Source organism: Mytilus edulis, chromosome 2, assembly GCF_963676685.1.
Source record: "Mytilus edulis chromosome 2, xbMytEdul2.2, whole genome shotgun sequence".
Taxonomy (NCBI): domain Eukaryota; kingdom Metazoa; phylum Mollusca; class Bivalvia; order Mytilida; family Mytilidae; genus Mytilus; species Mytilus edulis.
Genome location: NC_092345.1, coordinates 4,645,558 through 4,789,736, shown reverse-complemented (window position 1 = coordinate 4,789,736; position 144,179 = coordinate 4,645,558). Strand labels below are relative to the sequence as shown.

The 144,179-nt window shown below is 31.9% G+C and overlaps 5 protein-coding genes and 1 non-coding gene across 11 annotated transcripts in view; 2 read left to right on the top strand and 4 right to left on the bottom strand.

Moving 5' to 3' along the window:
* Nucleotides 1-24,328: 24,328 nt before the first annotated feature.
* LOC139511276 (GDP-fucose protein O-fucosyltransferase 1-like) lies at nucleotides 24,329-41,832 on the top strand. Of its 3 annotated transcripts, XM_071297886.1 has the most exons (9): nucleotides 26,091-26,150; nucleotides 26,275-26,324; nucleotides 28,229-28,347; nucleotides 29,059-29,174; nucleotides 32,218-32,341; nucleotides 36,432-36,624; nucleotides 38,501-38,696; nucleotides 40,659-40,886; nucleotides 41,641-41,832. In XM_071297886.1, exons 3-9 carry the CDS (start codon nucleotides 28,245-28,247, stop codon nucleotides 41,824-41,826), a joined length of 1,146 nt encoding a protein of 381 aa, XP_071153987.1. In that variant the 5' UTR covers nucleotides 26,091-26,150; nucleotides 26,275-26,324; nucleotides 28,229-28,244; the 3' UTR covers nucleotides 41,827-41,832. The 3 variants fall into 3 exon arrangements, with proteins under 3 accessions (XP_071153989.1, XP_071153988.1, XP_071153987.1); XM_071297888.1 differs by lacking the exons at nucleotides 26,091-26,150; nucleotides 26,275-26,324 and adding an exon at nucleotides 24,329-24,419; XM_071297887.1 differs by lacking the exon at nucleotides 26,275-26,324 and having other exon boundaries at nucleotides 26,067-26,141.
* A 7,415-nt stretch (nucleotides 41,833-49,247) lies between these two features.
* Nucleotides 49,248-114,521, bottom strand: LOC139510100 (neuronal calcium sensor 1-like). 4 transcript variants are annotated; one of them, XM_071296351.1, is made up of 7 exons: nucleotides 114,011-114,521; nucleotides 110,670-110,694; nucleotides 107,791-107,839; nucleotides 62,427-62,516; nucleotides 61,455-61,533; nucleotides 54,045-54,211; nucleotides 49,248-51,747 (listed from the first exon to the last, which is right to left on the bottom strand). In XM_071296351.1, the coding sequence occupies exons 1-7, from the start codon at nucleotides 114,072-114,074 to the stop codon at nucleotides 51,655-51,657; spliced, it is 567 nt and encodes a 188-aa protein (XP_071152452.1). In that variant the 5' UTR covers nucleotides 114,075-114,521; the 3' UTR covers nucleotides 49,248-51,654. The 4 variants fall into 4 exon arrangements, with proteins under 4 accessions (XP_071152452.1, XP_071152454.1, XP_071152455.1 ...); XM_071296353.1 differs by lacking the exons at nucleotides 110,670-110,694; nucleotides 114,011-114,521 and adding an exon at nucleotides 109,214-109,312; XM_071296354.1 differs by lacking the exons at nucleotides 110,670-110,694; nucleotides 114,011-114,521 and adding an exon at nucleotides 109,132-109,190.
* On the top strand, nucleotides 95,235-97,863 carry LOC139511275 (uncharacterized). Its single transcript, XM_071297884.1, has 2 exons — nucleotides 95,235-95,249; nucleotides 96,115-97,863. The coding sequence occupies exons 1-2, from the start codon at nucleotides 95,235-95,237 to the stop codon at nucleotides 97,780-97,782; spliced, it is 1,683 nt and encodes a 560-aa protein (XP_071153985.1). The 3' UTR covers nucleotides 97,783-97,863.
* Nucleotides 114,522-122,703: 8,182 nt separating the features above from the next.
* On the bottom strand, nucleotides 122,704-125,986 carry LOC139511274 (uncharacterized). The gene has a single exon (XM_071297883.1). It carries the CDS (start codon nucleotides 125,777-125,779, stop codon nucleotides 124,529-124,531), a length of 1,251 nt encoding a protein of 416 aa, XP_071153984.1. The 5' UTR covers nucleotides 125,780-125,986; the 3' UTR covers nucleotides 122,704-124,528.
* A 4,897-nt stretch (nucleotides 125,987-130,883) lies between these two features.
* The window catches only part of LOC139510094 (ATP-dependent DNA helicase DDX31-like), a gene marked incomplete at its 5' end in the record, with an annotated part of 30,139 nt that continues 16,843 nt past the window's right edge, over nucleotides 130,884-144,179 (bottom strand). Inside the window, 9 exon segments of the mRNA XM_071296345.1 lie at nucleotides 130,884-131,022; nucleotides 134,441-134,615; nucleotides 134,945-135,047; nucleotides 135,783-135,864; nucleotides 137,667-137,857; nucleotides 138,235-138,294; nucleotides 138,896-139,069; nucleotides 140,045-140,292; nucleotides 140,795-140,901. Coding sequence (XP_071152446.1) covers nucleotides 130,890-131,022; nucleotides 134,441-134,615; nucleotides 134,945-135,047; nucleotides 135,783-135,864; nucleotides 137,667-137,857; nucleotides 138,235-138,294; nucleotides 138,896-139,069; nucleotides 140,045-140,292; nucleotides 140,795-140,901 — 1,273 coding nt within the window.
* On the bottom strand, nucleotides 136,193-136,322 carry LOC139513933 (U4atac minor spliceosomal RNA). Its single transcript, XR_011662568.1, has one exon. It is a non-coding gene; the product is annotated as a U4atac minor spliceosomal RNA (small nuclear RNA).

Genomic DNA, 144,179 nt, shown 5'->3' with positions numbered 1-144,179 from the left:
CAAGTTATATACAATATAATTCAGGTATCACATATTTACCTGTTTGACCCACTTAACTGCAGGACACTGACCTCAATAGTAAAACTAATGGGAGCAGTACCTGTAGGACATGAGTGTCATGTGCATCAGGAGCACTAAAGGTTAACAGGAAGCCAAAGTTTCAGGTTGACATAACTCAAGTGAGGTTGTTGACAATATAGGCAGGACATAGTCACAGGAAGTTATTGGTTTAGGTCGTTTACCGACTTGATGTCAACCAACTAAAAAAGGATGTACATGTTCTTATAGTAATAAATTTTGGCATAGTTTTTTTTTCTCGATAAGACAAATCATCAGGACAAATCCAGTATTCACATAAAGATTTTTGATGTCAAAGTACGTAGGATTTTGGGGTGCAAAGTATGTATAGGGTTTTTGGGTGCAATCGATGGCGGCAAAATTTGTAGATATCAAAGGTATCAAAATGGGAAGTTGATAATTTCGAATATTTACAACCATTATTGAAATCAAATAAAACTTGACTCAAAATTAACTATTAACATCGAAATATTTTGTTTAGATAAAAATATATATATATATATATAAATTCTAAGACGATTTAAAAAAAGTTGACATATTTACTATGAAAGTACTGACTCATGCAAACCAAGAAGTCTGAATAGAGCGAATTTAAATGTTTAAAATGCTACATTCTTTATATGTCACAGTTGATGTACCGAGACTGTCAAATTACCTTGTAAAAATGTAGACAACACACCTAGTAACATACAAAAAAATAGATCAATCATTGTCGGCCATACAAAAAATACAGAGAAAGTGTATCAGATTTTAATATATAATTAATACGTCTACCTATTTCTGCACATGTCAATTATAAAACCACGACTAGTTCAAAGACCTATATTTAAAATTGCATATATGCAAAAGTTAGAGGATAGTGAAAGTAAAACCTCAACCAAAAGATATAAGAAGACAAAATCAGACGCTATCAATCAACGCATTAGTGAAAAAAAAAGCAACCATATTCCCGACTTAATACAGGCATTTTCGAAGAGCCGACTTCATACAGTAGCTTTTTAGGAAGAATGAAAAGACGGTAGCATTATCATTGAACTTCACGCTCCACTATATAGATGATGTACCCTCTCTAAATAATTAAAAAGGTTTGTTTCGACTTATGAGTTAGAATATCCCTTTGGCATCTTCGCCTCTCTTTAACCAACAACGTATATAATTTGATACAACAAAATTTGTTTTTTTACTTATTCTATGCTTATTTTGGTCATAAGCTCATATCTTATCAATGTGACTGTTTTACCTAATATGTCTGTTTTGTTCACGCACCGTTGTGGATGTGGTGGAGTTTGATGCGACTGTCATGCAAGTGAGAGGTTTAGCGCTATAAACCAGGTTTAATCTACCATTTTCTACATTTGAAAATGCCTGTACCGAGTCAGGATTATGACAGTTGTTGTCCATTCGTTTGATGTTTTTTATCATTAGATTTTGTCGTTTGATTAGGAACTTTCCGTTTTGAATATTCCTCGGAGTTCAGTATTTTTGTGATTTTTCCTTTTAGAACATCACTGGTTTATCTTATTTTGCTCCTAGTAACTGGCAAACTCAGCTTAAATTTGGTATCTTTGCTGAGTTTTTTAAGATAATTTCAGATGCTTATAAATGATGATACTAATACTGCTACTTTACTTATAATGATAAAAATAAAAATAAAACAGGAGTAAGGTCACGGAAAAAATTAAATCATCATAGATACCATGATTGCAATTTTGTATTTGATGTACTTTGTCGTGTTTCTAGTTTGTGGAGGTCAATAAACATAAACGGTTTAAAAGGGCAAATATGAATAAGCTTGTACACTTCTATTGTTCCAAAATTAAACACATCGATTGTTCAAAGCACCAAAATTACACACACCAAAATCAAAAACATGCCTTTTGAGTGAAAACCGCCAAAACATACCGACGCCAAAATTTCTCAATTTACGGTATCACAAATAAAAATAAATATAAGTTTATTATCTCTGAAAAATTAGAGCTTTTGTTGTATGAACATCTGTGTTGTTGAACACTTTATGTTGTTCCTCAAATGTCCTTTGACTATTTCTTTCAAAGGGTTTTATGTCTCATATGTACCTCAACTACCATTTTTCTTTAAATGTCCTGTACCAAGTCAGGAAAATGGCCATTGTTATATTATAGTTCGTTTCTATGTGTGTTGCATTTAAGTATTGTGTTTCTGTTGTGTCGTTATTCTCCTCTTACATTTAATGTGTTTCCCTCAGTTTTTGTTTGTAACCCGGATTTGTTTTTTTCTCAAACGATTTATGAATTTCGAACAGCGGTATGCTACTGTTGCCTTTATTTATTCTAACATCGTTAGGTTGATTTTCTATAGGCACTTTATATGTATATAATTCTTTGAAAACATGTATGAAATCAATCTAATAATTCAACGCAAAATAAATAGTTAACTATAAAATACGTCACAGTTTATGAAATTAAATATCTAATCAAAATATTACTACCTGTGACGTACGAAATATTATTTGACTTGTCAAAAGAGCAAAAATAGAAATATCATTCCTCATATAGCAACAACACTAAAATAAGCAAATGATCCGTTAAAACTATAAACAAACAGTTCATGCAAAATATAATGCATTGCCATAGTAAAGCCAATTGCAGAAATCCGTTAGCTAAAAAAGCTCTGCTAAGCTTAGCAAATGTAAGAGGCAAATAGAATAATAAGAAAATACAAATGAACATTCATTCTCGTATGAGGTTCAAAGGTTATGTCTCAATGAATATTTACATCATATGCAGAGATTTGTTCATAATACCCGTATAACAAAAGCTTAAATATAATTACTTTGCAAAGACTTATACAAAACTTAAAAAACTATCAATCTGAGACAAAATTTTAACTCTCCATTTTTTCTTCTTCTAAATATGTCCTGTACCAAGTCCGGAATATAACAGCTGATATCATATAGTCTGGCATAACAAATTATAAGCCTGGTACCTTTGATAACTATCTATGTATGATGGCGTTTGTTTTGTTGTAGTTAAGTGTTTCTGTTTTTCCATTGATTTCCTGTAATAGTTGATGTGTTCACATAGGTTTCAGTTTGTAACCCGGTTTGTTTTTTCTTAATAAATTTTGTAAAGCGATTTACTACTGTTGTCCTTATTCTTATATAAATATAAATAGTAACCAACAAACTGAATGGTTATTATCAAGTTTACATTTTACTCAATAACACTCATATGTATTCAACCATTTGTAACGATACATCCCTCAGCATTAACAAAACCAACACCACTAAAACAAATATGATTTGCAGCAACAAACGACAATAGCTGAATTAGATTGGGTTTGGATAATTGCATGTATAATATTCTACATATGAGTTAAATGATTTAAGCCTGAAATAATATTAAAGTGTAAAGATAAACGTAACGAATGGCGGATATTTGGGCTTATATGATGTTTTCCATTCGTTTGATGTGTTTGTGAACTTTTAATGTGACGTTTGATAAGGGGCTTACCGATTTGAATTTTCCTTGGAGTGCGGTATTTTTTTAATTTTTTTTTTTTTTTTGCTAATGTCTAAGTCTTTGGTCTCTGGTGGAGTGTTGCCTTATTGCCAATCATACCACATCTTCTTATTTTTATAAAAACGTATGCAGGCGAACTAAATCAAGATGATAAAAGTTTTAGCAAAATGTTAGTTTAGTGGAAGTAAGCAGTTAATTCAAATCAGGAATATGACAGTTATCCGTTCGTTTGATGTGTTCATGCTCTTGATTTTGCCATTTGGTAGCGGACTCTCCGTCTTGAATTTTTCTCGGAGTTCAGTATTTTTGTGAATTTACTCTTTCAAGATCTTTTAACTTTGTTTGATATGATTCGATTCAAAATTATCAATTACCAGACCAAGACTTAAAGAATCACTCGTCATCTGGCTCATTTCAACTCGTTTCTAAAGTGATCGATTGTGATCAAATGTACATCAGAAGTTGGTAATTATATTACTGGAGAATTATCATTAAACGCCATTAACTTAATTAAACGTACTGGCAAAATGGGTTTTACCCAATTTGATACTGAATCATATATGTATATATTGATTTATTATTGTATTTGCTATAAACCAGACAATTGAGACCAAGCTTGGTATGACGATTTGATGCAGATCTCTAACATCATTTAGATCAAAGAGTTTTAGCCTTAATTTGAGTTGAAAATCTAGAATATATCCCGGTGAATGTTATTTCATCACAACAAAAGACTATCATCATAATCCATAACTACAGAATAATAAATGCAACCGAGAAAAGTAAGAAATGTCATTACCAAACATTGACTATGATTGTACAGTCTACAACTGACCATATATAAAGTAGACCAAGTGTTTGACGAAACTTTATCTAAACAGAATAACGGATGTCTTAAAGGTCGAATCAAGGAAATAACGCAAAACCTCCGAATATGTCAAAGGGAAAAGTTAAGATAGCGGAGATATTTATTTTCAATATATTCAAAGCTTATCGGCGGACCTTGATAAAGATCTCCAGCAAAAAGAATCAATATTAAGGTACTTTTTAGTAGTGTACCGAGAATCAAGGTTAAAAAAAAGAAATTAATATACATTTATAATTTATTGGAATACCAAGTGATTTTAAATAAAGCAATTCCTCAAATTTAAGCAAAACGGGAAAAAAAACATTCATATGTGACAAGGGTTTCATTGTGTTTTCTTCTCTCACTCTCTCTCTCTCTTTACTGTAATAATGCACCATTTTAAATCAAGCGATCATTATACACTTAAAAGGTAGAACGCCATTTAAAGTATGCAGCCGTAATGAAATATTTATCTAAACCAAATATTGAGTTAATCAAATTTGATTTAAGTCTGCGTTCTACATTCTTTAGATTTTAAATGTCAATCAAGTACGGCAAAGTGAGCACTGGTATATCACCTGTGTATGTAATATCAGTATACGTCACAGATACGTCACACAATTTTGTAATCTGAATATGAAGTGAAGAAATGGGACCAGTAGAATAAGGATTTGTGGAAATATAATGAGGTGCCCTAAAGAGTAGTAGTTCTATTGGTAAAAATATAATACAAAAAAAGAAATGTGATATGATTGCCAATGAACCAATTATCTCCCAAATGTAGGGGAAATAGAAAAAAAGTAAGATAAGAAAAATAGCGTACTCCGAGAAAAATTCTAAACGAAAAGTCCTTAATCAAAAAGCAAAATCAAAAGCTCAAACACGTAAAACAATTGGATAATAACTGTCATATTCCTGACTTGGTACAATCATGTTATTATCAGAACAATTATACGTACAACATGTATAAATGTGACGTGAAAACCAATAAAGTGCTATATGTTAAAAAGCAAAACAAATTGCAAAACAAATTCAGTTATTACGAAATAAGAGGTGTTGTACATAGCTGTCAAATTATAACTTCTTGTTAAAAGAAATGGAAGAATTAAACCATTGTTTGTCCAATAAGCACAACAGAGGTGAACTGTACAATTAAATTTATGCGTTGAAAAAAGTATCCATGGAATTCATATATTGGGTTGCGGGCCTATGTTTTGAAGATGGTGCAAAATCTTAATCTTAAAGATAAAAATGTATGAATAAAAGGAAACGATTGTTATCAATGAAACAGTAACACAACGACACAAACAATAAACGTTTCCATAAGAGTAAATCAAAGAATTATGTGCAACCTTAATAATCAAAGAAGAAGAATCATTTTGTGTAGATCGTATATACTTATACAGAATAACAAAAATGCCAAACTCCCAGTAAAATTAAATAAAAACAGAAAGTAAGAAATCAAATGGCAAAATGGAAAAAAGAGAGCTTACACTCATTAAACGAATAGGCAACAACTGTTGTATGCTAGTCTTGGTACAAAAATGTTCTTATGAAGAACATTGTGTATTCAACCTAGTGTTATAGCTAGCTAAAGCTCTTACTTGTATGACAGTCACTTGCAATGTCATTATATTGACAACGGTGTGCGAACAAAACAAACAGACATATTATAAGGTAAAAATATCAACAGTCCACACTGTCTTGTAATCTTAATCACCATAAAAACAAACAAACAAGTAACAAAGAAGCATAAAAAGGCATATTGACAAATAAAATTGAGAATGGAAATGGGGAATGTGTCAAAGCGACAACAACCCGACCATAGAGCAGACAACAGCCGACGGCCACCGATGGGTCTTCAATGTGGGGAGAAACTACCGCACCCGGAGGCATCCTTCAGCTGGCCCCTAAACAAATAGGTATATTAGTTCTGTAATAATGGACGTCATACTAAACTCCGAATTATACACAAGAAACTAAAATTTAAAATCATACAAGACTAACAAAGGCTAGAGGCTCATGACTTGCATATTAGAAAAAAATGAAAAAAACAAGAATATAAAAATTTACCACAACACAGTAGCACAATGACGGGATGTATAATTACCGAGTTACGTCATATGTAACAAAGAAACAAAAAGGGACTTAGAATATAGACACAGCACATTAGCAAAAATTAAATACAAAAATACAATTTTTTTTATCATAAGACAATAACACAACGACGGGATGTTTAATTACAGACCACGTCAAATGGATATTACTAGAACTAAACAGTTAGTAAATATAAAAGGATTTTTATAACGAGACGTTATTTGACATACCCCTGGTTCATCAAGAGACTCATCATAGATTAAAATTTTGTATTTGCGCCAAACATGCGTTTCTTCTACAAACAACTCATCAATGACGCTCGAATCAAAAAAGTTAAAAAAAAAAAAAAAAAAAAGGCCAAATAAAGTACGATTTGAAGAGCATTGGGGAGCAAAAATTTCAAACTGTTTTGCCAAACCATCTTAGTTAATATATTCCTTAGGTAGAAAAGCCTTCAAACATTCAAAGTGTTATGAACAGTTAATTTATGATAATAAGCATATCAATGATAATTCATGTCAACACAGAAGTGTTGACTACTGGGCTAACTTTTAGCTTTTTACGCAGACACTGCTGACGTTTTATGAGTCTGATTAGCAGTTGCAAGCTCTTGAATACCGAATAAGTTGAGAAGTGTATATCCCATATGCAGGTAAAGTCTGGATATTGCTACTGAGGTGGGAGGGGGGAATTGGTAATTTCAATAATAAAATCGTTTCGTTTGTCATGTATTCTTTTACTGAGATGACTGCGTATGTCAAATTCGAAGTATAAGTCTAAAATTGAGGGGGAGGAAGCCGTGTGTGTTGTTTCTTTATTTTCTGATTCATGAGGACATATAAATGGAATCCAATCAGAAAAGTTTGAATTGTTAATAGAACGGACATCATCAATTATTTGAATGTTAAATTTAATGAACTGACTTCTTTGATCGTCTTGTTTTCGTCATGTGTCTGCTGGAGCTGTGGTCATATGAAAATAAAAAGAGGTTGGCAAGGAGATGTGCACAATTTGTTCCCATAGGTATGCCGACAAGGTGATACAAAAAAGTCGTCCTGCAAATTTATTAAATATGCTATTTGTAAGAAACACTAGCATATTAATTATGTGTTCCTCTGTGTAGCATGTTAATACCATTTGTTGATTATAAATGAACCATAACTTTTTTTTTGTCTAAAGAGGTTAGTATGAAAATTCGATTGTCTGAAAGATTTAATGAGTATGAAATACAACGATGAACCGTGATTATGAGACACACTTCGAGTGAATATAAGAAGTTCGTCTCTTGAACATATATATTTGTTATACCTAATGAATAAGTTCTCTTCATAATTGCTTTAGTTAAGACGAAGAAGCAAACATCATTATTTGAAACCAAATGCATCATAAGAACAGTTGTGCGCTAGAAAGTGAAATTATAATTGGACAAAGATTACTAGTGGAGTTTTCCTCCTTAATGGTATTACCAGCCCATGCAGTCGTCAGCACGTCTGTTATAAAATTATCATTGAAATGGTCAAAATTAGAAATTAATTGTTCACACAAATTTCAATTTTACGAAAATAATTAATGATTTTCAAAAATGTAATCCTGGTATCTAAAATGGTGAGTTAAATGCTACAGTTTAGATAACAAGAATTTCAAAAAGCTAAAAATTTAACTTATATAAATTAACATATCTGCTACAGCTTCTCTGACGTAAAATATATTTTTATCACATGAAACAATACTCCCACTTATTAGGGATAAATCAAAGACGCCGTTCGCAGTTCTATTCTACATTTGTTATAAAAGATTCTTGAAGGTCGTCAACGATGAACCAAAGAATAATAAAACCGATATTCAAATAATAGTTGAACCGTAGATAACACATGTAGGTGTAATACTGTAATGTACTGGCGAATAATCTGATTACACACAGTTTTGAGTTTAAGTCTTAATAAATAACATTGCACTGTAAAGTCACAAGGGATTAACATAGTACACGAAGTACATTCTGTTTCACACTTTCTTTTACCCATCCTAATTGACCATAACAATAATTAATATGTATGACAAAGATCCTTAAAACTTTACGAATGTAAACTACTAATTTCAAGTACAGCTATTCATCCAATCACAATATATGATCAAATTGTAAAAACAAATCACAAAGATACAAACAAATATAGACAGACAGATAAAAAAAATTAAGACAGAAAAGATGCGGAGGTACTGTTGAGGAATGACCCGAAAGGAGGAAAGTTAGAGAAATATAAGTTCACGACCGCTAAACTGAAAATAAGATCAAAATCACATATGATGCGAAATTGACTTGTTTGTTCTAAGTTTGCTTCTAAAAATGATATTTACAGCTTGGTCCTATACTGAACTGCCACTGTCATGTGTTATATGGGACAGTTGAGAGCTCACATTCTTATGAAGTATTATATCAAGTCAGACACCTGTAGTCGATGTCTGCAGTATTTGTTTTTCGTGAATTCTGTGTTATAAATCAGGTCGTTGCTGGTTTTTTTCTTAATTGTTTTTCATTCAATTATACTTAAACTATTATAACTTACTATACGAAACTTATTACTTACTATACGAAACTTAGATTTTGCTCGTTTCTTGAGGAATGCGACCTATTATTGCTTTAATCCACCTCGTTTGAACTCAATTGGATAGTTGTCTCATTGGCAAAAATACCACTACCCCTTATTTACCACTATATAGAGCATTAAGTTATTGTATATGTCGAATTAACACCCAAACTATCTATCTTATTTATCTCCATATCTTTATATTGGGATTTAGAGTGTCAGAGGAAACTGGAAATGGCTTAAATCCTTAAATAGTTAACTCCTGACGCAGCTCGAATTAGGTTATATTTTTGAGTAAAATGGCAATTCGAAATAGAAAAGTTAAATAGTATGACTGCAATAGCATGATTCAATCCAAAACAATATGACATACCACGGACGGATATTTCATCATAAATCGAATTAATTAGAAAATACACACTGTAAATTGCAAGGAAAAAAACTAAAATTGATCAAATGAAAAATGAAAAGACAATTTGTTCATCATGCATTTGAAAGAAATTATGCTCTTGACAATAACTTAATAATATAACAACAAATACCAGTGCAACAACTCTTTCAACATGTTCAATGTTCATTTAAATATATTTTGAATGTGTTCAATGATGACCCAAAGAGTTCCGTGCAACAATTGACATTTGAAAACTAGTATTTAACATACGATATTGTCATTGTTGTTAAAAAAACGTCAACAATGATACCAAACTTATAATTTTAAGCCAGAGCGCGTTGATGTGTTGTAATTAGAAATTATCTGAACACAGTTTATGTTTGAACATCAATTTTGGACAGAATAGTCAGCTTTGATTAACACATCACATGTAGCACATTCTGTTACTAAGTTTGCCTAATTTTAAATAATCTGTTTCGCTTTCGATTCATTAAAACACATAGACATGGTTACACTGACATACCACGAAGGAATAGTGCAGCAATTATCTCTCTATTTTATTCGTATAATTCTTATACTCTGTTTCGTTCTGTATCTATTACGAATTTATCGTTAACTACTATATCCCCACACTACACTCATTTTTTCCAATTTATACACCATGAATTTTTACAATATGAATCTTCTGGATTCCTTAAAACAATTTTGTTAAGGCAACAGTTGTTTAACGATGTTCAAGAATGATTTAATATTAAAATTCTTATTTTTGTTGACATATATGTTTTTAAAGTGATTAAGATTATAACACAATGATGACTGTTATACCCCAACTTTTGACATTTTTACCAAAAAAGTCTGTTAGTTCTGTTCACGCATTCACGGTTGTCAATATTAAGGAATTTTATGCAACTGTCATACACGTGATATGTTTGCCTGGCTATAAAACCAATTTTAATATACCATTTTACAAAACAGCAGCAACAGAAAAGTCAGGAATGTTACATTTGTTTTCCATTCGTTTAAGCTTTTGATTTAAACATTGACAAAGGTCTTTCCGTTTTGAATTTTCCTAGGAGTTTGGTATTTTTGTTCTTTTATAATTTATTTCTAAAAAATCAGATGTTTGCTAGAATCTTGTTAACAGATCATTTATTTCAGTGAGAAACCTAAAATCTTACGAAAAATAAATGCATGTAGTTCACAATTGGACTACGTTAAACTTATGAGAACCTACAATTGCATAAATAAAGGCAACAATATTTACACGGGTGTCATTCGGTTTAACGAGAGAAATGATCGTGAAAGAATATCCAACGTTGGTCAAGTATTGTGAGACGATCGTGAAAGCTCTGGTACCGAATCGTGAAAGACATTTAATGTAAAGTCTAGTTCAGAATCTGTCAAAAAAATAGCTAAATTTTGAAAACGCGGAACAAATCCGAACAAAAAAATATGTGTGTCAAAATGGTTCAACTTCCTCAACATTACTGTGCTATAAGATAACGAAAATATGCAGTACTTTATGAAAAATCACAAAAGGCGCAATGCATGTCCATGGAATTAATTTTAAAAAACACGTTATTTGTACCTATAATGGTCATATTTCAATATATCATAATTTATTTGAAATTTAATCTTTGGTGTGGCTGATAGTACAGTAAAATAAAAAATATGCTCTTCCCTTAAAAGCGTGAATTTGTTTATGAAAACCTTGAATGTTGTTGAATTTTCATCAAATTTGATCGTGAAAGATCAGGCAACGCACTATTTTGATCGTGAAAGATAACGCGTGACCAGACTTAATACTTGTAATCAGAAATCTATATTTATTCTACCACTTGATATACCTGCAATTGGTTGGATCCTGTTACTATTTTGATAAGAATGAACATTAAAGCTATTCTTTTCAATTCAATACTTTACCTCGAAAGATAAAAAAAAAAAAATTAAACTAAAAAAATGTCTCGATCAGTGTGAAAAATTCGGCTCTGAGTATCGGTCTAGTACAATTCTTTAGCCAATAATATGGGTATGCAACTTTTAAACCAAAATGTAAACCTTCAACCAAAACCTTATAGCAAAAACAGCATCATTCATGAACAATTTGAGATTGAACGATAACCAACATTTTGTGTAACAGTACTTTCGTAAGTTCTATGTATCTTTCTATACGACGTATCAGATGCGGATTGATTTCCAATGAGATAACTATATACTACAGACTAAAGAATATCAGATTGCAAATGCTGAAATGTCTCGCTCTAATGTGATATATATCGAAAGTCTGTAATATGAAGGGTTTACTAGAAATGTCAAATACGCTTAAGATTGTCAATGGTTCATAAAAAGAGGTCAAGGTCAGATGAACCATGGCATACAGATCTCTACAAACATTCCGTACACCAAATATAGGTGTTCTGATTCTTACAATACCTTAGAAACTGACAAATGTAAAAGTTATGTTTGGCAAATTAATTCGGAACATAAGGTTGGAAATATATGAACCCTGACCAATAGCCAGACATAGCATCTTACTATCATTCAATGCATGCATGTCTTTTTGTTTAATTTCATTTCCACATCATCGTCACAATATTCGTGTTGTTTCTGCAATGTTATCTGCATTTTCAACCTGTATCATTGGATTGCTTTTTTCGGCGTTTTGTTGACCGTTGTCTTTTCTAATTGTCGTAGTTGTTATTTCTTTTTCTTTTTCTGAAAATATTAATACTTTGAAATTTATTCAGGATCTTGGCCATTTTATAGTTGTTCTCAATACCAATAACAAATATTAATTATGATATTATTGAAGAATAATTTAAAAATATAACTATGAGAACCATTTGATTCATTCAAATAGAATGCCCTTATTTGGATAAAAGTCGTTTATTTTATTCGAATTTGTGAAAAAATTATGTTTGTTTACATTTTTTATGTCATTGAAATCTCGAGAAGCAATCTGTCTTTTGTTGTTTTGTAAAAACTATTTACTTTTAAAACTGGATTTTTTTCACATACTGATCATAACGTTTAACCATTTTGACAGACAGTTTTTTTGTTGTTGTAAATTTGTCTGTGTATTTAATTAAATAAGATTATTTACTAACCTTGCATATGTCTTCTCGATTAAATGTCTTTAACGATCCGGTATGGGCCTTGAAGGCATAAGACTTTCCTCAGTGCTCGGAGCACAAAATTCATGCTCGAAACATGAAATCCAGCAATTTGAATGGTTGATTTTCGAGTCTGAGTACAAAAATCAATAATACATACAATATATAAATTAACACGAACTATTATGACAGAATAGCAGAAGTTGTAGTAATACATAAACATTATTTTAAAATGTCGGTTCTAAGCTTAAAAATATATAAATATAAATTAACCTAAATTACACAGCTAATTTACATTGTTTTTACTCATTAGTTTAATAAATTTGTATATCGATGTATTTTCCCAATAATATGGCTTAGTATAAATTGTTCTGAAACCTGGAACAAATGGACATTTGATGATGTAGATGAAATGATACTCATCCTTAATATCATTTTTACCAAAAAATACATGTTCTATTATTTCAAAGGCAACAGTAGTATACTGTGTTCACAAATCATAAATCGATTGGGAAAAAACAAATCCGGGTTACAAACCAAAACCGAGGGATACACATCAACTATAAGAGGAAAACAAAGAAACAACAGGAACACCGGAGTACAACAAAAACAAACGCAAACACACATAGAAACGAACTATTTGATAACAACTGCCATATTCCTGACTTGGTACATGAAATTTAAAAAAAAAACTGGTGGGTTGAACCAGGTTTAATGACATGCTAAACTCGACCAATGAATAAAACAACTGAAACATGTACCAATATGGAACATCTAGACTTCGTTCGAATGTACATGGGACATTTCTACCTTGAATTTCTATTCAATTTATAAATAATTAGTGTATCTGATTCAATGGAAAAGTGCTTTTCGTGTCAACGTTATTTTTGACATACGCTAGAAGGTGTTTAACCATGAACCAAAAAGACTGGCAAAATCGGTATCCAAATGTTTGTTCAACCATACAGATACATGTATATGTTATATTTCCACTTTAATCGTACTAAATAGTAACATGATCACACACCGTTTAGGGTTTAATGCTTAACAATCACTTTTCACTGAACAATCAAATGGGATCAACACTAGTACGCGTAACTCATCGTATGACTATAACAACAATCAATATAGTTATGATAAATATCCGTAAGGCATTCCCAATATATAAGTTTAAAGTTCTCGATCAGCTTTACCTTCTTACACAATTTGACAAAAATACAATATGAAATCAAAATAAACAAATAAGGAATTAAACAAAAAAACAAAACTTATATAAAGAGTACGGACAAACATACATATACTAGCCATTTTCAGCAAATGAGATAAAATAAAATTGTAATTAGAATTCATATTCAAAGTTCTATTTAAAGTCGAAATTCAATAAACTACATAAACACAAGTTCTATTTAGATTTTCGAATCGACTGAATAACAGAATATATACACACATACAAAAGAAGTGAAAACAACACAACTTTAAACGTACAGTGCATAGTAAGGTACCATAGATGACATATCAAAGTTAAAAACATATTATGCAAACCAAATGATGCCAATTAATAACTGTTTTATGTAATTAATCTGTGATTAACCAAAACCATGTCCAATGTATATACAAATTATAAATATATATATATGGTAGGAGCCCGGGACTGACGTATGTATCATTACAAATACATGTAACATACCAGGGACGAAACAGGATATTGGAGATCATTTGAAATGTATGTATTTCGTGGGCACAGAATATATATTGCCGAGCTTGGCGAACCGAAAGTTTTATTCAGTGAACTGTGTTTTGCTAAGAATATTATTAATCATAAGAAATATGATATTTGTTTCTGCTTTGGTGATCAAATTGGGGTGTATTCGCTCTTAGCCATATCCTGGGTCCGCTTCTGCATTCATTAACCGTTTACACGACGATGACCTTCCAATGACGTAACTGACCCTTTTAAACTTTATTACAACACGTTGCTCAAATCTTTCATTAACAAAATTTTCACAATAAAGAGATAAAATTTCAAATCACGTACACTATTTATAACATTAGTAATAACCATTCCTAAAAATAGTACTTGCCTAATACGGGTGTATTGTCAAATCTACTTATGACGTAAAACCCATACATACTGTATATCATATGATATGACAATATTTTACAATGTACAAATCTTTAAGCATGAATGGTATGTGGGTCATATAGTAAAGGAGTTACGTACTGGTTTTACTCGAGTGTAAAATCTTTTTAAATGTCTGCGTAATCAGCCTACAAACAACCTGAATAATATTGTTAACTTAGATATATCGTAAATATTTTTCAGTTTATAAAGTAGGCGTATAAAATTTCGTGACCATAAATGTCTATTCATTGTCCGCTTTAGGAAGTACGCAATGACCACACCTAACGTGTCCACTATAGTCCAAACTACAAATTTTGGGAATCATGTGATCTTGGTGAAAAATTGGCACAGTGTCAAATGCGCTATCGATTCTTTATTTCGTATAAAAATATAAAACCGATCGCACTCGTTATCTATATTCGTGTTTACCATTGTCCACATTTTTGTTAGGTGGCTCAATTTTTAATAATCATTATCTTAACGTTTTACATGTACAAAAAGAACTCTCATAGTAGCCATCATTAGCAGTCGATAAGCTCGTGTCCTGTAAATATTTTTTTTTATGTAAGAAGTAGTGTACCTTTTAGTACATGTACTTCTTGTATATTTTATAGGTGACATCAAGATAAGGTAAACAAAGGAAGTGTATTTATAGAATTTTACTTCCTTTTCTCGATTTAAAGTTTAACGTATAAGGATTAATATGTAAGTAGTTGTGGGTAGGTGTTAGTCACGAACATAGGTCATAAATATAAGTTCAAAACAGTGTATAAAAAGTAAAATCAAAACAAGACTGAACTTCGAGGAAAACTTAAAAAGGAAAGTCCCTTATCAAATGGCAAAATCAAAAGCTCAAACACATCTAACGAATGTATAATAACTGTCATATTCGTGAGTTTGAACAGACTTCTCATGTAGAAAATGGCGGATTAAACCTGGTTTTATAGCTAGCTAAACCTCTCACTTGTATGACAGTCGCATCAAATTCCATTATATTGACAATGATGCTTGAACAAATAGACATAATAGGTAAAAATGTCAAAAAGAGGGGTACAACAGTCAACGAGTTATAAACACATTTTTTATTATAAAATAAATGTCTTAAATAATTGTTTTATTTTCATATTGAGACAGCTTCCTTTTTTATTTGAAGGAATCATTGACTATTATATGTGAGAAAAACTTTACGAAGGGATAAGTTCAACTTCACCATTTTGAACTCTTGGTTTAATAGCTTCCTTGTGAGCAGCAATCCTCTATCACGGAAATCATGACAGAAAATACAAGTCCGGGAGTATCGTATCAATTGGGAGATATATACTTCGTACGCAGGCGCTGCTGGAATGTTGCTACATAGAAATGGAAAGTTTACAATTGGGAAGCTGAAATCATCTCTTTTGTCGCAAAGTCTGGTTTTCAACCGACCCTCATTGTCAATTTTATGAAAGTCAAGATATGAGGCAGACTTAACTGTATCTGTAGTATCCTTTATCTCTAGTTCGATTGGATAGATTCGTTCAGCATAGTCACCAAATTTTGTATTATTAAACGAGAGAATATTATCTATATAGCGGAACGTAAAGTTAAAGGATGTTGCTTACTTTTTATCTTTCTTCCTTTATATGTGAGAAAATTCATTCTAATGATAATGCTTTAAATGCATGTGGAATAAAAGCGGGACGAAAGATACCAGATTGACAGTCAAAGTCATTGATTGAAAATAAGATGACAACGCCATGGTTAAAATTAAAAAAACAGACACACAGACAAATGATAGTACAGAAGACAAAACATAGAAACTAAAAACTAAGCAACACGAACCCCACCATAAACTGGAGATGTCTCAGGTGCTCCGGAAGGGTAAACAGATCCTGCTCAACATGTGGCAGCCGTCGTGTTGCTTATGTTATTACAAATCCGGTAAACATTCTTATTCGGTAGGTCACAATCGTGAAAATAGAAGGGTATTGTAGTTACGACATAAGGAACATATCCGATATCATCTGTGAAACGGTTATTCCATAACGGTCAACCAACTCGTGATGGTGTCCGTAAAATTTACGAAGGGATAATTTCAACCTCAGAATTTTGAACTCTTGGTTTAATAGCTTCCTTGTGAGCAGCAATCCTCTATCACGGAAATCATGATAGGAAATACAAGTCCGGGAGTATCGTATCAATTGGGAGATATATACTTCGTACGCAGGCGCTGCTGGAATGTTGCTACATAGAAATGGAAAGTTTACAATTGGGAAGCTGAAATCATCTCTTTTGTCGCAAAGTCTGGTTTTCAACCGACCCTCATTGTCAATTTTTAGATGAAAGTCAAGATATGAGGCAGACTTAACTGTATCTGTAGTATCCTTTATCTCTAGTTCGATTGGATAGATTCGTTCAGCATAGTCACCAAATTTTGTATTATTAAACGAGAGAATATTATCTATATAGCGGAACGTAAAGTTAAAGGATGTTGCTTACTTTTTATCTTTCTTCCTTAGAAATTCCTGAATGATGTCAGCCACATAATAATAGAGAAACAAATCGGAAAGAAGAGGGGTACATTGGCTCGCATTGGAATTCCGACAGTCTGTTGAAAAACACGTTCTCTAAACGTAACAAATATGTTGTCACGGTACTTTTCTATCCCAAATTCATATGTTTAGTTTTGATATTATATTTGTTATTCTTATCAGATTTTGTCTAATACTTAGTTCGTTTCTGTGTGTGTTACATTTTAATGTTGTGTCGTCATTCTCCTCTTATATTTAATGCGTTTCCCTCGGTTTTGGTTTGTGACCCGGATTTGGTTTTTTTTTCCTATCGATTTATGAGTTTTGAACATCGGTATACTACTGTTGCCTTTATTTGTCAATCAAGAAATCAAGCATCTTGATAATGTCAGTTTCAGAGAATTTTTTGTTTGATATAGAGTGATTTTTTACAAAATAGGATTTATCCCTCCCCAAGACCAGATACCTGTATCTACGTTAGCCATTCAGGCTTTTCAATAGAACAAAGTTATACCAACTCTTTCGATTTGTCTTTCAGTTTGGAATGGGGAATACTTTTGTAAAGTGTAGAAATGTCAAATGTGTTAATGTTATTGCAAGATGAGAGAGTCTTAGATTGTATGTACACTAAAAGGTCTTTGGGTTTTTTAAGTATCCACATCTGATTCACGCCACCTCTAGAATATGCAGTTTCATGATAACTTTGGCCCCTGCTTTAATTACTTATGAAATACTAGTAGATGTTAATAATTTAGAAAGAGGTTTCGTGGAGCACTGAAAAGACCCAGCAATATACCGTTGTTTGTAAGGACATTTATGTAGTTTAGGTATCCAATACAGTGATAGAAGATCTAATTCTTCATCTTTTGGTTGAAATTCCAAAGAAATAGAGAACAGACATATGATTATCAAGGATGTCCTCTTTGATAAGTGTCGTTAGGGTATATGTTGAGTTTCCAAGTGAATTGCCAATACCCAATTCATTTATCAAGCAGTTTATGTAATGATATTTACACACTGGTTTTATTATCCACATCAGATTCAAGCCACCTCTAGAATAGACAGTTTCAGAAAAAAAAAGTGACCTTAACAAAAATATTGTCGAAAGACAGAAACCATCGAAGTCGGATGAAATAGATATGAACAGACAAACTACAGAAAACAAAACACTACGGCCTAAAAACTACTATTTTAATAAACAACAATAACCCAACATCGGGTACTGTGGAAGGGTTGTGTGCTCCAGTTTTAAACTATAAGATAAGATAAGATAAGAATTTTTTTTAAGATAATATATAATATGTGGTGTCATCCCCATTCATATAATGGGCGTGAATAACGGGATATAATAAAAGCTTACCATTATGATATTGTCGGGTTGTCTGAATCAATGTTTTCTTTTCTGTTAAATCTAATGTAAGACTTTGTATGTCTGTTTGGTTTGGTGTTAAAAAAAAGACATTCGACCGGTAGTATTAATAATTGCATATACGTGTATCTACATTTTAACTCTGGTGAATAGCTATCTTATTAGCAATCATACCACATCTCATCTTTTTTTTTTATAAATTACAACCACCTTGTATGCAGTTTTATTGGGATTAATTTTCAAACACTAATTTTTACAATCCATCAAGTTTACTCTGAATTAAGTAATTATGCTGAGGTTAAATAAAATAACAATATCTTCAATAGTCAGCCGTAAACAATGGACTGGTCGTGAATTAAAAACGTATGGAGCAGTCGAACTTTTAAGACAATCATGCATTTGTGCAGTACTAAGTTAATGTCTCTATATGTGGACTGATAATTCCTAAAGGTATGGTTCACCCGGTATTAAGCCTGCAGATAAACTGTTTATTTCTATGATTATCGGACATCCACCATTAATTTGATGTTTCTGAATGTATGTCGCTTATTTACGTGGGTATCATTTACCCAGTATTGGGTGGATGCTTAAATAGCTGGACTGCTAATTCCTAAGGGTATAATTCAACCAACATTAAGATAAATTAACTATATATGGACTACTAATTGCAGTAATTTCGCATACAGATTGGTCCTATGCAAACTTTAATATCAATATATAGATTCAAAAATATCAGAAACTATATATAACTTGTAATTACTGGTAGCTTCTTGTCATTAACAAATATATTTTGACGTCATATTTTACGTATTTATATAGTAGTCATATACTCGTGTGATTATAAATAGTGCTGGTCGATATGTTGCCTGGACAATTTTAAATGGAAGTCAATGACATCAAATTTTACAATAAAGAAAACAAAATCTGTAACTAAGAAGAAATAACAAATAATTAATTGCCAGGTTACTTAAAAATACCAATATAATCAATCTAACTTGACAATACTAAACTGAGACGCACAAACTAAAATACGAATAATAAAACAACAGACTTGCAACCAAACAACATTGAAAACTTAAGTATACAAATGAAATTTCCATGATGGGAGTGAAATCGTATGCTCCTAAGTGGTTTTAACTATGTATTTTCATTGCTTTTGTGAATTACATCCTTGGTTTCTGCAAACATTTAAACACAAAAAGAAGCAATACAGGAACCGATTACCATAGTTGATAATCATAATTAAACAAAAACACTGGGTCATGACAACTGAAAGTTAAAAATATAAAACAACACGTTTAATAATTTATTGCGTCCGAAGCGCTTTTCTGGATTTACCTTGATCAGAAACGTTCAAAGCCAAACATTTGAAATCCGAAGATGTATAAGTACCGAAAATCGTTGAAGAGCTATATGTTAAAAATACCTAAAATAAATGGCCAAATTCATCTAAAGCCAACTTTGTCTGAGGGAGTTGAAACCTTAGTTTCATAATAATTTCTAAATTTATAAACGGACAATTTTAGTAAAGTTTGTTTAATCATGTCAGTACCGAAGCACTGACTACTGAGCTGATGATACCCTCGGGGACTGATAGTCCACCAGCAGAGGTATTGACCCAGTGATGTAAAAATATAAAACAACACGTTTAATAATTTATTGCATCCGAAGCGCTTTTCTGGATTTACCTCCATCAGGAACGCTCAAAGCCAACATTTGAAATCCGAAGATGTATAAGTACCGAAAATCGTTGAAGAGCTATATGTTAAAAATACCTAAAATGAATAGCCAAATTAATCTAAAGCCAACTTTGCCTGAGGGAGTTAAAACCTTAGTTTCATAATAAATTCAAAATTTATAAACGGACAATTTTAGTAAAGTTTGTTTAATCATGTCAGTACCGAAGCACTGACTACTGAGCTGATGATACCCTCGGAGACTGATAGTCCACCAGCAGAGGTATCGACCCAGTGATGTAAAAATATAAAACAACACGTTTAATAATTTATTGCGTCCGAAACGCTTTTCTTGATTTACCTTCATCAGGAACTCTCAAAGCCAAACATTTAAAATCCGAAGATCCGGACAATTTTAGTAAAGTTTGTTTAATCATGTTTAATGTGTTCCTAACTGGATACACGGGTTTTTGCCACGACATGTGTAACACCTGTAACTGTCCGTACACTGAGTATATACCTATCTGCATATCTGTAATTAAAAAGATGGGTTAATTAAGTCGTCTTTTCAGCTGAATAGAACTTGTAATGCGATGGTATAATTATTTTCATTGAAAAATTGAACACTAAAGAGGCAATCAATAACAAATAAAATACATAAATAACAAGAATACAACAAATGTATAAGTCTTTCAGACTGATGGCAAAACTGAAACACTAGTTCTTTGATGTTGTTGTATCATAATAAAATACAAACCAATTAACATATACATTTGAGTACGAAGTAACTGGTAGATATCATTCCTGCTGGACTGTTTAAATCACCAATGATATCATTTGACCGTAGTATTTAGTTATCAAAGGTACCAGGATTATAGTTTAATACGGCAGACGCACTTTTCGTCTAAATAAGACTCGCATCAGTGACGCTCAGATCAAAATAGTTATAAAGCCAAACAAGTACAAAATTGAAGAGCATTAAGGACCCAAAATTCCTAAAAGTTGTAATGTCGTTGTATATGGTAAATTATCGGCTATGTTCTATGCATAGAACAAAGGTTGCAAATCGCGTAGACAAAGCCGATATCGGAAATTACCATTCTTTTTGGACCATTTGGTTATGGCTTCAGATGTATAACGGGTAATAAACTTAGACGACCACAAGTCACTTCGAGATATGTGTTCTCTCAATATAAAAGGTCATACATTTGTACAGACCAATTAAGCACAAAGGGGGATAACTGTTATATTTTATAGATTTGTATTATTTAAGCTGTTGCAAAAGTATTTTGTAATCTAGCCTACATAATAAATATCCAACTTTTCAGAACACTAACAATACATTGTACAATCATAGATAATGACTTATCAGTAATACATATCACAAGATGTCTCCATATTACAGAGACTTACTGAACTTTTTCTCCGATATGTCGGATTTGATATTACCGAGTTATAAATCAATAAAACATTGTCGCGATCATATCCCTAAAACTCAATAGATACATTTCACTGCAAGCTTAACTCTGTAGTTCGCTGTTTTCAAAAAGGAGAAAAGGGGGGAGTATCGAGAATCGTTAACAAACGTTTCAGCGTGCAACCATTTAATATATAGGGTGGTGTTGAAAATGATGACCCGACGTAACAAATTATCTTTCCAAGGCTTGCTTAAAAATAAACATCGTGTATCCTAGCTGATTCATAAAATGTTGGAAATAGTTGTAAAGGAAAGCAGAAAAGTTGAAAATAGATATTCATGCATGATTATCTCAAACAAAAGTTCTTCTCAACCATTGAAAATAAATGTTCCTACGATAAAAGAAAAGAAAAAGACACCCCTCCCCAAACCTATATTATGACATGGTCGTCCCTTGAGTCAGTCTTCATATAATGACAAAAGGAAAGTAATCGCGTATCTGTGATATCATATTATCAATATGTCATCTGATGAATCGGTTTATAAAAGGTCACAAGATACGTTCTAAAACCCAATGATTTCCGTCAAGATGTTGCATATTCTCAACTCAACCACTGTTGACATTTCGCAATGATTGATTTAAATAAAGTGTGGTTGGTAAACAATATCAAGTCATACAACAAACAATTCTAATCTCTGTTTTTAAATTACCTGAATGGAAAAACGATTTCTAATAATTAGCATATATGTGTTTTTAGCTGAAGGGAATTCCCCAGATTACTAGAACAAAGAAAAATAGTACTTCCTTGTATCCATTAAGATAAATGAGTGGTTTTATTACAAGAAAAAATATATCTTAGTTAGTAAAGCCAAGATCAATATAGGTTAAATGTTGACATGTATCTAACTCCTCGATATTTTATCCATGTTTACCAAGCGCGGAAGAAAATTTAAATTGATTTAATTTCTTTGTAATAATTCCTTATAGTAGAGAGGCACCGCCGCAGAAGTTACAAAAGGGGGTATTCTAACTCATGAGAGAGGTCATAAGACGAAACGAACTGACGATGTCATTGCAAAATACAAAATACGAAAAACAACCAAAAGATTATCAAGTTTACAAAACACAACATTTACAACAAAAACCTAAAGACAGAGCATCACAAAACCCAATTATAATTAAAATTTGGGTGGATCTCCGGTCCACAAAACCCAATTATAATTAAAACTTGGGTTGATCTCCGGTCCTCTGGCAGCATTTATTTTTTCATTTTATGAAATTCAATTTACTTTAAAAAGTGTCTGTCAGAAGCAATTGAGGTTATATATCAAATAAAGAAAAAGATCAAAACAACAAGAACAGAAATGCGGAGGCAAACCGGGGACAATAAGAAAAGAACAATGACAATCAAAGGACTAATAAATCCTTTAATACCACCAAGTTATAAGACTTAGTCCTAACATCCTATATGGGGTAAATGATGTCATGTATACACATTTTCTTATTTTTATATGTGTACGACTTTATCATATACTTAGCATTACTATGATAGTTTTTGCATGTATACGAGTAACGAGCGGAGGAAAAGTAGCCATAAATTCACACCTATTATTGAGTACCTCTTGCAAGAATGAAACTTCTATATACAAGTGGAAATGTGGGTAAGGGGGAGAAGCCAATTGATTTGGAGGTCAGGATGTCAAAGTTCATGATCACTGCTTCTTTAAATAGATTGCTAATTGGAGAAATGGTTTTTGGATAGTAACTGCATGAATTTCCATTATCTCATTGTAATGAAATTCAAACATAAGAATTGATTTTGGGGGCAACATATCAAATTTCAAGGTCACTGTAACTAGAATAGATTTTTTTTTACAAAAATGGTAACAAATGCGGATAGTACTTGAGTTTCTCATACTTGATTGCAATAAAAAGAAAGTGTTCCTTGCTTGGTCGGAATGAAACTGATTACGATCTATTACATGATCTTACTATTAACTACGATATTGGGAAGGCGAAAGCCTAATGAGCTTGTGGTCTAGGTCACTATTCTGGAAAATAAGTTTTTGTAAAAGCTGTTTTTGTGAAGGTTTTATCTCTATGAATTATGTTTTCTCCTAATAGATGTGCAGGTTCCGATTTATAATAGTCCATAAGGGGCACACCATGACGCGGTAAAGTATTATTGACTGCTATAGGTGGATAGTATCTGGCTTAGAAAACTATAGCCCATAAGCGGTACAAACCAGGTTATAGTGAAAAAGACGTGGCATACTTATTTCTGTGAGCATGGTGACACCTTTTCAAGTTCTAAAGAAAGATGGGGAACATAATTTCTCGCTACAATTTTTCTACACCTCATATGTTATGTCCTCGGTTATTTTGGTTCTGTATCGCTTTATGCAAAACGTCTCAGAAAGAAATTCCAAAAACCTTTTTTACTAGGAAGTCGGCCGGGTCCATACGACAATTATTAAACCAACAATACGCAAGCATTCGTCATAAACTTTTTTTTATCTTGGATATTGATATTTCATTTTGTACCTGCTTACCACTTAGTGAATATTGTACAATAAGTATCAAATACTTAAACGCTTGAACAAATGGAAAGTCTAATTTGTCCAAGCTGTTGCTACCGTTACAAACCCACCTGCTATAACGAAAGAGAAATATATATTTGTCAAGGAGAAAGTAGAATTGTAACCTTTTCAGACAGGTATGGCTTTCATTTATTTATATTTTAACTTGTTACACTTTTTTATCATTTTTATTTCAGAAATATTTAATTGGACATTAAAACAAACTGTATGGTCTTTTTAACGGTAAAAATGTTTCAATAGTGTTTGTTCTTTCTTTTTTTATGTGAAAGTTTTTAATTTGGCCACGTTTATGTAAAATAAGCATCGAAGTGCATGAATCGTCTAGAATAACAAATTTCTGGAAAATGTATATTGTATTAATTAGCCTTGACTGCCTGTTTAATATCCTGCATCATCTTCGTTTAAAAATATGTATTTTATATTCTTGTTCAGCATATTAAAAGAGTGAAGTTGTAACGCCAGGCAAATTTAAATAACCAAAATATCAGGCTCAGTAAAATATTATATACAACTCTTTTAAGCAAAGTTAGACCCTGTTCACACTAGCATTTTTTTTTATCGATCTAATTTGAATCGATCTAAATAAAACCAGTTAGCGTTCACATTATCTTTAATCATATCGATCTCTATCGGTCTAATATGAACCACTGCGTTCACACTACAATTAAAAACGCAAAACTGTAAACACTGTGTATAAAAAGAACTGATTTATCAAATTCATGTGCTGATACACTGATACACACACTTGGGAAAAAAATTGGATAAAGTTATTGTGTCTCTTGAATCACAATTTAAAATTTTGATATTGGTGTTATTGCAGTTTTCTCTAATTTTGAAAAGAAACTGTAGCAACGAAGTTATACAACACGACGCCGGAAATACTGCGGTTCCTGCAAAGAAAAAAATCAACATAAGAAAAGAAGACACAGATTTCGCAAATCTATGCTATGGCGAAAACAACATGTTTACAGCTTGTTTTAAAGGTCTTTTAACAGAGAAATATGGGTTAAACAACGAACCTCTGAGATAGTTTTGCCGCTATACATGCGCATACGTTATTTTCGATTCAATCGTACTAGTTTAAACCGATCTCTGCGTTCACATCTAAAGTAAGATCGGTTTACTTTAGATCGATTCAAACTAAACTACCCCTTTTGGTGTTTTAGTTTAGACCGATTGAAGATCGATTCAATGCGTTCACATTAGCCCTTAAACCGATCTAAAGTGAACCGGTCTAGTTTAAATCGATAAAAATGTCCTAGTGTGAACGGGGTCTTATAAATCAATTAAACTTAGGAAACGAACCATGATTACACTCCAAAAAGGGGTCCTAAAATATATTCTGATCCCCATTTTAGACGAGAAAAACAATAGTAGGGTCAAGCAGATGAAGAACAAAATTGAATCCGGATTTTCAACATAATTTTATATAGTGTTGAATTTTGAAAAATAATTTGATCAATAGTAAGTAAGTAAGTAATGACTTTATTTAAAGAGGGTGACTCAATTACCTTTCGCTAATCTACCTTGAGGAAAAATGATTGTTATTGCGGATAGCGTAAAAAAACTAAGACGTGCGATTTTTTTTCAAAAGCAAGAATTTGTATAGTGTGTAAAAAGTAATACTCATTCCTGCTGAACCATACATTATAGCTGCAACTGGTCTTTAAGCAAGCAAAAATCAATCAAACAATTTCACGAATAACAAAATCTTCGATCGGATAAAAGTAACAGGTTTTAGTAAATTTCTGAATAAAGGGACATAATGCTATAAAAGAAAGAGGGCGCTGTTTAAACCGGAAGTTGTTAATTAGAGCAGGAAGACGACGTGTTTTTTTGTAAATAAAATGCACCTACAATATATAAGTACAAAGGAGAAACTACATTTGTGATAATTATTTTACAAGAGAGGATAATTTACAAGAGAGATTACTCTGTCATCACGACAAAGATTGAAGATTGAAGAATAAATGAATAATTTAAGATTAGATTGAAGACCAAATAAGTCCATGAAGAAATATGTAGGTCACTTCAAAGATGATTAAAAGAAAGTTTATGTCTATATTCAAAATCATTAAAAATGTATCTCTTTTAACTGTTTAAGCAGGAAACCATTAACTTTCCTTTATATCTAGACCGAATAATCTGTCTCTTGTGTGGGTACATTTGTCATTTCATATTTTCTTTTCATTATTTGGCTATTTATTATTATTTTTTTTTTTGGTCTTTATTATTATTTTTTTTTTTGGTCTTTATTATTATTTTTTTTTTTTTGGTCCTCAACAGGTTGGGAACAAACCCCCTGGATGGTGATTATACCTGTATAGAGGGATAATCCTTCTTTAGAGGGATAAAATTATCCCTCTATAGAGGGGTATTTTCGTTTGCACTGGATTTAAAGCAAATTAGGGCAGAATGGCATTTTCTAGTTATATTGGCTATAATCTCTAGCATTATATGCATCAACATATGCACTTTACTAAAAATTGGGATAACCAGTTTTCTGCTAAAGTGACAAAACTTGCAATCTATTGTATACCTATCTGAACACCTGATCAACAACAAAAGGAATAGTTGACCTTTAAATTTCATGTTAAATCTAACAATAGAAATTCTGTTCAGTGAGGCATGAGTGAGTAGAATTTACCTGATCATCACAGCTTTCAATCATGGTGAACAATAGATTTTATATTTAGTCAGATAAGCATCAAACTGGGCATGTGCATATTAAATTAAGTACATCAATTGGTGCATCAACTGTTCCAGGTTACTGCCATAATAAGTAGAGAATGCCATTCTGCCCTATTTTGATTTAAATCCAGTCTAAACAAAAATACCCCTCTATAGAGGGATAAATTTACCCCTCTATAGAAGGATTATCCCTCTATACAGGTATAATCACCATACAGAGGGTTTGTTCCCAACCTGCTCAATGGAAAACTGGTTCAACTTCAATTAGGTTAATTCAAATACTAAACAACATCATCAAGCAGACATATCACCAAGGACTATTCACATACATGCACATTCCGCAAGCAGACATTTCACTAAGGACTATTCACCTACATGCACATTAGAGTCTCAAATTTTTTTAAAGAATAAAGGTATTTACAGGGTAACACAAATTACCGAATAACACTGTTATTATCCGAATAACACTTGTAATGACCGAATAACACTTGTCTTGAAATTTTAATATTAGCACATATTGGTGACTTTTATGTGGATAAAATGAAAACTTGTAAGAATCTTTATTTGTTTGAATTTGTTTAAAGTGGTTGGTATGTTTATGTCTTGTTCTACTGTCTGATTTAACAAGAAGATCTTTAGGGTAAATTGCTATGTGTTGGTGTATGATCTTATAGAATACCACTAGTCTTGTTTGTATTCGTCTCAACTTTAATGTAGGCAATATACAGATATACGTTTACATTTGTCCAAATTGTGTGAAGTTTCCATGCATGACTGGTTGAGTTGATTTTATTTCTGCCATGGCAGGGTGATGTTGAATAAGCACAGCAATAAGGTGGTGGGCTACTTTATACAAAATTTTTGCGTGCAAGATGGCTGTCATAATCCTAAAAAATCTTCAAGGGGGCCTGCATATACATTTTAATGTTGTTTTTTGGCTTCTTCATACTTTTATAAGAATAAAGTCATTGTAAAATTAACTGTTTTGTTTAAATTGTGGACACAATTGCTCTTTCAAAATTTCAATTTGGGAGCCTCCATGGGGGAAATCCCCGGCAAATAGTGACAGTTGGCAGGTATGTGTTAACCAAGTAGTGGATAATTGATGATTACACTTAAATAATAATTTAGGACATATACAAATGTACCTTATATATTAATGTTTGCATGGCAATGCATGGTATCTGCTAGTTACTTGGATTTTTTTTTTAAGCATATTTTCTTCTCTTTTCAGATATCTGTACTACAAGATGAAGAATTTGATACTGGTTTGGTATCTATCATGTCTATTGCATACAGTGAAATCAACCCTTGTAGATCCTAAAGGATACATCATGTATTGTCCCTGTATGGGTTAGTTGTAAGCTGAATCAATTATTTCAATATTTATCTTTTTTCATGAATAAGTAAATGTTTATCTTGTGCAAAACCAAAAATAATGTCAGTAATGTATGCATCATTTACAATTTGTTCTAAGTATTTTTTTAAGATAAGATCTACAATGTATCATTATACTAATTTCTGTAATATTTTTAGTCGTCGTCTGTTTCAAGGAGAAAACATAATTGCAGTGGCGGATCCAGGGGGAGGTTCCGGGGGTTCGCACCCCCCCCCTTTATTTTTGCCGATCAATGCATTTGTATCGGGACATATGTTTTGCACCCCTTTGCACCCCCCCTTTGCCCTGGGTTAGCACCCCCCCTTTCGAAAATTCCTGCATCCGCCCCTGAATTGTATTGTTTTGTTTTATGCACACCCTGGTATACATGTATATCATGTATATAATATACCATTATTCACTGGAAATTATGTAAATATATGAATATAATGGATAAATGAATATACATGTATATTAATTCATATTTAAGCTTCTCTTAGCTTCTCATGAAAGTTATAAAATTTAGTTGCAATGATAATTTCAAAGTAAACCAACCACCATCATCATCATTCAATGTGAAAATATTCCACTGAGACACACTGTACATGTTGTATATGCATGTGTTCCTTTTTAAAAACAAACATGTGATTTTTGTGGTGAATCGTGATGTACTTTTTATTTTTTAGGAAGATTTGGAAATCAGGCAGACCAGTTTCTTGGTGCCTTAGCTTTTGCCAAATCCTTGGACAGAACACTTATACTACCACCATGGGTTGAATACCACTGGCCAAATCCTAAATCAGTATGTATTTATTTACAGAACATCAAACACACCTCATTTAAAAAAAAATAATTGAAAAAAAATCACACCTCATTCATATTATTGGGTATAAATACCATTTAGCAGTTCTGTATTGGTTAGGTAATATCATACACTGCAGTCAAACAATTTCAAGAATAACAAAATCTCTGATGGATAAAAGTAGCAGGTTTGAATAAAAATTAGGGAGGGCATTAAGACCTGGTTTTGACCCAAGAAAATAAAATGTTTGATAACTTTTTCAAATTGGCACATACTGTTTAGAAATGCATAGGGTCAAGAATTATAAATATAAAAGCATAAAGATTTTTATCTGATGACGTCACAATTACTTCATGATATGTACTGTTTTCACAAAAACAATGAAAAATACAGAATTTATGCAGTTTTCTATCTTTTTGTCCGTTGTGGAAACATTGTGCACAGCCAAGAAACAAGAAAATAATTTATCAGAATCTTTATTATAACTATTGACATAATCTCACCAAATATAAAGTTGTTTCTTGGGTGTGCACATACTTTTTCGATCTAAATTGTACTTGAAATTTGATGAAAAACAAGGAAAATCACGAAATTTTATAAAATATGCAAATTAAGTCATGATTTGTTGCAATGGTAACTTGTCCAATGTCAAATTTGTTTTGTTTGTTCTGAATACCTTGTACCTTAGTCAAGTTTTCAGTAATTTAAGAATATGTATGATAATTTTTAAATTTGCAGTAATTTTAAGGCCAAGTATGGGCCTTATTGCCCCTACTTTGTTGCTAAGGGGAAATAATTAAACAGAAAGAGGGCACTGTTTCAACGGGAAGTTTATTATATAGATATATATTAAAAACACACATTATTTTCTTTATATATTAAAGACTTTAATAGCTCACTTAAGGTCAATTATCAAACTCAAGCAGATCCTAGAGTTCTTTTCTTTTGATTTGAGTCTCATGCAAATGATAAAATATAAGGTTAATGTCAGAGGGAGTATTTTCCCGCCATTTTTAAAATCAATATTTTTAAAATCAATATTTTTAAAATTGAGAATGGAAATGGGGAATGTGTCAAAGAGACAACAATCCGCCCAAATAAAAAACAACAGCAGAGGGTCACCAACAGGTCTTCAATGTAGCGAGAAATTCCCGCACCCGGAGGCGTCCTTCAGCTGGCCCCTAAACAAATATATACTAGTCCAGTGATAATGAACGCCATACTAATTTCCAAATTGTACACAAGAAACTAAAATTAAAATAATACAAGACTAACAAAGGCCAGAGGCGCCTGACTTGGGACAGGCGCAAAAATGCGGCGGGGTTAAACATGTTTGTGAGATCTCAACCCTCCCCCTATACCTCTAACCAATGTAGTAAAGTAAACGCATAACAATACGCACATTAAAATTCAGTTCAAGAGAAATCCGAGTCTGATGTCAGAAGATGTAACCAAAGAAAATAAACAAAATGACAATAATACATATAACAACAGACTACTAGCAGTTAACTGACATGCCAGCTCCAGACTTCAACTAAACTGACTGAAAGATTATGATTTCATCATATGAACATCAGGCAAAATCCTTCCCGTTAGGGGTTTAGTATCATACCATCATAACATATATGAGAAGAACATAACCCGTGTCATGCCAACAACTGTTTTTAGAATAAATGTGTTTAGTTCCGATGCAAAGACCTTATCAGTGACTCAATATTAACGCCAAAATATGCAATCTTTAATGACTTGACAACAGTATCGTAATTATATCCCTTCTTAATAAGTCTATTCAAAGGTTTTGTAAGTTTCTGAGGTGAATACTGACACCTTTGTGCTTTATAAAGAATATTACCATAAAAAATTGGATGTGAAATACCTGAACGTATTAGAAGTCTGCATGTTGAGCTATATTTACGAATGATGTCTTTATACCGATGATAAAATTTAGTAAATGTTTTGACTAGTTTGTGATATCGAAAACCCTGGTGTAATAATTTTTCAGTAATACATAAATTTCTCTCGTTAAAATCTAAAACATTGTTACATACACGAGCGAATCGTACAAGTTGAGATATATAAACACCGTAAGATGGTGACAAGGGAACGTCACCATCTAAAAACGGATAATTAACGATAGGAAATGAAAAATCATCCCTTTTATCATAAATTTTAGTATTCAGCTTTCCATTAGTGATATAGATATCAAGATCGAGAAAAGGGCAGTGGTCATTGTTAGTATTAGCTTTATTTAAAGTAAGTTCAACAGGATAAATTTCATTAATATACATACTGAAGTCGTCATTATTGAGAGCCAAAATATCATCCAAATATCTAAAAGTATTATTAAATTTGTTTATCAGATGTTGTTTCGATGGGTCTTTGCTTATTTTTGTCATATATTGTAACTCATAACAATTATAGCTTATTTTGTAACTCATAACAATTTTAGCTTATTTTGTTCCTTAATCAATGTTCTTCTAACTTATAGTAACAATCTCAAATTCTAGATTTATTTTTTATTTCACCTAATTACATTCTTATATACATTTGTGTCATAGTTCTTACTATATTTTATTATATGATATGTGTATATAAAAAAAAGAATTGCATTTCTAGCACATGTTTATTACACTATGAAGTTATTTTTTTAAGTCCCTTACATTTCATTAAAAATACAAACAGTGTGTGTTCCTGTTCATTGTTGAAGGTACTAATAAATTATTGACCTCTTGGTTGCCTTATATTTTTATTTAGCTGTTTATATGAAAATAAGAAGGTATTAGATAACACCCGCTTTTCTTTACACTTCTTGATAAACATATTTATTAAAAATGTTTGTTTTTTCTTATCAACAGATTGTAATATTGTATTATTCTATCACAAATAATGTATATAATTCCATTGAAGGTCCAAGTGTCTAATGTATATAATTCCATTGAAGGTCCAAGTGTCTAATGTATATAATTCCATTGAAGGTCCAAGTGTCTAATGTATATAATTCCATTGAAGGTCCAAGTGCCTAATGTATATAATTCCATTGAAGGTCCAAGTGCCGTTTGACAAATACTTTAAAGTTCATGCTCTAGCAGAGTTTCACAAGGTGATGACGATGGAATTATTTATGGAGCACTTAGCACCAACTGTGTGGCCACCAGGAGAAAGAATAGGTAGGTTCCAATGTTCCCCTACTAAATCTGAATGGAAAGACTGGGAAAATGTCATCCAGAGACTTCGGAGATTTTCAAGGGGTTAAAATAGAGAGAATTTCGTATTTTCATGATCATTAATTTTCATGTTTTTGTTTTTCTTGAAAGTTGTGAAAATAACAGTTCACTTTAGTATTTATTTTTAGAACATCCTTATCTTGTCACATGGATATCTATATTCTTCTATTGTGAATACCCTACTTGGTTAAAGTTAAACAATATTCAAAACATTGTTGTCCAAGTGTAGAACTATAGAAATTTATTCCTGGTATTTCAATTCTCCTTTTCAGAATCTAAAGGACTAATGGGTAATCTCATTGTTCCTACACCAAAATAAAAATAACATAACGTCATTGGCTCAATTTCCATTTTTTAGAACATTTTAAACCAATCACCATGTTTTGGTGTATGCTTTTGAAAATATTACCCAGAATGCAATATATTCCAAAACAGCGAATTATGAAGTATAATGAAAACTTTCATTGCAGCTTTATCTAAATTTATTTTCAAATGACAAAAATAAAAATCCTCCTCAAATCATCTATTGATTATATAATTTGTTATGCTGAAGAGCTGACTGTGTTTGTTATAAAACACTTTTGAGACATTATGAAAAAACTCAATTTCACATTTTTATATAACCTATATATATATATATATATTTATATATCATATCTCTCAAGAAGGCTGTTAGGAATGAGTAGTTTGTGGTATTCACATTCATTATATTCAAATGTCATGTATTAATTTATTATTGTTATTATTATGAAATATAAAAGTTTTGAGTAAAACAAAAAAGGCAGGATGAGCAACTTTGCCAAAAAAAGAAGGTTGACAATTGATGTAAAAAAGTCAGGATAAACAAATAAGAAAAAAGCAGCACAGAAAAGAAGGGAAAAAAAAACAAGGCAGGACAAGAGATTACAAAAAAACAAGGCAAGACAAAAGATTACAAAAAAATAAGACAGGACAAGAGATTACAAAAAAACAAGGCAAGACAAGAGATTACAAAAAAACAAGGCAAGACAAGAGATTACAAAAAAACAAGGCAAGACAAGAGATTACAAAAAAAAAACAAGGCAAGACAAGAGATTACAAAAAAAACAAGGCAAGACAGGAGATTACAAAAAAACAAGGCAAGACAAAAGATTACAAAAAAAACAAGGCAAGACAAGAGATTACAAAAAAATAAGGCAGGACAAGAGATTACAAAAAAACAAGGCAAGACAAGAGATTACAAAAAAAACCAAGGGAAGACAAGAGATTACAAAAAAACAAGGCAAGACAAGAGATTACAAAAAAACAAGGCAAGACAAGAGATTACAAAAAACAAGGCAAGACAAGAGATTACAAAAAAACAAGGCAAGACAAGAGATTACAAAAAAATTTGGCAGGACAAGAGATTACAAAAAAACAAGGCAAGACAAGAGATTACAAAAAAACAAGGCAAGACAAGAGATTACAAAAAAATAAGGCAGGACAAGAGATTACAAAAAAACAAGGCAAGACAAGAGATTACAAAAAAACAAGGCAAGACAAGAGATTACAAAAAAAACAAGGCAAGACAAGAGATTACAAAAAAACAAGGCAAGACAAGAGATTACAAAAAAACAAGGCAAGACAAGAGATTACAAAAAAACAAGGCCAGACAAGAGATTACAAAAAAATAAGGCAGGGCAAGAGATTACAAAAAAAACAAGGCAAGACAAGAGATTACAAAAAACAAGGCAGGACAAGAGATTACAAAAAAACAAGGCAGAACAACACAACAATATGTATGTCAATTGAATTTTAAATGTTTACAATATAGGTCATGTAGATCAAACCAAATTAAGGATTAATCTCTCTCAATAAATGGATCTTTGTTGTGGATGACTGAAACTTGTTGTCAAACTCAAGTTTATTTAAAAGACAGAGACATATATACACATATATGTCTCTGACTGATAATAGTTGCCAAAAAAACTGAAATCCAATTTTGAGGTATAGTTCAACCTTAAAAATGAGATAATGTTTGCCAAAAAAACTGAAATCCAATTTTGAAGTATAGTTCAACCTTAAAACTGAGACAATGTTTGCCAAAAAAACTGAAATCTGATTTTGAAGTATAGTTCAAACTTAAAACTGAGATAATGTTTGCCAAAAAAACTGAAATCTGATTTTGAAGTATAGTTCAACCTTAAAACTGAGACAATGTTTGCCCTAAAAAACTGAAATCCAATTCTTGGGTATAGTTCAACCTTAAAAACTGAGACAATGTTTGCCAAAAAAACTGAAATCTAATTTTGAAGTATAGTTCAACCTTAAAACTGAGACAATGTTTGCCCTAAAAAACTGAAATCCAATTCTTGGGTATAGTTCAACCTTAAAAACTGAAACAATGTTTGCCAAAAAAACTGAAATCTAATTTTGAAGTATAGTTCAACCTTAAAAACTGAGACAATGTTTGCCAAAAAAACTGAAATCCGATTTTGAAGTATAGTTCAACCTCTGTGATAAACAACCTCATCATTACGTTGCTCTCTGTGATGGATTGTGTATACAGAAAAAGGTGTTAATCATTTGCACGTTATTTATTTACCTCAACATGACAAGATTTAATTACCATCTGTTTAGGGAATTAAAAATCTCTGATGAGGTAGTGACATGTTTATGTGGGTAGATGACGATATTGATTTGACTTCTGTAAGTCATTACATTTTGCACTATTAATTATACGATAAATTTGAATACCACCTCAGTGTCACCAACACTAATTTCTATGACAAAGGAAAGTTGTTTGTATTGACACCATTATTAATTGACGTGATATAGGTCTGAAAAACAAGTGGGATAAGATTTTTGTATCTCCGATGAGGTAGTGACATGTTTATGTGGGTAGATGACGATATTGATTTGACTTCTGTAAGTCATTACATTTTGCACTATTAATTATACGATAAATTTGAATACCACCTCAGTGTCACCAACACTAATTTCTATGACAAAGGAAAGTTGTTTGTATTGACACCATTATTAATTGACGTGATATAGGTCTGAAAAACAAGTGGGATAAGATTTTTGTATTTCCAACAATTCTCTGGAATTTTCTAATCAGGAATATTTTATTCTGAAAAAAATACAGGGCCCATGTATATGCTTAGAATCTGGATACACTCTGTCCCTTCTTTAAGGTATTGTTATTATTAAATCAGCCAATGAAAGTTTATGTGTCAAATGTTTAAGGTATGCATTATTATGTCTGACAGTTAAAACAAAACCCATGCCATACAGGTGTCACACCACCAATTACTCCCTCAAATTTAGAATGTATGTGAAAGAAGGCCTACTAGGACAAAACATAGTGCATTTGATGTCATTGTTTACTTAAACTAACCAACAAATTGGCAGAAATGAAACTTTTGGTGAAAGAGAAATATATTAAGACCATTTTGAGCTATAATTTACTTGTTTATGAGTTTGCATTCAAAATTGAGGATTAATGTACTCCATAGTATACTAATTTAAGATTTCCAGAAAACCAGGGGTTATTTTTAGTGGTACCTCTATTTGGAAGGCCTTTTCTTTTTTAGATGATTTCAAATATCTATTGAAAATTGACATGTAGAAAGTTGATACATGTACGATTCAGGATATACCTGGTTTCTATGAAGTTAAACTTAAGGTAAAATATGTAGAAAGCTGTGAAAATTGTAAAATTGTGTTGAACAGATAGAGACTTTTAATTGGTGACCTTTACAGTCAGCTACAATGTACATCAAACAATTCAAACAACAACAAAAACCATCAGCCTGATAGAGTGATATTGGTATTTAATTTAGTTATATAGTGGTGGTTATATTACTAACAAGCAAGTTTTTGAAATATCTGCTATAGATGCTTATATCATGTATATCTACCATTTAAAATCAAAACTTTGGCATGTCTTCCAGAATCTTATAAAAAAAAATTGGAAACATTTCACGGTTGTTATGATATAAACTAGGTATGAACATAGCTAAAACTTTAATTTGGAATTAACTTAATATTTAGATTTGGTCTATTATTTCAGTGTTTTGTTACTCTGCCAGAACCCACTATGTTGACAAAAAGACTTCAGACGAGCCAACCTGTGCAGCAAAAGATGGCAATCCATTTGGTCCATTCTGGGATACGTTTGAAGTAGAATTTGATAAAAATGTCTTTTATGGACCTCTTACATATGATTCTTATAATCCTCATGAAATTCAAAGATGGCTGAAAAGGTATATTCAACTTACTAGTAATATTAGTTTTAATAGGAATTCTGAATTTGATAGAGACGTCCAGAGATGCCAGTAACTTATACACAGTGGCGAATCCAGAAATTTTCATAAGTGGGGGCACACTGACAGACCTAAGAGGGGGCCCGCTCCAGTCACGCTTCAGTGATTCCCTATTTAAGCAACCAAATTTTTGTCCAAAAAGGGGGGGTCCGGCCCCCCTGAGCCCCCCCCCCTAAATCTTCCTACGATACATTGATCGTATTTACCTTATTAAGTTGAGGTCAACATGGAAAGAAGTAACGAGGAAAATTTCTACAAAATATGGTTTTGAAAAAATAAAGACTTCATTAAATCCATTATAAGGTGTTTTAAATATGCAACACATTGGAATATTTGTTCCTACCTATAGCTGTTATAAAGTGTTATTGAACTTATGTTAATTGTAATAAACTGTTATTGATCTTATGTTAAACTCACTTATTTGACAATATGTGTCAAACAAAATTTGTTGTGGATATTATATGTTAACCAGCTTTTATAATATGTCCTTACTAGCTAAAAAGATTGTCAATCATGTATCCTTATGATTTATAAATCTGCTAATGAACTTTATCGGACCACAGATGAACTATCACGTTGTGATTGGTTAAATGCCGTCACGTGGTGACCCCCTATGAGACCGTATGGGGTTAGTAAGTTTCATATGGGGTTTATGACGCGTTAATGGCGACGTCATCTATTAATGTTGTTGTGTTTCATTGTTTATTTTTCAACAAAATGCCGCAGAAAAAGACCAGCGTCCGATAAATTCGTTATACGGTTAACTACTGACCCCCTACGGATCCATAGAGGGTGAATAAAATTCATAGGGGACTCGGCCTCCTGCCTCACCCCCTATGGATTTTACTAACCCTCTATGGATCCCTATGGGGTCAGTAGCGAACCATATAACTTATAGGAAACGACAGTCCCAGAAAATAAACAGTTTAGCCTGAAAACAAACCCAAATAGAGAAATGATTAACAACTTTTCTTTATGTAAAGCTGTTTGATTAACACTATAAGACAACTTTAACTGTATCAACACTAAAACTGTGAACAAGTTAAATGTAACTTCCTATGTGACAGATCAGTCTGTACTATTGAATCAACCAATAGTTCAGTGGCGGATCCAGCCATTTTAAAAAGGGGGGGTTCCCAACCCAGAGTAAAGGGGGGTTCCAACTATATGCTCCCATTCAAATGCATTGATCGGCCAAAAGAAGGGGGGGTTCCAACCCCCGGAACCCCTCCCCTGGATCCGCCACTGTAGTTCAAGGCTGTAACAACATAAACACATTTTAATTTATGATAATAATAATTTAATTTTAAAATACTGATATATTTTCAAATGGAATTTCTGTAGTTTTGTAGAGGAAACAAAAGATACTTCCAAATTAAAATCTGTCAATAAAGGGGAGATAACTCTGGGAAAAAAATATCCAGTCAGTTGATGAAATAGAATCAATGATTTTTGGTATATTTCAGATGGGTTGTTAAATATAAACCATTCCAATACATATTTTATACCATTTGATTGTCAGGCAGCCATGCTTAGAAATTCTTTCTATATGATTAACTGTGGTGTACATGTGTTACATCTAAACAGTATAGTGTAAACAGTCATCTTTGGCTGTATCAATCTGATTTTGCTACAGTTTTCCTTTGAACTGCATTTTAAATATTCAAATTATTGATTGATGTTGGTGTGTATTTGAATAGAATACAGTGATTTATAATATTGAAGCTGAAATTAAAATACAGGAGTTGTAGTTTGGATCTTAAGACACAAACTACAGTTTCTTTCTCTTATTTATGGTGGTGTATAATTATTTTAGATACCCAGCAGACAAGTATCCAGTCCTAGCATTTACTGGTGCCCCAGGTGCATTCCCTGTTTCTGAGGGCAATGTTCGTCTCCATAAATACCTACAGTGGTCTGATGGTATTGACAAAAAAGCAGAAAGATTTATAAAAAAGAATCTACCTGATGGACCATTTGTCTCAATACACTTAAGACTTGGATCAGATTTTGTAAGTTAACTTATACATTTAGATATTGTAAGTGACACAAATTTGTATTTATGTAAAAATGATCGATGTTTCCGTGTGAAGTTAAGAGGATGAATAAAAAAGATGTGTAAGAGAATTTGTTTAGTTTGTATCATATGTTATGTGTTGTCTTACTTTTCTATTAAAAACTAAAGATCACATCTCATGGCATTGTATCCCAAACTCTGTCTGACCGACAAAATTTTTGTTGACAATATAGTATAAATGGTGAAATTTATTTTTCGGTCAGACAAAGCCTAAAACAGTTTGGCAGTCTGTATGTGGAGAAAAGACACATAAAATAAACCATCATCAAAATATGTCGGTTTGTTTATTAAAATTAAAAAAAAAAAACATAATAAAATTAAAAACCAATTGTTCAGAGAACAATTGAAGGTCTTTCCATCAAAACAATATATTTTGATATGAAAAGTTGTGAAACTAAGTTTAAAATGTCATTTCAATCGTCAAATGATAGCTCCTAGTAAGCTGATTCCAAAAATATATTGTTTCCATACATTTTTTTTAAATAAGGGAGATAATTTGTTACTTCCGGTTTGAAAAATGTTACTTCCGATTATATTTGAATATTTACTTGACACTGATTCCAAAAATATCTGGTTCTATATACTTTTACATTAAAAAGTACAAAAAAATAGCTATTTCCGGTTTACAAAAGGTCACTTCCGGTTGTTTTTTACAAGGTTAAATGGTTTGATATCTTTTTCTAAAAGTTGTATATCTTTATCATGTATACATATAGAATAAAAGCAAAGGTCAAAATCTAGAACGTCAAATTAAGCTATGACCTTGAGATCAGTTTCAAGGTCATAAACCAAGGACCTCAAATCAAAAGACCATAGGTCTTTATTATATTTAGTTAATGAGTTATATCACCAAACGCGTATTTTTAAATACAAGAGGGGAGAAAACTCCCTTTTACATTCAACGTACGCTTGCAATCAAAATTTACATCTTACGACATGTCGCAACTAACAATTTAGTAAAAATAATTTGTTGATATCTTATACAGTCTTTGGATATAAGTGAAAATAAGCCAAATTCAAATATTAGAATATGACCTTGACCTTTGACCTTGACCTAATTTTCATTTTTTGGGACCAAGGACCTCAAATCAAAAGATCCTAGGTCTCTATCACTTATGATTTATAAGATAGAAATTCATATCACTTATATCAGATGCATAAGGGGAAATAACTCTCATATGGAGCGGTCATATCGCTTCGGTCAAAATAGGACAAATCATGCGAAGGATATAACGAGCAATTTTGTAAAATAAATTTGTCATAATCTTTTACGGTTGCGAAGGAGATGCGCTAACAAGGAAAACAGTGTTTGGGGAGATAACTCCTACAAAGAAAAGTATTCGTTTACGCAGGGTAAATTTCAAAAGTGCATAAACTGTTCGATATCATATACCAAATATCTAAGCGACATATTGCGAAACAAATGTTTATCGCAAGAACAAAATTAGGCGGAAGAAAAAAAAAAAAAAATAATCAGAAGAAAAACAATAGGTCTTTCCTCAGAAAAGTGGAAAGACCTAAATATACCAATTTGTTACAAGTACAAGAATACTAACATTGCAGGTGGTTTGTTTTTTTAGTTGTTTTGTAGAGAGATGAAAAATAGATTGTCTTGTAGTATTTTCCCTGTGTACTTACTCAAAACAGAAAATGACAGTGTTATAAAAAAATATATAAAAAGTTCTAAACTCCAAAACACTATTCAAAACAGGAAGTCCATAAAAAGTGACAAAATCAAATGATGTATATGAATTGAACAGTATAACATTACTCAGTATTGTGTTTGAAGGTTTGCTGGTAAAATAAATTGTTAATCTGATAGTAGCAAATCAAGTTTCTTGATCATAAGTTAGCAGAGGCAGTGAACATATATTGTATAATGAAGTATATTTTTCAGCAAAATGCTTGTGACCATTTATCAAGCTCGCCAATGATGTTTGCCGCTCCCCAGTGTTTTGGGTACAGACAAGAGCATGGAACACCCGATAAAGAGATGTGTTACCCCTCAGATGATGCTATCATCAAACAAGTAAAGAAAGCTGTTAAAAAAGTTGGAGCTAAATCTGTCTTTATTGGAACAGATAGTAGAGACTTAATAGATAAAATGTCTAAAGTCATCAAAGATGTAAGTCGGATACTAGTTTACATGTCATATAAAGTGTCTAAAGTCATCAAATATGTAAGTCGGATACTAGTTTACATTTTCATGGATCTTTGATTTTGTGGTTATGAAAAATATTAAAAAATCATAACCACAAGATTTCTTTCTAAAGGTAGATACTCTATGTGATACAGCGCTACCTTGTTATTAATAAACTAAGGATTTCCCACAGGTGCGCTATAATTACCGGACTCGATAAAACCACGTGACTGATAAGAAATTCCAGATGCCTTTTACAACCGCGGTAACGCAGATAGTAACCAAAGGCGTCTTACCGCTGAGACTATAATTGGATGAAATCGTATGACTTTAGTACAGAGCTCAGCATGCTATAAATACATGCTAATTAGTCGTTGTTATTCCTTCTAAATATTACTTCCATGAGATGACCAACAAACATTGATATCAAATGGATGATTTATTTCAATAGATGACCAACAAACATTGATATTAAATGGATGATTTATTTCAATAGATGACCAACAAACATTGATATTAAATGGATGATTTATTTCAATAGATGACCAACAAACATTGATATTAAATGGATGATTTATTTCAATAGATGACCAACAAACATTGATATTAAATGGATGATTTATTTCAATAGATGACCAACAAACATTGATATCAAATGGTTTTGACCACTTGTTTAATTTTTTGTATATGATGTTCAAGATTAAACAAAATTTTATGATTTTCTTTCCTCCTTTTTTAGGTGAAGTTTATAAAGTCAAAGAAAGATAACCCACATCTAGATCTAGCTTTAATGGCTAGAGGTGACATCTTTATAGGAAATTGTTTCTCAACATTTACAGCTTTTGTTAAAAGAGAAAGAGACGTTAAAAAATTACCATCAGAGTTTTGGGCATTTAAACAGAAAACTATTCATGATGAATTGTAGTAAAAATAGATCAGAAAAAAACCAGAAAGGTCACACCATTTTTGTTTTCATATCTTTGGATATAAAAAGATTGGTCTAATGGAGATTTACTTTATTGTTCATTATTCTATAAATTCAATAGCTTTATACTAAAAAATCTTTTTTCAATCAATATATCATCAAGCTTTTTTGTCAAGTGCATGTACTAAATAAAATTTGAACATGAAAAATTAGATTTAGTCGAGAAATTTTTGTAAACATTGAATGTTAAGATCTAGAATTAAGATGGTGTGACCAAAGTTTATAGTGCAATATAATTACTAAAGGAAGGTTGCATAAGTATTGAGGAAAATTGTTCCCACCCAGTGGCGGATCCAGGGGGGGGGGGGGGGGGGGTTCCGGGGGTGCGCACCCCCCCTTTATTTTTGCCGATCAATGCATTTGTATCTGGACATATGTTTTGCACCCCCCCTGCACCCCCCCTTTGCCCTGGGTTAGCACCCCCCCTTTCGAAAATTCCTGCATCCGCCCCTGCCACCATACATTGATTTGATTCTGTATGGTATATTACCTTCAATACATGTGCAAGTATCCTTAATTAAAATAGAACCAAATATTTATTTCCTTTCAAAACTTGTAAAATAGTATTTTAATATTCAAAATTACGTTAGGGCCATTTCAAAGATTAAATGAGGTTTTGCATGTGTATAGATAGTTACTATTTGAGATAATTCTTCATATCATAAAAGTACAAATGTATAGAATGCTTGTATATGTTGAAAAAAATTCTGTCAGATTGCCTATTTATGTTGTTATAACCTTAAAGCAAACCGATTATTTGAAAATTATTTGACTTCATTGTTTTTTAATGGCTATATTAACTTTGGACTGAGGATTTAGAATTGTTTCATTCATACTTGTTTGGTCAGTATAGATTCTGGATATGGGAAAGTCACTCTTTTTATAAATAGGTTAAGGGTGAAATTTATTTTTCTATTTCCTAGATAAGTAATATGTCCACTTTTTGATACCATTTGACTCTTTGTTTCGGGATATGGAATATTTTTCTGTTTATTCTCTATTTTTAAGGTGTTTTTTTAAGGTTTAACTATAGTGATATGGGACATCCTGAACATGGTTCAATTATAAAATTCATTCAAAATATCTTATTTTAGAATTTGAAATGATTTTTAATATGCTTGCAAAATAAAAATCTGAAACTTCAGTAATGATATTAAACACCTGATTTTCAATTTTGAAATATTATTAGTTATAAATATGATGTATAATCTAGTACGAGACTGAAAATACCACTTTGATTTGAAGAAGTAAATTTTTATGTAGGACTGGAAATGTTAGATCTAGTGACATATGGTCATCCCAATAGAACTTTTATTGATGTAAATAGAAATAAATACTCTATGTCATGTGATATATAGATATGTCATGTGATATATATGATACAATTTTTATATTGATATTTTTTAATATAGTAGTGACTTAGGGTTGTTAATTTGTTTTGTTTTTTAAATCTGCATGAATTCTCATTAATTTCTTAGTATATAAAAAGAAGCTAGAAAGTTAGATATTCTAATGCAATTATTTTGTATCAATGGTTCTGATTGGATGACAGTTAGCGTAAATTTTGCAAGAATTATGTCACATCACTATGAAAAAAATGTTGATAACAAAATTTGGCCAAACATGGGAGACAACTCTTGATCAACCTATGAGGTGATGGGATTAAAAAATTTATACATTCAAATGTAAAATAAAGTGATGGTTTCGTTGTAATTATTAATGTGCTTTATAAAATTGATAATATAGCATTTATAGTATTGTTTGTGCCATACTCTTGAAAACAGGTGCCTTCTTTGTAAAATAAATTTTATACTGTTGTTTAACTTAAAAATTTATTAGCATTCAATGTTGTAAATGTTAATAAAACAACAGTGTTAAAGCATAAAAGTCTGCATAGCTCTTTCACACTTCGGATGCATGGTAACAAATTTCCATTTTAATCAAATTTGAAAACAAATACTATATTGCACTTAGATAGATGATACTGTGAACCATACTACTCAGATTTCTTTTTGTCAAAAGTAAGAAAAATCACTATATATAAATTATTATATAAAGAGAACATTTTTTAGTAGTGTGTTTTTAACAGGATCCCTCCCTATATATACAAAAAATAAACATAAGAGAATCATTATAAAAATAAAGAATGAAATTAAATGGCCCGAAAAATTAAAAGTATTTAATATTATTTGTAGAAAAGCAGAATTACATAAAGGAAAACTTATATTTGCTAAACTCATATGTTCATATCAGATACTGTGCTCAAGTTGGGACCAAATTGTGCTATTTTCTTTGTTAAATTTTCTGTATATTGATAGAATTTTGTATATGTTTTGATGTTTTAAACATAAATGGTAAATGGTGCTTTAAGCCTAATTATTTGTTGTATTGTTCAATATTTTTTACTTAAATGTCTTGATATATCTGGTATATATTGTATTTCTTACCATGTCCAATCAACAAGCAGGTTTTCCTTGGTTGAAATCAGAATGAATGACAACTATCAAATTAATAAATTTGTATCTAGAGTTTGAGACATTTGTGACTTTTTATATAGTATAAAGATGTTAAAAAATATTGACACAGTTGAATAACATTACTGGTTTCACTTGTTATATTTATCATTCAGCTTTTTCCTCCAGAGTTGCTTCCCTTTCAAACATGCTGTAAAGGAGTAGGTTCAGTAAGACCCCTTTTTGGCCCCAAAATATAGCAGTTTTACAAAATTGTTAAAATGTAAACCTTTAGTTATTTATTGGACAGTAGAATACTTCTGCTACATAAATATTAGGCTGTTTTTGACAATACAATGCACATATATCCGGTACTAGCACCATTAAGTCATGCTAAATTACTGAAATCCTCATAATTCTAGCATTTTAGTTAAATTTTAGACGGTTTTCGTGTAAAACGAAAGTGGCCGCATTCGTGTTCATCCTTAATATTGAAATGTAAGTTGTATTTTATGATAATACATAACATATATAAAGGTTGAGGATGAACACGGATGCGGCCACTTTCATTTTTACCAAAAACCATCTGAAAAGTGACATTTTTCAGCATATTAGGTAGATTTTTCATATTTGAGCTTGAATTGGATCGTTTTTAATGATTAAATCTGTTAAAATCTTTCACATAAACTAATTAATTCAAATAAAATAGACACTTAAGTGTTTAAAAAGTGGTCAAAATCTTTCGTCAGATGAACCTGAAATTTGAGGCCAAAATCGGTCCTTACCGGACCTACTCCTTTAGAAATTTTAGTGGAGTTTCCATTTATGTAAATAATGGGACTATGTGAGTATCCCAATGATAAGAATTTGCATTCTGATATCTATTACTTTAATTTGCATGCAGATTTTCTTGAAATGAATACTGTAAACCAACTTATTTTCGCGGATACTTTATTTCGCGTTTAGTCGTTTCTTTTCGACTACGCGGCTACTTGTATTGGCGATGTTATTTTTTTATTGATGTACTTATATGGGAGAAGATCGAAGTTTAACATATTCGCGACGATTTATATTAGCGTTTTATTTCTAATCGCGAAAGTCGCGAAAATAAATCGCTCGCAAAAATTAGTTGGTTTACAGTAATTAATTACAAATTTTTGTCTAGCTATAATTATGTACGCAAAAATTTCTGAATTTACGGTAAATAAATTGCAGACATATTTATCATGAATTCAAAAATTTATGATACACAAGGTCATATGTAATTAGTTATACGCCATTTGATGCAGTATATAAAAGTCATTAAGTAAAGTATGATATTATACACAAATCCCTTAAAGCCTAATGTATATATATGACAAAGTTTGAAGATCAGGGCAGCAGGAAAGTAAAATGGAGTTGAATAGTTTGACAATATCAGCATGACAAAAGATTAACTCAACAAAGTCTGAATCTTTGACCCATATTACAATCAGCTTTAAAAATAAGAACATTTTAGTTCAGATAAAGAAAATCTCAAATTAATTTAGTAGACAAAAATCAATTTTCTATATAATATGGATATCATAAAATGTCTGTTTCAAGTCACATTTTGAAGCTTTGATTTTATCTGTATTTTGCAAGTCTGGTAATTTGTACATGTATTACATAAAGTTTTATTGCAAATATTGCTAATAAGAACTATTATTTTATGACATTCCATTGAAAATAACTGGAAAATTATTACATAATTGTGAATTTGTCTTTTTGGCAGCAAGGTTTTATTTAATAAAATATTTACCATATTTAACTTTGTTGTCAGTGCTTTTATTAGTTGTATTTTACAGTACATGCCAAAGAATTCAAATGTTCCTGGAAAAGTTATTGTCATCATTAAATGCTGTTTCTTTATATTCCTTTACATTAAACAGAAAAAAACAAGTGCATGCCAGGACTCATGACAAAATGTTAAACAGTTATAATAATAAACAACAGTCTGATTTATGTAAAAAATAAACCAACGAAAAAAACAACATTGGTGAACATGACCAAAGACTTCCACTAAATTACAGGCTTGGGACTAGTCAAAATAATTATGACGTCTGGCAAGGCTATTTTTTTTTCTGGGACGCCTTCCTAGGAGGCGTCCCAGAAAAAAGAAAAATAGCCTTGTCAGACGTCATAATTATTTGGACTAGCTTGGAGCTAGGGACAGACACATACAGAATGACCTCTCTACCTCCAATATAAACATAAAAACAAACTATGAAAATCATTTGATCAAGTCTGGACTCTTTAGTTTGATTGAAAGAACAATAAGAGTGCACAGGCTGAAATTAGTCGTCTGCTTTACTATTGATATTATGTTGAAAGTCCCAACTATAAAGCTTTACTACAACTATCACACAAACTTAAAATTATCCAAGAAATGAGGTCAAGGTCATATAAACCAATCAAGAAAGATATGTACACCTTTCAATCATTCAATACACTTAATATAGTGAACTATTGCTTATAGTTTCTAAGAAAAAGACATAACCAATGAAACAAAAAAATTACCAATGACCCATTAAAATAATACAAATATAGTTGACCTATTGCTTATAGTTCTAAGAAAAATTGACCAAAACACCAAAAAAAACTTAACATTGAGCAATGAACCATGAAAATGGGGTCAAGGTCAAATAAAACCAGTCAGAATGACATGCATATCATAACATATTTCCATACACCAAATATAGTTGATCTATTGCATATAGTATTAGAAAAAAAGAGCAAAACTCAAAAACTTAACTTTGACCACTGAACTATGAAAATAAGGTCAAGGTCAGATGACACCTGCCAGTTGGACACCTTGTACACCTTTCAATCATTCCATACACCAAATATAGTAGACCTATTGCATACAGTACAAGAAAAACAGACCAAACACAATAACCTGCTTCGCTGAGCACAGCTTGATACACACGCAGAGGTCCAACCCTGAATGGTTGGGGCAAAAATGGACACAATATTCAAGCTTGATATAGGTCTGAATTTGGATTGTAATTAAGTATTTGACATACAAGTTTCTGAATAATTGTAGTCAAAGAACTTGATATTGGTTATATGAATTGAATTTATATTCAATTAAAGATTTCTTGCTGTTGTGCAATACTAAGTAAATCTGTTGTCGGACTATAAACAAATAAAATTCAAAAAATTCTAGAGAAGCTTGCATCAAAATATAAACCATTCATCAAAGTTTCATAAGAATTGCTGAAAGAATTTTTAAGTTTATGTCTGATATGTTGACGTTCAGATGAACAATGGTTTACCATAACACAGGCGTATAAAAACTTAACTATAACCACTGAACCATGAAAATGAAGTCAAGATCAAAAGACACCTGCCAGTTGGACATGTTCACCTTACAATCCTTCCATACACCAAATATACTAGACCTATCACTTATAGTATCTGAGATATGGACTTGACCACCAAAACTCAACCTTGCTCACCGATCCATGAAATGAGGTCAAGGTCAAGTGAAATTTGTCTGGCAGCCATGCACCTTGCAAGGTACGCACATACCAAATACAGTTATCCTGTTACTCATAATAAGAGAGAAATAAACATTACAACTAGAGGCTCTCAAGAGCCTGTATCGCTCACCTGACTCTACTTGGGTTTTTGAAATCATACAAAAAAAAGATAGTTTGGCTACAAATTAACAACACTTGGCCATCATTAGGAAAGGAGCATTCATGCTATGTTTGGTTTCATTCAATTCCGTGGTTCTCTAGAAGAAGACTTTTGTATGCATTTTCCATAGTCTTTTGTTAAACTAAGCCCCTTGCTAGCGGCCATCTTGGATGATGGATTGGCTACGAAGTAACAACACTTGTTCAGCATCTCATCATCATCAGGAACATTCATACTATATGTTTGGTTTAATTCCATTCAGTGGTTCTCTAAAGAAAGAAATTTGTTTGTATTTCCCATAGGGTCCTATGTTAAACTAAGTCCCCCCACTGGCGGCCATTTTGGATGTTGGATTGGCGACAAAGTAACAGCACTTGGTAAGCATCTCATTAGGAACATTCATGCTATGTTTGGTTTCATTCCATTCAGTGGTTCTCTAAAAGAAGTCATTTGTATGCATTTCTTGTAGGGTCCTATGTTAAACTAAGTCCCCCCTGGAGGCCATCTTGGATGATGGATCGACTAAAAAGTAACAACACTTGGTCGGCACCTCATAAGGAATATTCATACTATGTTCGGTTTCATTCCATTCTGTGGTTCTCTTAAAGAAGTCATTTGTATGCATTTCCCGTAGAGACCTATGTTAAACTAAGTCCCCTGCTGGCGGCCATCTTGGATGATGGATCGGCTACAAAGTAACAACACTTGGTCAGCACCTCATAAGGAACAATCAGTGGTTCTCTAGAAGAAGTTCAAAATGTAAAAAGTTTACTTATGTTGCCCATTCTCTTGTTTTCTATACATTAGTTTGTGGACTTAGTTGTCTTTTTGTTAATTTTTGTTTGGTCAAATCTACCTCTCATTAGAATATTAAAACATTGAATGTTTATGCAATTTTGATAACTATTTAATTGCAAAAACTTAAAATTTCATTTGTTGTTAGATTTTCCCTACCAACAGTCTTTTTTTCTTCTTTAATTTTGATAGATGATCATAGATGGCAGTGCATTAACAAATACTGATGCAGGATACAAATTAAATCAATGAAGAGTCGTTTATGTCAAGGTTCCACAGGGTCACTGTAATATTTGTCACTAGATGCTTAACATTCCTGAATTAAACCATCATGGCTTAGTATACTATTGACATGCTGAATGTAGTGTTAGTTGTGGTATCTGTATGTTACAGAGCACAAGGTTTTTGGCCAAATTTGTCAAGGCAGATGAAAGTATTGAGAGAAATATAGAGATCAAAAATTTTATTAGACATATAATATATGTTAAATAGAAAATATGCAGTGAACAAAAGACAATGCTAAGATTCAGATAAACTATTTCATACAATTTTAAGTGAAATAATATATAGAACTCCATCTGCATTTATACAATGTATCAGGAACTTTAGAGTGAGATATGTCAGATTCATATATTCAAAGCATACATAAAATATACACATACAGAAAGTTCTTTTTAACTTTCTACCATATTGTTATCCTCATTGACAGATATGTAGTTTTTATGTACTGAAAAAAAAATTCTGAAACATTTTTAAAGTTTAATTAAAAAATATACCTGAACTTAGTTACTTTTTTATAAATTGTTTTTAATAATTTTCATACCTTCAGATGTCAAAGGGAAAACTGTTTTTGTGAATAAAACAAACTTATTGAAAATATGTTGGAGGTGCTAGCTTTGATGACCTTCAGAAAATATTGGGTCATTCATATTTGTTTTTATATTTCACAAAAAACTTAAATTTGCATGAATCTTATACAAAATCTAAAAAAGTTTTCTACAATGTCAAGTTTCCAAGCTCATATCTTCCTCCTTGCAAAAATTTAAACTTATGAAATAAGCATTTGACCTATAATGGTTTACTTATACAAAATGTGACTTGGATGGAGAGTTGTCTCATTGGCACTCATACTAAATCTTCTTATATTTATGATCATTTATATATAAGGGTAGTAATGCCCTTTAACGTCAGGCTGTTACCGTAAGCGTCAAATTGATTAAAATTTTACCGTGATTCGTCTTAATAAGCTTATCCTCATTCGTCAGAGATCTCAAATTATTATCGTTACAGACATTTTTGGAAAAAAATGAACGGGATTCGTCAAAATCAGTCGATGCATTTATCGTCTAAAAGAAAAAGTACATTTTGTCACCATAAACCAAAAATTACTGTTAACGTCATTTGGCAAGAATTTTTTGCCGTTATTGGTCATGAAGGTACCCCCATTACGACTCTCATATATGATATGAAAGATGACAATTTTGATATATTTAATCAGTGAACATCTACCTGAAGAGTGAATAACTTTTTTTATTATTATGTAAAACAGCTAAAATGTACTAAAATATGAATATTGCATATTTCACACTTCACAGTTCTTATTTATTTCCATATTTGATACAATCTATGCAAATTAAAGAACCATGGTACAATCAATCTTTGCTGATATTAAGGAGTCTTCAATACAGGGAGAAAATCCTGCACTCAGAAGCGGACATAAGCTGGCCCCTAAACAAAAATGTGTACTAGTTCAGTAAAAATTAGCATCATTCTTAAATCCAAAACATATAATTGAACTTAGGTTTGGTTGTTGTCTCTTTGACTCATTCCGAATTTCCATTTTCAATTTTCTAATTATAAAGCACACAAGACTAACCCATTAGAATCAGATAAACAGATGTGCTAGAGTCATTTGTTTAATGGATGTGCATGAGTCAGGTGCTACATGAGTTAGGTGTTCAATAGATATACACGAGTTAGGTGTTTGGTAGAGGTGCATGAGTTAGGTGTTTGGTAGAGGTGCATGAGTTAGGTGTTTGGTAGAGGTGCATGAGTCAGGTGTTTGGTAGAGGTGCATGAGTCAGGTGTTTAATAGATGTGCATAAGTAAGGTGTCCAATAGGTGTGCATGAGTTAGGTGTTCAATAGGTGTGCATGAGTCAAATAGATATAAAAAGATACATGTTTAATAGACATGCATGAGTCAGGGGTTCAAAAGATGTGCATGAGTAACATGTTCAATAGATGTGCATGGGTCAAGTGTTCAATAGGTGTGTATGAGTCAAGTGTTCAATAGATGTGCATGGGTCAGGTGTTCAATACATGATTTAGGTGTTTAATAAATGCGCATGAGTTAGGTGTTCAATAGATGTGCACGAGTTAGGTGTTAAATAGGTGTGCATGATTTAGGTGTTTATTAGGTGTGCATGAGTTAGGTGTTAAGAAGTTGTGAATGAGTCACATGTTTAATAGAAGTGAATGCATATGAGCATAAAAAGATTGAAAGTTTTTATTGTAGACTAGACCAAAGAAATTGGGTATAACCCTATTTTTATCATATAACATAGCTGTACTATTTACTAAACTGGAAGCCAATTTTACAATAGTAAAAAGATGAAGCAAACTTTACTATGATTACACAAAACTTTCTCCATTTTACATTCCTGGTGAAACAGCAGTTTTATAGCATAAAAAATAATCAACAATACATTTCTGTTCATCTAAAAGTCTCATGTCTTTGAAAGCAAGCTACCATTAAGGAACATCAATTCTCATATCCTGAATTGAATGTCTGCAAAATATCTTATGTTTGTAGAAAATTCAAGCTGGTGCATAATAACACTGATGAATACTCTTTGTTATCTGTGAGGAGCTGATAAAGCTTCTACTATCCAAGGATCAGATTTAGAACCTTCTCTAAACTCATCTTTAGTTAATCTACCATCTTTATTCTGAAAGGCAACACAAACAAGTTAAGGTAATATTTTTTTTATAGTTGTCTCCCCTTTCCTATACTAAAATTCTACATGAATTAATTCATACTTAAAAAATAAAATACGGGAAAAAAATAACCTTGAAGTTCTGACCTGCATTTTTATTGTAAATATTAATAGTGATAAATTGTGATTAAATTTCATAAAAATCAACACATCAGATCCATCTGATTGAAAGTTAAGTTAGAGAATGGTAACGGAAAATTCAGCAATGTTTTCCTCTTATAAAGGAGAATAGTCATTTGTCATTTCAGGGCCTTTCATAGCTGACTATACGGTATGGGCTTTGCTCATTGTTGAAGGCCGTACAGTGACCTATAGTTGTTAATTTCTGTGTCATTTGGTCTTTTGTGGAGAATTGTCTCATTGGCAATCATACCACATCTTCTTTTTTATATAACTCAAATTAGTATAAACTACTTCTGCAAAATTCAAAATTGATACACGTTTTGTGGAGAGTTGTCTCATTGGCAATCATACATCTTTTTTTTCATATAACTCCAATCAGTAAAAATTACTTCTCCAAAATTCAAACTTGATATATGTTTTGTGGTAATAAGCAACTTGTGTATAAGTTTTAAAACATTTGGTTGAAGCAAATTGAAGTTAGAGAATGGAAAAGAAAAAATACTACAATTTTCCATGTATAAAGAATATAACTCCAGATAGTGAAAGTGATGCCATCCAAAATTAAACTTGATCTGTTTTGGGTTGTAATTAGCGTTGAGTATAAGTTTAATAATATTTGGTTGAGTCAAACTAAAGTTAAAGAATGGAAAAATTTTGGGAAATATGTATGAAGTTATGAACAATGGTATGACTTAAAGCCCAGTAGTCAACACTTCGGTGTTGACATGATATCAATAATGTGGTCATTTTTATAAATTTCCTGTTTCCCAAACTTTAAATTTTTGAAAAAACTAAGGATTTTCTTATTCCAGGCATAGATTACCTTAGCCGTATTTGGCACAACGTTTTGGAATTTTGGATCCTCAATGCTCTTCAACTTTGTACTTGTTTGGCTTTATAAATATTTTGATATGAGCGACACTGATGAGTCTTATGTAGACGAAACGCGCGTCTGGCGTACAAACTTATAATCCTGGTACCTTTGATAACTATTAATGCCCCACCCCAGGGGCGAGAGCATAACATTTTTATAGCAAATGATTAAAAGAAATACATATCTAATTATAGTGTATAGATAATTAAAGCTAGTCAAAACATAACAATATTCCATTTTGTTGCAAGTACAGACATTAACAGAAAAGAAAACTTAAAAGATAACCTTTATTGTTTACATCTTTGTCCATTGGTCTTTGGTCTCTAAGGATAGTTGTCTCAGAGGCAATCATACAATATCTCTTTATTTTGATATCTTAGGAGAATAAGTGAAACACAACACGTTAAGAAAATATCATGGAATTGCAACTGTCTATAATTGATAACTGGACCTTGTTATGATAAATATATAATACAGAATTTATAGATGCCCCCTTACCATGATTACATCGATTACACGGAGGACGTTATTCGTGACAATGATAATCCTAACAATTACTGTAAAGAAATCTTCTAATGGTCTGTACATCATTAGACAACTTAATGTAATGGATCATTAGTAATTTAACCTTGTCAGGGATATACCATAATCAATCATGGACCAGACGGGAGAATGGAATTATGTCAGATTTATTGAAAATTTGGCAACATTATTGATGTAGGCTTTTAGAGCTACACTTATTGTGCCAACAGATTACTATTTATAAATAATAAACTTTCAACAGAGAGATATATTGCCTCTGTGTAACATGTTATCCAAATCTCAACACATGATGGCGCCACCAAAGCAGTCAAACATTTGAGATAAGTCTTTTTTCTGCATCTCTTATCTTGAATGAGACCAAAAATCAACTTTTACTATAAAGCTTACATTGTACGCATTGTGTCACTAAATGTGGCTATGGTTTTCAAAATGATATTATTAAAAAAGTTCTAGATATATAAATGTCTTTAAGAAAGTTATTGAAAATATTTCTCAACTAGTCTTAAATAAAATCTAATGTGATAAATCAATTCTTTGTTGGAAAAATATCATGATATCATTGATGAAAGTTGCCTGAATTTAGTATAACATCTTTCTTGAATGATTAAAGGGTGTGCCCCTAACCCCTTTCCCATTCCTACATTGCCCTTGTTGGCATCTTAATTTACATGCTATGACAAAAAGTTTTATTTTTACTCTAGTAACATACCACATCCATCTGAGCAAAAATCTTCTCCACACGTTTCAGTGGTGTGTCTTCCTCTTCTGGTAGATCTATTAAATTACCCACCATACTATATATAGCATCAACGATATTGACCATCTCGTCCTTGGTAATATAGCCATCATTGTCAAGGTCATACAAACTGAAAGCCCCTACAAAATACACAATCTCTATTGTTTTAATCTATTAGCAACTTTTAAAGAAATAAGACAACTTTTAAATAATTGACATGTATTGTTGCCCTCTAAATCTTTTTGATCATTTTTGTTGTTGGATTGCTGTCTCATATACTCCACGACCACATCTTCTTAATTCATTACCACCTCTGTGGCCTTATGGTAGCATGTTTGCCTCAGTCTAATTCAAACTAAAGACTGTTAAATAGGTATTTGCTGCCTCTCTTAGCAAACAGGATTAAGAGGTAAGGATAAAGACTAGTCAGATCAGAGTAACAATAATGTGTCTGGGTAGGATGATATGTCTACCTTAACAGACTATTACCTTGTGAACTAGTATATCAAAAATCAGTGTGTTAGTCAAGTACAAATCAGGGTTAATATTCATATCATATATAACTAACATGTTCTCGTCCTGAAAATGCATTTTTTTTAATTCAAATCTACATCACTCTATTAAATATGTTTGCTTTTTGTTCTTCATACTTGGCTTAAGAATAGAAACACTTAAAACCATGTTAGACATATTTCATAGAAAAATACGCCCAAATTCATCTGACTACAAAAATAATGATGTCTATTTTCTTGAGAAGAAAAATCAAGAAATCTGTAGAACAAAGCATACAGTGTATCAGGCTGGAAATCTCTGTTGAGTCCTGAGGCAGTCCTGAGGCAGTCAATTATATTTTCTGTTTGACTTGGAAGAAAAATCTATTATGAAATGTCTGTACCTTAATTGTGTTTTAAGATGTACATAATTTTACCAGTGGCTAAATATCTGTTATAATGACATAGTCAATATAAACATATAAATAGCATCTTTTGAGATTTCAAACAGAGTGCAATTGGTAACATTTCCTTCTTAAAAAAAAACAGACCAAAGAATTGTGCTGTGTAATACATTTGATACAAATAACATTCGTTTTGTTTTTTTGTTTATTTTTTAAATCATTTTTGAAAAGAGAAAAAACTGCAAACATAATTGTTTGAGTCAAAGTAAATAGATTTTGTTTTAAATTCATGTCTCGTAATTTTTTTTGATTTGATGCAATAAAAACAAGAGGCTCTCAAGAGCCTGAATCGCTCACCTTAATTCTTTTGGTTAAATCTCTCATCAATGATTATTTTGGCTTTTCAATTTATTTAAATGTTTTTTGGATCGTCTTATTTTCTTCAAAAGCCAAAAAAAATAATCATTTTCTCCTATGTTCTATTTTAGCCATAGGAGCTATGTTTCTTGACATACAAGGAAATAAAATATAAAATTTATACTAAATACTCTGAAACTCATTTAGCCTAAGTTTGGCTGAAATTGATACAGCAGTTTCAAAGGAGAAGATTTTTTAAAGTAAGTCAACATGATGAACAAATTGTGAAAAAAGTCTTTAAAGGGCAATAACTCCTTAAGGGGTCAATTGACAATTTTGGTCAAATTGACTTACTTGAAGATCTTACTTTGCTGAACATTATTGCTGTTTACAGTTTATTTCTATCTATAATTATATTCAAGATAATAAACAAAAACAGCAAAATTTCCTTAAAATTATCAATTCAGGGGCAGCAACCCAACAACAGGTTGTCTGATTCATCTGAAAATTTCAGGGCAGATAGATCTTGACCTGATAAACAATATTACCCGACGTCAGATTTGCTCTAAATGCTTTGGTTTTTGAGTTATAAGCCAAAAACTGCATTTGACCCCTATGTTCTATTTTTAGCAATGGCGACCATGTTTGTTAATAGATCATAACTTTGGATACAATTTACAAACTACATACCCTAAGGAACATTCAGTTAAAGTTTGGAAGTATTTGGCCCAGTAGTTTCAGAGGAGAAGATTTTTGTAAAAGATTACTAAGATTTACGAAAAATGGTTAAAAATTGACTATAAAGGGCAATAACTCCTAAAGGGGTCAACTGACCATTTCCGTCATGTTGACTTATTTGTAAATCTTACTTTGCTGAACATTATTTCTGTTTACAGTTTATCTCTATCTATAATAATATTCAAGATAATAACCAAAAACAGCAAAATTTCCTTAAAATTACCAATTCAGGGGCAGCAACCCAACAACAGGTTGTATGATTCATCTGAAAATTTCAGGGCAGATAGATCTTGATCTGATAAACAATACTACCCCATGTCAGATTTGCTCTAAATGCTTTGGTTTTTGAGTTATAAGCCAAAAACTGCATTTGACCCCTATGTTCTATTTTTAGCAATGGCGACCATGTCTGTTGATAGATCATAACTTCGGATACAATTTACAAACTAGATACCCTAAGAAACATTCAATTAAAGTTTGGAAGTATTTGGCCCAGTAGTTTCAGAGGAGAAGATTTTTGTAAAAGATTACTAAGATTTACGAAAAATGGTTAAAAATTGACTATAAAGGGCAATAACTCCTAAAGGGGTCAACTGACCATTTCCGTCATGTTGACTTATTTGTAAATCTTACTTTGCTGAACATTATTCCTGTTTACAGTTTATCTCTATCTATAATAATATTCAAGATAATAACCAAAAACAGCAAAATTTCCTTAAAATTACCAATTCAGGGGCAGCAACCCAACAACGGGTAGTCTGATTCATCTGAAAATTTCAGGGCAGATAGATCTTGACCTGATAAACAATATTACCCCTGTCAGATTTGCTCTAAATGCTTTGGTTTTTGAGTTATAAGCCAAAAACTGCATTTGACCCCTATGTTCTATTTTTAGCAATGGCGACCATGTTTGTTGATAGATCAAAACTTCGGATACAATTTATAAATTAGATACCCTAAGGAACATTCAATTAAAGTTTGAAAGTATTTGGCCCAGTAGTTTTAGAGGAGAAGATTCTTGAAATAGATTACGACGACAGACGACGGACGATGACGGACACCAAGTGATGGCATAGAGCTAAAAATGAAATGAAGTGAAAACTGAAAATTCCTTAAAATCATATTTATTGCTATTTAAATTTTTGCCTTAATCTTTGTGATTTAAACGTCATAAGTCAAAGTCATTGAAACTGCTTAAGGAAAATGGTCATATAGATAATGATTATCCATGGTCCTTCATACGTATATTGTCAGTCATTTTGGTACAAAAGAACAACATTTTACTCAAGGCCAAAGGTTAACTCAGGCACTTCAATGTGACTTTGACAGCAATACAAGAGCTGTTCCTTTTCTTTCTTGTGTTTTTTTGCTGTGTATATACTGATTTTGTGTTATATCAATACCCCTTATCCTTTCTCTTCTCTTCTCTTCTTTTATACTTATATTTAATTTGTATTTAGCTTGTTTGCTTTAATTTAAGGGGCAGGGGAGAAGTTATTTGTACTATGCACTGATATTTATTATAGATTAAAGACAGCATAAACATATAATTAGGAGGAATTCTCTCCTTCAATCTGTTTTTAAATGACAGATTAAAAATGTATAACATAAGGCAAATCAAATTTGACAATACAAAAATACAGAAATAAATGGGGAATGTGTCCATCTGTCGGGGACACAGTTGATGCCCCTGTTGCATATTATATTAAGTTATAAAGGGACATAACTGAAGAACGATAAAGTGACGCTTGATCTGATTTTTACCGTAATATGTATTGTGTATAAGTTTTCATGTTATGATTGAGGCAAACCTTAGAGAACAGAAAATTTGAGAGTAATTTTTCCATTTGCAAAGAGCCATAACTCTAGAACAGTAAAAGTGACACCACCAAAATTCAAATTTGATCTGTGTTTTGTGGTAAAAAGTTTGATCCATTCCATCTGCCATTAAAAGTGAAACATTGAAGGCTCTTAAAAGACAATCCAGCCGAAGACTTCTAATGATGCACATTATAAATCAATAGAACAATGCCTTCATGCTGAAACAACATTTATAATGATCATATACTAAACACTCAATCATTTAAACTAGATGTCACCATTAGACTTTACAAGAAATGAATGTCATTCTATAAGATAATATCACTATCAGGGTTATAGATCAAAACTACTTCATTTTAGTATATTTCTCAAATTTTAACTTCTCTAAATTCATCATCTGAACATTAATTAGAAATTTGTCCACTAAGGTCAATTTACAAAATATCAAATGGCGAGTTTAATCAGGAGTAACCAACAATGTAAGAAAAGTACAACCTTCTGCTGTTTGTATAATTCTTTTTATACCAATCATTAAAATACAGCAAATATGCGTAATATAAGATTATAATCCTATGGCAACAAATATTTATTATCGGTAAGCTGATGTAGAAAAATATTTTTTATAAAGATAAAAACAAATTCCTTCAAGAAATCAACGACTTTTACAAAGTTATTGATTGACTTTTAATTTTTTCTGATTAAAGCAGGAATTATCTTCCACGCTATGCAAGGATTATGGGGAGAAACATTGGTGATAATGATGTTTTATCGTAGTGATGAGGTCGCTGAAACGAACAAGGACAACGTAATCAGGTGTAAATAGAAGATTTTATGACACTTTGCCATCACGATCTCATCAATACTCATCTTCATGACAAATTAGATGGTAAAAAACAAGAATATATTGTTTTCATAAATTTTCATAATGATCAATAACAAAAAAAACAAAATATTTTGATTTCTTCTGGGAATGTAAATTTTTCATTATTTAATTTTTACTTTAGGTTCATTTATACTTAAGTTTTTTTTTCTTCCTGTCAATTTGTCACAAAAAAAACCACTTTTTTCTCATTTTTCGCTCCCAAAGATGTAGAAAAGTTCTGTCAACAATACATTTTCTTGACTTTGTAAAAGTTTATTTCATCATATTTATATATACATTTTTTTTTAAAGCATGATTAAAGTTCTAAATATGCTAAAGGTGTCTTATTGATATAAAGAGCCACCTCTATAAAATGTTTAAATCCATCAACACTTAAATCTATTAGCCTGAGTATACAGACCGTTTTTGCCTGGGCTAGGAAGTTATATTAGTGTCCTAATCTAATTTTCTGACCGATAATGGATCCAGGAAATGAAATTTCCACACTCCATTCTATGAAATATGTAGTAATGGGAACAGTTATTAGTTTCTATAGAGTTGGCAATCAGATTGTGTTAGACAACTAATTTTGTGGTCATATACAAATGGTCGGCTACGATTTTTACTTGTATAATCACAGTATAATAACTAATCTAAAAGAGCAAGCTGCAAATAAATGAAGTTTTAACATGGAAAATGATTCATGTCGATTATCTAATGAAAATGATGTAATATTTCATTGTATATGCCCTTTTTTAATTCATTCTTGTGCTAGCATGTGTTTGCCTCTTTTATATTGTACTGTTTTGAGTTATAATTATGATTCAAAACTATAGATTTTATTCTATAAGGTTTTTCTTGGCAATGTTATAAATGAAGGTAATTATTTGTTTTTTGCAAATGAACCATTTTCACCTCCATTCATTAAAACATTGATCCTTTGGCATTATAAGTTTAGTTTCTATTTATTAAATCAAGTCCTTTTCTTGAAAGTTTAATAAAAATATAATTTCCTCCAATTTACAATTTATGATGTCAAGGGTTGTCTACAAGGGGTATAGGGGAAGGGTTAAGATCTCAAAAACATGTTTAACCCTGCCACATTTTTTAGCCTGTCCCAAGTCAGGAGCCTCTGGCCTTTGTTAGTCTTGCATGATTTTTAATTATAGTTTCTTTTACATATTTCAGAGTTTAGTATGATGTCCATTATCACTGAACTAGTATACATATTCGTTTATGGGCCAGCTGAAGGACTCCTCTGGGTGCTGGATTTTCTTGCTGCATTGAAGACCTATTGGTTGCCTTCGACTGTTATCTGCTCTTTGGTCAGGTTGTTGTCTCTTTGACACATTACCCTTTTCTGTTCTCAATTTTACAAAAATGATTGATCACATAAGTCTATAACAATGGCAATTCCAGGTCTGGTCTACCCCTGGACATTTAATTCCAGGTCTGGTCTACCCCTGGACATTTAATTGTACTCCCATCTTTACCAGGTCTGGTCTACCCCTGGACATTTAATTGTACTCCCTAACAAAAATTATGGCAATTCCAGGTCTGGTCTACCCCTGGACATTTAATTCCAGGTCTGGTCTACCCCTGGCCATTTAACTGTACTCCCATCTTTACCAGGTCTGGTCTACCCCTGGACATTTAATTTTACTTCCTAACAATGGCAATTCCAGGTCTGGTCTACCCCTGGACATTTAATTCCAGGTCTGGTCTACACCTGGCCATTTAATTCCTGGTCTGGTCTACCCCTGGCCATTTAATCCCAGGTCTGGTCTACCCCTGGCCTTTTAACTGTACTCCCATCTTTATCATGATTTTTACAGTGGTGGAAAGTAATACTAAAAGAATCCATGAAGGTGCTAGTAATTTACATAAGATCAACTTATCAACCATCAAGATTATAATTGTTTATATGTCTCACAAATAACAAAGGAGGACGTAAGACGAGACTGCTATAGATACAGAACATAAAAAGATTTTAAAAGGCTATTTAGTGGAGTGCTTCCTAAAGCGATGACTTTCATATATTTTTGTTTTGTTTCATTAACATATGCCTCAGACATCTCCTTTAAAGTATAATATACAAGTATACATTTTGCATCTATTATTTAAATCTTAAATAACTTATTGTATTTAATCCCATTGTATATTATACATTTAGGTTATTTAGATTCTAAATTATGTCTGATGAAATCCTGTGGCTGTTTTAGGAATAGTTATTCAGACAGTCAGTCTAGATGGACAAAAGAACCAATGAATGTGATGGCGTCGACCAATGGACGGATGGACAAATGAATGAGATTACACAATAAATTGTGGCTCATGATGCAGAATTATTTTGCTTTCAATCCACAATGGCATGGTGTAAATCAAATACAGCCCATCTGACTAGTGCCATGTTTTCCTCTAACAAACCTGTGGCAAATGACCTCAAGAGTATATCTAACCCTTACAGTCTGTTTTTCCTCTAATGAACCTCTGACTAACACCCTCAGGAGTATATCTAATACTTACAGTCAAGTTTCTCCTCTAATGAACCTCTGACTAATGCCCTCAGAAGTATTTCTAATACTTACAGTCAAGTTTCTCCTCTAATGAACCTCTGACTAATGCCCTCAGAGGTATATCTTATACTTAGTCAAGTTTCTCCTCTAATGGACCTCTGACTAACGCCCTCAGGAGTATATCTGATACTTACAGTCAAGTTTCTCCTCTAAAGAACCCCTGGATGTGATGGACAAAGCAGTAATAAATTCTCTGAATGATATATAACCATCCTGGAAAGTAAATAAATAGGAAGTAAATTCTGTTATTGTTTAATCAGTTATACCTGTCATTGATGAATAAGTATAATTGGTTATGCTATACTATTGTCCAAATAATCAGCCGTTTTTTCACCATGGGGAAAAACGAGATTCTTTTTTACTTCAAATTTGCCGAAAAATTATACAATCATGATAATTCAAAAAAAATGTAGTCAAAGACTAAAAGACACTTTTACTTAAGCCATTCTTTTTTATGAACAAAGTAAAGTTCTAGATCTGTTAAAAAGAGAAGAATTAGGTAAGGGAACAGGTGCTTGGTAGAATTTAAAAATATGAATAGAATCAACAAATAAAATGAAATACTTTTAAGGCTGTACTGAATATAAATTCTACTTTAACTGTTAATGACATCTTTTATTACACTTAATCCATTGGAAGTTGGATGTGAAATGATTGATATTTGATCTTTCGCACAGCGGTAATTGGCCTTGAACTTTTTATTATATGTATACCAATATGGAGTTATTTTCTATCAGAACAATAGGTAATTCTTTTGAAGAAACAAACCAGACAATACCAAGTTTCAACCCACTAGTCCAATCATTTTCCTCTGATTTTTATTATTTTTTCTCAAGTTTGCCCAAGGTGGCATACCCAAACACATTTAACTCTGCCACATTCTGTTATGCCAAAGCCAGGAGCCTGTAATTAAGTGGTTGTCCTTAACTGTTGTTGATCATCTTTGTTTTTTTGTTTATTGTTTTGTAAGTATCAGGCTGTTAGTTTTTTTGTTTGAATTGTTTTACATTTATCAGTTTTGGGAGCATGCTATTTGGTATGGATTTTGTTGGTTGTAGGATGCTGTGTAATTGCTTCCCATCTAATTATATGATATCAAGACATACCTTGTTTGCATCAAAAACATTGAATACAAAGTTTGCAAATTTGCTTGGATCACCATTTGGAAAGAACTGCTTGTAAATTGTCTGAAACTCCTGTAATAAAAAAATATGTATGTTATTAAACAAAACTCTTCTGCTTCTTCCACTACTTTTTTCTTTACAGGACTCTGCAGTTAGTTATCAGAATCCTGAATTTTGCTATTTGAAAAAAATATCAAGGGACATAACTGTTGTCAAGAACAAGTTTAAATTTAACTATTGTTTCAAGGTTTCTAGTGTTGTGTTATAGTGTCAAAAGATTTTGTTGGAGCAAACTCTATCAAAAACAATAAAAATTAATTTTCAACTTTTAAAAATTGGTAATAAAAATACTCATTTCCTTCAAAATATCTGGGTCAAGAGCTTTTCAAACCCTTTTTTGGCATAAAATTCATCAATTCTCATTATTATCTATATTTAAGTCAAAAACGACCACAATTCCAATTTATTTAATAGAATATTTTGAATGAAAATGATTTGTATGATTATAGGTAGGCAATTGGCACGCATTCAACATTTGAATTTAAATCTATATTGCTGGGACCTTGTTTAAACAATGCTGTTAGTTCTGGTAAATCAAAAGACAATAATCCTGCAGTTTACAAACACAACAGTCTAATTTACCTTTCGACAAATGAAAATATGAAAATTGATTAAGACAACCTTTTTTGGAATATCTGTATGCCTTCTTATATGTTTAAGTAACTATATACAGTAGCACTTCAAACAAAATAATTTATGACTGGAATTGATTGTATGTTTTTTTATGAAAAAGAGTCGCAGTTCATATCGACAATTTAATTGGTACAGTACACATCTTTTATCTATAAATTCATCATTTAAACGATCATAGATAATTTAGACATGTATTTACCAGATAAATTAAAACCTTGCCCCTTTTATCTGATTTCAAGGTACATTAAAGATTATGTCGCATGTCTTTTCTTAATTAACCATACAAGTTCAAATTAAATTCTACAAATACTTGTCAATAACAAGATAAAATATAGGAACGATAACAAATCAAACGCACCTTTAATATGACTGCCAAAAGAGTGTTTATGACCGAATTATAGATATGAAAATTTCAATATTAATAATTTAAAGTTCATGAACTTTGCATGAAAAATATTTGATCTAGTAATTGATTGTGAAAAATACTATAGATTATATGATATCATATGACTGAGCAAAATCCTCATAACAAACATTTATAGTCAACTGCCTCACCCAGTATCTTCATCAAATTTTATTATAAGCCTTAAAAATTAATGTACATAAAAGCTATACCCAAGAACATCAACTGATGGTAAAATTAATAGTTTAAAATAAAGCTGACAGCTAGAAAATAAAAGCTAAGTTCAATGGCATTCCATTTTCATGACAAAGTCATATGACTATAGGGGATATTAGGATAAGAATTATGTCTATATAAAGACTGCTGTCAGAATGAATAAGACCAGTACTGTGTATTGACCTTACATTGTGTCGTGCCGTGCTGGTTTAATACAGTCTATATAAATACATAAGCATATAGATTGTACATTTTTCTAGTAAGAATTTTGTCAATTATTTTATTGTGTTAGAATTCTGTTAATTGTCATCCTTGCAACCAATCAAAATGCATAAATCTGGTAGGTTGAGAACATTCTCATTTTACTATAATGTTATTGACCTCACCTACAGAAATTAATGACAACATTACTATTGCATAAATCCTTGACCACTAGCAAAATCTAACTAATGTGATTACAAAACTCGAATGAAGGAAAATCACTACAGAATTTATGAATGCTAGTTAATTATTGTGCACCTGAAAGTCTCATTTTGTGCATTGATAAATGATGAATAATTTTGTCTTGAAGACTTACAGATTTTTTTTTCTTATTTACCATATATTTCATTTAAGTTAAATAAGCAATTTTGATCTAATGGTTGGATGCAAAAACATTTTGCTAGAGACGGTAAATGAGCAAATAACAGACCAGAAAAATTACAGTGGACTTAGTTGTAACTCCATGTCTGTATAAAAGTGCATTTTCCTGTAAAATTGATTAAGGATTCTAACCATAAAGCCATTTCCTATATCTTCTATGATAAGAAATTTCCCTTAATTGAATAAATTAACACCACTATTTCTGCTAATTGCAAACAGAAAGGCTAACCAAAAATGATAGAACGCCTACTAATCTTATAAAAGATGCAAAGAGCTTTTATACAATACATTTACTGACTCATTAGTCTTAGTACAGTATAATTATATATACTATTTGTAAACATGGTAAACAGCATGTAGTATAAATTGTTTATTTGGAATCCAAGTAGTATAGTTCTTATGTAAATACAGAACCATTGGGTTCAGAGAATGAGAAAACTGCAAATAACCAAATAAAAGGAAACAAAGTGTAGAAGAGAGAAGAAAGGTACCAATGGGGTATTCAAACTCGTAAGACGACTGACAACGCTATAGCAAAAATATAAATAGAGAAAAAAAAAAACATCAGTAAACAAAAGACATCATAGCCAACTGACTGACCAGCATGAACCACACCAGGTGCTCCTGAAGGGTTAGCAGATCCTGCTCCACATGTGGCACCCGTTGTGTTGCCTCTGTGAGTACAATCTTGGTGACAAGTCTTATTCTGTCCACTCATCCAGGGAACAGAAGACAGTATTGTGGTTACAACAATAGGAACAAATCAGTCGTCATCTGTGAATCAGATATTTCATATTGGTCAACCAACTGGTAATGACTTCCATAGAATTTACAACAAGAGTGCACACACTGAAATGTCTCGCCTTCTTTACTAATCATTGATATTATGTTGATAGTCCTAAGTATAAAGCTTTATTACAACTGTCACATAAACTTAACATTAACCAAGATAGCTAAACAAAGACCAATGAACCATAAAAATGAGGTCAAGGTCCGATGAACCATGCCAGGCAGATATGTACAGCTAACAAATCTTCCATACAACAAATATAGTTGACCTACTACTTATAGTTTAAGAAAAATAGACCAAAACACAAAAACTTAACACTGCAATGAACCGTGCAATTGAGGTCATGGTCAAATAAAACCTGCGGGACTGATATATAGATCATAATATATTTCCATACACCAAATATAGTTGACCTTTGGCATATAATATTAGATAAAAAGACCAAAACTTAAAAACTTAACTTTGACCACTGAACCATGAAAATGAGGTCAAGGTCAGATGACATCTGCCCGCTAGACATGTACACCTTACAATCATTCCATACAACAAATATAGTAGACCTATTGCATAAAGTATGAGAAAAACAGACCAAAACACAAAAACTTAACTATAACCAATGAACCATGAAAATGAGGTCAAGGTCAGATGACACCTGCCAGTTGGACATGTACACCTTCCAGTCCTTCTATACACCAAATATACTAGCCCTATTGATTATAGTATCTGAGATATGGACTTGACCACCAAAACTTAACCTTGTTCACTGATCCATGAAATGAGGTCGAGGTCAAGTGAAAACTGTCTGACGGGCATGAGGACCTTGCAAAATGAAAATGAGGTCAAGGACATTGGACATGCGACTGACGGAAACTTCGTAACATGAGGCATCTATATACAAAGTATGAAGCATCCAGGTCTTTCACCTTCAAAAATATAAACCTTTTAAGAAGTTAGCTAACACCGCCGGAACACTATCCCTATGTGGAGCTTTCTGCAACAAAAGTTGCAGGCTCGACAATAAGATGTATAGAATTTGTGACATGAAGGTTAATATATATATGACTTAATTATCAAAAGAAACCCAATCTTCTTTTTTGTTTTCCATTTATTGAGCAGACACAATTTGTTTTAGTTATTTATTAACTGCTGGCCATCAAGACACAATCTTCTCTTTTATATAGGCTGGTCAAATATCTTTTGCCTGAATAGATGTGAAAATAAAGATGAAAGTAAACACACAAATTAACTGGCATTTGAGTTCAAATAAAACATCAAACAATCTTCATTGATTTAGATATTTACAATATGTGTTCAAGCCCATGGATCAATAATATTGGAACAATCTCAGGATAATATTTAAAGAATTCTAAATTCACCTCAATTAAATAAAAGAATAATTTACACTGCAATTTCATCTCATGTTTCATCAACAGAACAGTAATATAACCTTGCTGAACACAGTTATAACAATTTACCATAAAATCTATCTAAAATGCCATGTTTAACAGTCATCAGGAAATATTAAAATGCCATGTTTAACAGTCAGCAGGAAATATTACATGCATATTCAGGAAGATAAAATTCTAAATTAATGTCTGATTTTTACTAGATAAGCACTGAGGTAGACTTCAAACCAGCATTTGTTATTACTGACATGTCATGCATTGTGCATTGGCACATTATAATGCAACAAATACCAGGTACCTAAGTTTGAAGTCTTTCATACATCATGTACATGGGATAGAATGTGCATTGTGCATTAGCACATAATATAATGCTACAAATACCCGAGCTTTAAAAGTCTTTAATATATTGGTTACCAAGAATGGGCTACAAAATCCCCCCTTAGACGAGAATGTTTCCATATGCCCACCTTTCAGGAATTTACCCAAATAAGAGCTTTAATCATTTCTAATAATCATAAATATGACATTTAATTGTTTGTATATATAGTTATCTATATCTATAAGTATATCTGAGTCTTGTTGTGAAGCTTGAAAACTTCAAGATTTTACTTTAAAAGGATGATTTACTCTGTAAATTTCTACCATTAATTTAGATTAGACCCTGTTATCAATTAACAACGCAAGGTAATAATGGTCTTACATTCACAATTCATGAACTCTGGTAGATAACTTTCTCATTGCCAATCATACCACATCTCCTTATTTTTTTTATATAAAAGTGATCCATTCTGAATAGTCTTACTAATAATAAACTTATCCATCATTTTAAGTCCCCTAAATATTGAGGTGTGTTTTTAAAATGATGCATCAAAGTAAGATGATTATGAGTTTGAGTGATTGATTCAAGTACGTTACCTAATTACATTTTATGATGTATGCATTTGATGGGTGTTTTTTGTTTTAGTAACCAAACCTATACTGTAATCAATGGAATTTTGTTCTTAATGAGAACCACTGAGTTGATTGTTGTTGATTTATACCGATTAAGGCATTAAATGAGAATAGAAGAATCAATTAATATTGATCATTATATATTCATCATAATGTGAACAACAACTTGTTTTTTAAAAGATTCACATTAATCTTCCATTTTAAAGTATAAAATAAAAGTTTTCTCTCCTAAACCAGTGGCTTAGAAGGGTCAATGTACTTACTTCTCCAATATATAAATTCAACATATATTCTCTAGAGTCAAATTTTGAACTGATTTATCTAATTCAAAATGTTTAACCAGACAAACAGTAATAAATGCAAGTCAATTTCATGTAACCATTTCACATAAATGCAGAATGACTGTCAAATGTGAAAAGTAGGCAGGAATAATTGACATCGACAGCATTTAAAATCCATTTTTCGCTATTACGAGTGCATTACATGGAGACAATAAAATATCATTGTGAATAATTCCCAACCTACAGAAAACAAAGCAGCCATTAATGTGGTATAGAAACTGACAGTTTCAACTGAGAATTGGTGGATTATGTACCTGTATTAACTACTCATTAATCACTGGCTATGGACAGAGTTAAATGCTCATGAAAGTACTCTGTATTAGTAATACCCCATGGAATTTAATCTCCTGTGTTACACAGCTAATACAAATCCCTCACACTGAGTCAATTAGTGAATGAAAATGTTACAAAAGATCTTTTAAGTCATGGATGGTATGTTCAATAGTTTGCAAGAAAAGTGGATGGGGGGGGGGGGGCTTTTTCATGGGTATTTCATTTTCAGATGGTATATTTTGTGAACTCAGCTTTCAAAAGTATAAATGTTAATGTTAATGCTTTATAGAAATAAGATGTGTTATGATTGCCAGTGAGACAAATCTCCACCAGATACCAAATTATACTGAAGTAAGCATTGTAGACCACTGTACACCCTTCAACAATGAGCAAAACAGTCCAAACACACATAGTAAGCTATAAAAGCTCAAAATGACAAATGGTGAAGAATTCATTTATGAGAAATCTTTTTTTGTTTGTACATACAGAAGATTCTGGGACTCAATGTTATAGGTTTGCAATATAAGCTACTCCATTGGTTTTGGAGGGCTGTTTTCAGTGTTCTATGGCATTTTGTTTTCAAAAGCCCAGTAATCAACAGAAATTATTTTGTTGTTATTGTTTGTGGGATTCATTGGAAAACTGATCTGAAAATGTATCTAGGAAATGATAACATATTGGCCCCCCTTATGAAAAGTTCTGAATCCGCCACTGACTAGAAGTCTTTTGCTGTTTTGTGTTGTTGTTTGGGTCTAATTGACCCTTTACCCTTTATAGCCTTCTATTTCAAACCAAAGTTTGTTCCAACTGGCCCAGCTAGTAGACACTGACATGATGAACATTAAGAAACAGTTTTATGAAAGATGAAGACAGGTGTTTATCATTCACAAGATCTAATAAGTGTTGCCAAAAACTAAAAGGTGTCTTTTAAACAAAATTATATATATTCTTTGTCCTTCCACTATGGTACAGTTCTTTTGCAATTTATAAACAATACTGGACTGCACGCGACCAAAAAATGATTAAATTTTTTAAATGACTGCTTTGTTAATGTTATATAATTCTTGCATCATTCAATAATCATAACTACAGCTGGGCTCAGTTTAAATTGTTTGTTTATTTCAAAATTGTTTCAGTAAAGGAATTAGGGCTTGTTTTTACCTTTATTTTCAAATATGTTTACATTTAAAAGAATTTTATTGTTCTTATTGTACAAATTTAAATCTATCTGATTATTAATCTGTCAGAACGATAAAAATCATTTAGATTTAAAACTTTATCAATCTTAATTGTTACCTTTCAATATAAAAACATTATACAATCCTTAAATATTGTCTACGTAAAAAATGCATGTATCCTGTTTAGTCCGTCAATCCTAAAGTAGACTTAAAATAGGAGCAGTTCCTTCAGTCAGGAAATTTTATCTAACATAATTTGACAACCAAAATGTAAATTAGTAATCGGATTAAATCAATGAAACAATTATATAGTAACAAATGCTTCATAAAACTTCCATCTTTAGAATATATCATGAATGAATTTAATAAGTGATGTAATATATCTAATAAAATAACTTTCAATCAAAATCTCTAAAAATACCTATCAAATAAATTAATTAATTTCTGTCCATTTCAAAATAAATGGAAAATGGAAAATAGTTTTTCTTCTTCATTTTAACAGATGATTTATATATTTAAATTTATATTGTACCATTTTATTATATATTACACAGAATAGAGATAAAATAGTATCCAACCCCAGTGAGTAGAACAAAGGAATTGAGATTTTTCTTTCTTTTGATTTATAAGATTATTTATTATTTGTCAATTAATTATTGATTGTAAATTGCATAGTATTTTCAATCAGTTCAAAAGACTGAAGGAATTTAATAAAAACTTGACTGAGTCCACTTCATTTTAACTTTTGAGTTAGTGGATTATAGTGTCTCATTGGCAATCATACCACACATCTCATCATATGAGATAAAAATCTTGAAACCAAATATATAATTTTTCAAATCCCTTATAAACTATAATCTGAGAAATGAAGGATTAACCAAGTATAAATTTGGTATTGTATATACTATACCATGTCACAATGACATAAATAAATCTCAAATAAATATGCCTAACCAAAACCAACTTTACTTAAATAAAATACATATAAGTCTCAAATTTGTTTAAGTGATTTTTTTAGTAGAAATGATTATACATAATAGTTCAGTTTAAAACTTCTAGTTTTGACAATGTTTATGCAGCAGCAATTTGTTGATTGAAAGCAGGTCCATAGCACGCATCATCCACCCATACATGGGGATTTTTAGAATATTTTGCCTTGTATGCAGGAGTCAATCTATTCAATCGTTCAACAATTTCTCGCATCTCACTTGCGGACACCTTCCGTGTTTTCATTAAACGTTGCTGTTTCTTTTCCAAGTTTGGAATCTTTGGATTAGTCTTAGTAATTGGAGGAGTTTTGTAAATGAACGGATTCTTTGCAATTGGTGCCCCTCCTTCACTTGCAACTGTTGGCTTGGTTAAACGACTGATTATGTTTGAAAATTCTGTTTTTGAAACAGTTTTATCCCCATAAACAAAGTCTGTATATTTCCTCTGAACTCCAGCGCCCCCTGTGCTGGCCACTGTTGGTTTTGTCACACGCGACACAATTTTGTCTAAATCGGTAGACTTTACTTGTAACGATCCATAAACATAATCCTTATTTTCAAATCTCTCTGCTATATCAACCCCTCCTCTACTTGACACTGTAGGTCTTGTCATACGCTTGACTATACCATCTACATCAAAAGATTTCAAACTTTGACCTGGATCTGTTGGTGTTGTGCTCCAGCTATCATATCCATAATCCCCGCCATTTTTAACAAACTTTCTTGGAGCACCAGAACTCCTTCCTGACAATGCTGTAGATCTGCTGTAGTTTTCACCATTAGTCGTTGAACTACTATATCCTGTATCCGGTCGGCTCATTGCGTAAGAATAATACTGGTTGTCCTCAGAATATTTAGCCCCAACACTATGACCTCGACTGCATGGTCTAAGTGTAGGAGTAGCCAGTCTATTCGCTTGTTTGTTTAAATACTTCCCGTCCACATGGTGCCAAGGACCAACTGTGCGAAAATTGTCTAATTTGGCACCGAAAATATATAACTTTTCTGTCACTTGCAAGTTGTCTTCCAGTTTAGATGAAGTTCTACTATCTTCTGTTCTGTTGCTTCTTGCTGTTAGTTGCTTTGGCCTTCCATGCAGATCATTTAAAGGAACTGTCTCAATCTCAGAAGACGGAGCACTACTACTAAGTTCAATCAAATCGGAATCCACGTAACGGCCCTGTTTCGGCCCAGAATGTGACGGGTGTGGGTATGACATTATAAATCTTTATATAATTTCCTTCAAAACTATTCTATAATCTTAATCCACAGTCACAAACAGTTTTAATTTCCTTTCTTTATAATTCCTGTGAGAATTATTAACTTATAAATATCTTTTTATCCTTATTATCCTTTTGTGGTTTAAGAATGTAATCCAATTTTTTTACAAAAGCACTTATATTTGCAATTGTACAAGTTTATCAATAATAAATGTTTTAAGTCAATTAGGATATAACTAATTTCAACATAATTCCAGTTTATATTACATAACAGCGTGTCTTAATGTTTTCCATACTATATTGACTAAGAAAGAATTATGGTCCAAAACCACTTTTAAAAATCTTTTATAAACAACCCAATAAAGGTATGGTTGTCACGTCCAATGAAAATTTACGAATGGTCCAAACTGTTAAATTTGTATAAACAAATTTAATTCAGTTAGTTTCTGACCATTAATGGTCGCAGGTAAACTTTTAAAATCAAACAATAAATTAAAATTATTTAAATCTGTCAAACTGTTAATATTTGAAAGATATCCATTTGTCAGTTTGTTAAAGTTGTTTAAATGCTAAACACAAAACTATGAATATAAATTTGCTTAATTAAAAGTTTCAAAGCTTTGATGTCCAACACCTGTTCACAGTTATATTGATTGATTGATTGTCGCTTGTTTAATGTTCAGTGGCATTCACAGTTCTCTGTTAATCCTTAATAATCTATCAATCATGCTTAATTAACTAGATTTTTTTCCAAATATTTTTTCCATTCTTCAAAATCACAGTTTATATTCCTGCACATTCTTTGAAATCACATTTTTTTTTAATTTGTGAAATACCATGTACTTTGGGAGTTAAAATATTCCAAACCTTTATTAACCACAAAGTTCTTAGGGCTAATCCTTAGGAACAGAAATGACTTTAGGAACAGTCCACCTTGTCAATCAGGAATGAAACCCTGTATAAAGATAACTGATCTCTTAATCCATTACAGAAAGATTTAACAAAGTTGATTAAAATAGTCTCGTCATTAACTTTGAACATCTGACCCAGGTCAACTAAATCTTGAATACATCGCCCTGTGCCTATAAGATCAGATTTCTATGATATTAAAATATTTAATTGTTAAAATTAAATCAAATAAGATCAATTTACCAATAGAACAGATTTAAAGCTTAAAACTAATTTACAATTTTTTGCCTTTTCAGCATTATTTAAATTTTTGAATATGGCTGTAGTTTTAATAAGTCCAATCAAAAACTCCTATATCATCAAAATCAAATGAAACAGGTTGAATATATTGAAAACAAGGATTACATTCACCAAACAAAAATTTCTCTTCTTAAACAAATTCTCTAAAAATCTATTTTGGTGTTAATTTGGTTTCCTATTTTAAAGCTCTCCATTTAATGGAAGTGAAATCCTAAGGATTAGACATAAAGTGTTTCAAACAAAATAAATCATTTCTACTGACAAAATAAAATTTATTGATGTCTTTCTACCAAAAATCAACAGTAGGTTCAATAGAAAATTGAAGCCTTCAAATAAACCTATACAAGTGTTTTTAAGAGTTTAGTAAGACGTCAAAATTTTCCTTCTCTAAAATTACTAGATCAAATTGTCAGAAAATTTCTGCTCAAAAGAAACAATCCATTAAAAGAAATGTTCCATTATGATGGAGTGACATGTTAAAAAAAGAGCAAAATCTTTTACAAACAAGGCAAAAATTATTAACTGAAGATTTATTTTTTTTAACTTCCAATTGTATTTGTATTTCAAATACTTTTCAAACATCTAAATATAAAGAGCAGCGTTTGTACATACACATTTTTCAAAAAAGGACATGTTTCATTAATCTATTGTACCCAAACTTGTTTTGGTTATTATTTGTGTTGACAAACTTTTTCATTTTAAAACAAGCTTTAATTCCAAACTAGTTTTTAATTGTTCATATGTGTATAGTCAAACAAATCAATTTTTGAGAAACAAATAAAAATTCTAATTATTTGACAATACTAAAAACTATTTACTTAGCTATTACAAGAAGGTTACTGTGACCTAATTGTTTACTGTCGGTTACTGTGACCTAATTGTTTACTTTCAGTCATATCATTGAAGCAGAAAAAAAGTGTCGCATTGTGTATAAATTGTACCTTGATGACTGAAATAGACCTGGATTTAGAAAAAACATATATTATGAATCGAAATCATCTCTGATATATATACTATTCAATTTTTCTCTATATTGTAATACAGATTAGATCAAACAACAGCTACTGCGAGGACATTATTATTCTATTCCAGAATCATTCTCCAAAATTATTTTTTTACAATCAAAGAATTAATCAGGGGCGGATCCAGGATTTCCAGTTATGGGGGGCGCAATTTTTTATGTTCACCGAGCGGAGCGAGGGGAAAAAATTTTGAATGTTTTTTTAGGTAAAATTATTGAAATATTCTTCTAAAGTGGTGATGTAGATATCTCGAACTATTGTGTGTTAAAATTATAGCGATGAATTAAAGTTTCAAGCTGAAACCGCCTTAATCCACACCTGACAACAATCTACAGATAGACGGGCGGACAGACGGACGCCAAGTGAGACGAGACAGATCACAATTGCTCACCTGACCAATATGTTTTTCAAACAAAAGTTCTACTTTTACCAGCGATTTTTAATTGTCCTTTCATATTATCTGTTTTTCACTTTTTTGATTTTCGGAGTTTACTGTGTTCGCCACAAACAACTAAAATCAGAATGAGATGCATTTACGCAGTTATATTTATTTTCTTGGGATCCCAAGCATACAGTAATACGGTACAGAATTTGGCTAAATATTTAGGTTGCAAGTGTGAAATAAATATAGATACAGAGATACAAATTAATAAACTAACCTTTCGCTTGAAACAGTATTTCTATCTTTTATTACGGATATTATAAAAGAATCTCACCAGCCGACTATTTTCTTGACCGTGTCATGATGAAATTGTGAAAGTGAGTAAGGGATGTTTTGGAACTTCGATTATCAAACAAATTGATTATAAAAACCGCAAATACAATGTAACATTTGATTTTACTTTAACTGCTAAACAGGTGCTCCGCAGGGCACAGCTTTATACGACCTCAGAGGTCTAACCCTGAACAGTTGGGGCAAGTATGGACAAAACATTCAAGCGTGATACAGCTCTGAATTTGGATTGTGATCAAATTTTTGACATTACATGGTGGTTTTTTTTACACAAAACAAATGTCAAGATTTTACAAATCAATTAAAGATTTCTTCTTCATACTTTTTAAATCTAAAATTAAATAGTTGACACAGCATAGGTTTCTGACACAGAATGAATGTGGTCTAATGAACTTAAAAGTTTTTTTTTGCCTTTGAGCAATTCACTATGCTGTTGAATATTAATCCTCTCAAAAAAATGTTTGAAGAAATTTTCTTTTTATTTATGAAATCTGAAATGAGAAAAATTTAACCCCCCCCCCTTTTTTTTCACATCCCCGTTTCCCTTTTTCCAAAACTGATATCAATTCAAATTTCTAATGGAGTTTGCAACAATAACTACTCTTTTAAATACATAAAATATTAAAATGTAAAATAAAGTGCTTGTTATCACTGAATGGTAAAGATTGGTTGGTAGTAAAAGTGAATATACATTGTTTATTGTATAAAACAATAAAAAAAACTTCATCAGCAACATTTTATATTGGCAAATTTCCAATGAAGTTATTTACATAAAGTTATTGGCAAATAAAAATAGAAAATGACATCATAGTCATGTCTGGCAATTGTCCAACATACATTATCTAAAAACATTTTAGATAAGATAAGGAAAAAAAGCTTCATCAGCAACATTTTATATTGGCAAATTTCCAATGAAGTTATTTACATAAAGTTATTGGCAAATAAAAATAGAAAATGACATCATAGTCATGTCTGGCAAATTTCCAACATATATTATCAACTTCTATTCTATACAAAGAAAGATAACTCCAATTGAAAATTAATTGCTATTGCACAATATTGTGCAATTAGATATTTCTTGCTATTGTGCAATACTGTGCAGTTGAAAATTTCTTGCTATTGCACAATACTTGATATGGAATCCTGATTTGGACCAACTTGAAAACTGGGCCCATAATCAAAAATCAAAGTACATATTTAGATAAAGCATATCAAATAAGCCCAAGAATTTAATTTTTGTTAAAATCAAACTTAGTTTAATTTTGGACCCTTTGGACCTTAATGTAGACCAATTTGAAAACTGGACCAAAAATTAAAAATCTACATACACAGTTAGATTTGGCATATCTAAGAACCCATTTATTCAATTTTTGATGAAATCAAACAAAGTTTAATTTTGGACCCCCATTTGGACCAACTTGAAAACTAGGCCAATAATTAAAAATCTAAGTACATTTTTAAATTCAGCATATCAAAGAACCCCAAGGATTCAATTTTTGTTAAAATCAAACTAAGTTTAATTTTGGACCCTTTAGACCTTAATGTAGACCAATTTGAAAACGGGACCAACAATTAAGAATCTACATACATAGTTAGATTCGGCATATCAAAGAACCCCAATTATTCAATTTTTGATGAAATCACACAAAGTTCAATTTTGGACCCTTTGGGCCCCTTATTCCTAAACTGTTAGGACCAAAACTCCCAAAATCAAACCCAACCTTCCTTTTATGGTCATAAACCTTGTGTTTAAACTTCATAGATTTCTATTTACTTATACTAAAGTTATTGTGCGAAAACCAAAAATAATGCTTATTTGGGCCCTTTTTTGGCCCTAAATTCCTAAACTGTTGGAACCAAAACTCCCAAAATCAATCCCAACCTTCCTTTTGTGGTCATAAACCTTGTGTCAAAATTTCATAGATTTCTATTCACTTAAACTAAAGTTATAGTGCGAAAACCAAGAAAATGCTTATTTGGGCCCTTTTTGGCCCCTAATTCCTAAATTGTTGGGACCAAAACTCCCAAAATCAATCCCAACCTTCCTTTTGTGGTCATAAACCTTGTGTTAAAATTTCATTGATTTCTATTCACTTTTACTAAAGTTAGAGTGCGAAAACTAAAAGTATTCGGACGACGACAACGACGCCAACGTGATAGCAATATACGACCAAAAAATTAAAATTTTTGCAGTCGTATAAAAACCTATTATATTTGTCATCAAATGAAGCTCCGCATTTGACACCTTCCTTTGAAATTATTTATAGAACTTTAATAAAGCGTAGGTCAGTTGATTAGTAATCACGTTGATTCTGTTAAACTGACTGTTTTATACACTTTGAATGTTAAAAAAAAATGAATGGTCTCTTCTGATACTTGAATATGTTGAAGTCAATCCATGATTTACAAATTTTAGGGGGGGGCGCATGCCCGCCACGCCCCCGCCTAAATCCGCCCCTGTTGATTGAGAATAAAGTCTTTCAATATTATTGGCAAAGTTAAATAAAATTCAAAAACTGTCCACAATTTTTTTCAGCACAATTAGAAATCATGTTATTACAGTTCCAGAATGTACTGTTACGGAATGGGGTTTTCATGATTTGAACGTATCTGAAGAAGTATGAATGATTGCTGATAAATGAATTTGTAACTTGTGTGATAGAATAGTGAGAATTATGTAACTGAATGTAACTTATTTGTGTGAAAGTGAACCCCCATTTCTCTTGTTAAAACTACGTTGTGAAATTTACTTTGTTTGATATGATATGTCAGTTGAGAAAACATTTAACGTGATTCTCTGGTATCCTATTATAGTTACTAAATATGTCCGAATGTACAAACTTTAATTAGGAAAGTAATCTTGCTAAAATATAGCTCTGGTCTTTTCCGTAGATGGACGTCGCCATGTTGTTGTTTTTGTTTACATAACGTTGGAATTTCAAATACCCGTATGTTGAACGTTAAGTGCAAACTGTGTCATGACGTCACTCAAACTGTTGTCTAAACGTCAAAACTGTTGTCGTTTTTGTGTCTTTAGTCAAAATTGTGTCGTTTCAAAACTATAAAAGCAAGCACAGCTAGTGTTCCAGTTTAGTCTTGTTTCATCTGGGCACGACCTATAGCAGTTATTAAAGTTCCGGAAAGTTTATATTTAGATAGAGAAAGGTTAGAATCAGAGTTTATTTTTGCTGAATTTCCTGAAAACGTTTCCTGATTAATTTTAAAGACAAATAGTTAAACAGAGTTAAAGCTGAAATTCGAGATAATTATTGTTGTCAGTCAGTTTGACGCTTTTTCCTGATTTTTATATCGTTGTTAGTAAAGCTGAGTTGTTTCATCTTTTGGTCAGAAAAGTATAAAGAAATAGTTGTAGTTTTAGTTTCCGCTGAATTATTGAGTATAATATTCTTGGGTATATATTTTCGAGGTTCAAGTTGTCTATATTAGTGTCTGTATTATATTTGAATGTGTCTTATGTCCATATTTATTTGTTCCTAACCAGAGCTTTCCCCGTTTTCCCTGTTTTAGCTACAATAGATTCCAGAGAAGTATTTTGTTTAATCACTATTATTTCTATATAGGCATAGGCAGCTGGAGCAGAAAGAGGTTTTAAATATTAATATATTTGTTAATATAATTGTTTACATCTGATTGTTATTGGCAATATTATTTATTGCTAAATTAAAAGAGTTATTAATTCTATATTTGCATTACGTTTTTACGAGTTCGCTTGGGTTATTCTGTAGTCGTTAAAAGATAAGATTTACAACCCCTCTCCCAAATCTATATTTGTCAAACGAATTATGAACACAAACTAAAACAAGATATCATCTGCTGACAGTATCCTAGACAGTAGTTCCAGTGTATAACAGCTATCCAGTTATATTAAACAACATTATCAAGCTGAAAAGCAGTGTAGCAGTATCTGAACAGAAAGCTGTAATATTTACAGACAGAAAATACACACTACACCCCTCCCCCGGCCCGTTACAGTACCATATCATAACATTTACAAAAGGAAATATTTTATGATTGCCAATGAGACAACTTACATCCACCAAAGTTCAAAAAGTTGGAATTGCAAGCAATTTGAGGCAATTGCACAGCCATATTAAAGCCATTTTTGTGGGTTTGTTATGTAATTTTATTTCATTTGGTTTATAAAATCCTAGGTTCTCAATATATTATTTCTGCAGTACATATATTAAAAACCTATCAACAAGCCTCTTATACCAACATTGTATATTAAAGACAGACGATATATGCTAACCTTAGCAGTTATTTAACTTACAACAGAATAAATTTGATTTTATTAGCCTATTCAGTCACATAGCTGTATTTATTAGATCCTTGAAATCAGATAATAAACCTTATATCAGATATTAAAACAGGTTAAGGACCAGCTACAATCAGTATAAAGTCAACATTGAAATAAAAAAGAATTTACAGGATTTTTTAATTGGTGACTGAATAATAAATAACACAGCAACCCAAGGAAAAAAAAAACACAACTAGAGGTTAACATATGACCTTCAACATTAGAATCATGGTTTCTCAGTCACAGAGAACATATCATGCATGTTAAACAACCAAAGGCAACAGAATTTCATTCTTTATTTATAACAATTGTTTCAAAGTACATTAAATCTTAACTCCTATGACGAGATTTCAATGTTATATAATACTTCTTGTATTTGAGTTTTAATAACAATGTAACTCGATGAAATATTCATACTGCTTTTACGGTACTTGTGTTATATTTTGAACAGAAAATCAAAATACAAGATATTTCTGGAGTGAATTACTCTTAGGTTCTTTAAAAATGCCATAATTACACTGTTTACAATGTTTGTATGAATGACAAATAATTTTTAATTCATGCAAAATAAACTATGGTTCATTATCCTATATGAATATTTTCTTTTTGTCCTAAACATAGAATGTTATATCATATTTCAACAATAGATCCAATTCAGAGATATTGCAATTTAATATGAAAACAATTTATGCGTTTTTACTAACATGGCAGCATTCTATACATTTATGGATTTGTTTCACAAATGTTTAATTGATTGTAACTCGCTGCATTTTCCATTCTATATCATTGCATATTGAGATGCAGCATAACAATTTCTAAATGCTTACTATGGTTTTCATGCCAGCCAGATATCAATCCATTCAACAAATAGAGTTGACATTTTCCTTCTAGTTTATGAGAAAAGAACCAGATTGTGGAAACTTGAAATTGAGAATGAACCATGAAAATGAGGTCAAGGTCAATAATATTACCCTGTCCTTTAAGCAGGATTTTTTAATATCTATTACAAATCCATAACAACTTATCGACAAAAAAATATTTCCTTAAAGAAACAGTAAATACTGTCTTACTTCCAAGTTTGTTTACATTTCCTTTCATCATGGTTTTAATATCCTCGCACTTGAGCTGTGAGGTAACCAAAGTATGAATGAGTTTTCTCCTGGTTAATGTCACATCATACAAAAAAGATAATGCAGAAATAGAGTACTGATTCAGGCAATAATTTAATAGCAGTATATTTCTGAGAATTTTGTCTTTTAAGAAAGTCCCATGTACTCATAGTGTATACATGTAGTAAAACTTAACCATTCAAAATAACTTCCACATTTTTAAAAATTTGAAGAATCATATGGCTTAAAGCAACAGATGATATTTAATATCAAGCTTTTATATTATACTCCTAATCCTAACTCTTGTTCCCACAATTTAAAACTAATCACTATCAAGCTGCTAGGCTGACCAAATATAAATTCATTCTGTTCTGTTACATACCCAAGAAATGTGTGACACAAACAATTTTTAAACAAACCGACAGACGGATGGACTGTCAAGGTGCAATCAAATATACCCCACTCATATAGTGGCCATGTTAATTTTGACTTAATCTTTGTGTTGAAGACCTATAATGGTTTACTTTTTACACATTATAAGTTAGATGGATCAGTTGTCTCATTGTCATTCATACCACATCTTCTTATATCTATCTACTCATATGGAAATGGAATTACTTTTCATAATTTGCAACTTAATATAAAAGGACAACTCTTAGAGCACCAAAAGCTATGTAGTTTAATTAACCCCTAGTTCTATTTTCTTCATCCAATAATTTAAAGATGGAACAACTCAATAAAATGTAAATAAGGTAGCTCTTTATTTATCCTGTCGTAAGTTCATACCAGTACTAATTCTACCATGAATCTGCCATCAAACATCTAAATAATGGATTAACTAGTCACCAATGTCACTTTACTGTTTCATAAATCAATTTATTCCAATATTTATGGAAAAGACACAATTTGTCCTTGCACATCACAGCAATCAGGCTGATTTAAAATTCATCAATCAATTTCTATTGTTTCTAACACTTCTCTGTATTTTTTTTCATTTAGGTTTTATTTCTGTGATTTTATAAGTTTAACAATCAACTTAATATTTATCTTGATAAAAGTGAAGATTATTCACTTATTTAAATTAAATTAAAGTTAGCTATTTTTTTCAAATATTATTTCCAATAAAATTTAAGTAAGGAAATGGTAAACTTTATGAGTCATCAAATTTATGTTATACACAGCTACTTAAAAGTAGAAGCAAGCTTTTGGGTAGATTTGTTTTAAATATTGCTACCAGTGGATAGCATTTGCTTGCAATCATGAATGTACAAATGTATGTTGTGTTTTTTTTAATATAAAACTTCACACAATAGCCTCACATGATTGCTGTCTAATAACCAAAAACAATGAAATCCTTTAAAAAGGTTAATATTATGTAATTGTTCTTAATCATTTCTAAAACTTCTTTATTTAAGTTCTTTAAAAATATCTGATATTTGAAAACAAAGAAATTTAAATACAGCGCAAGCATGCAATAACTTCGACAACAGCAACCTTAGAAAAAGTTCAACTTCAATAAGAAAACAATCAATATTGCATTGGAACAGTTCCATGTATAGATTCAGATTCAATAGTTTATTAAAGTCTCACCACTTGTATATCATTATACATTCCAATATAATTTAATTTTGGATGTAACGCGTCTTCTGATTGGCTGACGTTTTTTTGTTATGAGCCCATAGACATAATTAAGTCATGTGACCGTGACGTCATCAACGTTTTTTCATGGTGTTCTACGGTTTAAAATGGAATTTAGAATTAAATTATAAGAAAGGACTGTAATATTTTTTCTGTCTATTCGAAATAACATAAAAAATGTGGTGCACAGTTAAATAACCCGCTACGCGCGTTATTCAGTGTGCACCAAATTTTTTATGTTATTTCTTCATAGACAGAAACAAGAATGTGTCCCCAGTACACGAATGCCCCACTCGCACTATCATTTTCTATGTTCAGTGGACCGTGAAATTGGGGTAAACCCTCTAATTTGGCATTAAAATTAGAAAGATCATATCATAGGGAACATGTATACTAAGTTTGAAGTCGATTGGACTTCAACTTCATCAAAAACTACCTTGACCAAAAACTTTAACCTGAAGCGGGACAGAAGGACGAACGGACGAACGAACGAACAGACGGACGGACGCACAGACCAGAAAACATAATGCCCCTCTACTATCGTAGGTGGGGCATAAAAATATTACAGTCATTCCTTAAATACATATAAAACATTGCGTATAACACTATATATATCCATTAAGTTAAAAAAATTCTTATAAGAGCGTGAAACCTGGCCACCAACAACATATTTGTAAGTTTATAGAACCTTAAAACATTTAATATGGTCAAAATCCAAATTTGGCATATATACTAACTAACTTGGTCAAAAACTTTAACCTAATACTTGACAGACAAACTAGCAAAAAGATGAAAGAATGAATAGATGAATCAAGAGACGAAAAATAATACCTCCTTTACTGTCGAAATCACATCATAAAAATATAAACTTAATCAGTGACTTTAGTTTCACATTTTTTTTGGGGGAAATAATATCTAGTTGGGCTTTGACGCCTGTACAAACTTAATAATACTGTTACAGTACATGTATATCTTTTATCAACTACTTTAACTTTCACTTTTCCTGAATAAGCCCAAATATAAACATTGCAAAGGTTTATTAGTAACAAAGAGAATTTCTTATGTAATTTTTCTACAATGTACCCATATAAATATAAGAATAACATCATTATAACTAATGTATTGTTAAATGTTTGAGAAATAAATTAAATAAACATTAACATTTAGGCATTACAACAAAACTGAGCAACAATTGTAACCGTATAAAACAGATTGAAATTTAACAATAAAAAGATAAAATAAATTTGTTTACACTACAAAGCAGTTATAGATGCCTTACAAATGTATTAATTGGGTAATTGGTTTATTATTTGGACATACTCTATACTTGACAAATAAATCTAAGTTTCTGTGGCTTATAACTAAATGTTGTTAAAATCAATACAGGAGTTACTAGTAACATTAATAAGTTAATGCTATATAAATTCATTACAGGACCAAACACATGTTGCTTAGCAGTTGCGATATTGATTAGATGTTTTTTTTAATCTGTCCATTAAAACAAAATCTTTCTTACATTAGGAATGTCTTATATTGCAATCTCAGGTTATCAACTTTTGAACCTGAAGAAGATTTATTAGACAAGATGAATTATTCAGGTCTGTGAATAACAAAGAAGAAAGTGCAAGTCTTTAAAGGAAGACATTTATATATACTGATGTCCATATAATATATGCCAATTTATAGAATCTTTGTTTTGGTATGAATTCATCTTTAAAAATCACTAATAATATGAAAAAAAAAGAACAAAAATTGCGGGTGCACAATTTCATTAATTGATGAAAAATCTGTGAAGTTCTTGGTGGATTTTTTTTCATATAAATACTCCAAAAGGTCATGAAAAATTAGAAAAAAAATATGACATATTGGTAAGGACAAAAATGGCATCTATAACAGCATTGTAAGCATTGTAAAATGTTGGCATTGGAATTTTTTCTTATATAACAAAATTCCGATGCTAGCTTAGCAATCCCAATGAAATGTTACATCAATAAGAGATTTAAGTCTCATCTAAATCTTTTGAGAATACACATGAGCCTTTTCAGAGATTTTCAACATTTTAAAAAAAATCAAACTTGTTCAAAATCTTTTTTTTCAGAATTTTGAAAACTGTACAGAAAAGTTATCAAGTACAGTTTAGTCTGTCAAGATTTTCTGATTAAGAGATTGGAAACTTTCCATATTTCATAATTCCACTATTTACAAGTCTTGCACAATTGGTCCATTCCCAATGATATGTTTGTTAAATCTCATTTGTTTCGCTTTTAACATGTAACAGAAATAACAAAACAATACTGCCGTCACTGATAATAATCAAAATCAAATAGATTGCATTTCCTATTTCTGATATCTCAAAGATATATACAGGTAACTTAGTAAAATTCAAGCATGTCAACCATCTAATTGATTTTCCCTCCTCATTGACAAGTTTATGCTTTTAATTTGCATTGTAAGACAAGAAATGAAAAATTCATTTCATATTTTTTGCAAATTATTTTTTCCATTAAAAATAAATTGATTGAGATAAGTGATGAGAAAATGAAGTAAATTATACAGATGATTAAGCAACAGAAAAATAAGAATAAAATCTGTAAATAGTGGGTGTATTTGATAGACAAAAACATATTGAGTATGCATGGTATATCAAAGTACAAAAAAAGTGTTAGGATTGCCAATGAGACAACTCTCCACAAGAGAGCAAAAACATATTGAATATGCATGGTATACCAAAGTACAAAAAAAAGTGTTAGGATTGCCAATGAGACAACTTTCCACATGAGAGCAAAAAAAATATTGAATATGCTTGGTATATCAAAGTACAAAAAAAAAGTGTTAGGATTGCCAATGAGACAACTCTCCACAAGAGAGCAAAAACATATTGAATATGCATGGTATATCAAAGTACAAAAAAAAGAGTTAGGATTGCCTATGAGACAACTCTCCACAAGAGGAGACAACTCTCCACAAGAGAGCAAAAAACATAAAAGTTAACAACTATAGATCACTGCTTTTAACATTGAGAAAAACCTATACCACATTATAAGCTATAAAAGGCCCCACAACACTATAAACAAGTATGTTTCTATAGTACACGGATGCCCCAATCCCACTATAATTTTCTATGTTCAGTGGACCGTAAAATTGGGGTCAAAAATCTAATTTGGCATTTAAATAAGAAAGATCATATCAAAGGGAACATGTGTTCCAAGTTTCAAATTGATTGGACTCAACTCAATCAATAAACAGCTGAGCTGCTCCATGAGCACATGATACGCCCATCATCTTGTATGTAATATTTTATACAATAATCAAGAACAGTTTCTGAGATACGGCACCACATGTGAAAACCCCCCTTTTTTGACAAAAAACTCAATAACTCTAAAATAAAATTTTGAATCATCACCAAAAAGTATACAGATCTTAAGATTAATATAACTAAGAAGTGTGTAAAGTTTTGAGCATTAATAATAAATCGTTTTTGACATCCAGCGAGACATGTGAACCCCCCCCCCCCCCCTTTCTTTTTAAAAAAAAATCAATATAACATAAAATTTTCAATCATCACCAAAAAGTGTACAGATCTTTAGATTAATATAACTAGAACACACCCGCGAAATCGCGGGTATTCAGAGCGTAGTTTAAAGTATGTAAAGTGTTGTTGGAAGAATTTTGTAAAATATTGAATGACTGGAGAATTTCAGCAAAAGTATCATAAGTCATATGAGGTTATTTGGGACAGGAAAATGCTTTTTTTTTTATCCCTCCTCCTTTATTTCCAAAATTCCAAATTTTTGGTTTTCTATCAATTTCAATATGAACATAGTTTTCATTTAGTATGTTATGAACATTTAAGTAAGGAGCCTGTAATTCAGTGGTTGCCGTTTGTTTATGTGTTACATATTTGTTTTTCGTTCACTTTTTGTACATAAATAAGGCAGCTAGTTTTCTGGTTTGAATTGTTTTACATTGTCAGTTCGAGGCCTTTTGAAGCTGAGTATGCGGTATGGGCTTTGCTCGTTGTTGAAGGTCGTACGGTGACCTATAGTTGTTAATTTCTGTGTCATATTGGTCTCTTGTGGAGAGTTGTCTCAACATGGCAATCATACCACATCTTCTTTTTTTTGTAATCAATGAATTTTGTAAAAGATTTAATGACTGGAGAATTTCAGAAAAGGTATCAAAAGTTCACATGAATATTTTTAGCGCTTATCTGTATATTATGAACATTCATTAATTACTATATAAGTATAGTGTATTTACTTTCAATTATAAGTTAACTAATCGATCCATGGTGGTCATTGATATAGTATACAGACTCTCTCTATTTAATAAACTCTGTGACCGCCGTGGATAGTAAACTTGAAAATGATAGCAGACATGGCAGATAGAATTCTGAAAATACACTTTATTCTTTGTATATGTATGTTCAAAGTATACAGAAAAACGCAAACCGGAAGTCTAATCTGACTTAAAATTTTGTCCAAAGACGGGACAATATCCGGATGCCTTTTTTCTCGTTTTTCTCCCAAAATAACTCAATCTGAATAATCATATGAATGGATGACAAATGCGACTATGCAATGTACATATAGGACACAGAGGCGTGTTGATTAATTTATTGTGGAAAGGAGAGAAGCGACACCAAAAATGAGGTCTTCTCGTTTAATAGTATAGATAAAGAAGTGTGTAAAGTTTAAGCAATAATCATAAACGTTTTTTGCGATACGGTGTGACATGTGAAAAAAACCCACCTATGTTTTAGTTACAAAGTCCTGTAACTCAAAAAGTTTTAACCTTATTTTCACCAAAATGTATACAGATCGTTTGACCATTATAAGAAACAACTGTATTAGGTTTCATGGAATTTGGATAAGTGGTTCTCAAGTTACGGTGAAACATGTTTATGCCGGACAGACAGACAGACTGACGCCAGACATTTGTTTACCATAATACGACACAGTGTCAAAATTTCGATTGGCGTATAAAAACTACCTCAACCAAAAACTTTAACCTGAAGCTGGACAGATAGACAAACTGACGGACAGACAAATCAATCTCACAGCAAGACAAGAACTAACTTAAAACTTATTTCAATCTCAATTTCTCATGTTTCTAGTAAATACATTTTTACATAAGATCAGACTGAATATTTCTTTCTTTAGAAATATTAGTTAAGAAATCATTTATCATTAACAGAAAGTTAGTTATATAATTTTGCACTTGAAATCAATAATTGTTCACTGTTTCATTTGTTTCAAATGAATTTCTCGTTTTTAATCATGAAATGTCATTTATTTGACTTAATGAGTTATGAATCATGAAATACAAGGGATTAGCTTAGAAAAATTTATCATTTATTTCAATGTGCATTTTTGGCAAGATTTAGATAAGAATAACTCCAACATTAGGAAAATAGTTTTATGTTAGAAAAACTATTAGGCTCAATAGATGTAACCATGAATATACTAAAATTATATCATAGCTTATGATGCGGGACACAACTTGATACAACAGCAGAAGTCGATACCTGAACAGTTCACTACAATCAAGCTTGATACGGGTTCAAAATTTAAATATTTTACACACCATAGGTTTCTGACACATAATGAATGTTGTCAAAGAATGGGAAAATTTTAAATTTGACTGTTACCTATTACGGTCCAATATCCAAAATCTAAATGCACAGTAAGATTAAGCATTTCCAAGTACACCAGATTCTTATTCATTTATTTATTAAAGGACAATTCATTTAGCTAAGTTCTTCAAGTTCCTTCATAAAAATAATATATATACAGCACTCTGAAAATTAATTCAAACAGAATAATTATTTTTTCAAAAAAGTACAAACGGATTAGACACAAGTTTTTCAAACCGTGTATAATAAAGAGGAATCCAAAAATTGATCAACATGTATAGGTATGTAGAACCTATACTAACCTGTATAATTTTAAAGCTAAAGTTTGAATGAATATTTATCTACTTTGAATGTTTTCAGAAATTTCCAGAAAAAAATGTCAAATTACCTTGAAAACACACCCTTTGACCCATGCAGCAAATGAATAATAATTACATTTTATCTGAAAGCTTTTAAACCATCGCATAAAAAAAAATATCAAACTGTATTCAATATTTTGCCCCAGTTATTTTAACAATAGAAAGCAAAGGCAATAACCAATGTATAAATAAAATTTCAACATTTTCTATCTCAAGTATTATTAATCTTTAATACTTTCCTTCATAACTGTGTGAAATAAAATCATTAGAAATCATCTTGTCCTAAATGATTAGATCATGAAAACTAAACGTTTCTGAAATTTCTTATTCTCATTATGCTCTTTAAAATTGCAAGATTTTGTTTTAGTAAATATTGGTTGACATTTTTTTCCTATAAGTCCCACTATAATGATATGTAACAAGACTCCAACATCAAGACATTAGCTACTGACTAGTTGGAGGTTGAGAAATAAACAAAATGATGTCAGAAATTTGAGATTCTGTTGGTCATCATAATGATCTTTGACATTACACATTCACTACATGTATACTTTTCATTATTTTTCTTGTATTTTTCTCTATTCTTTAATTTTTGTTTGCTCTTTATTCTGTACTTTATTTTCTCTTCTGTTGAAGCCCACAGAGGCGGATTTAGGGGGGGTATTGGACCGGGCCCCCCTTTTCTGGGAAAAATTTGGTTGCTTATATAGGGAATCACTGAAGCATGACCGGAGCGGCCCCACACTTAGGCAGTCAACAGGCCCCCACTTATGAAAATTTCTGGATCCGCCACTGCCCCATGATCAAAACCCTCATGCATCTACTTTTTGTACAGCAACAACATATTTCATTCAAATAAGTGTAACCAAAATTTACTATGCAAGAATTTATCATATTGCACTAGTGCAAATAAATAAGCTTCAAATTAACAACATCATCTGACAGTGACAAAAATATGCATTTGTATAATTATAAGGAGATATATATGTGGAATGATAATGTCAACCATTCACCACTGTGACCAGAGTAAACATTTCGTCAAGCCTTCGTCTACATGTACAATTATAAGGTTATATAATTAGCATGAATATTATTGATATCCCTCATAGAATATATATTGCACTAGTATCTTCGTGCATTATAAGAATCAACGCACAATGTATCTGTCTTGTGTATTTGTTCCGTACCATATGAGTATTTGGACCATACGCGTATGGTCATGACCATATGGGTATATACTCATATGACCATACGCGTATGGTCAGGGTAATTAACACTATGTAACACTCTGTTACAGTTTACTTTTAAACTTATAAACTATTCATATGGTATGAGTAGATAGCCGTGTGTATTGGTTAGTGCATCGGACTACTAACATAAAGGTTCCTGGTTTGATTCCCGTTTGGGATGAAAATTTCAGGAACTCAATTTTCAGCTCTTCCTTGACACCATCTGTGAGTGAGGTCTTGAGAAAACGATGATAGTCTGTCGGATCCACTATAAATAAGTATGCTTAAACTATGACAGTTCATTAAATTTTATTATTATATAATAATAAAAATTAGCTAAATAAGAATTAGAAGTTTCACATAGTTAATTTTATTTTATTTTACTATAATTGCGAAAACTAGGATAAACGCATTTTATACTGATGGTCATTACCGATTTTTTTTATTACGATTGACTCATAAAACTAGAGGCTCTAAAGAGCCTGTGTCGCTCACCTAGGTCTATGTGAATATTAAACAAAGGAAGCAGATGGATTCATGACAAAATTGTGTTTTGGTGCTGGTGATGTGTTTGTACGTCTTACTTTACTGAACATTCTTGCTGCTTACAGTTATCTCTATCTATAATGAACTTGGCCCAGTAGTTTCAGTGGAAAATGTTTGTAAAAATTTACAAATTTTATAAAAATTGTTAAAAATTGACTATAAAGGACAATAACTCCTTAGGGGGTCAATCGACCATTTCAGTCATGTTGACTTATTTGTAAATCTTACTTTGCTGTACATTATTGCTGTTTACAGTTTATCTCTATCTATAATAATATTCAAGATAATAACCCAAAACAGTAAAATTACCTTAAAATTACCAATTTAGGGGCAGCAACCCAACAACGGGTTGTCCGATTCATCTGAATATTTCAGGGCAGATAGATTTTGACCTGATTAACAATTTTACACCTGTCAGATTTGCTCTAAATGCTTTGGTTTTTGAGTTATAAGCCAAAAACTGCATTTTACCCCTATGTTCTATTTTTAGCCATGGTGGCCATCTTGGTTGAATGGCCGGGTCACCGGACACATTTTTTAAACTAGATACCCCAAAGATGATTGTGGCCAAGTTTGGATTAATTTGGCCATGTAGTTTCAGAGGAGAAGATTTTTGTAAAAGATTACTAAGATTTACGAAAAATGGTTAAAAATTGACTATAAAGGGCAATAACTCCTAAAGGGGTCAACTGACCATTTTGGTCATGTTGACTTATTTGTTAATCTAACTTTGCTGAACATTATTGCTGTTTACAGTTTATCTCTATCTATAATAATATACAAGATAATAACCAAAAGCAGTAAAATTTCCTTAAAATTACTAATTCAGGGGCAGCAACCTATCAACGGGTAGTCCTATTCATCTCAACTGAACTGTTACAAAAGATTTGAAGGCACTAGAAAGTAACACAGTTTATTTAATTTGTCTTTTGAGTATGGTGTACTGCAGTCATGTTACGGTATTTGAGATCTACGCAGCTGCAAAAAGGCTGGCTTTGCACTCGCAAACAAAAGGTTAAATGAAAAGGATCGTGCACGACAAAGACTTGAAAATGAAAAACTAGAGGCTCTAAAGAGCCTGTGTCGCTCACCTTGGTCTATGTGCATATTAAACAAAGAACACAAATGGATTCATGACAAAATTGTATTTTGGTGATGGTGATGTGTTTGAAGTTCTTACTTTACTGAACATTCTTGCTTCTTACAATTATATCTATAATGAACTTTGCCCATTAGTAACAGAGAAAAATATTTGGTAAAAATTTACATAAATTTACCAAATTAATGAAAATTGTTAAAAATTGACTATAAAGGGCAATAACTCCTTAAGGGGTCAATTGACCATTTAGGTCATGTGGACTTATTTGTAGATCTTACTTTGATGAACATTATCGCTGTTTACAGTTTATCGCTATCTATAATAGTATTCAAGATAATAACCAAAAACAGCAAAATTTCTTTAAAAATTACCAATTGGAGGGCAGCAACCCAATAACCAGTTGTCCTATTCATTTGAATATTTCAGGGCAGATATATATTGACTTAATTAACAATTTAACTCCTTGTCAGATTTCCTCTAAATGATTTGGGTTTCAGAGTTATAGGCAAAAAACTACATTTTACCCCTGTTCTATTTTTAGCCGTGGTGGCCATCTTGGTTGGATGGCCAGGTCATCGGACACATTTTTCAAACAAGGTACCTCAAAGATGACTGTGGCCAGGTTTGAATTAATTTGGCCCAGTAGTTTCAGAGGAGAAGATTTTTGTAAAAGATAACTAAGATTTACGAAAAATGGTTAAAAATTGACTATAAAGGGCAATAACTCCTAAAGGGGTCAACTGACCATTTCGGTCATGTTGACTTATTTGTAAATCTTACTTTGATGAACATTATTGCTGTTTACAGTTGATCTCTATCTATAATAATATTCAAGATAATAACCAAAAACAGCAAAATTTCCTCAAAATTACCAATTCAGGGGCAGCAACCCAACAACAGGTTGACCGATTCATCTGAAAATTTCAGGGCAGATAGATCTTGACCTGACAAACATTTTTACTCCATGTCAGAGTTCCTCTAAATGTTTTGGTTTTTGAGTTATAAGCCATAAACTGCATTTTACCCCTATGTTCTATTTTTAGCCGTGGCGGCCATCTTGGTTGGTTGACCAGGTCACGCCACACATTTTTTAAACTAGATACCCCAAAGATAATTGTGGCCAACTTTGGATTAATTTGGCCCATTAGTTTCAGAGGAGAAGATTTTTGTAAAAGATTACTTAGATTTATGAAAAATGGTTAAAAATTGACTATAAAGGGCAATAACTCCTTAAGGGGTCAACTGACCATTTTGGTCATGTTGACTTATTTGTAAATCTAACTTTGCTGAACATTATTCCTGTTTACAGTTTATCTCTATCTATAATAATATTCAAGATAATAACCAAAAACGGCAAAAATTTCCTCAAAATTACCAATTCAGGGGCAGCAACCCAACAACAGGTTGACCGATTCATCTGAAAATTTCAGGGCAGATAGATCTTGACCTGATAAACATTTTTACCCCACATCAGATTTGCTCTAAATGCTTTGGTTTTTGAGTTATAAGCCAAAAACTGCATTTTACCCCTATGTTCTATTTTTAGCCGTGGCGGCCATCTTGATTGGTTGACCGGGTCACGCCACACATTTTTTAAACTAGATACCCCAAAGATAATTGTGGCCAAGTTTGGATTAATTTGGCCCAGTAGTTTCAGAGGAGAAGATTTTTGTAAAAGATTACTTATATTTATGAAAAATGGTTAAAAATTGACTATAAAGGGCAATAACTCCTAAAGGGGTCAACTGACCATTTCGGTCATGTTGACTTATTTGTAAATCTAACTTTGCCGAACATTATTGCTGTTTACAGTTTATCTCTATCTATAATAATATTCAAGATAATAACCAAAAACAGCAAAATTTCCTCAAAATGACCAATTCAGGGGCAGCAACCCAACAACGGGTTGACCGATTCATCTGAAAATTTCAGGGCAGATAGATCTTGACCTGATAAACATATTTACCCCATGTCAGATTTCCTCTAAATGCTTTGGTTTTTGAGTTATAAGCCAAAAACTGCATTTTACCCCTATGTTCTATTTTTAGCCGTGGCGGCCATCTTGGTTGGTTGACCGGGTCACGCCACACATTTTTTAAACTAGATACCCCAATGATGATTGTGGCCAAGTTTGGTTCAATTTGGCCCAGTAGTTTCAGAGGAGAAGATTTTTGTAAAAGTTAACGACGACGGACGACGGACGACGGACGACAGACGACGGACGACGACGACGCCGGACGCCGGACGCAAAGTGATGGGAAAAGCTCACTTGGCCCTTCGGGCCAGGTGAGCTAAAAAGCTATGTTCTGTGTGGAAGTAAATGTCACCCCTAGCCTACATACAAGAATGTAATTAGAGATGAAAACTAACTATGTCATCAATGTTTAATTTTAACGTAGTATTTGAATTATAAAAAGAATACACTGTCATGTAAGTAAACCATCATTGTTTTTTTAGATAAAGTTTTTGTATTATTGAAACTTTTAAATGTAATTAAAACTAGAGGCTCTTAAGAGCCTGTATCGCTCACCTGATTCTACATGGGTTTTTGAAATCATATAAAAAAAGATAAATTTGGCTACAAAGTAACAACACTTGGCAATCACCTCATTAAGAAAGGAACATTCATGCTATGTTTGCTTTCATTCAATTCAGTGGTTTTCTAAAAGAAGACATTTGTATGTTTTTGTAATAGGGTAGTTTTTGTATTTAAAGTTTTTATGTCAATTTTTGGAAAAGATTTTGTTTTGATATTGTTAAAAGTAAAATTGTAAAATCATTATGTCAGGTAAATTTTGTTCTGTCAGCATGTAACTAATTACTTAATTAGGCAAAGTAATATAATTAGTTTTATCTTTTAATTACCTTAATTAAATTGACACTAATCTTAGTTTTTACCTTGGTCAGTTTTGTAGTAAATTTTGATTACTCAAATTACATAGATTTAAAGTTAGTAATACTCGTCATAATTTGAGTTCTTATTAGAAATGCTATAAATCGTACAGTCAACTTTTTGAAAATATTGAAGTCACAATGTAGTCATGATGTAGTCGTCAGTGTAGTCTTGTCGGTGTGATCCAGATAGGAGTGCTTCAAAAGCCAACCAGGCTCAGCTTCTCAGGAGAAACCTGTACTCAAAAGACAGCTCAATACAACTGTAACTGCTCAAGCCAGACAACTTTAACTTGGAATATTTCGAACATTTTGGACTTTAAACTTATACTGTGAATGAATTAGTGAAATAAGTGACTTTATTATTTGGAGCATTTTGACTTTATTAGTTTGTAAATTGTTTTGGCATCATTATTATTATTTGGACTAGTTACTATATAAAATTGTTACAACTTGCTGCTTGCTTTATAGTTTTGCCTGCCATTGCTTAAGTCTTGTGAAAGACTGACCCCCTGTACCTTGGGTTGTGCATGTTAGATAGTCCCCCTTAAACTCAACGTGTATTGGCTCTTGGTGACAGAATTCCCATTGGGTCCTATGTTCAAGATGTTAAACTAAGTTCCCGGCTGGCAGCCATCTTGGTTAATGGATCAGCTACAAAGTAGCAATACCTGGTTAGCATGCCATAAGGAACATTCATGCTATGTATGACTTTATTCCATTCAGTGGTTCTCTAAAAGAAGCCATTTGTATGTATTTCCCTTTGGGTCCTATGTTAAACTACGTCATCCGCTGGTGGCCGTCTTGGATGATGGATTGGCTACAAAGTAACAACACTTGGTCAGCACCTCATAAGGAACATTCACGCTATGTTTGGTTTTATTCCATTCAGTGGTTCTCTAAAAGAAGTTATTTGTATGCATTTCCAATAGGGTCCTATGTTAAACTAAATACCCTGTTGGCGGCCATCTTGGATGATGGATCGGCTACAATTTTAGTAACAACTCTTGGTCAGCACCTCATAAGGAACATTCATACTATGTTTTGTTTCATTCCATTCAGTGATTCTCTAAAAGAAGTCATTTGTATGCATTTCCCATAGAGTCCTATGTTAAACTAAGTCCCCCACTGGCGACCATCTTTAATGATGGATCAGCTACATAGTAACAACACTTTGTCAGCACCTCATAAGGAACATTCATGCCATGTTTGGTTTCATTCCATTCAGTGGTTCTCTAAAATAAGTTATTTATATGCATTTCCCATAGGGTCCTATGTTAAACTAAGTCCCCCGCTGGCGGCCATCTTGAATGATGGATCAGCTACAAAGTAACAACACTTAGTCAACACCTCATAAAGAATTCATGCCATGTTTGGTTTCATTCCATTCAGTGGTTCTCTAAAAGAAGTCCTTTGTATGCATTTCCCATAGAGTCCTATATTAAATTAAGTCCCATGCTGGTGGCCATCTTGGATGATGGATCGGCTACAAAGTAACAACACTTGGTCAGCACCTCATAAGGAACATTCATGCCATGTTTGGTCTTATTCCATTGAGTGGTTCCCATAAGTTCAAAATGTAAAAATTTAACGCCGACGAAAGACGACGCCGGACGCCAAGTGACCAGGTGAGCTAAAAATAGCTGAATCCATCTTATGTCAACTTTGCCTGAGGGAGGAAACTTCATGTTGTGAGTGACAAAAGGGTGCATTGACAACACTTCCCTATTGAGTGTGACAATAAAAGTGTAACTAAAAATTGTGATATATTTCCTTGTTCATTTGTTGTTCAGTACAAAATAGTTTTAAACTCTCAATATTTTGTTTCACCTTTAAAAAGAATTTGCAAAGTAACAATAGTATTGATGTCTTTGTAAGCTTAATTTCTAAGTTATTCAAATGCTTCCTCAAACAATCACATCATCATTAATCTGATAAACTCAGGTAACTGAAAAATTGACGGTTTACACATATTTATTGTCACAGTTTCTTGTATTAAAAGAAGAATTCAATAAGTGGCAGGGACTGGATAGATGTTATATTCTTGTGAATAAATTTTCATTAGAAATATGAAATTTCATTTAAGGAACCCAAAATTGACAAATCTTATAAATAATTGTTATATGTATCCATGCATTGCCTAAGTTGAAAATAACATACAATCGCTCAATACCTTTTCCTATGTCAACTTTGTGAAAAAAATCTAAAGTTTTTAACTGGAAATACTTTAACTATCACCTTGTGATCTGCCCATCAAGTTAATTTATTTTACCTATTTAAATTGTGTACAGGTATTTTCTTTTTCGGTCAAAGATAGAATGTCAGTTTTTTCAATATACAATGTAATATGTAAATTTTGAACTGTAAAATTGGGGTAGATTTGTATCAGGAGGTATTCACAAATACAATATTTTAAGTTTAAATGTGTTACGCTTTATGAATAATTTCAAGGTTACTCAGTGTTCTGTGGAAACATTCATTTTCCTGGTCCACAGCACTCGGAAAATACGTGATCATTTAACTTTTAGAAAATCAAAATTTCTGAATATCATTCTCATCACTTATTTTGTCACAGTTTTGAATCCTTCAGAATGAAGACTTTACTCACATTATAAGACTGTTTAATATTCATGCTGGTGGAAGAAGTGTCTTCTTAATAACAATTGGAAATGATATTCGTACAGAAACAGCTTGAAGACTTGTTCCATATTAGCCATTATATGCACATCTAGACATATGAGGTGAAGAAACAGAATAACAAGTGCAGATCAAAATATACATGGCACAAAATCTTATAGTATGTCAACTTTGTGAAAAGTCAAAAGAAATTAAATGGAAATGCTTTAATTGTGACCTTGTTCTATGCCAAAAATGTGCCAGCATACATTCTAAATTTAGTGGATCAGAGGAGCATTGTATTATTGATTTAAAACAAGTTGGAACCCCAGAAAATCTGGACATTATTCGAAAGTACCATCTTAAAAACATTTTCTGTTTAAATCATAAAAAAGAAAAGTGTTCTCTTTTCTGCAAGGATTGTAAAATTCCAGTGTGCTCGTTTTGTGTCATTAAACCCATCCATAAAGGTCATAATCTTGAGAAGCTAAGCACTGTATATAACACTCAGTTATCTGAACTCGAAGATATCAAACAATTGATTAAAGAAAACTTGTCTGGGCTCAGTAAAAGTGTGAGGGAAAGTGCCACTACAAGTGACAATTACAATGAAATAAAACAAAAAATCATCCAACGTGAAAGAGAAATAAAAGAGAAAGCAACCAAAGACGCTGCAATTCTTATAGATGAACTTGATAAACTTATAATACCAAGTAAAGATGCCTTCATGGAGGAGAAACAAAGGATTCAAGATAGAGAAATTAAGTTGAAGGAAACATACAATGAAGTTGATGCTGCATTAAATTCCCATCAACCAACAAGTGTTTTATCATCTATCAACAAAGTGGAGAAATGTTCACTGCTTAAGATGAATTTAAATAATATACCGCTGGAACAAAATTTCAAGTTCATAGTTCCAGATTTAAAAAGTATCAATTTTGGATCTGTAAAAAAATGTCCTATTCTCAAGGTCATTAAAACATATGAAACTAAAGTACCTTATATTATTAATCTCAAGAGTTTGAAGGATGGAACTTTAGTTTGTATTTATAAAGATAGTAAGCTCCAACCTTTTATAGGATACTGTGATGAACAAGGGGACAATTACATAATAACAAATGAAATCCATGCAACATGTTTCCCAGTTTTTTATTATATAGATATGACAATTACTGAAGATGATTTGATACTGATTGCTAATGGCAACGATCAATTAACATGTATGAAAGAACATGATAAAAAATTACAATTCTTTGAATTGAGTAATCTTTTTGAATTGAGTTATCTTCCTGAAGAACCTACCTATACATTTGGAAATGGAATACATTCATTTGACCAGACAATTCTACTTGGATTTGAGGAGTATGATGGGTTGGAGGAATATCCATGTCAGTTGGGTGGTGTCATGATATTCGATAAAAGTGGACATCACTTACAAACATTTATGAAAACAGAGGATGATTCTGACCTTTGTTGTTTATTAAAACAAAAAATAATGAAATTAACAACAAATACAAATGGGGATATAATTATCATGGATAAAAAAAACCTTTCAATTTTTGACTCAAACTTTAAATTAAAAAGGACTTATGAGGAACTCCATTCCCCAAATGACATAGTCACAACACCTAACGGACTGATCGTTGTGAGCGACACAAACTCGGTTGATGTTTTATCTATGGACGGGGACTGCCTCACCAGTATTGGAGAACTGGAAGGTATCAATCGTTCTACCTGTGTACATATTGATAAAAAAGGTCAATTGGTGATTGGGTGTAAAGGACAAGAAAATGAGAATGCAAAAGTTCATGTGGTTAAAATATGCAATTAATCTTATATATTTACTTCTTATAAATGATTGAATGAGAAATCAAATAAAAGGAAATTGCAGTTGAGCAGATATTCAATAAAAGTTTTGACAATAAAAATGTATTTATTTATACTATATTAATTTAATTTTGGATGTAACATGTCTTCTGATTGGCTGACGTTATTTTGTTATGAGCCCATAGACATAATTTAGTCATGTGACTGTGACGTCATCAACATTTTTTCATGGTTTTCTACGGTTTAAAATGGAATTTAGAATTAAATTATAAGAAATGACTGTAATATTTTTTCTGTCTATTCGAAATAACATAAACTAGAGGCTCTAAAGAGCCTGTGTCGCTCACCTTGGTCTATCATCATATGTGAATATTAAACAAAGGACGCAGATGGATTTATCACAAAATTGTGTTTTGATGATGGTGATGTGTTTGTACATCTTACTTTACTGAACATTCTTGCTGCTTACAATTATCTCTATCTATAATGAACTTGGCCCAGTAGTTTCAGTGGAAAATTGTTAAAAATTGACTGTAAAGGACAATAACTCCTTAGGGGGTCAATTGACCATTTCGGTCATGTTGACTTATTTGTAAATCATACTTTGCTGAACATAATGGCTGTACAGTTTATCTCTATCTATAATAATATTCTAGATAATAACCAAAAACAGCAAAATTTCCTTAAAATTACCAATTCAGGTGCAGCAACCCAACATCGGGTTGTCCGATATACCTGAAAATTTCAGGGCAGATAGATCTTGACCTTATTAACAATTTTACCCCATGTCAGATTTGCTCTAAATGCTTTGGTTTTTGAGTTTTAAGCCAAAAACTGCATTTTACCCCTATGTTCTTTTTTTAGCCGTGGCGGCCATCTTGGTTGGATGGTCGGGTCACTGGACACATTTTTTTAAACAAGATACCCCAAAGATGATTGTGGCCAAGTTTGGATTTATTTGGCCTAGTAGTTTCAGAGGAGAAGATTTTTGTAAAAGATAACTAAGATTTACGAAAAATTGTTAAAAATTGACTATAAAGAGCAATAACTCCTAAAGGGGTCAACTAATCATTTCGGTCATGTTGACTTATTTGTAAATCTTACTTTGCTGAACATTATTGCTCTTTACAGTTTATCTCTATCTATAATAATATTCAAGATATTAACCAACTAGAGGCTCTCAAGAGCCTGTGTCGCTCACCTTGGTCTATGTGCATATTATCAATGGACACAGATAAATTCATGACAAAATGGTGTTTTTGTGATGGTGATGTGTTTGTAGATCTTTCTTTACTGAACATTTTTGTTGCTACAAATATTTCTCTCTATAATGAACTTTGCCCAGTAATAACAGTGGAAAATATTTCCTAAAAACATGACGAAAAAGTTGTTAACAATTGACTATAAAGGGCAACAACTCCTTAAGGGATCAATTGAAAATTTTGGTCATGTTGACTTATTTGTAGATCTTATTTTGCTGAACATTATTGCTGTTTACAGTTTATCTCTATCTATAATAATATTCATGATAATAACCAAAATCTCCAAAATCTGCAAAATTTCCTTAAAATTACTAATTTGGGGGCAGCAACCCAACAACAGGTTGTCTGATTTGTCTGAAAATTTCAGGGCAGATAGATCTTGACCTGATCAACAATTTTACCTAGTCAGATTTGCTCTAAATGCTTTGGTGTCAGAGATATAAGCCAAAATCTTCATTTCCCCTCTATGTTCTATTTTAAGCCATGGCAGCCATCTTGGTTGGTTGGACGGGTCACGCCACACTATTTTTCAACTAAATACCCCAATAATGATTGTGGCCAAGTTTGGTTAAATTTGGTCCAGGAGTTTCAGAGGAGAAGATTTTTGTAAAAGATTACAAAAATTTACGAAAAATTGGTCAAAATGGACTATAAAGGGCAATAACTCCTTAAGGGGTCAACTGATAATTTTGGTCATGTTGACTTATTTGTAGATCTTACTTTGCTGAACATTATTGCTGTTTACGGTTTATCTCTATCTATAATAATATTCAAGATAATAATCAAAATCTGCAAAATTTCCTTCAAATTACTTATTTTGGGACAGCAACCCAATAACCAGTTGTCCTATTCATTTAAAAGTTTCAGAGCTGATAGATTTTCACTTGATTAACAATTTTACCCCGTCAGATTTGCTCTAAATGCTTTGGTTTCAGAGTTATAAGCCAAAATCTACATTTCACCCCTATGTTCTATTTTTAACCATAGCGGCCATCTTGGTTGGTTGGCCTGGTCACGCCACACATTTTTTAAACTAGATACCCCAAAGATGATTGTGGCCAAGTTTGGATTAATTTGGCCATGTAGTTTCAGAGGAGAAGATTTTTGTAATAGATTACTAAGATTTACGAACTAGAGGCTCTCAAGAGCCTGTGTCGCTCACCTGTTAATGTGTTTACTGATGTCGGCCATCTTCGTCGGTAGGCGGGGTCATTAGACACTTTTTTTAAAAATAGATACCCTAGTATTATGATTGTGGCCAAGTTTGGTTAAATTTGGCCAAGTCGTTTTAGAAAAGATTTTTATACAAGTTACAAAAATGACGAAAAGTTGTTCAATATTGACTATAAAGGGCAATAACTCCTTAAGGGGTCCTCTTACAATTTTGATCATGCTGACTTATTTGTAGATCTTACTTTGCTGAACATTATTGCTGTTTACAGTTTATCTCTATCTATAATAGTATTCAAGATAATAACCAAAAACTGCAAAATTTCCTTAAAATCACCAATTTTAGGGCAGCAACCCAACAACAGGTTGTCCGATTCAACTCAAAATTTGTGAGGGGATATATCTTATTCTGATGGACATTTAAATCTTGAAAGATTTGCCCTAAATGTCTTAGTTTCAAAGATATAAAGCAAAAACTGCATTTTACCACTATGTTCTAATTTTAGCCATGTCGGCCATTTTGTTTGGCAGGCTGGGTCATCGGACACATTTTTTAAACTATAAACCACAATGATAATTGTGGCCAAGTTTGGTTAAATTTGGCAAAGTAGTTTTGGAGAAGAAGATTTTTAGAAAAGTTACAAAAAATGACGAAAAGTTGTTAAAAATTGACTATAAAGGGCAATAACTCCTTAAGGGGTCAACTGACAATTTTGGTCATGTTGACTTATTTGTAGGTCTTACTTTGTTGAACATTATTGCTGTTTACAGTTTATCTCTATCTATAATAGTATTCAAGATAATAACCAAAAACTGCAAAATTTCCTTAAATTAACCATTTCACAGGCAGCAACCCAACAACAGGTTGTCCTATTCGTCTGAAAATTTCAATGCAGATAGATCTTGACCTGATCAACCATTTTACCCTTGTCAGATTTGCTCTAAGGGTGCTATAAACAGTTTCGTACTAAAAACTAGGGGTATTTCCCCAGTGAGATTTACATACTGATGGAATTCCCTGCTATTAATATACCACTAAATGAAAAAGTTGATTGTTTTTTATGTTCAATGTGAAAAACATATATTGAAATTCAATTAAAATGCCACTTTTGTCAAGATTTAAAAAAAAAAAAATGTTTTTGTGACTTCCTACTATATGGGAGGCAACTCCATAAACAGCTGATTTTCACCTGTTGCAAAAAGCACTTTTATTTGTCAGGTAAGATAGCTCCTTTCGGAGCAGGCGAACGTAGGCTGAAACTACATTTTCTTAAATCAGCCGGATAAGCTCTTCGAAATGCATATTATAAGAAATCTCAAATATATGCACAGGTTACTGATCCGTGTGTCCATAGGTGGTCTGTTTTTAAGGTTTTTTAGGGGGAAAATGCCTAATTTCCAGCTGATAACTTGTACCAATTTGCATGTTTAAACAAGAGATGTTGGATTTTTTTTTATTTATTCAGAAAGTTCATAGAATTATCTTTCCATTGATGTATAGATATCTATATAACTATGAATATCTGACTTCTGCATGATGGGTCCACTATTACATGCCCTGTTACAGAATGACGTCACGTAAAAAACTGTTGATTGCACCCTTAAGGGACAAATGCAAAATATAAGTGATGTTTTAGCATAGAAATGTGTTTGCGAATGGAGTAAAATAATTCTGAAAAATATTGTACGGCATGTATACATTAATTTAAAAGCATCAGTTTGGTATATTTAATGCAAATATTACAGATTTGTACATAGCAACCAGATATAAGAAAACCAGACTCTGTGCGAATATTGAAGTTTTTTAATTTTTTGCGACGTCATGATATTTTTATTCAATCTCTCATATATTTGGAATCAAAAGTTGCATATGAAAAGTGTAGATTTTTTCTACTTTGACCTTTACTCCTGATCAGTGTTACATAAAGTTTTATTCATTATAATATATATTTGGTACTTTTTATAGTCAAAAAGGTACACATGCCATTCCTAAGAAAAACACTATTTCAATATTTTCTCAACTCAGCTATAACTTAGTTCATATAGTACTAGGAACAAAATCTATTTAAAGTAACTTTATTCATGCCTATTTCATAGTTTTTATTCTATTTATTTAAAAGAAACCCTATTTTATGATTTATTTTCTTTGTAAAACTGATGAAAATGTGATACAGGAAATGTTTGGGATTTGCCAGTTAAACTGTTTGCTACTGGCCAATATGCCACTACCGCGCGACATAAAAAAAGAGCTGTAGTTTCACTATTTGTGGTCACAATCCTTAAAGTAAGACATCAATTTAATCGGTATAGTGTACAGATTCAGAAAAGCTGAGAATTTTTTATATATCGCATACAAGGTTTTGCTTAAGGGTGCTATAAACAGTTTCGTACTAAAAACTAGGGGTATTTCCCCAGTGAGATTTACATACTGATGGAATTCCCTGCTATTAATATACCACTAAATGAAAAAGTTGATTGTTTTTTATGTTCAATGTGAAAAACATATATTGAAATTCAATTAAAATGCCACTTTTGTCAAGATTTAAAAAAAAAAAAATGTTTTTGTGACTTCCTACTATATGGGAGGCAACTCCATAAACAGCTGATTTTCACCTGTTGCAAAAAGCACTTTTATTTGTCAGGTAAGATAGCTCCTTTCGGAGCAGGCGAACGTAGGCTGAAACTACATTTTCTTAAATCAGCCGGATAAGCTCTTCGAAATGCATATTATAAGAAATCTCAAATATATGCACAGGTTACTGATCCGTGTGTCCATAGGTGGTCTGTTTTTAAGGTTTTTTAGGGGGAAAATGCCTAATTTCCAGCTGATAACTTGTACCAATTTGCATGTTTAAACAAGAGATGTTGGATTTTTTTTTATTTATTCAGAAAGTTCATAGAATTATCTTTCCATTGATGTATAGATATCTATATAACTATGAATATCTGACTTCTGCATGATGGGTCCACTATTACATGCCCTGTTACAGAATGACGTCACGTAAAAAACTGTTGATTGCACCCTAAATGCTTTGGTTTTTGAGTTATTAGCCAAAAACTGCATTTTACCCCTATGTTCTATTTTTAGCCATGGCGGCCATCTTGGTTGGTTTGACGGGTCACGCCACACATTTTTTAAACTAGATACCCCAAGGATGATTGTGGCCAAGTTTGGTAGAATTTGGCCCAGTAGTTTCAGAGGAGAAGATTTTTGTAAAAGTTTACGGACGACGGACGACGGACGACGGACGCAGGACGACGGACGACGGACGCCAAGTGATGAGAAAAGCTCACTTGACCTTTCAGGTCAGGTGAGCTAAAAATGGTTAAAAATTGTCTATAAAGGGCAATAACTCCTAAAGGGGTCAACTGACAATTTCGGTCATGTTGACTTATTTGTAAATCTTACTTTGATGAACATTATTGCTGTTTACAGTTTATCTTTATCTATAATAATATTCAAGATAATAACCAAAAGCAGCAAAATTTCCTTAAAATTACATATTTAGGGGCAGCAACCCAAGAACGGGTTGTCTGATTTATCTAAAATTTTCAGGCCAGATAGATCTTGACCTGATAAACAATTTTACACCTGTCAGATTTGCTCTAAATGCTTTGGTTTTTGAGTTATAAGCCAAAAACTGCATTTTACCCCTATGTTCTATTTTTAGCCATGGCGGCCATCTTGGTTGGTAGGCGGGGTCACGCCACACATTTTTTAAACTAGATACCCCAATGATGATTGTGGCCAAGTTTGGTTTAATTTGGCCCAGCAGTTTCAGAGGAGAAGATTTTTGTTAAAGTTAACGACGAAGACGACGGACGCTGGATGCAAAGTGATGGGAAAAGCTCACTTGGCCCTTCGGGCCAGGTGAGCTAAAAAATACCTATATGGTCAAAATACTCATATGGTCCGGCCCATTAATAACTAAACGAGTACTATACTCATATGGTCATGACCATAGCGTATGGTCCAAATACTCATATGGTCTGAAACATATTCATTTGTTATTACAATAAAGTAATACAAAGTGTATTCTGTAATACAAAGTGTATTCTGTAATACAAAGTGTATTCCGTATACCTGAGCCTTGTTTCTATTTTTAAGTATATTGACGCTATTTCTATTTATATACATGTTTATATATTGACATTATCCTTCTAAATTTAAAACAAGTTATGTAATAAATAAACTAAGTACTTTCATCAAGTCAATATGTTACATATGGAACTGTTAAGATTATATGGACACTTGGACTTTGTCCACGGTCAATATGTTCTGACGAGGTCCATATATAACAAAAGTCCCTAATAGATATCCAATGTAATGACCTTATATCATTGTGACATCATAATGAATATCAGTCACATGACAACATTACCTTTTTACTATGAGAGTGTTAACTCTGCCTCTCATAAGCAGAATTTGATGTCAGTAACCCTAACATTTTGAGTAAAACAAGGTCTGACATGGTAATATTGTCATTTAAAACATTATATTTGTCAATACAAAAAAATGTTACAAACTTGTTTGCAAGCTTGTGCAATATGAGACTTGTTCATGATTTTAATAAGACAATATCGTGTTGATGTACTTTTTGTTACCATTAGGTTGAAAGGATTTGAAGTAGACATGCCATATTATACTTAGCATTAAATGTGCATGAAAAGAAATATTGTAAGAAAACTACGGGAAATATTATAATACTATTCAATAAATTACAATATCTAGATTCTGCCTGATTAACATTATTCGTTTATCACATCTTTACTGAAAGATTCAAGAAATATTGACTTTTCTATTTCCATTTATATGCGTATAATCCCTAGAGATTATCAATGGATTATCTATTGTGATTCTTCTGTGTTAATAAGAGATTTTGGTACCTTTAATGTATTTTGTAAAATATTGCCTTTAAAATTAAGTAAATTGCAATTTCTGATCATAAAGATTAAAGTAAGATATCAATAACTTTTCATGCCTAAGGTATTTTACAAAAACAAAATTATGATAATGTATAAGCTGTTTATAAGTGTATTTGTTCAAATCTTTCTTCTGTAGTTTGAGACCAAAGAAAAACAAAATTTTATTTTTTTCAAATCATTTAATTTGAAGTTTTCTTGTTAAAATATTGATTTATAAAGAGCTTAATTGCAATTTACCTAACTTACATTTAAGATTTTTTTGTAAAAATAAACATATAATTCATTACAATAACAATACCCCACATGAATTCTCCTCACAATGAAGCTGGACAATTTAATGAAAAAAGGAGAAGACATATTAAATAAAGTCACAAAATCTTAACATGTGTTTAAATTTTATGCAACTGTCATACAAGGAGAGATTAGATAGCTATAAAACCAGGTTTAATCCACCATTTTCTACATAAGAAAATGCCTGTACAATGTGACAGTTGTTTTATAGCTTTTGATTTTGCCATTTGATTAGAAACTTTCAGTTTTGATTTTCCTAAAAAGGTCATTATTTTTGTGATTTTACTTTTTGATAAGTATATAACTAAGAGTCATATGAAATGAGTGACTGATGAAAAATAATGTTAATCCAATTATTAAGCCAATGCATACATATATGATAAATTTAGTCTTCTTTGCACGATTTTATAATTTTTTTCCCCGCATAAATTTCATAAAATCGTCAAAAAAATAATTCAATTGGTCAGTGTTGTTGTGAAAATATGGCAGCTAATGAATGGTCCTGTTTTAAAGCCAAACTTTAATGAATATCACCCGTTTGTAAACATTCAACAAAGAAGCATGGATATTCATGTAAGCACGTGTATAACAGGTACAATAAGATAGAGTTTATCTTTCTTTCTTTTTTTTAACGATAACAAATATTTTTATTCAATTATTTCCTGATATATAAATACCTAAATAGCCCAGGTAGCATACTTAGGGACCCTGTATTTTAGAGTTTATCTTGATGCCAGAGCCATCTTTACGTTTGGTTTTCCATACGCTATTGCGTATTGCAATCACTGTTTTTTTACAAGAAAGGTCACACTGCATATATGGAAAACATGTGGGTGAATTGTTTGCAGGAAGCAAGCAATTAAAATAAAGTAAGCTTCTTCTAAATATGGACATATTATAGAATTTTCTTAAGAAAAAAAGTATAATTTTCTTGAGAAAAAAGTTTATGTACATAAGTTTTATAACAAAAACTTGCCATTTAGTTATAAAAAACATGTGTATATTTTTTTCAATTTGAAGTTTCATATGACTAACTTTAACAGCTGTATTTCATGTCAAACGTCACAGTCAATCCTTCGACATTTATCAAAAGCTTACACAGTGTAAAGATTCCCCCAGTAGTTAGAGCATAATTATCGTATTGCAGATAAAGCTTCATTTGTGCACTGAAGAACACAGATTCAAGTCACATCTAACAAACGCACCTTATAATTTCCCCATCAGTCAAAAATAAAATAAAGGATTAGACTACAATTTGGATAAAGTTAAACAAAGACAATAAAGCTACATTTACACTTGACATTACTGATTTTATAGATGTGATGTCATTTGATTACAAATATATCATGTGGACATAAATATTTAATGTCTTTTAGTTATAAATAGAGGTACATCTTATTTTTATCCAACAATTAAAAAGTGTATCATGTTTTCGTATAAACAGAGAAACAACACACTGCTTTAACTATTATCATTCTGATTACTGTGTCTTTTTCTCTTTAACCTATTTGAGCAGTTAAATCTATGTACATTCACAAATTACCAAACTACATGACATAAATTTGCTTTCAAGCTTCAAAGTTAAAGCTTGAGTGTTACAAAGTGTTGTATGATTTCCAATGAGCCAACTAACCACCAGAGAATGATATGGATGACTTGAAACTTATCACCTATATAACTTCAAGTCCTTACTTTTTTTTTTATCAAACTAAAGATTCACAATTAACTTGCATTTATTTTAGTATATATATATATACAAAAAAATTGTAGGCATTCATTATTTGTGACACACACTTGGTTGTTGGGCATCAGGCATTCATCATTTGTGACACACACTTGGTTGTTGGGCATCAAAAATTGCAAACTTTTTTAAGTATCATTAACAGACCGACAGCCAGCACCTCTGCTTGCCTATGACAAGTAGATTATAGAGGAGAGGGAGGACAGGGGTAAGGGAGACAGGGAGAAAGGGGGTAGGAGAAGGGAGAAAGGGGGTAGGAGAAAGGAGAAAAGGGGTAGGAGAAAGGAGAGGAAGGCTGGGAGAAAGGAGAAAAAGTTGGAGAAAGGAGAAAAAATAAAATATCTCTCCTTTTAAAAAAATTTCTAATATTTCAAGAAAAAATATCTGAAAAGGAGATGTTTTATTCTAATGGGAGAAAGGAGAATGGGGGTAGAAAAGGAAGAGGAGTGGGAGAAGGGAGAAGGGTATCCCCCTGTCCTCCCCCTCATAGAGGGGTTCTTTATACTATTGAATAGCTAGCAAGAAAAGCCTGATCATTTTAAATAGGAACAAACCTTATTCTGCATATATGGTTTAGTAAATTAAATATAGTATCAAGAAGGTATTCATAAGCTTCACTGACCTCTTTTTGAAGCACACCACTTGGACAATCTTTCATAAAATCTCTATACCTGAAATAAACAGATACATATAAACATTGGTTTAAATGGTCTTAAACTAGCAATTTTTGGGGCCCTTTATAGCTTGCAGTTTGGTGTGAGCCTAGGCTCCATGTTGAAGACCGTACCTTCACCTATAATGGTTTACTTTTATAAATTGTGACTTGGATGGAGAGTTGTCTCATTGGCACTCACACCACATCTTCCTATATCTATTGATTTATTTGATGAACATCTTTTTGTTTTTCAACTCTTTTACACTACAGTATTAATACAAAGATTGATAATAATATCATGTAAATATGGTATTTTCAAATGAAAATTACTCTTCAGCAATGAAAACTCTTTTTTTTTTCTTACAAGTCTTTTCTTACTTTCTAGTTATTTCTTTTAATATAAATTATAAAATGTTTGTATACATGAAAATTATGTGCAATTTACAGGTAATGGATTAGGTCAAAAGTGTGATGAACACAAACTGTAGATTAAACCTTGTGGTCAAGTGAGGGCCAATTAACAAAGGTTGCAAATTAAAATTGCTCAGTTGGTGAAATCATCCATATATGAGGATGGTGCTGCCATCTTTTGCCTCGTTGCTTTAGAAAAGAAGATTTTTATCATAAGTGTGAGGAAATAAATGCGTTCTTAATCCTTTTCCTAGTCAAGTCACAGAATGATTTGTATTCTTAATCCTGAATATGCTGAATTATATACACTGAATTTTTAATCAAATTCTACAATACAATTAGTGATGTTGAGGTTTTGAGTTGATTCGTTTTTTTAGCATGCAAACTGTTACAGATGTATTGAACCCTTCACAGAATGAAGGACATAATTAAGATTGATAACTTAGATTATTTTTTAAGCAAGTGAGAATAAAAGGATGCCTTGAACAATTTAAGCAATAAACGTTTTACTACCCTGCAACATAGGTACTTGGGAACAGGACAACTTTTCTAACCCTAACCCTTTTTTCCAAAATCCGTATTTTTTTGGTGTTCTATTAATTTCAATTATTTTCACGTTTTTCTGTATTTTACGAAAATAAATAAACTACAAATAAACTGTATTAGCAATTTACTGCATGGATGAATCTAGCCACTTTAAAAAGAAAAGGGGGAGAGTAACCGTTTTTTATAAACACATACTTTATCCTGCACATAATCTTGAAAACTTCATGATGCATGTGATTTTGCCAAAGATGAATCATGAGTCTTAAATAAGACAAATAAATTCAGTCTATTTGTTGATAAAAGGAGATAATTCTAATGTTTGACCTTATCTATATATTGGCTTATAATTACAAATGAGACTATATAGTAGTCTCAGATTACAGCAAATACGACAGTAATCATGGTAATCAGAACACGTGATGGGTCAGCTCGCCTTTCTTGACAGTGCTTATATTGCGTTAACAAGACACAATCTTCTCTATCAACCTGTCAGCTATTTCGTATAAATTTGTTATTTTTGTATCTAGACCAAAATTCGCGGGGAAGTTAATAAAGACTAAAAGTATGACCCGGAACCGGGGCTGTCCCTTATTACAGTTCTTCGCAAGCCTTCTACAGTTTTCAACCAACCAGATTGCTTAAACATAACACAAACATTGAACTATTACTGAAGTGGTGCAAATACTAAAAACATATTGTGAAATTATCCCATTTTGTCAGATTAAATTCTGGAAATAACAGAAGAATTTTCGGAATACCCGTTAAAACGGTACCAATTTTGTGTAAAAATTATCTCACGTCTACAAAGTTCAACCAGAGTCATATCTCTGTTCCAACTTAGATCATTGAAACTTCGTTGGAATATTGAATACACGCTAAGGTTGTAAATATGCTAAATGTATGTATATCTTAGTGCCGGGAATTGTTGATAGACTGTTGAGGCCCCTCATGGGGGGGGTCCTAGTAATCACATAATCACCATTTTTTGCCAATATAATCACATAATCATTAAATATTTGCTTATCTTTAGTAATCAAATAATCATAAACTAAAAATACAGTCCTAGGTAATCAAATAATCATGAAATATTTGGCTTAATAATCAAATAATCATTAAAAAAACGGCCAAGTAATCACATAATCAAAAACCCCATGAGAGCCCTCACTGTTTCCCATCTTTCCATGCCAGGAAATAGACAACTTTCGAGTTAATCCGTTCCGGCTCATCCAATGTTTTTAGCAAATTATTTATACGGCGGAACCAGTTTCGTGTTATTGACTCCGTCTGCAGTTTTCAAACCAATACCCTTTTAACTTGTCTTCCCACTCTATGTACCTCCAATAATGAAGTAATCAGTTTACAGATTTTTCCACATATTTCACATTATATTTCCATACATTCGAAAGGGCATTAATGGCCGCAGTTGCAGATAATTCTAAAATAGTAAAAAAATCTATGCGCATTGCATTTTTTAAGGCGAAAAAGAAGGGACACCCATCCCCCGAAAATCCTGGATCCATCACTCACTGACATGCCACACTGAAGCTTTTAATTTGTTTCTCCGGTTTGTTGAGAAAAAATACTTTCGTATAAAAGATTTATCGCATTGTGTGCTGCAGGATATTCATTTACATCCTATCTTTGCCCATGATTATTATTTTTAGGGCCGGATATTTATTTCTCAAAATCTGTCTCCCCCTCCGCAAATGGTCGTCCTGTTAACCATACAAAATAACCACATTTTTAAAATAAGTAAACAATGTAAAGCTGTGTCAAAAAGACACTTCTTTATAAGAAATTAATTAGGTTAGGTTGGGGAAAAGTCTTGAAATCTATACATAAACACTTCCTGTGTCCACTATATGGTTCAAGGCATTCTACGTACTCACCATTGCTGCAACTCTTTCTTGTCAACTGAAACAAGATACAATGTGTTTATTAAAGAAAGGTATTATGTACATCACTGTCTATATATAGAGAGCATTCAGTAATTAACATGTATAAGATGCAGTCTTCTCATTTCTAAGGGGAGTCAGCCCTGAAGATATGAGATGACTACATTGGATTCACATAGAAGCCATAAATATTTTTTTTCTTTTTTTCTTGGTCTTGAAAGAGCAATTAGTTTTCATGAAACAGAAATAGTGTCATTATCTCAAATTTTCCAGATGCAGTAACACGTTCAAAAGATGTTTCATAGTTATGGATTTGGAATAAAAAATTTAATTGCGTCTATTTCTCTCTCATCAAATTGATACCTTATCATTTCTTTTGTAAGACAATGCGAATCGCTGAACAATCTTGTCTTTTTCTGGTTTAATTGTCAAAATCCAACTTGCAGATAAATGATAAAACTTCTAAGTATAAATTCAGGTACAGAAAAAAACATCCACCAAAGAGCTAGGACTAGTAGATTCATGCAGGTACAGAAAAAAACATCCACCAAAGAACTAGGACTAGTAGATTCGGATACAGAAAAAAAACACCCACCAAAGAGCTAGGACTAGTAGATTCGGATACAGAAAAAACATCCAGCAAAGAACTAGGACTAAAACGTAAATATATAGGTCGTAGCATCATCTAACAACAACGAGAAAAGACCCACACTGAATGTCATTTTCATTCATGTCAGTCTATGATACTAGACTAATGACTATCTTAAGCTTAAATATAAAAAAAAAGAAGATGTGGTATGATTGCAAATGATACAACTCTGAGACCAAAATGACACAGAAATTAACTATAGGTCACCATACGGTCTTCAACAATGGGCAAAGCCCATACCGCATAGTCACCTAGAAGGCCCCGAAATGACAATGTAAAACATTTCAAACGAGAAAACTAACGGCCTTATTATGTAAAAACGAAAATCAAATACATAACACATAAACAAACGACAACCACTCAATTACAGGCTCCTGACTTGGGACAGACACATACATATATTTCACTGAATACTAGTATTATAGTTTTTACTCCGTAGAAAGATGGTCTTTTGAAGATAAATACAAAACAACATGAAAGTGAATGTGAAATTTTAAAGGTTGACAATTTTAAAGCTATTTGAAAATTATAACCTTACATTCAATTGTACCTTTTACAAACCCTTAATTAAGGGCTACACAAATAGTTTCAAGTGTATCTCTTACACTGAAGCTTAGTACTAAAGACTTTGTCTTTGTCTTTCCTAGATATGTGTGACCTATCGAGCCTGGACAGAGCCGCTGTACTACTTAAATAATGGAACAGACGAGTCGTAAAAATTATAACCAGACTGTATATAGATCACGCTTCCCTATCCTCAATTAGTTAGAATGGAATAAGTGTTAAAACCGTCATTAACTGTGTAAGAAAAGCATTACCAAGTGAAGTACAAAGTCTATAATTGGTCAGATATATAGCACCGGAGGTGTAAATGAAAAAATCTATACAACTACAAGAACGAGCCAAATTTTTAGCAACAAAAAATCACATGGCTCAAACTGAAAGAGATGTACTTTATAAATGATACATGTTTTCTCGGTTTGCACGGGAAAGGCACGCTAATAATATAGAACGGTTAAACATGTTTGAGAGTGCTCGATTCTGAAAAGACGGTGTATAGTGATCAAATAGAACAATCTGTAAATATCATCTGAAATGTGCGTTAAGTCCATTACTGGTTGGTTCCTCTGTAGTGTATCCTTTTCCTGATAGTCCTTGACAAAAATCTGGTGGTTTTCACAATCATATTTTTTTTTCAAGATATCAAAATTATGTCAGTCCTTGACAAATTTTGGTGGCCAAAATCTTCGAACCAATACTTTTCGAGGACTGATGAATTTAATAATTTATATAGTTTTAATACAAATTAACAGACCACCTGTTTTCTGAGACCTTTTTGGGGGGGCTCTCCGTCGACAAGAGGTCTCTTAAAATAGGTTTCATCGTATTAAAATTTGGAAAATAAAATCAATGTTAATACCGACAGAGACATTGTATTATATATCTCTGGTATCGATACAGTCTGAAAGATTCAAAGATCGTTATACAATTGTAAATTTCATGATTTGTAAGAATAACTGTATTCAAAGGACCAATATGTTAGCATGGATTGTATGTATCTTAAGTATTGTGTTTTCAGTTATGTGTTGAGAAGTATATAAAAAAAAGCAATATTTGAACTAAAGAAATCAGCATTTAAAGAATGTATAACAAAGTTCGTATAGATGTCCTTTTTAAACAAGATTCCATGTCATTGAAGGACCGAATACTATTGATATTTTCCTAACTCAGAGCTCGCATGTGTTCAAGTACTTAATATACGTCAATGGCTTTTAAATTTTGGAGTTTGAGCTTGGTACAAAAAGCGCAGCAAATTATTTAACTGTTATTTTCACCGAAAACAATCTTGGAAAAAGGGAACCTAGTCATGAAATCAGTTAGAAATTAATCGTTATGTTTGTCTTTCACGAACTACTGCACAATTTGTATATGTAAATGAAATTATACAACCCTATCTTTATTCGGTCGTATACATATAGTAGAAGAGGGACGAAAGATACCAAAGGGACAGTGAAACTCACAAATCGAAAATAAACTGACAACGCCATGGCTAAAAATGAAAAGACACACAGACAAACAATAGTACACAGGACACAACATAGAAAACCAAAGAATAAGCCACACGAACATTTAGATAGACGGAATGAACCAATTGTCGATTCAAAAAAATTCTTTTTTGTCTCAAATATTTTTAAAGCTTTAAAATAATTTAGTGGTAGTAGATCTTAGATGGATTAGTTTACTTTTATTATAAAGCTACTTTTGATCCTTAGCTGTAGTTTATTTAAAGTCATTTAAGCTCAAATACGATTGTTTCAAAACAGTAAATCCGAAAATTTTAATTTGCTATACGGTATAGAATTTTCAAGTCATCATCTAAACTAGAATTTTCAATTTGCCTATTTATTTAAACTTCGTTCAAAAATATCTTGTGATAAAAACTTCTGATACTTCTTTGAGTCATAAATACATTAACTCTTCCTGACCTTTCAAACAAAATGAAAAAAAGAATAATTTTGAATATCGAATATCAATATTAACAACTGGCGTTTCTAGATGTCAATTGTTCTTCAAAGTTTAACGGAAAAACTCAAGTTTTGTTTTTTAGTTAGTGTTCTATATGCTAAGAAAAATATATCAATAAAATCGTTAAGAAATAAAAGAAACCATAAGTTTAGTAACTTACAATATGTGCAATCTAATAATTCCTTTAATTCATCAGCTGCCAGTTTACTCCCTTTCTTTCCCATCCCCGTGCATCATTTAGAATCTCAGGTGTGTCACACTTATCTCTTAATCCTAATCCGTAAGTTATATTTTACTATGGAACTCCGCCATGTTTACAAATTTTCAACTTGTCACATGTCGCTCAGAAACATCACGTGTGTGAAATCAGCATCAGATACAGTTAATACAATTAATTGAATTAATTAAGAGTTGTGAGACATCATGTTCTAGACTTAAGCTGTTCGGATTGATTGGAAATCAACTGTGATTTTTAATGGAAATTTAACCATATTTTGCCTTTCTGAAGAATATCAGAAGCGCTATAAAAGCTGATAGCGTAATCAACTAGAAACAATTATCGAACTTCTACATATACAGGCTAGCAGATTAGAAAGACATTCCATAAACGACACCTGAAAGTCGCGCTGAAGGAAGTAGCGGAATAACCTACAATTAGAAACATGTATAACTTCTATTTTAACTGTGAACAGTGGGCGTGGTTGCATTTGTTTCCGCTACAACTGAAACTAAGGTGCTTTGAAGTAGTCTAGGGCTACAAGGGATAAAAGGAAACAAATTCAGGCAAACATATTCAACCAACATTTCATTCTTAAAATGCCAATACATATATATAACCATATATACTAAGTATCAAGCTGAGTTTGCTTCCAGATAAAGAACTGAAAAACGGAGCCAACTCTTTGAAATTTACTGAAGTAGCAAAATGATAAGATTACAGTAGAAAATATAGAAAACCATTGACAGAAAACACTTTTGTTTTGCATTGTACGTATCAGTTGATTATAATTGTGTTTTGTAGAGCAATTTATGGTATATATACCAAAACATTTTCAAAGAAATGTTACCAATAGATTTTCTAAATTGCCGATTGCTCACTAACGTATAAGTTTTTTTAAAACAAAGGGGCACACACTGAAATGTCTCGCCTTCTTTACTATCCATTGATATTATGTTGATAGTCCTAAATAAAAAGCTTTACTAAATGTATCACATTATCAAAACTGAACATGATCTAAAAAAATGAGGTCAAGGTCATATAACCAAACGAGAAATACATGTACACCTTACCATCATTCAATACACTAAATATAGTTGACCTATTGCTAATAGTTAGTAAGAAACAGACTTAACTAAGAAAATTAAACATTGAACAATGGACCATGGATATGAGGTCAAAGTCAGATTACACCTGCTAGTTGGACATGTACACCTCACAATCATTCCTTACACCAAATAGTAGACCTATTGCATACAGTATAAGACAAGAGTGCACACACTGAAATGTCTCTCTTTCTTTACTAATCATTGATATTATGTTAATAGTCCTAAATATAAAGCTTTATTACATCTGTCACATAAACTTAACATTAACCAAGAAAACTAAACATTGACCAATGAACCATGAACATGAGGTCATGCATGGTCAGATGAACCACGCCAGGCAGACATGTACAGCTAACAATTCTTCCATACAACAAATATAGGCAGGAGCCTGTAATTCAGTGGTTGTCGTTTTTTTTATATGTTACATATTTGTTTTCCGTTCATTTTTTTTACATAAATAAAGCCGTTAGTTTTCTCGTTTGAATTGTTTTACATTGTCTTATCGGGGCCTATTATAGCTGACTATGCGGTATGGGCTTTGCTCATTGTTGAAGGCCGTACGGTGACCTATAGTTGTTAATGTCTGTGTCATTTTGGTCTTTTGTGGATAGTTGTCTCATTGGCAATCATACCACATCTTCTTTTTTATATTGACCTATTGCTTATAGTTTAAGAAAACAGACCAAAACACAAAAACTTAACACTGAGCAATGAACAAACAATGAAAATGAAGTCAAGGTCATATAAAACCTGCGCGACTGACATATAGATCATAAAATATTTCCATGTACCAAATATAGTTGACCTATTGCATATAGTATTAGAAAAAAAGACCAAAACTTAAAAACTTAACTTCGTCCATTAAACAATGAAAATGAGGTCAAGGTCAGATGCACCTGCCAGCTAGACATATAAACCTTACAATCATTCCATACACCAAAATAGTAGACCTATTGCATACAGTATAGAAAAACAGACCAAAACACAAAAACTTAACTATAACCACTGAACCATGAACATGAGGTCAAGGTCAGATGACACCGGTCAGTTAGACAGTCCTTCCATACACCGAATATACTACACATATTGTTTATAGAATCTGAGATATGGACGTGACCACCAAAACTGAACCTTGTTCCCCGATCCATGAAACTGTCTGACGGGCATGAGGACCTTGCAAGGTACTCACATGTATACATACCATATATAGTTATCCTATTATTTATAATAAGAGAGAATTTAACATTACAAAAAACATTGACTTTGTTATCAGTAAATTCATAGCAAACTAAATATTACTAGTATGTTATATACATACACACATTCATGGATCTACAATCTGTCGATACCTGTAACTTGGCATTGCACATGGTCATGTTTTTCTTTGACTGTTTATGACGTCTTTACACTAAATCCATTGAATGTGTACAGACTGATAGTTTAGTCTTAGATGCATGATATTTTATAAGTTGTCAGTGGCTTTGAACTAGCTGTCAGATAACTGCGAGTACTCTCAGATCTGTTCCAAGTGTCTTTTTGTTTTCGGGATGAACAAGTACCCGGCCACGTCCAATTGTATTTTTGTCCATCTGATGAGTTAAGCCTTTTTCAACTGATTTTTATAGTTCGTTCTTATGTTGTACTGTTATACCACTGTCCCAGGTTAGGGGGGGATCCCGCTAACATGTTTAACCCCGCCACATTATTTATGTATGTGCCTGTCCCAAGTCAGAAGCCTGTAATTCAGTGGTTGTCGTTGTTTTTCGTTCATTTTTTTTATATATAAATTAGGCCGTTAGTTTTCGCGTTTGAATTGTTTTACATTGTCATATCGGGGCCTTTTATAGCTGACTATGAGGTATGGGCTTTACTCATTGTTGAAGGCCGTACGGTGGCCTATAGTTGTTAATGTCTGTGTCATTTTGGTCTCTTGTGGACAGCTGTCTCATTGCCAATCATACCACATCTTCTTTTTTATATTAACTTTATTTTCAAGTAGTCACTGAACCATGAAAATGAGGTCAAGGACATTGGACATGTGACTGACGGAAACTTTGCAACATGAGGCATCTATATACAAAGTATGAATCATCCAGGTTTTCCACCTTCAAAAATATAAAGCTTTTTAAGAAGTTAGCTTACGCCGTCGCCGTCAGATCACTATCCCTATTTCAAGCTTTCTGCGACAAAAACCGCAGGCTCGACAAAAAACTGAACAAAATACAAAAACTTAAAAATATAACCACCGAAACATGAAAATGAGGTCAGTGTCAGATGACACTGCCAGTTGGACATGTACAACTTACAATCCTTCTATACACCAAATATACTAGACCTATTGCTTATAGTATATGAGATCCATGAAATGAGGTCGAGGTCGATTGAAAACTGTCTGACGAGCACGAGGACCTTGCAATCTACGTACATACCAAATATAGTTATCATGTTACTCACAGTAAGAGATAAATAAACAATACGAAAAATAGTAACTTATTTTTCAAGTACTAGTAGTCACTGAACCATGAAAATGAGGTCAAGGACAATGGACATGTGACTAACAAAAACTTCGTAACATAAGGCATCTATATACAAAGTATGAAGCATCCAGGTCTTCCATGCACCTTCTATTAAATATAAAGCTTTTAAGCATTTAGCTAACATCGCCGCCGATGTATCATTGTCCCTAGCCTATGCCGAGCGGCTTTCTGCGACAAAAGTCACAGGCTCGACAAAAACATACACTGAATTGCTATAGGAACCATGATACTCTAGCGGTAAGGTGCTCACACTTTGATTACATATCTCTTCAATATCTCATTAAAAATACAGCACCGTCAGAAACGTAACTGTCGAGATGAAGAACAACAACAAAAAACCAAAAACTAAAGGCACTAAAGACTTTGAGCATATGTCGCCTACATGAACCTAGATCTATGTGCATCTTTAACAATAAACACTCTCTCAAACATTGCAGACTAGCATATAATTCATGACCGATCTTATACTGCTGTTTTCTGTTTTCTCCCATAAAAAGACATCTGACGAGTTCATTTTTGCTGAATCAGATTTATTTGCAGATCTTGTCTTGCTGATCATGGTTTTTGTTTGAATGTTCTATGTTTTAAAGTATTCAACATAAAAGCCAAAACGCTAAACAAAATGGTAAAAATAATCGTTAGTATAGTATTTGAGAAACAGACAGATAAAACACTCTATCATATGGATATAGTTTCAGCCCATACGGATGGTGGGAACAAAGCAATATGTCATCAACATATGTGGCTAAAACACTTTAAAACTATCATACAATACACCGAATAAAGATTACCGATTAAAACTCTGAGGACCTTTTAACCTCTTTTTCGAGCGTCACTGATGAGTTTCTTAGAGCCAAAAAAGCGCGTCTGTCGTACAAAATTTTAATCCTGGTATTTTTTATGAGTTATAAATTTATCTACTCTATATACTACCCTACTACAGGTCTATTAAAACAGAAATAGCTTTCTACATTTTTGGTTGTAGTTTTATCTCCTGCAGTCGTAACAATTCCCTTTTAGAAATAAATTTAATCTGTACGAAAACACAAGAAAACAAACACGTATTGAACATAAAAAAGAAATGATTCAAAGCCATTCGTGATTTACTGATAATTTTTATGTTCATTTTGTAGATAAAATATGTCGAGTTAATAGTATTCCAATAGGAAATAAATGTGCACTTCTTATCGCAGAGTTGTTTTTATTCTCTCTTCAATGAATCACAGTTTTTTTTTGGTTTTTTTTATGAATTTCTAAGAGACACAACGAAGCATGTTCAACAAGACAAAGTATTTTCTCCATATAATTCAAATCTTTGAAGAAAGGTATTTCCACCTGAACTCGCTAGCCCTCACCATCTTCAACAGTAAAAGTTATTGTTTTCTTTGATATCAAAGTTTCTATATATAGAGCCACGTTCTGTCTGTGTTTCTGTTTGATGTTTTTTTTTGTATCGCTCTGATGAGTTAAGATTCCGTATGCTGTGTTGTTACATCACAAGCCCACAAACATGTTTAACAACGCCACATTCTTTTCATGCCTGTCCCGAGTCAGGCAGTTGAATGGTTGACGTTGGTTCATGTCTTGTCATATTTGCTTTTCGTGAACTGCTATGTTATAAATTAGGCCGTTAGTTTTCTCAATTGCAGTGTTTCATATTGTTCATGTCGGGGTACTATAAAGCCGACTATACGGCATAGGAGGATTCAGGGGAAAGGGGGAGGGCTAGGGGGAAAATCTGGTTGGTTAAATGGGGAATCACTGAAGCATGACAGGAGCGGCACACCCAGCGGTTTTTCACGCGCGATGTTCGTACCTCATTGGAAAATCGGTGTAGTTGGCAAGATGCAAGTCCAAAATATTAAATTTTTCATATTCATTGCTATTGTACGCATTTGAAAAAAAAATAATTGTTGAAACAATGTTTTATGCTGCATGCGACAAGCTTCAGTTTTAAAAAACGGCTATTTTTAGGCTGTCCCGCGTAACATATTTCATTTATTGTAACCACTAAACTGTGATTTTCGTCTAAAGTATTTAATATTTTGAAAAACGTTTTTTTCCATTATTTAACAAAAAGGTTCCTTCAGTTTTTTATCCAATTTAGGATTTGTCCATGTTGACTTTTTTGTAGATCATATTTATTAAAACTATTTTTTTATATAACAAAGAAGGCCAACGAGACGAGACAACTCTCCACAATTGACCAAATGCCAGAAAAAGCAGATCCAGAGGCCGGCCCCTTTTTGAGGGACAAATTTGGCTGATTATATAGGGAATCACTGAAGCATGACTGGAACCGCGCTACCCCCTCTTAGGTCGGTCAGTGAGCCCACCTTTTAAAAAGTTCTGGCGATGATCTGCCACTGACAACTATAGGTCATTGTACGGCCTTTAACAGCTATAAAAAGCCAGAAAGGACAAATGTAAAACATTTCAAACAAGAACCAGATGCTCCGCAGGGCGCAGCTGTATACGACCGAAGAGGTAGAACCCTGAACGGTTGGGGCAAGTATGGACACAACATTCAAGCTGGATTCAGCTCTAAATTTGGATTGTGATTAAATAGTTGACACAGCAAAGGTTTCTGACAGAATGAATGTGGTCTAATGAACTTAAAATATTTGTTTTGCCTTTGAGCAATTCACTATGCTGTTGAATATTAATCCTCTCAAAAAAATGTTTTAAGAAATTTTCTTTTTATTTATGAAAAATTTAACCCACCCCCATTTTTTTTTCACATCCCTCTTTCCCTTTTTCCAAAACTGATCTCAATTCAAATTTCTAATGGAGTAACAATAACTACTCATTTAAATACATCATAAAATATTAAAATGTAAAATAAAGTGCTTGTTATCACTGAGTGGTAAAGATTGTTTTAATTTATCAGTTGGTAGTAAAAGTGAATATACATTGTATATTGTACAAAACAATGATTTAAGTTGATTCAACTACTATACTGGACAAAGAAAGATAACTCCAATTGAAAATTTCTTGCTATTGCACAATATTGTGCAATTAGATATTTCTTGCTATTGCGCAATACTGTGCAATTGAAAATATTTGCTATTGCACAATTCTGTGCAATTGAAGATTTCTTGCTATTGTGCAATACTGTGCAATTGAAAATTTCTTGCTATAGCACAATACTGTGCAATTGAAGATTTCTTGCTATTGCTGAATACTGTGCAATTGGAAATTTCTTGCTATTGCACAGTACTTAACATAATAATTTTGGATCCTGATTTGAACCAACTTGAAAACTGGGCCCATAATAAAAAATCTAAGTACATGTTTAGATTCAGCATATCAAAAAAGCCCAAGAATTCAATTTTTGTTAAAATTAAACTTAGTTTAATTTTGGACCCTTTGGACCTTAATGTAGACCAATTTGAAAACTGGACCAAAATCAAACCCAACCTTCCTTTTATGGTCATAAACCTTGTGTTTAAATTTCATAGATTTCTATTAACTAAATACTAAAGTTATGGTGCGAAAACCAAGAATAATGCTTATTTGGGTCCCTTTTTGGCCCCTAATTCCTAAACTGTTGGGACCTCAACTCCCAAAATCAATCCCAACTTCCTTTTGTGGTCATAAACCTTGTGTTTAAATTTCAATGATTTCTATTTACTTATACTAAAGTTATTGTGCGAAAACCAAGAATAATGCTTATTTGGGCCCTTTTTGGGCCCCTAGTTCCTAAACTATTGGAACCAAAACTCACAAAATCAATCCCAACCTTCCTTTTGTAGTCATAAACCTTGTGTCAAAATTTCATAGATTTCTATTCACTTTTACTAAAGTTAGAGTGCGAAAACTAAAAGTATTCGGACGATGACGACGCAGACGACGACGCCAACGTGATACCAACGTGATACCAATATACAACCAAAAAATTTTCAATTTTTGCGGTCGTATAAAAATAATGGCCTAATTTATGTACAAGTTAAATTAAAATTGAGAACAGAAATGGGGAATCTGTCAAAGAGACAACCCTACCAAAGAGCAATAAACAGCTGAAGGCCACCAATGGGTGTTCAACAGCGAGTAAATCCCGCTCCCAAAGGCATGCTTCAGAAAGATTCTCTCCATCAACTATAGTTTCTTGAAGAAAAATGCAAAACGGCAATAGGAGGGAGTAGCAGATACAAGATGGGTACCTACAATTCATGCCAAGGTATTACTATGGACCCCCCCCCCCCCCCCCCAAAAAAAAAAACAAAAAAACAGATGCTCTGCAGGGCACAGCTTTATACGACCGCAGAGTTCAAACCCTGAACAGTTGGGTATAAATGTGTCTAATCCTACCTTATATTTTTACTCATAACTCCTGTCCTGCCAAAAATAATAATCATTTCTGTAGTAAATATTTAATATATATTCACATGGAATAATCTGATATTCAGTGGTTGTCATTTGTTTATGTAGTTCATAAGCGTTTCTGGTTTCTGGTTTATTATATAGATTAGACTGTTGGTTTTCCTGTGTGAATGGTTTTACACTAATAATTTATTTTTGGGTCCCTTTATAGTTTGCTTTTCGGCTAGGCTCCGTGTGGAGACCATACCTTGACCTTTAATGGTTTACTTTTATAAATTGTGACTTGGATGGAGAGTTGTCTCATTGGCACTCACACCACATCTTCCTATATCTATTGGATGGAGAGTTGTCTCATTGGCACTCATACCCCATCTTCCTATATCTATTGGATGGAGAGTTGTCTCATTGGCACTCATACCCCATCTTCCTATATCTATTGGATGGAGAGTTGTCTCATTGGCACTCATACCACATCTTCCTATATCTATGTAGTTCTTACACTTTGTTAAGTATGAATTTTATTTTCTGGGATTTTTAAATTTTCAATAAAAAAAAATCCCATCTAGGGTTAAAAAATAGCCATTTGTAAAATGATAACAAATAATTGCACTATTACAACTATCAATTATATATATGCAAAACAAAATAGCACAAAGGGAAATAACTCTTAAAGTTATAATAATTTATTTTGAGCATAAACATTCAAAACTTTAGTTAGTCACTCTAACAATGCACTTTTTGATAGTGAATACAATATTGGTAAAGTGATGATTTGTCATAAAAATAGTGAATAGTGAACAGCCATTAATCTTCTATCAGTAAACATATAAATCCAGTTTTAAACTATAGCATGCTCTTAACCTTACAAGCCACTCAACAACTCAACAATCACACAATAATATATAAACAGCACCGTTATACATACATGTATACATCGCTCTTAATAGTACAGTACTACTGTATACAGCATAAATCTTTCATACATAATCACCAAAGCAACAGAATAATTTACTCAAAAGTATATAAACCTATTTACAATCATCCTATTTTAATGTATAAACATGATAGAACCATTACAAATTCACGATGAAATCCAACCACAAGAAGTCATTGTTGAAGAACTACTGTAAAATTTATAAAATATTTAATGTGGTATAACTGCCATTGAGACAATCAGTTCTCTCTAGATTATTTACCAGTATATATATATGCATTTCTGAATTAGTGGATTTTCACGAAAGAAAGTGCTTTTAAAGAAGTAAGTTTTTTTTTAAATACTTCGGCATTAAAAAGCTCAAGGTTTGTTCAAATCTATATGATGTACAATTACATGTAGTGTAGTCACTGTATTGTTCTTATACAACAAATGATGAAACTGTCACATCAAATTCCAGTATCACCAATAGTTAAGATATTATAGAAGATATTGTCACACTTGCACAGGAACCAAATGCAAGTTAAAGGCTAGAAAATTGTATTACAAATTTACACCATCCCATAGAAACCCTAATCCCTTTAAAATAAAATATATATTTGAAGTATTAACCATTTCCCTTATCATGCTTATGGTATAATGTTAACATACATGTATTCAAGTATACAATATTTATAATATCAAAAATATTAAGATTAGATTATATCCATGAAGCAAGAAAGCTATATTCATGATAATATTACATATAGCATGTATTTAAAGCTATCCAAATATCATTAACTGATTGGGCGGGGCTATATATTTTTCCACTTCTTTAAGTATCATTATTTTAATAACCCCCACTAATTTTAACACCCCCGAACACTGAAATTTTTATCGCGAACAGTAGAATCTGAAAGATGAAACCTTGAACTTTACAGGAAAAATACACCCACTGCTGTCAGTAAATTAAAAATCACTTATTTTAATAGTCAAAAAAGGCATTTCACCTGAGAACTAACCAAATATAATATCATTTTATTTCACAATAGCTAAGCTGCTATGACTATGTTATTTGAAGGATGAATGAACCACCAATATGATAAAAGACAAAAGTTAAAGTCAATAAAATGAGTTATGCATGGACATCACTCCTTTCATGCTTTTTGAGTAGCAGTATTTATATTTCATAAACTTTGTAAATATATATATCTAACATTATGGCATATAAAATATAACATGTATAATGCACAGGTAAACACCACCTACACTAAAAGTAAAGTAATGTAAGTTTATACTGAACAAGGACACGTAACATGAACAATATATAAGTCCTTGTAGAAAGTTATGAAGTTTGATCATATGAATTACTAACATCCATCAATTTTATTCATGCAAGATCAGTGGGTTAAAAAGCACATAATTTTGCTACATGTATATTTAAAACAGTTCTTTCATTCACAGCTTTTAATAAGGCTACTTTATTAGATAAATCTATCTTGATCTTATTAAGTGTAATGAATGTGAATATTGACAAATGCATCTGGATACAAAATAAAACCACACATTGTTTAATGAACTATGTATAGACATTCATAATTGTTTCAATTCTCACTCTACAAAGAGGACATACTCTCCGATCAACATTTCTTAATCTTGCAATTGTATTTCCACAACTGAGACACAAACACAAATGTCTACATGGTAAAATCAAAACAGATTTATCATTATCCTGACAAACAACACACTTCAATTTCTCCTTCTCCTTTTCAATTTCTTTTTGGAAATCTTCTGATGTATGTACGCCCCCATTACATGGAGTGGTTGATCTACGTAAGTTATAACTAGCACTATTTACTGGAGGCAACTGAATATCAATTGAGGAATCACTATCTGACAACTCTTCATCATCTGTTGTGAGGTCATCAACCTCATACTCTTCGACCTCTTCATCGTCGGCCTCAGATGACGCCACTGTGATGTCACTATCATCTTCATTTTGTCCATCCGATTCATCCTCTTCATTGTCTGAGAAATCAAATCCAAAAGTAGGTCTTACTCTTGCATATTGAGCGTCAAAGTTTTCCTGAATTCCAGGGAAGGTCATACCACGTTGCTTTAAAGATCTGAACACATTGAAAAGTATCCAAATAACAAGAAGGCAAAATATAAGGCCTATGTATGTTTCTCTCTTCAGGTATATAAAGTCAATCATACTGTAATATATCGAATCAGTGACATATCTTACACCCTCAGCGAACCCCATCATTCCACTGTCAATGTTCAACCAAAATGATGATAAACACCATTTCAATGTTTTGAATAAGAAAACCATTCCTTCAGAGCCACTTGTTCCAATCGTAGATATTCCATCAGTTATTTGATTGAAGGTTATAACTGCATAATATGATGTTAAGTTATATATCTTTATAAGGATTTCTTTGAAACTAAATGCACCACTAGTACATAAGCGGAAGAGCCATACTGCATTAATTGCAATAAAATGTAGCAAAATCTCAATGCATTGATATAACGAGTATAGAACAGACCCAAGAAAAACCATAAATTTCCATAGTACTAAAACTAGTGCATGCAGGAGTCCAAATATTTCTACCAAAAAGTCAAATGCAGAGGATATGACGTTTGAGAGGATGCTGTTTATAACTTTAAAAATGTTCACTGTCGTTGTAATAATATCTTGGAAAGTTTCAACAGTAACTGTCACAGCCTTGAAATTAAATTCCACTAAATTAATGATAAATGTATAAACATATAATGCAAAGCTTCCCAAGGAATCATAAATAGTTTGAATGTATGCCAATATACTCATCTTCAAACCTGAGGTCTCGGATTCGGGTTTTAAATATGTTTACTTCATTTTCCTGTACTCATATGAAAGTGCCTTCATTTATTGTTAGTTTGTCCTCGGGATCGGATTGGTTTACGCATTCTTTCTAGTATCATGAGCAGTTTTCTGTTGTTTACCCTTGCAAAGTTTTATCTGATTTCTAACCGGAAACGTAAAATAGAATGATGAGTCTAAATAATGTCTGACTAAACCCTGACATCGACAAGACTGCGTTTCGAAATTTTAGACTATATATATGAGCATTTACCAACTCTCATGTGCCTAGGAAATTACATTATTAAAGGTTTAGAAATAAGATCCAGATGTAAACAAAATATATGAAATAATTTAATAATATTTTATTGTTATAAGATTTAATATAATAGTTATATAAAACACATGTTGTGTTAGGCTCTGATCCTGTCCATAACGTTATAGTATGGTATTAGTTTTCTGTTTTGCTTTTTCCAATCATATTGTGTAGTAAAATGATGCCCTTTATGGGTTCTTGATTAGATTAATAAAATTCTTATCTTATCTTCTTATCTTATATGTTGAATGTCAATTTGAAGTTACATTTGATTCAGTGCTTGGTGATTTGTTTATCCATGAAATGACTCACTTAACGTTATTTCATTTAAAGATAAAACAGATATAGACCATTTAGCATTTAAGACCGTGGTTTTGAAACAAATAAACCAAACAATTTTTCGGCTTTCCTTTGAGGAAATAAATTAAAGTGTGACAAACTCAAAATATATTTGTTCCTTTTACTACCACTGCAATTATTTTCTTGATAGGTCAAGATTAGATGATGTGGCCTTATTCTAAGATACATGTATTAACAACACACCCGAGAAATAAAAATAGCGCTATGTGTACGCGTCCCCCCCGTTAAAGTGCTATAAATACACCCAATCAAAATCTTTAACGTATAGCCAATACACACGCCCTAATATACATACACACACCCGCCAAAATAGACATATACACGCGCCATAATATACTTATACACGCTGCCTGACTACATATACATAACACGTTATACACGCCCCAAAATATACTCATCCACGCGCCGCGGATTCATGAATGAATTAATAAATTATTCAATATTTATTTGCAGAAGCATAAATAACATGCTATGACAATAAACAGACAAGTATAAACAAAAAGGTACAATAATTAATTATCAATATTTACAGAGAATATTATATCAGCTTTGCCTTACAAGACTTAGTTGACAAATTCTTTAAATTGATTTCTCTCTGAATTTGACATTGCAAGTTGACAATCTTTCATAATTTCCTTATTATTAAGCTCAAATTTGCTTAGAAATAATAACCAGTCTTTTAAAAAAAATATTTCTGTACGTTTTGACTGAGATAATTATCATAATTTCAGTTCAGTTTGGAAAAATTTCAGTTCATCAAAGCCAGTTGAAAAATTGACTTTAATATTTCTACCTAGTGATGATGAGAATACGATTTTTCCTTTTTCATGTAATTTCTTTTAAAATCAGTTATAATTATCATTATTGTAACTAAAAAGTTGTTTTTAACGTCTCATTAATTAGTGTTATTTTGCCATGCATATCACTTTTTTAAAAGAAAATTTGGTTCAGAGTGTAATATGATAAACTGCAGGTGTGCGTCTACTAAGACCGACATCACTTTTTGTGTTTAAACATTGATAAATAATTACAATTCTAAATTTTATATATATCTTTTACCAAAGACGTTTTAACATTCTTAAAATAGTGCGGTCTTTGAACAGACGGACAGTGAATACTTAATTTATACATTTTTATGTTTTGTTGACAAACTTCGAATGCTGCATGTTGATGTATAAATCTAAGCTATTCGTAAAACTAATTAACTGCAAAGAATTATAACTGAGCATTTGAATACTGAGCGAGAAAGTTCGAAAAGAAACAAATGGAGTAGACTGCTATGACATGTATGTCAGAGACGTTTTGGACTGTACTGAGCCTGTAGGACAATCAGAAGTCTGAGAAGATGCTGACTTTATGTTTTCTTTATTGTGTTTTTTCACTAGTTTCAATATTTGGATTTTTATTTTTTACACTAGAGATACATGAACTGATTTTCTGGTGTTATCAGCTTATTCCAGCTGGCATTGCACTGGTTCCAATTTTTAAACAGGTCATCAAATTCATTTTATCATGGATGCATTTTATGTTCCACTTATGTGAAGTATGTGTTTACTTAGCAATTCATATATTTTCCTTTCTGGTGACACTGATTTCTATTTGCATGCCATATTTGAGAAAACCAATTTACATCATGTGTTCTTTTTTTAAATGGATGTATTCAGAGATATGGAGAGGAATTTATTTGGGAGGAAACCCATTTTTAACACTTTTGAGCTGGATTATGATTATGTGCACTTTTTTGTTGTGTGTTGTCAATATTTTTCTACAAAGGACAGTTCCTAGAAATGTTCAGATCAGACAGAGACATGGTCAGAATAGAAATGAAGAAGATCAAAATGATCAGGAAAATGAAAACATTGAAAATAGACTCATCGAAGTTCAACAACAGAGACTGTTAAACAGACAACATCATTTACCAGTAGTTATGGCCAATCAAAATGAACCAACACACGATGAAGATAATCCTGAGAATATAAACTTAGATGACAATCTACAACTTTGTATTATATGCATAGAAAATGTACGAAACTTTGCAGTGTTCCCATGTGGACATTTACACTTTTGTAGACTTTGTGTTGAAAATTTGTTCAGATCAAGGACCAATGTGAAATGCCCAGTGTGTAATATTCATATTGAAGAGTACAGACGAATTTATGTTTGAATTTGTTATAAACCTGAGATTCTGAAAGTTAAATACATGCATGAAGTCAAAATGTAAGGTTTTTAAAATCTATTCATCATCATGTATTAAAAATTATAAAAACATCAGTACAGATGTAAATTGTACATTTGTTTGTATTACTAAGTACCAATCATTTACATGATTTAAAACAACATTTGCAACAAAAATAAAAATAATTTTGTCTTTCTACATAGTTGTATACCGCCATGTTAAAAATATATATCAGCTTGAAATGTAGTAAAATGTTTCAAGGTTTTATTTATGAGGCACTCAATGCAATTGCATTGTGAAAAGTTCCAAACAATACATTTTATGTATACATATAGGTCACGTATATAGATAATACTGGATACATTATTTCTCCATTTGAGACTGTTAAATTTCATATTTATATACAAGATGTACATTAACATGTGAATTGTTGCTATACAATCATTGACAATGTTATGTATATAGGTTGATAGCAACTTGGCACATCTAGTTTGTGAATATTGTCGTGTGGAATATAGAATTTAGTGAGCTTTTTCTACATAAGCAGATAAGATTCACAAACAATTATTTTTTTCTAATTACTGTAAATTTAGAAATTATTGCGATGTTTTATTATTGCGAAAAATGTGACAGGGTTATAATCGAAATAATTTAAACTCACATTTTGAAATTTTTTATATGAATTAAACAGGATTTTTCTCAATATCGCAAAAATTAAAATCGCATTATAGTCTAAATTGACAAAATCGCAATAATAAATGCACGCAATAATTTCTGAATTTACAGTAGTTAATCTAAATTCACTTTAATAAAAACCAGAATGAGAGAATACAGTATATTAGATATGTTGTCTTCTAGTACACAGCATGTTATGCTATGTATATGACCTCTGTTTTACTCCATTCAAAATAGAGACAGATTTAGAGAGGGGGAGTGTGGCCACCCCCTCTCCTTAATGAAGCTATATTTATGGTTAATCCAGAATTCCAGACTTTTAACCGGTTCTACTACAAACATTGTCTAGGTTGGTGGCCTGTGGGGCCCCCATTTTCAAAAACCTGGATCTGCATCTGCAAAACACACAAACGTGTAAATAAGGAAATGTGGTAAATGTCAAGGAGACTATTAACCTCAAATATAAAAAAGAAGATGTGGTATGATTGCCAATGAGACAACTGTCTACCAGAGACCAAAATGACACAGACATTAACAACTATAGGTCACATATGATGTAAATGTATGAAAGCAACTATAGGTCATGGTACAGCCTTCAACAATGAGCAAAACTAATACTTTATTGTTGCTTATAACATGCCCTGATTATGATATGACAAAATGTGTAACAATTTAAATGACAAGACCAAGTCTCTGATTTATAGCACAACAGGAAACAAACAAAACAGATAGAAACCAACGACAAACACAGAATTTTCCTCAGAGTTCAGTATTTTTGTGATTTTGCTTTTTTCAGGCTCATGACTTAGGACAGGCACATACAGAATGTGGCGGTGTTAAACATATTTGTGGGTGTTTATTCTCACCATATTTAACCTAGGACAGTGGTGCGACAACATAACATACAAGTAAAATAAGAACACACTGTAAAATCAGTTGAAAATATCTTGACTCATTATACATGTGTAATAAGTGCTGAGAAACCAGATTTGTTGAATCATCAGTCAGTTGTCAATGAACTCAATAAATACTATGCCATATGTGTTTTGCTCATTGTTGAAAGCTGTTTGTTAACCTACAGATGTTAACTTTTTGTTTATGGTGGTGGTTTGTGTCTTTGGCAATCATGCCACATTTTCTTATTTTTATATTGGAAGATATAGCCATTGAGCCAGTTACATAAAAGTGTTGAATGCATTCATACAATTTTAGCCCCCAAAATGTGTTTTTAATTCAAAATATGTGGCGAAAGCGCAAGTACTGGACATACAGAAGAGTCAGTCTGATTAACTTTGATGGAAAGAGTTGCAACTATTGTTTCAGGAGTTGAAATCAATGACCAACATGATCAAGGAGACTGCAACCTAACAACAAAAGTTGACAAAAGTAGACATCAGGAAGTCAACATTATGCCACAAATGACAGGGAGAGCACACCATCGAATGACAATTTTTCTTTTCTTGCAAGAAGATATAGCAGTAGTAAGTCTTCTTGGTACATGTATCATATGTAGCTATTTGATAGGCAAAAGGGTTGAATAAGGACTAGTAAAGAGAAAATAAAAATGTGTATTACTGTCTTTTTAATTTTGTCTTTTTTACTTTTTTCAAATTTTTCTGTTTATGAATATTTCCTGATGAAAGTCCACTGCTGAATTCTGACAATTTTCCTGAAGTTTCACGTCTACTCAATTCTTTCTGCTTCCTAAAATTTAAAAGGAAATTGAATAATAAAATGCATAGTCTACATCAATAAAAAGACATAAAACTGTAAAAACAAGATAATCTACAGTCCTAGATTATCAAATAATCATAAAATACAGTCCTAGATTATCAAATAATCATAAATACAGTCCTAGATTATCAAATAATCATAAATACAGTCCTAGATTATCAAATAATCATAAATACAGTCCTAGATTATCAAATAATCATAAAATACAGTCCTAGATTATCAAATAATCATAAATACAGTCCTAGATTATCAAATAATCATAAAACAGTTTGTCTGCTAATTAAATAACCACTAAACAGCAAAATAATTGCATAATCAACAAGTGAAACTGCGAGCTACTGCTCACTGATGATACCTCCGCCGCAAGTGGATAATATTAATAGTGTAAAAATATGCAAGTGTTCGGTAAACAGGAAGTTGTCGAGTGATGAATCTGAAAACGCATCACACGGTATAGCTGACTTATATAAATCCTGAAATCAAATTTCAGAAATCCTTGTATTGTAGTTCCTGAGAAAAATGTGACGAAAATTTTCAACTTGGCTATCATAAGTAAAATCATAGAAGTGTTCGGTAAACAGGAAGTTGTTGAGTGATCAATCTGAAAACGCATCACACGGTATAGCTGACTTAGCTAAACCCTGAAACCAAATTTCAGAAATCCTTGTATTGTAGTTCCTGAGAAAAATGCGACGAAAAATATTCATGGGACAGACTGACTGACTGACGGAAGGACAGACAGAGGTAAAACAGTATACCCCCCTTTTTTAAAGCGGGGGTATAATAAAACAGTTTACCCCCCCTTTTTTAAAGCGGGGGTATAAAAACTCCACCAGGAGGCTCCCTGTTCGAAGTTTTAAGACTTTTATTTTGTTGTGTCCTCATTTGCTTTGTTTTCTTCATTACCTTTTTCTTTAAAAAAAATATTAATTTCACAGTCATGACAGTCCTGTTAACTTGAGGATGTATTTAAAAAAAATGATAAAACACAGATTCATCCAGTTTTTCATGTTGTTTTTTTTATGTACCAGTTCAAGTTTTCAAGAAGTGGAATTCATCCAAATGCTTTATCATTGCATTTATATGTATGGGCTTTGCTCATTGTTGAAGGCCTTACAGTGACCTATAGTTTTTAATTTCTGTGTCATTTGGTCTCTTGTGAAGAGTTGTCTCATTGGCAATCATACCACATATATGATAATAAAATAATGTTTCTCATATATATATGATTTGGAATTCAAATACATGATACTGTTACAAATATACCATATAATGATATAAAAATAAGACAAGATTTGAATGGTTATATACCATATACAAATGATATGTGGTATGAATGGTAATGAGACAACTAACTACTACAGTAAACAAGAGGCTCTCAAGAGCCTGAATCGCTCACCTGAATTTTGTTGGTTTAATCTCTCATCAATGATTATTTTGGCTTTTCAATTTATTTAAATGTTCTTTGAATCGTCCTATTTTCTTCAAAAGCAAAAAAAAATCATTTTCTCCTATGTTCTATTTTAGCCATAGGAGCTATGTTTCTTGACATACAAGGAAATGAAATATAAAATTTATACTAGATACTCTGAAACTCTGAAACTCATTTAGCCTAAGTTTGGCTGAAATTGATACAGCAGTTTCATAAGAGATTTTTTAAAGTAAGTCAACATGATGAACAAATTGTGAAAAAAGTCTTTAAAGGGCAATAACTCCTAAAGAGGTCAATTGACAATTTTGGTCAAATTGACTTATTTGTAGATCTTACTTTGCTGATCATATTTGCTGTTTACAGTTTATCTTTATCTATAATAATATTCAAGATAATGACCAAAAACTGCAAAATTTCCTTAAAATTACCAATTAAGTGGCAGCAACCCAACAATTGGATGTTTGATTCATCTGAAAATTTCAGGGCTGATAGATATTGACCTAATGAACATTTGTACTCCATGTCAGATTTGCTCTTAATGCTTTCGTTTTTGAGATATAAGCCAAAAACTGCATTTGACCCCTATGTTCTATTTTAAGTAACGGCGGCCATGTTTTTTGACGGATCAAAAATCAAAGCACACACTTTGTGCAGGATAATCTAAGGAACAACCATGCTAAGTTTTAACCAAATCCATTCAGTAGTTTCAGAGACGAAGATTTTTTAAAGTTAGCAAATATGATGAACAAATTGTGAAAAATTGTCATTAAAGGACAATAACCCCTTAAGGGGTCAATTGACAATTTTGGTCATATTAACTTATTTGTAGATCTTACTTTGCTGATCTTTTTTGCTGTTTACAGTTTATCTTTATCTATAATAATATTCAAGATAATGACCAAAAACTGCAAAATTTCCTTAAAATTACCAATTAAGTGGCAGCAACCCAACAATGGTTTGTTTGATTCATCTGAAAATTTCAGGGCTGATAGATCTTGACCTAATGAACATTTTTACCCCATGTCAGATTTGCTCTAAATGCTTTCGTTTTTGAGATATAAGCCAAAAACTGCATTTGACCCCTATGTTCTATTTTAAGTAACGGCGGCCATGTTTTTTGACGGATCAAAAATCAAAGCACACACTTTGTGCAGGATAATCTAAGGAACAACCATGCTAAGTTTTAACCAAATCCATTCAGTAGTTTCAGAGGAGAAGATTTTTTAAAGTTAGCAAATATGATGAACAAATTGTGAAAAATTGTCATTAAAGGACAATAACCCCTTAAGGGGTCAATTGACAATTTTTGTCATATTAACTTATTTGTAGATCTTACTTTGCTGATCTTTTTTGCTGTTTACAGTTTATCTTTATCTATAATAATATTCAAGATAATGACCAAAAACTGCAAAATTTCCTTAAAATTACCAATTAAGTGGCAGCAACCCAACAATGGTTTGTTTGATTCATCTGAAAATTTCAGGGCTGATAGATCTTGACCTAATGAACATTTTTACCCCATGTCAGATTTGCTCTAAATGCTTTCGTTTTTGAGATATAAGCCAAAAACTGCATTTGACCCCTATGTTCTATTTTAAGTAACGGCGGCCATGTTTTTTGACGGATCAAAAATCGAAGCGCACATTTTGTGCAGGATATACTAAGGAACAATCATGTTAAGTTTCATTCAAATCCATTCAGTAGTTTCAGAGGAGAAGATGTTTGAAAAATTGTTAACGACGACGACGACGACGACGACGTCGACGACGACGACGACGGACGCCAAGTGATGAGAAAAGCTCACATGGCCTTTTAGGCCAGGTGAGCTAAAAAGACATGCATGTATACAAAGCTATTAATTTCAGAGCATTGTTTAAACTATGTATAAACTAATCCTTGGAGAAAAAGAAATGTTTAGCTATATACTAGTAAAATTTTGCCTTATTTTCAACATACTTTTTTTCTTTCCATTTCTTTATCTGGTCACCATGGTGACTGACAGTAATTGAAGTTGGTGCTTCTCGTAAGGCAAAACTTTTAGCAAGATGTCCCAGATGAATGTTCTTTATGTGAAATATGTGTTTCAGACTAGATGGATATGTGCTGTATGCTCTCACAAATGATTGAAATGCTGAAAGAAAATTAGACAATTTTAGTACAATTGGTACAGCTAAACAAAGAAAAAATAAAGCTGTCAGCTGATAAAAATTCAGATATATCATATGCTTAAACATTACATGAATTACAAATTTTTTGTCATTGCAGTTTAATGTAGAATTAAATATGAGCCTGAATCCAAGATATTAAATCAGAAATGTGTCCTGATCATACCTCTTCCTTTTTTGTCAAATAGGTCCATCACCTGGTCCATCACCTCGAAAAGTCAGAGTTAAAAAGACAATAACCCCAAAATTGTTAGACAGTACTTCAATATAACATATTTTATTAAAATAACCCTACCTTTTTTTGCTGATTCCCCAAAGGATTTATTTTGAAAAATATAATTCTCAAAACACATCTGTAAATATGTGGCGGTCTCCTCTACTGTGTGTGGTATAGATCTCTATAATAAATAATCAACGTTGTACTGTGAATTCACTTATTTTCATGGGTATCAATTTTCATGGATTACGGAAACTTCCTTTTTCATGGATATGTGAATTGCCATACAACCTGATAATTTTTAGAGTAATTCGTTGAATATTTGAAATTTTTGTTATTCAAATGTACCTTCAAAAACTATGAAAATTTGTATCCAACGAAAAATAATTTATCCCAGTAGTTAATATGGTATATATTGAAATTACTGTCAAGTGTTAAATGAAAAGTGAAACAATTTTAAAATGCATTGAGATATCGCTTTTAAACAAATGTTAGATAAACTATAAAATCGTTTAAAATTTGTAAAAAATTCATTATTAATAAGTTCTTTGTAAGTCTAACAGGATTGTCTTAAATCTAACAAAACCTTATGTGAGGTACTTATTAGGCAATGCATTTTATTTTGCTTCTGATATGTCAGTTCATTGACACTCATAACAGTATCTGTAAGAATCCATCAGTTATTTTGAATAATTTATTGAGCTTGAAAAACATGAAATATCAAATATCAAATATATATATAATTTGTTTTATAGGTATTATATCTAAATATGGATTTGAGGTATGGGTCAGTCAGATAGAAATATAACAAAAAATCAAATGAAAGTAATCTTCTGTACTTAAATCAATTGTATTTGACAGCCTTAATTAAACTATCGAAACTTAAATAATTATATCAAAAAGAAATCAATCTTACTTTTGTACTATGGTCAAGGCTCATCTGTAAAACAGTACTTTTTAGGTTCTTTAAAACTTCTTTCATCTCCATTTCATTTAAACTACAATAAACATGTAAAAATATTACATTTAAGACAATATATTAATTTTGGTCAACTTATATTCTAATGTAACTAGACATCTAAACATTTAAAGTAACGCCACTCAAATTCAAACTTGATCTGTGCTTATAATAAGACTGGTGTTTAAGTTTGACACCATTGAAACCAATGACAGACAGACAGCAACCAATCAACAACATCAAAGGCTACCTATGAAGACATATTTTACAAGAAAATTCCAAGATTTAGTACTACCAAGTCTTCATACTTTACCCTTCATCTTTGTCATAGAATTAGTTATTTCATTAGTCATTCTTCCTTGCTGGAAGGTTCCATAAATTGCACCCAGACCCAGAAATACATCCAAGCGGTGCGGTATTGTTTAATCTATTGGTGATAGCAGTCTTACTCTCACTAAACGATCACTGAGTAAGCTCGCAACCCCAGATAAAGACGGTTAAATGTTTTAAATTTGATAACTGTCCTTACACTTATTTTGAATTTCACAATCTTGGTATTATGTTTGAAAGATATGAACAAATTTCATATTAAGTAATTCAATTATCACAAGGGGATGAATAAGTTGTATGTACAATATCTTATCATACCACATGTGTATACAGATTTATGATACATAAGATAATTGCAGAAATGATGTAAAAAAAACGATTTTCATCTTTTTGCAAGGGAAGCAACTCATGTGTACTTAATGAAACGTTTGTTATACGTTCTTGAATACATAAAGAGAGATAACTCTACTTGAATCCAAAATAACATAATTTTTCAATAGACATATACAATGACTTGTCTAGAAAGAAATATTTACCAAAATGTAAAGTCTTGTCATGCAGATATTCAAATTTCAGTATACTTTTTGGGATTTTACTGAGAATACTTGACAAATACAAAAGTAACAGTTACTGGCATAGATATTTTGACACTCGATATTTGCCAAATACAAAAAAAATGTGCACATATCATGATGGATTTAGAATCTCAAGCTTACTTCTAATATCTAATTTTTTGTTTTATATTTTAGCGAGATTTCCCTTTATAGTGGTTTCAATATTTGACAACTTGAGTTAAGAGTTAAAACACTATTATATGTTCTCATTATTAACGATAAAATAAATCAGAAAATGAATTTTAGTATTAATCTTTGGATGCAGTTAAATTCTGTTATAGATATTTCTTTATGAGTTCGTAGTGTAAAACATATATATTTCAGTATTTAATATCATGAATTTCTTTACTTCCTTGCCAAGTGTTGAGTTCAAAAGATTATTTTAAAAGATATAGTAGTACAGGGCATTTCCATAATTTTGTGTTTCCTTTCAATCTTTTGTTATACTTGGGAACATTTATCGTTTGTGATATATTATCAAGTGCTCAATGTTGGAGACAGAAAATGATTTGTTGGCTATTTTATCCCAATGATCCATTATACACAACAGTTGCTTCATTACCTATGATTGTTATCCCTTGCTTGTTCAAAACAAAACACTGACATTAGTATTTTCTGCTTCTAGAAAAATATGAAGCATTTGAGATTGAGAGAAAAGACAGATCAGCACTTAAAGAGTTTGGGTAGAATCTATATGGTCTATTGTAACTGTTTGACTAAGCACATAAAAAATCTGGCTAGTGCAAAGCAATATTCATCTGTTTAACATGATATTGTTCTGAATATGCGTGTTATATTTGCTAATGGACAATAAGCATCTATCATAGACTATCAATCAATCAAACATTGGAATTGACATCTCATTTGCATATTCTGTTGTAGTTAATCAATTACAAACCTAATATTGTCTTTATTGAGAATTGGTATATATTCTGATTCAGTCGGCATGAGAAACAAGAGTGACTGTCCTTGTTTTCCAGCTCTAGCTGTTCTACCCACTCTATGAATATAATCAGTGGCTCCACCTGGTGTTGTATACTGTACTATCCATTGTATAGAGGGTAAATCTAAACCTCTAGCGGCCACATCCTGAAATAGAAAATTAGATTTTAAATGATTACGACTATATTATAACATGGAAGCCTGAAATTAGTAATATTTATACTCATACTGAAATGAGCAGTCCATTGATTATATGAGCCTGGGATCCACACTGTCACCCAACATATTGTATTTAACTCATTGAAATTTAGTCAACCATTGGTCCATGAGTTTTGTCTATAACATCATGAAAGAATGCTTGTTCATGGAATTCTAAATTTTTACTGGTTGATTTCACCATTTTTCATTTATATTTTTATTTGGAGCAGTTTTATGACTTGAAGTAAAAGTTATGGATGAGTTAAATCTTGACTTTATTGACATACAATGATACATATAGCTATATAAGTCCCTTCTTTACTCACAGTACAAAATAAAACACCAGTATCTGTCTGAGAAAAATCCTGAAAAGCTTTTGTTCTGTCCTGAAACATACAAACAATAGATATTGAAATTTACAAATTAATAAATATTAAAACATATAAATTATAGATATTAAAACATACAAACAATACATATTGAAACATGTAAAATAAATGGGGAATGTGTCCATGGGACACAGACAATACCCCTGCTTGCATATCATATAAAGTTATACAAGGTTCCTTGTTGAAGACTGTACTTTCACCTATAATGGTTTACTTTTATAAATTATGACATGGATGGAGAGTTGTCTCATTGGCACTCATACAACATCTTCTTATATTTACATAACTGAATAACGTTAAAAGAAGCTTCTATTCAAGTTTTTCAAAATTTCAAAGGGGAATTGTTGGATCGCCATGTTTCACTCCTGAAACTTTATATAGCAGGGTAGACGAAAACCATAATGACAGACAGACAGCTATCAATCAACAAAATCAAGGGAATTACAGGCTCCTGAATTGAGACCGGCAAATAATGTTGCGGGAATAGACATGTTTGTGTTGCTCAACTCTATTCTAAACAAACACAAGTTTACAAAATACAAACCTTATCAAATATCTACAATGATGATCAAGGATTATACAATTTTCAAACACTTACTTTTTGTTGCATATCTCCGTGAAGTTTAAAGAAGAGTATGTTAATGGAATTTCCATCCATCTCGTCATCAGGGTCATCCGACACACCAAAGAAATGTTGGAACAAGTCATAATGGAACTCTACAAGATCTTGTGTTGACATAAAAACAATCATTTTACATTTATTGCTTTTTATCTGAAACAAAAATCAACTAAATCAGAAAATGAATTTAAATTTTTGATATGTTAATACAAGTGTAGTTAATAACTTCTTATTTCCAGTAAAAGTCTAAAAAAATGATGAACAACTTTCTTAAAGACTTGGTAAAGACTTGAGATTTAACAGTAGCAAAGAACAGATATACTAGGGCCTTTAATAAGCAACCATACGGTATTGATTTTTCTCATCATTGAAGGCCATATGGTTGCCTATAATTGCTTACATCCACTTTATTTGAACTTTGGTGGATAGTTGTCTCATTTGCTATGATCATACCACATCTCCTTATTTTTATATAAGGTTCCTTTTTAAGGTGTGTTATATAATTATTATTTTCATTAGCCCTATTTTAGAACTGATGAATATTACCTAGTATCAAAATTTTTCTATTGACACAATGAAAGATTGTAAATATCCTAAAAATGTTCCATTACCATTTTTTTTCCGTATGTATTGTAAGAAATATTTCTTCTATAAACTCTTTAATAGGAGGTGATCTTGCAATCTGTTTACTCCTAACTCATTCAGGCAGATATTTTGTAGTTTACAAGGTTAACAGTTTTCATGAATGGCTTTCCTTTCAAAAACCATCTTTGTTGACCTTTGTTTGAGTAACTCCTGTGTGGCTCTATTTACAGTATCATTTGTATTAATTATTTGACATTTGTTTTTAATTTTGTTTTTGTCATGTTATTGTCTTTTTCTGATTACCCTCTCCCACAATCAGAAGGGCGGACGATCAAAAGTAGCACTTAATGCCCCAGTGTCTTTAATACAGTGAGGGCAAAAAGTTAGGTCTAGGCAGCTACATGCCCCTCAAGCTATTGTTGCATTCATTTTACATGTGCATAGAGTCTGACATTCTCCTGACACAGGAAACATACCTGTAATTAATGTCCTTATTTATGAACAGACAACATGTTAACCTGTGATTGAGTCTTATAAACATACCTTACAATGCCAAGTAATAAACGCAGCCAGGGTTACAAGTCTTAATTTAGGTGGTGTTATTACAAAATGCTGTTTCAGATTTTGTGGTAGAGTAAACTTGGACTCAGTGCTGTCCTTTGATTCTGTGTTCTCCTTTGACCCTAAGTTCCCCTTTGACCCTGTGTCTGGAGACTGTTTTGGCAAATCTGACTGTGAGATATCTACGTGAACTGGATCATCTAATGTTATACCAGCAAGTCTTTCTACACCTAGTCATCATGAACAAAAAAATACTAAAATCATTAGATTAATGTCTACATACTTTTGCTTCATCTTTATATCACTTTCTGTGAAATAAGTATTTGAATCTGTGCTAAAGCTATTTTATTTTCTTATTTTTACAATGTATTTCTTTTTATGACAAAGTGTTTTATATAAACTTCCTTTTAAAGATAAAATGTAATCTTAAACTGCTTTTTCTATGTATGACACAGTATAAACGTAAACTTAAACTTTTCAGATTGGATTTTCCTCCGAGTTCAGTATTTTTGTGATTTTTACTTTTTTCTTTATTTGTGACAACATGTAATAAACTTTAGCCTTTATAGTGACAGTATGGCAATGTAATTCTAAACTTATTTTTTATGACACAATATAAACTTTAATGTTTTTTTCCCCATGAAATAGTGTGCCAACTTCTTTTTGATGGCACAGGATTAATTCAACTTCCTTTTACAACACTGTATAAACTCTTTTATTCTAAGACCTTACCTCCAGTTAGTGTAGCAGATAACATAATTGTTTGTCTCTGTGTTGTAGCCTCATTTAAATAATTTATTATATCTGCAACACCTTTCTCATAGCCCAATTCTAACAATCTGAAAGAAAGATGGTGCATACAAGTATTTAAAAATATGTGTCACTCATAAGTAGGACGAATACTATTCATTACTGACAAATTCTTTTTATATCATAAGTATGATACCTAGTTGTCTTAGTGGCCTTTAAAAAGTGTGCATTGCTTATATCTCGGTCTAGTGTAGAGAGTAGAGAATTAAAACTCTGATACATGTTATTGAGGAACACAATCCATGGAGAGCACCATTTGCAATTCTAATCTGTGTCACTATATGAATAACTCCTAGCTGAGAGTGTGATAGAGCAGACAGGTGCGTAGCTAGGTATTCAGTCAACTGTAGGCACAAATCGGCAGGGGGTCTGGGGGGCCGCTTATATGGTTTTCAGCGTTTTAGCTGCAAAATTTTATCTACAAAAATATTTAATTTACTTAAGAAATAATTCTTTCATGCCATGCTCTATGCTCATTTTAACATGGGTAGGCATTATATTTGTTAATATCTTAATATCGAGCGTTAGCAAGGTATTAAATGTTTACAAATATAATGCCTACCCATGTTAAAATGAGCATAGAGCATGGCATGATAGAATTATTTCTATTCTAATAGGAATATTTTGAACTTTTGTACTTCGAAGCTGACTTATAGTAGACGCCCGAAATGTCGCCATTTTGATTTGATGAACAACCAGGTGCTCCGCAGGGCGCAGCTTTATACGACCGCAGAGGTCGAACCCTGAACAGTTGGGGCAAGTATGGACAAAACATTCAAGCATGATACAGCTCTGAAGTTGGATTGTGATCAAATTTTTGACATTACATGGTTTTTTTTTACACAAAACAAATGCCAAAATTTTACAAATCAATTAAAGATTTCTTCTTCAAACTTTTTAAATCTAAAATTAAATAGTTGACACAGCATAGGTTTCTGACACAGAATGAATGTGGTCTAATGAACTTAAAAGGTTTTTTTTGCCTTTGAGCAATTCACTTTGCTGTTGAATATTAATCCTCTCAAAAAAATGTTTGAAGAAATTTTCTTTTTATTTATGAAATCTGAAATGAGAAAAATTTAACCCCCCCCCCCCCCCTTTTTTTTCACATCCCCGTTTCCCTTTTTCAAAACTGATATCAATTCAAATTTCTAATGGAGATTGCAACAATAACTACTCATTTAAATACATCATAAAATATTAAGATGTAAAAAAACTGCTTGTTATCACTGAATGGTAAAGATTATTTAAATTTATCAGTTGGTAGTAAAAAGTGTATATACATTGTATATTGTATATAACAAAGATTTAAGTTGATTCTGGACAAAGAAAGAGAACTCCAATTAAAAAAAATTCTTGCTATTGCACAATATTGTGCAATAGGATATTTCTTGCTTACTATTCTGGACAAAGAAAGATAACTCTAATTAAAAAAAATTTTGCTATTTCACAATATTTTGCAATTAGATATTTCTTGCCATTGCACAATACTGTGCAATTGAAAAGACTTGCTATTGCACAATACTTAATATAATAATTTTAGATCCTGATTTGGACCAACTTGAAAACTGGGCCCATAATCAAAAATCTAAGTACATGTTTAGATTCAGCATATCAAAGAGGCCCAAGAATTCAATTTTTGTTAAAATCAAACTTAGTTTAATTTTGGACCCTTTGGACTTTAATGTAGAATTTGAAATTTGAAAACAGGACCAAAAATGAAGAATCTACATACACAGTTAGATTTGGCATATCAAAGAACCCCTAGGATTCAATTTTTGATGAAATCAAACAAAGTTTAATTTTGGACCCTTTGGACCTTAATGTAGACCAATTTGAAAACTGGACCAAAAAACTTCAATAATCAAGAATCTAAGTACATTTTTAGATTCAACATATCAAAGAACCCAACCGATTCATTTTTTGTCAAAATCAAACTAAGTTTAATTTTGGACCCTTTGGACCTTAATGTAGACCAATTTGAAAACGGGACCAAAAGTTGAGAATCTACATATACAGTTAGATTCGGCATATCAAAGAACCCCAATTATTCAATTTTGATGAAATCAAACAAAGTTTAATTTTGGGCCCTTTGGGCCCCTTTTTCCTAAACTATTGGGACCAAAACTCCCAAAATCAATACCAACCTTCCTTTTATGGTCATAAGCCTTGTGTTTAAATTTCATAGATTTGTATTTACTTATACTAACGTTATGGTGCGAAAACCAAGAAAAATGCTTATTTGGGTCCCTTTTTGGCCCCTAATTCCTAAACTGTTGGGTCCTAAACTCCCAAAATCAATACCAACCTTCCTTTTGTGGTCATAAACATTGTGTTTAAATTTCATAGATTTCTATTTACTTAAACTAAAGTTATTGTGCAAAAACCAAGAAAAATGCTTATTTGGGCCCTTTATTGGCCCCTTATTCCTAAACTATTGAAACCAAAACTCCCAAAATCAATCCCAATCTTTCTTTTGTGGTCATAAACCTTGTGTCAAAATTTCATAGATTTCTATTAACTTAAACTAAAGTTATGGTGCGAAAACCAAGAAAATGCTTATTTGGGCCCTTTTTGGCCCCTAATTCCTAAAATGTTGGGACCAAAACTCCCAAAATCAATACCAACCTTCCTTTTATGGTCATAAACCTTGTGTTAAAATTTCATAGATTTCTATTCACTTTTACTAAAGTTAGAGTGCGAAAACTAAAAGTATTCGGACGCCGGACGACGACGACGACGCCGACGCCGACGCCGACGCCAACGTGATAGCATTATACGACGAAAATTTTTTCAAAATTTGCGGTCGTATAAAAACCCTATAGAAAAATCAACAGTTTATCAATAAAAAAGAACAGAAACATTTAAACTTACTTTTAGAATGTTTTTATTTTATTTCCTAGCGAGCAACACTAACACAAATGTCCATTTTGACCTCTGGCGTTGTTCAAAATTCATCTGACGTTGCCATTTCAATTGTGACGTCAATCACGTGTAGCCCATGTTCTATTCGAATTAGAACATGGCTTTGTACCCAAGCTATAGAAGCATGTAATATTAGAATGGTTATTTAATAATGATAATTAAAATATACATGATGAAAAGTTAGAGAATTATGAATAATGTACCATAACATCTGACTGGTTAATTAAATAACGAAGTACAATCCGTAATATATTTTTTTTTATTTACAATACATTTTTTGCAATATGCATTGCCCAGCGTAGATCAGCGTATCTGAGAGCATATCCCTTTAATTAAGCAGTACAACCTGTTTGGTATTATCATATCTATTCCGTTCTGATTG

What these genes read in the sequence shown, in the direction of transcription:
- LOC139511274 (XM_071297883.1), bottom strand. Translation starts at nt 125,779, where the DNA reads ATGAGTATATTGGCATACATTCAAACTATTTATGATTCCTTGGGAAGC.
- LOC139510100 (XM_071296351.1), bottom strand. Translation starts at nt 114,074, where the DNA reads ATGGGAAAGAAAGGGAGTAAACTGGCAGCTGATGAATTAAAGGAATTA. An exon ending in AAGAAAGAGTTGCAGCAATG is followed by an intron (nt 107,840 to 110,669) that starts GTGAGTACGTAG and finishes TGTTTATTTCAG; the next exon opens with GTATAGAGATTTTATGAAAG. An exon ending in ATGTTTTTGATGCAAACAAG is followed by an intron (nt 61,534 to 62,426) that starts GTATGTCTTGAT and finishes TTTACTTTCCAG; the next exon opens with GATGGTTATATATCATTCAG.
- LOC139511276 (XM_071297888.1), top strand. Translation starts at nt 28,245, where the DNA reads ATGAAGAATTTGATACTGGTTTGGTATCTATCATGTCTATTGCATACA. An exon ending in ACTGGCCAAATCCTAAATCA is followed by an intron (nt 29,175 to 32,217) that starts GTATGTATTTAT and finishes ATTCCATTGAAG; the next exon opens with GTCCAAGTGCCGTTTGACAA. An exon ending in TGTCTAAAGTCATCAAAGAT is followed by an intron (nt 40,887 to 41,640) that starts GTAAGTCGGATA and finishes CTCCTTTTTTAG; the next exon opens with GTGAAGTTTATAAAGTCAAA.